At 43.4% G+C, this 142,990-nt stretch overlaps 2 protein-coding genes, 2 long non-coding RNA genes and 6 other non-coding genes across 30 annotated transcripts; 2 read left to right on the forward strand and 8 right to left on the reverse strand.

The window, feature by feature from the left end:
* The first annotated feature begins 2,498 nt into the window (after positions 1–2,498).
* pias2 (protein inhibitor of activated STAT 2) lies at positions 2,499–53,871 on the forward strand. 16 transcript variants are annotated; one of them, XM_033034044.1, is made up of 16 exons: positions 2,502–2,815; positions 8,157–8,480; positions 10,682–10,762; positions 14,685–15,156; positions 17,040–17,124; positions 18,231–18,281; positions 21,214–21,304; positions 22,594–22,728; positions 26,991–27,114; positions 29,365–29,438; positions 30,115–30,275; positions 31,326–31,465; positions 32,169–32,349; positions 38,818–38,954; positions 47,389–47,426; positions 49,204–50,113. In XM_033034044.1, the coding sequence occupies exons 4-16, from the start codon at positions 14,688–14,690 to the stop codon at positions 49,399–49,401; spliced, it is 1,884 nt and encodes a 627-aa protein (XP_032889935.1). In that variant the 5' UTR covers positions 2,502–2,815; positions 8,157–8,480; positions 10,682–10,762; positions 14,685–14,687; the 3' UTR covers positions 49,402–50,113. The 16 variants fall into 16 exon arrangements, with proteins under 16 accessions (XP_032889994.1, XP_032890032.1, XP_032890014.1 ...); XM_033034077.1 differs by having other exon boundaries at positions 2,504–2,815; positions 27,009–27,114; XM_033034084.1 differs by lacking the exon at positions 2,502–2,815 and adding an exon at positions 2,826–3,001 and having other exon boundaries at positions 27,009–27,114.
* Positions 53,872–56,708: 2,837 nt separating this feature from the next.
* On the reverse strand, positions 56,709–65,788 carry LOC116981256. 4 transcript variants are annotated; one of them, XR_004414195.1, is made up of 9 exons: positions 65,695–65,788; positions 64,060–64,152; positions 63,159–63,384; positions 62,669–62,764; positions 61,106–61,198; positions 59,284–59,392; positions 58,015–58,171; positions 57,237–57,359; positions 56,709–57,106 (listed from the first exon to the last, which is right to left on the reverse strand). It is a non-coding gene; the product is annotated as an uncharacterized LOC116981256 (long non-coding RNA). The 4 variants fall into 4 exon arrangements; XR_004414194.1 differs by having other exon boundaries at positions 61,106–61,201; XR_004414196.1 differs by lacking the exon at positions 63,159–63,384 and having other exon boundaries at positions 61,106–61,201.
* On the reverse strand, positions 58,849–58,979 carry LOC116983520. The gene has a single exon (XR_004414719.1). It is a non-coding gene; the product is annotated as a small nucleolar RNA SNORA5 (small nucleolar RNA).
* Positions 62,270–62,400, reverse strand: LOC116983507. The gene has a single exon (XR_004414713.1). It is a non-coding gene; the product is annotated as a small nucleolar RNA SNORA5 (small nucleolar RNA).
* LOC116983538 lies at positions 63,658–63,788 on the reverse strand. The gene has a single exon (XR_004414731.1). It is a non-coding gene; the product is annotated as a small nucleolar RNA SNORA5 (small nucleolar RNA).
* Positions 65,789–66,579: 791 nt separating the features above from the next.
* LOC116981268 lies at positions 66,580–75,027 on the reverse strand. 3 transcript variants are annotated; one of them, XR_004414199.1, is made up of 5 exons: positions 74,928–75,027; positions 73,302–73,394; positions 68,678–68,770; positions 67,287–67,382; positions 66,580–66,697 (listed from the first exon to the last, which is right to left on the reverse strand). It is a non-coding gene; the product is annotated as an uncharacterized LOC116981268 (long non-coding RNA). The 3 variants fall into 3 exon arrangements; XR_004414201.1 differs by lacking the exons at positions 73,302–73,394; positions 74,928–75,027 and adding an exon at positions 70,307–70,406; XR_004414202.1 differs by lacking the exons at positions 66,580–66,697; positions 67,287–67,382; positions 68,678–68,770 and adding exons at positions 71,923–72,006; positions 72,401–72,626.
* LOC116983529 lies at positions 68,276–68,406 on the reverse strand. The gene has a single exon (XR_004414723.1). It is a non-coding gene; the product is annotated as a small nucleolar RNA SNORA5 (small nucleolar RNA).
* On the reverse strand, positions 71,514–71,644 carry LOC116983515. The gene has a single exon (XR_004414717.1). It is a non-coding gene; the product is annotated as a small nucleolar RNA SNORA5 (small nucleolar RNA).
* On the reverse strand, positions 72,900–73,030 carry LOC116983558. Its single transcript, XR_004414744.1, has one exon. It is a non-coding gene; the product is annotated as a small nucleolar RNA SNORA5 (small nucleolar RNA).
* An 8,640-nt stretch (positions 75,028–83,667) lies between the features above and the next one.
* st8sia5 (ST8 alpha-N-acetyl-neuraminide alpha-2,8-sialyltransferase 5) lies at positions 83,668–117,247 on the forward strand. The gene is made up of 7 exons (XM_033034184.1): positions 83,668–84,599; positions 98,220–98,312; positions 101,676–101,762; positions 106,324–106,468; positions 107,174–107,286; positions 110,624–110,716; positions 115,267–117,247. The coding sequence occupies exons 1-7, from the start codon at positions 84,475–84,477 to the stop codon at positions 115,727–115,729; spliced, it is 1,119 nt and encodes a 372-aa protein (XP_032890075.1). The 5' UTR covers positions 83,668–84,474; the 3' UTR covers positions 115,730–117,247.
* The last annotated feature ends 25,743 nt before the right edge of the window (positions 117,248–142,990 follow it).

Below are 142,990 nucleotides of genomic sequence, written 5' to 3' on the forward strand. Positions count from 1 at the left end.
GAAAGGCGGGAGAGAGAAAACAGGGAATTATAGACTAGTTAGCCTGATATCGGTGGTGGGGAAGATGTTGGGAGTCAATTATAAAAGACTAAAGATCCGAACATTTGGATAGCAGTAACAGGATCGGTCCGAGTCAGCATGGATTTACGAAGGGGAAATCATGCTTGACTAATCTTCTGGAATTTTATGAGGATGTAACTAGGAAAATTGACAAGGGAGAGCCAGTGGATGTAGTGTGCCTGGACTTTCAGGAAGCATTTGATAAGGTCCCACATAGGAGATTAGTGGACAAAATTAGGGCACATGGTATTGGGGGTAGAGTGCTGACATGGATAGAGAAGTGGTTGGCAGACAGGAAACAAAGAGTAGGGATTAACGGGTCCCTTTCAGAGTGGCAGGCAGTGTCTAGTGGGGTACCGCAAGGCTCGGTGCTGGGACCACAGCTATTTACAATATACATCAATGATTTGGATGAAGGGATTCAAAGTAACATTAGCAAATTTGCAGATGACACAAAACTGGGTGGCAGTGTGAACTGTGAGGAGGATGCTATGAGAATGCAGGGTGACTTGGACAGGTTGGGGGAGTGGGCAGATGCATGGCAGATGAAGTTTAATGCGGATAAATGTTATCCACTTTGGTAGCAAAAACAGGAAGGCAGATTACTATCTAAATGGCGTCAAGTTGGGAAAAGGGGAAATACAACGAGATCTGGGGGTCCTTGTACATCAGTCTATGAAAGTAAGCATGCAGGTGCAGCAGGCAGTGAAGAAAGCAAATGGCATGTTGGCTTTTATAACAAGAGGAATCGAATATAGGAGCAAAGAGGTCCTTCTGCAGTTGTTGTGCTGGCACCATTTGGTCAATCGGTCGATCTCACTTCTACACTCTGATTCATCACCATCTGTAATTCGTCCAACAACAGTGGTGTCGTCGGCGAACTTGATGATGGAGTTCGCCCTATGTCCGGCTACAGTCATGGATATAGAGTGAGTAAAGTAGGGGGCTGAGCATGCAGCCTTGAGGTGCTCCCGTACTGATTGTTATTGTGGATGAGGTATTTCTGCCAATTCGGCTAGACTGCGGTCTGTGGATGAGCAAGTTGAGGATCCAATTGCAGAGGGATGCGCTGAGCTTGGTAACCAGCTTGGAGGGGATGATGGTATTGAACCGAGCTGTAGTCTATAAACAACAGCCTGACGTAAGTGTTTTTATTGTCCAAGTGGTCCAATGCGGAGTGGAGAGCCAGTGAGATTGCATCCTCCGTTGACCTGTTGCGGCGGTAAGCGAACTGTAGTGGGTCGAGGTGCTTGTCAAGGAAGGAGTTGATATGCGCCATATCCAACCTCTCAAAGCACTTCATCACCACCAATGTTAGTGCCCCTGGTACGTCACCTTAGTCTTCTTGGGCCTAAAACAACCATCAGGCAAGAGGAAAGACACAAAAAGCTGGAGTAACTCAGCGGGACAGGCAGCACCACTGGAGAGAAGGAATGGGTGGAACATCATCCATTCCTTCTCTCCAGAGATGCTGCCTGCCCCGCTGAGTTACTCCAGCTATCTTCGGTGTAAACCAGCATCTGCAGTTCTTTCCCACACATTTTATCAGCTGGCCTTTAAACTACTCCCAGGCTTCTTATGTTGCTGCACATTAAAAAAATGTTTGTGTTTAAACACCTCCAACGTGACCCCACCACTCGCCACATCTTCCCATCTCCCCCCATGTCTGCCTTCCGCAAAGACCGCTCCCTCCGCAACTCCCTCGTCAATTCTTCCCTTCCCTCCCGCACCACCCCCTCCCCGGGCACTTTCCGTTGCAACCGCAAGAAATGCAACACCTGTCCCTTCACCTCCCCCCTCGACTCCATTAGGACCCAAGCAATCGTTCCAGGTGCGACAAAGGTTCACCTGTATCTCCTCCAACCTCATCTACTGCATCCGCTGCTCTAGATGTCAGCTGATTTACATCGGGGAGACTAGCGTAGGTTGGGCGATCGTTTCGCCGAACACCTCCGCTCAGTCCGCAATAACCTACCTGAACTCCCGGTGGCTCAGCACTTCAACTCCCCCTCCCATTCCCAATCCGACCTCTCTGTCCTGGGTCTCCTCCATTGCCAGAGTGAGCAACAGCGGAAATTGGAGGAACAGCACCTCATATTCCGTCTGGGGACCTTGCGTCCGTATGGCATTAACATTGAATTCTCCCAATTTTGCTAGTCCTTGCTGTCTCCTCCCCTTCCTCAACCCTCTAGTTGTCTCCTCCCACCCGCCCGCCCTCGGGCTCCTCCTCCTCCTCCCTTCTCCCCCCCCACCAGTCTGAAGAAGGGTTTCGGCCCGAAACGTCGCCTATTTCCTTCGCTCCATAGATGCTGCTGCACCCGCTGAGTTTCTCCAGCTATTTTGTGTACCTTCTGCAGTTCCTTGGTGGGAGTGGGGGGGAGCAGCCAAGTGTCATCCCACTGACGTCCCACCCACACGCCCCGCCCAGCCCAGCCCGCCGCGCTGGAGCAGTTATCGCGCGCGCTAGCACTCTCTCTCTCACTCACCCCCTTTCTCCCGCGCACGCGAGTCTAAAAGCTCTTTGCTCGAGTCCTGGACCGCGCGGGGATTATCCCGCGCGCACCTGAGCGCGGGAGCCCCGCAGCTGCATCTCCCCCTAGTCCGCGGCCACCTCTCGCGCCAGCCAGCCGGCCCGGCCCCGCAGAACCAAACCGCCCGCTCGCTCGCGCTCGGCCACTGAGGGGGGCACATGACTTCCCGCCGCGCAGTGCATGATGGGACGAGCCGAAAGATGGCGGATTTTGACGAGTTGAGGGTAAGTGGCCGGGCGAGGGGAGAGGGAGGGAAAATGCCGGCAGTGAGTGAGTGCAGCGCATTTGGAAAAGGCGCGCGAACGGCGGCGGTGATGGAGGCATAGCTAGAGAGCCCACAGGGAGAGAGGCGCGATGAGGGGCAAGGCGGGATTGTTCAAGCGTCTCCGGTGAAAAGAAAGCTAAATCCGGTATTTTATATGAAAATTACTCACGCGATTTATGAATGATTGAAATGTTTTCACTCGCAGTTGGCTTCTGGGCCGCTAGGTCTCTGATCTGACGATTTCCTATCTGTCTGGAACGGTGCTCCGTGTCGGTGTTTTATTCATGTCTGGTTAACAAATTTGCTTCCCATTCCACCCAATATGTACAAAAAAATCATTTTTTAATGGGATAAAAGTAAATTTGAGTCTCAAGGAGAACCAACTGTCTGGCGTTGTCGTGTGGAGTTGTGGAGATTGCTGTTGGCAATGACTTTGACGTTTTACTCTGAATGTATTTTTACCTGTAATAATATCATGTAATATATATTTCAGCAGGGGATTCTGCTGTCTTGTGTTTCAAATTGCTTTTTAAAAATTGTGTATGGAGATAGAGGGGGGAAAAAGTTGTCAAAAAACAAAATATAAAATTGCAGTTGCCGGAAATCTGCAATAAATGTGGGGGGAAAAAAGCACATCCATGATGTTCTCCAGAGATGCTACCTGACCCGCTGAGTTACTCTAGTCGTTAAATGTGAACAATGTTCAGCAGACCAGGCATTAAAGAAGCACAGTTGACGATTTCAACCACCTATATTCCATCAAACTATGAAATTTGGAATATTTTAATATTTCCTGGTTCTGACACTCATCAGTCTGAAATGTCATTGTCTCCTTCGCATTTTCTGTTGTTGTCAGGGAAGTATATTTGCTTCCCACATATAAAACAATCTATCCACGGGTCCATGACTTCTTAAACAGTATCTTAGTCCTGGCAAGTTTGCATATTTTTTTTAATTTTTTTTTAATGACCCTGCTCTCAGAGTAGGTTTACAAGGTTAATTCCCGGGGACTGTCATCTGCTGAGAGAATGGAGCGGCTGGGCCTGTATACTCTGGAAGGTATGAGAGGGGATCTTAGTGAAACATATAAGATTATTAATGGTTTGGACATGCTAGAGGCAGGAAACGTGTTCTCGATGTTGGGGGAGTCCAGAACCAGGGGCCACTGTTTAAGAATAAGGGGTAAGCCATTTAGAACTGAGATGAGGAAACACTTTTTCACACAGAGTTGTGAGTCTGTGGAATTCTCTGCCTCTAGCGGAGGGCGGTGGAGGCCGGTTCTCTGGATAGTTTCAGGAGAGCGCTAGATGGGGCTCTTAAAGGTAGCGGAGTCAATAGACAATAGGTGCAGGAGTAGGCCATTTGGTCCTTCGAGCCAGCACCACCATTCAATATGATCATGGCTAATCATCCCCAATCAGTATCCCATTCCTGCTTCTCACCATATCCCCTGACTCCGCAAGGCCTTGCATGTGAAGTCATAAAATCTTGCGAATTAGGAAAAGCCCACACTAGACTGACCCAAATTCCATTCAAATGTCGAATGTCATATATGATTGGATATTTTGAGTCCAAATAATGTCCCCTGTAAGACCAAGTTCACTGATTTTTCTTTAAAAAAAATTTAAGTAACTATGTGCAACATAAATGTAGCAGCATTTTTAGTGATTGTGTCATTCCTTCGGTTATTATTTCTGTTAAGATATTTTAAGGAGAGTTGTTATTGTCATGGTTGTTATTGGACGACTTGGATGTGTTTGAAGTAATCGGCAAAACAAAGTGCTGGAGGAAGGAGGTCCTACTGCAGTTGTATAGGGCCCTGGTGAGACCGAACCTGGAGTATTGTGTGCAATTTTGGTCTCCTAATTTGAGGAAGCGGATGTTATTGCTATTGAGGGAATGCAACATAGGTTCACCAGGTTCATTCCCGGGATGGTGGGACTGGCCTATGATGAAAGGATGGGTCGACTGGGCTTGTATTCGCTGGAATTTAGAAGGATGAGAGGATATCTTATAGAAACATATAAAATTCTTAGAGGATTGGACAGGGTAGATGCAGGGAAAGTGTACCGGATGTTGTGGGAGTCCAGAACCTGGGGTCACAATTTAAGAATAAGGGGTAGGCCATTTAGGACTGAGATGAGGAAAAACATTTTCACCCAGAGAGTTGTGAATCTGTGGAATTCTATCACAGAGGCAGTGGAGGCCAATTCATTGAATGTTTTCAAGAGAGTGTTAGATTTAGTTCTTAAGGCCTAATGGAAACGAGGGATATGGGGGGGGGGGGGGAAAGCCAGAACGAGGTACTGATTTTGGATGATAGGCCATGATCATATTGAATGGCGGTCCTACTCCTGCACCTATTTTCTCTGTTTCTATGTTACTAACTCAGCAGGCCAGGCAATAGGTGTGGAAGGAGTGATCAGATGACATTCCGGGTCACACCCTTCTTCGGGATCCTTCTGTCTGAATAAGGGTCCTGACATGAACCATCCTCTATCCATTTCACTGCACGTATGATGCCTGACCCGCTGAGTTCCTCCAGCAATTTGCGTTTGATCAGGATTCCAACATCTGCAATTCCACGTCTGTTTGAAGTAATTATTTTTATATTGCTAACCATTTAAAAAAGTCTTGGTTTATAGTACACTCACTGCAGTAAGCAAGAATAAATTATTCCTGATTTTGTTTTAGATTGGAGAGCTGAATTATGCTTTAGCCTTCTAAATTCATGATGCTAATTATGTTTTGGGGCAACCCATTGTTTAAGATGGTATGAAGTGGTATTTGCATGGTAGGGGTGCAGTTTCACCTCAGTAGATTTGACACTTGCAAGCAATGAAATCAAAGTTTGCAAATCAGTTTCAACAACTATCAATAGATAATTGGTGCAGGAGTAGGCCATTCGACCCTTCGAACCAGCACCGCCATTCAACATGATCATGACTGATCTTCCACAATCAGTACCCCGTTCCTGCCCTCTCGCCATATCCCCTGACTCCGCTATCTTTAAGAGCTCTATCTAACTCTCTCTTGAAAGCATCCAGAGAATTGGCCTCCACTGCCTTGTGAGACAGAATTCCACAGATTCACAACCCTCTATGTGAAAATGTTTTTCCTCATCTCCGTTCTAAATGGCTTACCCCTTATTCTTAAACTGTGGCCCCTGGTTCTGGACTCCCCCAACATCGGGAACATGATTAAATTAGATTAGAACCTTTATTTGTCGTTGCCTGCAGCCAGGCATGTGATAATAAACAACAAAACACACAATAAACACAAATTAACATCCACCACAGTGAGTTCACCAGGCACCTCCTCACTGTGATGGAGGCAAAAATCTTAGGGTTACTGTCAGCTGAGGCGATACCCCACCGGGCGATGGTAAGTCAGTCCCACGGCTCACCGAGCTCCGCAAACGGGCCGGTTCAAGCTCCGCGGCCCGGGGTGGTTGAAGCTGCCGCCCTCCAGTCCAGCAGACGCAGCTGTTGCCGCGGGAGCTCCGGAAAACAGGCACCAGCCTGTGACCTGCGAGCTCCCGACGATGTCGTCCACTGGCCCGCGGCCGAGCCCCGATTCAGGTCGCCCCAGCCACCGGAGCACCGTCTCAGCCCCGCGCCGGGCCGCACTCACGGGAGCGCCGTCCAAGCCCCGAGTCGTGCCGCTGCCACCGGAGCGTCTCAGCCAGCACCATCCCAGCCCCGCGCCGGGCTGCCCTCACCGGAGCGCCGAGTCGTGCTGCTGCCACTGGAGCGCCCGAACGTCGCCACAGCTCGAAGACGGCCAGCCTCGCGTTGGTGAGTCCTGGCTGGCTCTACCTCCGGAGTCTCGAGGTCGGTCGCAGGTTGGAGGCCGCCAGCTCCGCCATTAGGCCTCAGCACAGACTGAGGCAGAGAAGGGGGATACGACAAGAAAAAGTCGCATTCCCCCGAAGGGAGAGACAGAAAGCCCTGTTTCAGCCACCCCACACATAACACAACCTAATAATCAAAAATTTAACTAAACAAGACAAAAAAAAACAACACAAAAAAGTAAAAACAAATGGACTGCAGGCGAGCCGCAGCCGTTCAACAGCGCCGCCACTTCCGGTTTAGCGTGCTTCCTGCCTCTAGCGTGTCAAAACCCTTAATAATCTTATGTTTCAATAAGATACCCTTTCATCCTTCTAAATTCAAGCGTATACAAGCCCAGCCGCTCCATTCTATCAACCTATGACAGTCCTGTCATCCCAGAAATTAACCTTGTGAACCTACGCTGCATTCCCTCAATAGCAAGAATGTCCCTCAAATTTGGAGACCAAATCTGCACACAATACTGCAGGTGTGGTCTCACTAGGGCCCTGTACAACTGCAGAAGGACCTCTTTGCTCCTATGCTCAACTCCTCTTGTTATGAAGGCTTATATGCCATTCGCTTTCTTCACTGCCTGCTGTACCTGCATGCTTACTTTCAGTGACTGATGAACAAGGACCCCCAGATCCCATTGTACTTCCCCTGTTCCCAATTTGACACCATTCAGATAATAATCTGCCTTCCTGTTTTTGCCACCAAAGTGGATAACCTCACATTTATCCACATTAAACTGCATCTGCCCACTCACCCAACCTGTCCAAGTCACCCAACCTGTCCTGTGCATTGTCCTCACAGTTAACACTGCCACTCAGCTTTGTGTCATCTGCAAATTTGCTAATGTTACTTTTATCGTTAAGCATGTTTAGCTCTGTCACCGTTGAGAGGTGTAATTTGTGTCATGATTAAAAATAATAATTTTCCAACTGTCTTTTGGTACCAAAATGCCAAAGTAGCCTTATGAAAACATTAGATAATGTATTTTTGATTGATGTTGATTCTGTCTGCAAATACCAAACATTTTTACTTTGTCAGTCTTAGTACATGGAGCTAAAACTGCAAGCATTCACTTGATTACATGACATTTAAAAAAATATATTATAAGGTGAACAACTGTTCTTATAGTGGTAATGTTTATGTTTGGCAAGGGCATGGACTTGACGGGCCATCTTCTATGAAGCAGATTTAACATGGCAAGAGGGAAATAGAGCAAACTGAAAGTTGGGAAACATTCTTGTCTTTTTATTGTTTCCATGTTAAATCGGTCTTGTATGGCATACTTACAATATTAAATGTAATCTGATATTATTCTGTATCAAATAAACACAGAATAATTACAATAGTGAATCTGCTGGAGGAACGAAGCTGGTCAAGTGACATCTGTGGAGGGAAATGGACAGTTGATGTTTTGGGTTGGGTCCACTGTCTCATTTTGTCCATTTCCTTCCACAGATGCTGCTTGGCCTGCTGAGTTCCTCCAACAGATTTTAGTTGCTCTGGATTCCAGCATCTGCAGTCTAATAGTCTACAGCATAATTACAGCATGGAAGGATGCTATTTGGCCCATCGAGTCTGCACTGAGTCAATACGTGAAATCTGATTAATCCCACCTACCCTTTTCCTCATAACTCTGCAAATTCCTTCAGATATTTATCAGAGATTTACTGTTCCCCCTTAAATGCTCGAATTGAATGTGGCTCTGTTATAAAACCAGGCAAATCATTTCAGATTCTTAGCACTCACTGTACAAAAATATTTTTCTTTGTCTGCCTGAAGGTGAGATATCTTCTCAGATACAACTACCAATACTTCTGTTTGTCATTGACTGGAAATTTGACCAGATTGCGGTGATATATTAAATATGTTGCTAAAAGCTTAAGAACACCAGAGATCCTATGCTGATTCTTGGGGCATCTAACTTAGTACTTTCCGATTCATTCAGTGAGCATTAGATGCCTTTTACCTCTGCCATTCCCAATGTTGTTCTTGAATGCTATTTTTTCAAGCTATCATTTGTAGAATAAAGCAAATATTGCAATTCTGGACGTCTGAAATAAAAATGCACATTGTCGGGAAATATTCAACACGTCGGATAGCTGATGAATAATGAAACACAGTTAATGTTTCAAATTAACGACCATTATTAAAAATAGGGGAAAGTTAGAAAAACGTCAAATCCATCCATTTCAGATAATTAGCCCATCTGATCTTGTCTTTGTTTTCTGGCGTTTAATCTTTTTATCTCCCTGATATTTCGTTTTTTTTTTTTTTAATTCTTCTATTTGTACTTCCTCAGGCTTGCCGTCATAATCATCTTTCCGTTGACACTAATGTTTCCGTTGACACTTGTCATTTATTCTCTTCTGGTCTTATAATAATAATAATAATAATAATAATAATAACTTTATTTATAAAGCACTTTAAACAACCGCAGTTGCCACAAAGTGCTGTACATGAGAACTCATGGACAAAAAGTTATTACAAACCATTAAAAACCGTAAAACGAAGGACTAAAAAACAGTAAAAATTAAAAGACATTAAAAGCACTAAGAACAGGGGCAATGTCTCAGCCAGTGTCGAAAGCCAGAGAATAAAAATGAGTTTTTAGGGAGGATTTGAAGATGGACAGTGAGGGGGCCTGTCTGATGTGCAACGGCAAGGTGTTCCAGAGTGCCGGAGCAGCAACAGAAAAGGCTCTATCCCCTCTGAGCTTCCGCTTAGACCTTGGTACCTCAAGGAGCAGCTGATCAGCTGACCTGAGGCACCGGGCAGGAGCATATAGGTGGAGCAGCTCAGAGAGGTAAGGCGGGGCGAGCCCATTCAACGATTTGAAAACAAATAAAAGAATTTTAAAATGAACTCGAAAGTGCACTGGGAGCCAGTGAAGGGAGGCCAAAATTGGCGTAATGTGCTCCCTCTTTCGAGTTCTGGTTAAAAGGCGATCTGATCTCTTTGCCCATCATCACCATCCCTCTTTTTGTAACTTGGTAAATTTGTTTCATAACTCCTTGTATCTGATGAAAGTTCACCCTGAATCATTCACTCTGTTTTGTTCACAGGTGCTGAATAATTCCACGATTTTTAGTTTTTTCTTATGATGTTGGAAGTTTTGGAATGTCACTGTCTAAACTAAATGCTGAAGGTGATCAGATGGAATCATCCTTTTTTTGAATATGTATTGGCCTCAGTTTAGCTAATAATAATCCTCAGATTTACTCCTGATTAATTCTTATGTTTTATACTGTATTGTTCACAAGAGTTGTAGGTCGAGGAATGAGACTATTTCATAAGCCATTTCATAATGGACATGCTAGTGTTAGTTTTTATATATAATCTGACCAACTTCAGCGTACTCGCATAGAATACAGAAGTGTGCAGCACAGAAATAGGCCCTTCGGCGAACAATGAATTGGCCAAATTCAGAGGCCAAAAAAAACAGATCTACAGCTACAACTGTGATAAAAGGAAAAGTGCAATTATTAAATTCATTATTAAATCCTGTGTGGTGGAACCTTACCCAGAAGTTTCTTTCTCTCTCTTCAGATGTGGCTCTTCCTCTGTTTCAAATTTTCTTTTTCTTTATCACCAGCAGCCAGTTTGTAAAGTTACCTTGACATCTTACCACTGACCTTCGTGATGTTAAAAAAAACACAATGCTGGTGAATTAATGTATTCTGTATTGATTATATTGTGTTATATAGCCTGCGATCATATTGGGCCTGATTTTATTGAGAAGTAGGGAGGATTGAGGGGGCATAATACTCCTGCTCCAACTTCTTGTGTTCTTTTATTTTTAATTATCGGTCTAATTTCTCATATATGCTCCAAAACATACTTGGCTAATAAAGTATGATTATTATGATGATTATTATTTGTTAACATGCTATTAGTCACGGCATTCTTGTCATAACCTTGTAATCTCAGTATAATATTTACATTGAGTAGTGACCCTTAAGTATCTTTTATTCAATTCTTAGAATTGGTACTGATTTCTTTTTCACTCCTGTAAATGGTCTACGGCATGTGATACTGAGCAATACGATCTTCTTGTCTACTTGGTAAGTATGCAGTAGGTAATTTTTTTGTAACAAAGACCCTTTATGATTTCAACATGATGTCATATCTTTGGTTCTTGGCATGTACATTCCTAATTAAATCAGAAGGCAAAATGAGACTTTAGGTAAACTGAATCCAGAAAGGAATCACGAGCAATAACCACATTTTGTGGCACTCCTTCCCATGCAACTGCAGGATATGCCACACCTGCCCTTTTTTCTCCTCCCCATCATGCAGGGAGCCACGCACTCCTTTCAGGTGAAGCAGTAACTTACTTCTATCAAAATCAAATTAGTATACTGCATGTGATCCTTATGTAGGTTCTTCTACTTTGGGGAAGCCAAATCCAGATGGGGTGAGTGCTGTGTTGTATTTTCAATCGGTGTGTGTGACTGGGCTTCCATTTGTCTCTCACTTTAATTTTCCATTTTCAATCCTTGTCTCATAAGAAAGCTCATCATAAATTCAGAGGAACGCCTCAACTTCTGACTTGTCACGTTTCAGCCTTCAAAATGAAACGTTAATTCAACATTTTCGACCACCCAGTTCAGCCTCACAGATGTTATTTTCTCTCATTTTCACATTTCAGATTTCATCTCTTTCAGCTCATACTTCCAGCCAAAATCTTTAAATCAGCACCACTTGTCATGGAGGATGGCAAATGTTGTGCCTCTATTTGCTCTATTTAAGAAGGGTTGTACGGAAAAGCTTAGGAACTATAGACCAGTGAGCTGAAAGTCATAACTAATCTGAGTTTTTTGAGGAGGTAACTACAAATGTTGATGAGGGCAAAACCATGAACATTGTCTATATGGGCCAACAAGGCAGTTGATAAGACTCAGCATGGTGGGCTGCTGTGGAAAGTTAGATTGCATGGGATCCAGGAGAGAAAGAGAATGGATGTAGTTGTGGTAGGCACTATCACAAAGTTTAAAAGACATTTGACAGGTACATGGATAGGGTAATCTTGGAGGGGTATGGACCAAACGCTGGCTGGTGGGGCTAGTGTAGATGTGTCATGTTGTTCAGGCTAGTTGGGCTGAAGGGTCTGTTTCTATGCTGTATGATTCCATGACTATTTGGAGCTGTAGGAAACTGCAGATGGTAGAATATGGAGTAAAACACAAAGTGCTGGAGGAACTCACTGGGTCAGGTAGCATATGTGGAAGTATTGAACAGGTGAAATTTTGGGTTGGGCTCCTTTATCATACTGATTGTAGTAAGGGGGAGAAAGCTGGAAAAGAGAGGTGGAGGTGAGACAAAGCCTGGCAACCTCCCTTAGGAGAGTAATTCCTCTTATTCTCTTCCCCCATAATCCTTCCTTTCTCTTCAACTTAGAACTTATTTTCTTTTCCAGCTATTTCCTGTTTAGCTGAAAGTTTCCACCGTCTACCTCTTTCCACAGATGTTCCTGATCTGTTGAGTTCCTCTAGCAGTTTTTTTTACTTGAGTATTTCTGGTCAGAAGAAAGGTCACTACCCAAATCTGTCTAATTCCCCGCTCAAGGTTATCTGACCTGCTGAGTTCCTCCATTCCCTTATTTATTGTCCGAGTATTTCCACCATTTTTGTTTCCATCATCTGCTGCATTGTGTTTTCAGATGGGCTTTGCTGAATTGCTGTAAACTATCAACAGTTAAAGTGACAATATCAAGTTCCGTTTACTTAATTTTGGTTCCTTTCTGAAAATGAGAATAATTCACATAAAGCACTCTCCCTGGATGAATGCGAGATCCACTCCCAGAAGAGGTCCAAGTCCGCAACCTTCAAATCAAATTATCCCGAGCAGTGCACAAAATCTATCTATGACTTTAGCAGAGCCATTAAGGATGCCATAAGGGAATTCTGGACCAATGTGAAGTTTTGAGGCAATGACATGGGTACTCGTAGATTGTGACAAGGCTTGCAGGCTACACAGTGAAGGAGGTCCGTATCATCGGAAACAATGGCTCCCTCTTCGATGAACTCTATGTATTCTATGCTCGCTTTGAACAGAAAGTCGGTAGAGAAATGTCACACGGCCCACCAGTCTTGGATGCCCCTGTACCAATAGTTACAGTGGCAGATGTAAAATCTGCCTTCCTGGGAGTGAATTTGTGGGAAGTAACTGGTCCAGATGGAGACCCTGGCTGCATCCCCAGGACCTGTGGAGATCAGCAAGCATATTTACAAACATCTTCACTTCAGTACTCCATTCAGAAGTCCCTACTTGCTTCAAGAAAACCACTATCATCCCAGTGCCAAAGAGAAGTAAGATAGCGTGCCTTAATGAATACCGTTCAATGGCTTTGACATCCACCGTCATGAAGTGCTTCGAGAGACTGCCCTGATCTACCAGTTTGCTTAAAGTAACAACAGATCATAGCAGATGCCATCTCCTTTGCTCGTCTCTGAAACACCTAGAAACCAAGGACTCCTAAGTTAGCTGCCTATTTATCGACTATAGTTCCACTTTCACACATCCAAACTCATCTCCAAACTCCTGGACTTAGAAATAAGCATCCTGTCTGCCACTCAACTTTCTGACCCATTAACTGCAATCGGTGAGGATAGGTGACGACACCACCTCCACAATAACACTCAAAATCAGTGCCCCACATGGATGGATTCTCAGTCCACTACTATACTCACTCCCATACACTCATAGTTGGCCAATTTCTGCTCTAACTTTATCTACAAGTTTGCATCTGATGTTTGCATGTGGTGGTCCACATCACTAACAATGACGAGATGGGGGTAGATAGAGAACTTAGTAACATGGTGTCAGGAAAATAATCTCTCCCACAATTCTGCAAGACGGAGCCAGTTATTAACATCACTAAGCATGATGGAGTACAAGCCCCAATCAGCACCAACGGCTTAAGGAGAATTGGTTGGGAACGTTAAATTCCTTGGTGTCAATATTACCAACGTGGTACAACCACATTGAAGTGACAGTGAGTACCTCCTCGGGAGACTGAGGAAATTCGGCATGTCTCCAATGACACTTACAGGTGCACCTGAGAAAGGAGGTTTGGCAACAGCTCTGCCCAAATCTGCAAACAAATTGCAGAGTTGTGGATGTAGCCCAGTTCATCACACATACCAGATTGCCTACCATTGACTCAATCTATATATCACGCTGTCTCAGGGGAGTAGCCAACGTAAACAAAGACCTTTCCCACCCCTGTAATTTCTTCTCCCCATTCTCATTGGGCAGAAGACACTAACGCTTGAAAGCACACACCACTAGACCAAACATTTTTCCCCTCTGTTATCAGGCTTCTGGATGCTCCTTCCATAAGCTAGGGTACAGTTTGATTCTCCTCTGCCTCATTACAGACTGGACTTTGTCTGAACTACAATGCTGAGAACTAAATGCTGCACTTGGTATATTTTTCTTGCTCTACCTATTGTACTTTGGCTTAGTTGCATATATTTGATTGGAGAACAACCAAAACAAAGCTTTTCACTGCACTTCGGTACACGTGGCAAGAAAAAACCCGAACCTAAGCATTTCTTATCTTGCAAGTCCTCTTCTATTCATTCACTGTTGATTTTGTTGTAATATTGCCAAACTTTCTCTCGGATGCCTGTTTCAGGAGAATCTTTAATTTTCAAGTTAGTTTTCAAGTGAAAGTGATTACATACCCGAGTATAAATGTTGAAATGTATCCAGTACAATTTGAATGACAAAATATTGATACAGTTCATCACAGCAAGTGCTAAAGTAGAACAAGTGTAACATTGAAAAATAAGTGTTATTTGTATAATATAATTATGATGAAACTAACGAGATTTTAGCTCCCATATTTTCCGAGCTCAAGTGGTGGTTTCTGTAAAGGTTTTGTGACAAAAGTATTTAATGAATAAGCTAGTATATTTGTCAGTAGTAATGTTGATGCTAATATAACACAGCCTGACCACCCTTTTCTTTATCTTTCAGAATATGGTTTCCAGTTTTCGAGTCTCAGAACTTCAAGTGCTGTTAGGTTTTGCTGGACGTAACAAAAGTGGTCGAAAACATGAACTGCTTGTAAGAGCGCTACACTTATTAAAAAGTGGCTGTAGTCCAGCTGTTCAGATCAAGATTAAGGAACTGTACAGACGACGTTTTCCGAGAACAATTGAAAGTCTTGCTGACTTGTCCGCCATAAAGTCTTCTGTTTTTTCTTTGGACAATAACCTTGCAACTGACTCTGAGTTGGGGTCCGGCATTGCACCGTCTTCATCATCCACATTGGCTCCCGCTCAGTCCTCTTCTCCACTAGTTAACCCAGTGTTGCTGCATGAGACTAAACCCAATATAGAAATGCAAGAGGCTTCTCCATCCATCCATCCTGTCCATCCAGATGTCCAGTTAAAAAGCATACCCTTTTATGATGTCTTGGATGTGCTTATTAAACCAACAAGCTTAGGTGAGCTTAAATATTCACACATTACAGAATAAATATGATTTAAACCAAAACAAAATCCAATCAGTGATTTTAAGCCTTATTTTCTGAACGTAATTTGCATTATATGGGTGCTGAGACCTTCAATGCCTTATTTGTATGAGCAGTGTACTAAATTAGAAAGGGCACAAGTAAATTATTACTTTTCCTTGAAAATCTCTGGAGATCAAGGTGGAGGTTAAAAAGCAGGTGCTGCACGAGAAGGTGCTGTAAGAGAAGGAGTGGGTATTGGTGCGAGAAGAGGAGTGAGCCACTGAATCAGAGAGAGTAGCTCCTTCAGAATGCTTAAAAGAGCAGGGAGAACCATGTACGTCTTGTGGCATCATTCAAAAATTATGGAGGATGGTCTGTTAAATTTGGTAGTTGATATGATGGAAGGTAAGGACCGATGGAACATTGTGTTTGTTCTGTTTTGGTGGAAAAGGGTTGGAAAGAAATGTGGGAAATGTAGAGATGTGATCAATGTGAAAGATGTCAAAAGCACTGATGTCAGCACTGGTTTTGTCAGTTCTGACATGATGGAGGCTGAAAAATCCAATGGAAACAATTTGGACTATGGCAGAAGATTCTGCCTTTCTGTCCATAATGACTGTGCTGAACATAATATCAAAGTTAAAGTAATCTGACCTGGCCATATGTGATCCATATCCCTCCATTCCTTGCATATCCATGTACTTATTTATATCTCATTAATGCTGCTATCATATCTGTTTTCACCCCAGCAGTATGTTCCAGACAACTCTCCCCTGTGTAAAAAAAACTTGTGATACGCAGCTTTCCCATTTGAATTTAAAGCTATGCCCTCTAGTTTTTGGTGATTTCACCTGGGGTGGGGGTGGGAGGGGTTATATCCTATCTATGCCACTCTTAATTTTATACCACGATCAGATCCAATTTCTTCTTATGGCTAATATCCCTTAATCTAGGCAGCATTCCTGTAAATTTCTGCTGTATATTTTCCAAAGCCTCCACAACCTTCCTGTAATGGGGTGACTAGAATAACACACAATACTCCAAATGCAGCCAAACCAAAGTTTTATAAAGCTGTAACATGACTCACACTTGTACTCAAAGTCTTTACCAATGAAGACAAACAAGCATGCCACCTTCACCATTCTACTTACGGTGTCTCTTTTCGTTTGACTTACCAAAGTTTGACACCTCATATTTGCTTGGATTAAACCATCTACCATTTATGTGCGCATTTCTGTAACTCATCTATATCACGCTGTATCCATTGACTTCCTCACTGTCCGTAACTCCAAACAATTTTAATAATGCCTGCAAACCTATTAATCAGCTCATCTACATTAATATTCATGACATTTATATCTATTGTTTATATGTATCACAAGTGACAGATATTCCAATGCAAATCCCTGCAGGACACCTCTGGTCGCAGATCTCCAGTCAGAGTAGCACTCTTTCACCAGTACTCTCTGTGGCTTATGGGTAAGGTAGTTCTGAATCTACTTGAAGGAAGAAGAAAGGCCTTGATGTACACTAAATGTTTCACATGTTAGCACCATAAAGTTGTACAGAACAGAAATAGATCCTTTGGCCTAACTATAACTACATCTGCAGTGTTGTTTGCAGGAAAGATCCATAAAAGATATTCATGGAACAAGTAGAAATCCATTCTTACTGGTGCATAAAACCTGGCAATTGCGTCCAAAAGTAAATTTTCAACACCAGAGTCCTTGTGGATTACATTGTATTGTTGGATGAAAATATGCTCTGAAGTCGAGGACTGAATCTTGAATCCACACCTTAGAACTTATAGAAATGCATTACCAGTTAAGTTTTGCTTTTTTTGACAATGAACCTGTTACCTTTTGTTTATTTAGTGCCATCAAATATTCAACGATTTCAGGAAAAATATTTTATCTTTGCATTGACACCTCAACAAGTAAAAGAAATATGCATTTCAAGGTAAGGATAATAAATGGGTTTGTGTGTTAATGATTCACTAGCATTTTTCTGATTAAGTTAATTTCTAAGTAAAATAACTTTGTCCAAATGGGTGCTTTAAAACATGACCAAACATTGTTTTGCGTATTTTAAAACTGAACTAACCAGTTTTGGTTATACATTGTTAAAGCAACTGCATTCAGATTATTACTTCTGTAGAAACTAGGAACTGCAGATGCTGCTGTACAATAAAAAGAGTGATTCAGCAGGTCAGGCAGCATAAGAGAACATGGTTGGGTGACATTTTGGGTTAGGACCATTCTCTAGCACTTTCTGTCGTATGATTACTTCTGCACAGGAGTAAACTAGATTCAATGCAGGCTTCTTGAATAGGCTGTCAGGAAACTGTTAATATACAAAGTTGTCAATGAAAAATCTATTTAGATCTTTGTGGGGGGCTGTATGATGGAAGGAGTTGTGAAAAGAGACACCAGCAAAGGCTTTGGTGCTGTGGTTTGTTAGAGTATTGCTTCATCTGTTACCATTGATTTAAGTATCTCACTAATTTCCTCCAAGTAGTTCTTAGAAGAAACTTGGTGATTAATCAAATGAAATAGCTGAAAATATCGGACAGTTACAGATTTTCCCCTAATTTGTTGGATTATGTGATTTCAGCTTGTGCTTTTAGTTGGGACATTTCATTTGCCATTAAAGTCCTTAGTGGAAACAAAGTAACCTACTTCTCTAATACCATGTGCTGACACCTATTATAAAGAATTAATGTGCACGTCGAGTGAACTTGACTCTCATTGACTATGATTGAAAAGCTTTCCAGTAATAACTGCACTGCCACTTCCAAATGCAATAGTTAGAGTCAAAGAAGTCAACATTTATGAAATTCTGTGGAATATATGAGATTGCTCCTTGCAGATTTAAGTTTAGAAACAAAGTATAATTTTCAGAAGTTGCATAACATCATCTATAATTAGGGATTCCTGGTTATGTTTTTTAAGGTTACTGGGCATGAAAATATCATTTTTCTATTTTGGTAGAAAATAATTGTCCAAAAAAAATTTGGTGGAATGTCACTTACTTATAAGTAATTTGATCTATTGTATTCTTCTTAGGGATTTTTTGCCAGGTGGAAGAAGAGACTATATTGTGCAGGTGCAATTGAGGTGAGTTAAGCCATTGGGTTGATTGTTCAGGTTATCTTGGGTAATTTGCAACCTAACTGGTGCTACCAACTCTTACCTACCTGTACATAATCCATTCCTCGCATGTCTAAATGTTCCTTAAATGCCACTACCATATCTGCTTCAATCACAACCCTTGGCAGCGCATTCCAGGCACTCACCATCCTCTGCAAATTAAAAAAAAATGTTCTGTGCATCTTTAAACTTTGCCACTTTTGCACTTGATTTATTTTGCTTTTTGCATTATCTGATGTACACATACACGATATTTGTCTGAAATGCATGCAAATCAAGGGTTTTTTACTGTATCTTGGTAAACAAAACAATAATAAACCAATACCAAGTGGTCTTTACCCATTTGCTACAAGACCTATAGAACATGCAGGTGTGGGCTGGTAAGCACAATAATATACAACCAGTGATGTAACACTTCCTGAAAGCACGAAGGTAGACAAAAATGCTGGAGAAACTCAGCGGGTGAGGCAGCATCTATGGAGAGAAGGAATAGGCGATGTTTCACGTCGAGACCCTTGTTCAGACTGATGTCGGGGGGGGGGGGGGGAAGAAAGGAAGAGGCGGAGACAGTAGGCTTGTGGGAGAGCTGGGTAGGGGAAGGAGGGAGAAAGCAAGGAATACCTGAAATTGGAGAAGTCAATGTTCATACCGCTGGGGTGTAAACAACCCCAGCGAAATAGGTGATGTTCCTCCAATTTGCGCTGGGCCTCACTCTGGCAATAGAGGAGGCCCAGGACAGAAAGGTCGGATTCGGAATGGGAGGGGGAGTTGAAGTACCATCGGGCGATCAGGTTGGTTATTGCGAACTCAGCGGAGGTAATGGGCGAAGCGATCGCCAAGCCTGCACTTGGTCTCACCTATGTAGAGAGGTTGACACCTGGAACAGCGGATGCAATAAATGAGGTTGGAGGAGGTGCAGGGGAACCCCCGCTCCCTAAAGAATAAGGACAGCTCCGATGCCCTGGTTTGGACACCTCATTCTGTGCGCAGATCCGGCGTAGACGGAGGAATTGGTAGGGGATATAGTCCTTGCAGGAAGCAGGGTGGGAAGAAGTGTAGTCCAGATAGCCATGGGAGTCGATGGGTTTGTAGTAGATGTCGGTCAGTAGTCTGTTATCTGCGATGGAGATGGTGAGGTCTAGAAACGGTCGGGAGATGCCTGAAATGGTCTAGGTGAATTTTCAATTCAATTCAACTTTATTGTCATTGCACAAATACGAGTATAGGTACAACGAAATGCAGTTTAGCGTCTGGTCATAGTCATAGTGCAAGATAGTAGAAGTAAAAATAAAAATACAAAATAAGCATACAATAAAAATAAAAAATACTGGTTAACAATGTGTGGATTGTGGATGAATTAAAACTGGTACATAGGCAAATAACTGTATACAAATGGGAGAGTCTAAAGATAGCTAGCGCCGGACTCTGAGTTCAGCAGTGTAATGGTGTTGTTGAAAAAGCTGTTCCTCAGCCTGCTTGTGCGAGACCGGAGGCTGAATTTGAGTGCCGGATGGAAGTTAGTGGTGAAATGGATGAAGTCAGTGAGTTCTGCATGGGTGCAGGAGGTAGCACCAATGCAGTCGTCAATGTAGTGGAGGTAGAGTTCGGGGATAGGGCCACGGTACGCTTCGAACAAGAATTGTTCGACGTGCGCTACAAAGAAGCCGGCATAGCTGGGGCCCATGCCTGTGCAAATGGGAGGAGCCAAAAGAAAATTTGTTGATAATAAGGACCAGTTCCGCTAGGTGGAGGAGATTATTAGTAGACGGGGATTGTGTTGAGGGCAAGGACCAGCTCCGCTAGGCGGAGAAAAGTATTAGCAGACGGGGATTGTGTTGAGGGTATGAACCAGCTTTGCTGACCCGCATTCCTGAAAGCACTGCCATTTGGCTAACCACAAATTCCCTGTTATTAATGTCCTGGATGTCACCATTAATCAAAATCTAAACAGAACCAGGCATCATACATTATGGTAACAAGAGTGGTTTTTGAGGTTGTGTATCCTTTAGCAAATGACTTGGCTCCTCACACCTCAGTCTTTCCATCATCTTTAAGTGAAGCATGTGATGGAGTACTGTGCACTTATGAGTGAGTGATGTTCTGACCATGCACAAGTTCAAAGGAGCCCACTGGATTAGCAGTTTGTGCACTAGTTTAGTTTATTTTTGTCACGTGTGCCGAGGTATAGGGGAAATATTTTGTTTGCTTGCAATCCAGTCAAAGAAAAGAAGAAAAAACTCAACATAATACAATCGAGCCATCCACAGTGCACAGGCAAAGGATAAAGCACTCTCCTAAGCTTTCTCTCCCTGCACACACTTACGGTGCTTTGGCTATAGTATGTGCCATTTTCAATAAGCAGTGCAGTTACTTATCAAGACTACTTTGATAGCAAGTCTGAAATACAGCGAAAAAAGGGGAACAGGTGCATGGGAGCAATACCATCTTCTGGTTTCCCTCAAATCCGCTCACCATTTTGACTTTGAAGTATGTTAAATTTTATCCTTCATATGGAATTATGTGATTTGTAGAGTGTTTGTAAATATTCAATTGGATATTTATATAAATGCATTTCCTAACCCTACCTTGATACTATTTTACTATTCTATTTTAATGGGCTTTTAAAGCAGTTATTGTACTTGGAGGAAATATTTTAAGATTTTCTTAACTGTTAGTCAATTTTAGAACCATCTTAGGCACTTTCTCTGAAGGCACAATGTACTGCAAATTTAAATTTTGAATACTTTTGAAATATGGGATGAGAACATAGCCGTCAGTACAATCAGTGGTATAGGCTAAATTGGCATTTACTCCTTCCCCCATTAAGAGGAATGATGCTTCTTCCATTATATTTTGAAGATCTATTATTAATCTATTTCTACTATTTGTTTGTTTTTAGGTTTTGCCTTGCAGAGACGAGCTGTCCCCAGGAAGACAATTATCCTAATAATTTATGTATAAAAGTAAATGGAAAAATATATCCATTGCCAGTAAGTTCATTAAAAAATACTGAGCGTAAAACCATCTTTTGGGTTAGCAGGGATAAATTGGTGCTGGAAGAATGGAATGTTTTGTACATGGGCACATATAATATATCATTGTGCACTTCAAGGCAAGATAATGAATGAGTAAAATGGATGGAAAAGTCTTCAGCGAATGTTTAAAACTACACACCATTAATCTAGATTAATTTCAGCACTTTTAGGTGTTATGAATTAGTAATTTAATGGATTAAATATACAACCATGCAAGTTAGGGGGAAAAATATGCTACTTGACTGTTCAAGTCAATTCCATCATTCAAAGCAATGATAGTTGAATATGATGGTGAGCACATCTCCACATTCCTGCCGATCCCTGTTAACCTTTCACTGTCTTGTTTATCAAGAATCTACCCATCTTAACCTTAAAAACATTCATCTTAAAAACATCTGTCTTAAACGATTGGCTCCTTTTTGAAACAATATCTCTGGTTCTCCCTTGTTCTTGATTCTATCACGAGTAAACATTCTACCCGTATCCATCTCATCAACTCCAGCAAATAAATTGTCCCACCTTTCCTCACAAAACAACCCAACAATTCCAGCAACTCAACATAAAACTTCTGCTTTTAACACATTAACATATTTCCTTAAATCAGATGACAAAGTGATACAGTTGGTAAGGATGCTCTCGATGGTGCAGCGGTAGAAGTTCACCAGAATCTGAGGAGACAGATGGACCTTCTTTAGTCTCCTCAGGAAGAAGAGACGCTGGTGAGCCTTCTTAACCAGAGTTGAGGTATTGTGGGTCCAGGTGAGGTAATCGGAGATGTTGACCCCCAGGAACCTGAAGCTGGAAACACGTTCCACCTCCGTCCCGTTAATGTGGATGGGGGTGTGCGTGCCGCCCCTAGACTTTCTGAAGTCTACAATGAGCTCCTTAGTCTTCTTGGAGTTAAGGTCCAGGTTATAACTTATGTTTTTGCATGTTGTCTGAGTTTTTGCCTTCATATGAGGAAGCAAGATTTTTATGTACCTGCACCTCGCTGTCCTTGTGCATATGACAGCAGTTTCATTGTCTGTGGTCCCAAGTAATTCCTGATTGTGTGTATGCTGAACCATCAAAGGAGTTTTAATGCCATATTTGCAAAGATGTAGAAATGACTATCTGCATTACTCATCCTTGGCTTTGCTGCATGGAGGGTGGGAGATTATGAAGTAATCCTTTATTTATTTTCATTCCTTTCAGTCCAGCAATATTTGCTATTGATTATTCTGATCATTGCTCTTTTCTTCCAGGGTTTTACACCGCCAGTTAAAAATGGCGTTGAACAGAAACGGCCTGGTCGGCCTTTAAACATCACGTCACAAGTCAGACTCTCATCAGCTGTACCTAATCAGATTTCTGTTTCTTGGGCACCAGAAATGGGAAGAGTAAGTACCTTTACTACTAAAAAATGTTTAGAAGAAAAGGTGGCTGGCGTTTTGTTCCAAATTATTTTTCAGTCATTTCATGGGAAGTGTACATGAGGATGTGTTCATTTTTGCTCATGCTAAAAATGTGTGCAAATTTGTATGTTCCCCTGCAGATTCAGTTCAATTCAATGAAATAAAGTTGTTGTGTTTTGGAAACAGTGCATAGATACTTGAGATGTTATTAGTTCTTTATAATATTGCTTGGTAGTAAAATCTAAGCCTTACATGCGATGCATTTCTCTTGGTTGATATTTGCATCAGTCTAGCAATCTTTCAGATGAGAATTTGAATTGAGTCCCTAGTTAGTTGGTTACTTAGGTGGCTTAAGCAAGTGAAATTGTTCTGTAACAATATAGCTTAAATTAAAACTCTAGTTTCTATAGCCAGGTTGCAGTTCCTGTTTTATCGTTGTGCTTTAATATATTGCTTTCATTTAATTATGTTATGACATAATTAGGATTACCTTTTTAAACAAGTGAATAAAATCACATATCATTACAATATGTTCTTTGCTTTTATCATGAGGTAGATAAATAATTGAATAGATAGCACATCAACAGCCAGGATTTATATAATTCTTTGATAGTTGATATCATTCTCCTGTGATTGAATAAACAAAAAACATTGCTCAGACAATGTTCGGCACGGACTAGAAGGGCCGAGATGGCCTGTTTCCGTGCTGTAATTGTTATATGGTTATATGAAAGCAACAGAATGAAGGAGCAAAGGTGTGTTCAAAGATCTGGATTTTAATAAATATCGTAGAGGTTTGAAGATAAACAGAATTTTTTTTCAAAGATAATTTTGATCTGATGGCCTTGGTAGCTAAAGACATGCCTGATAGTGTTGATCTTTTGATTCTGAAATGTATGTTTGACACTTAAGCAAAATGTATAATTGCCTTGCTAATGGATGTATTAATATGAACATGGACTATGTGTATGCTATGCGTGCCTTCATTGCTAGGGGCATGGAATAAAAGAGTCAAAGTCATGATGCAGCTCTGTAGGACTTTGGTCAGGCTGCATTTGGAGTATCACGTGCATTTATGATCGCCCCATTTCAGGTAGAGAAGGTTTGCTAGAATGCTTGATAGAAGTACATAAAATTATGAAAGGCATAGATAGGGCAGACTGTCGGAACATTTTTTCCAAGGGGGAAATGTACAACTGTCAAACACTAGAGAGCACAGCTTTATGTTAAGAGGGGGGAAATTTAATGGAGATGTGAGGGACAATTTTTTTTGCACAGAGGGTGTCGGGGCTCGGAACGCATTGCCAAGAGTGTTGGTGGAGTGATAGTGGTATTTAAGAAGCTTTTAGATAGGCATGTGGAAGTGCCGCGAATAGAGGGGTGTGGATTATGTACAGGCAGAGGAGATCAATGTAACTTGGCATCATGTTCAGCAGAAATGTTATGGGCGAAAGGACCCGTTCCTACGCTGCACTGTTCGTGTAAGTTAGCATCTGGAAAGAGAAAGGACAAGTGCAAGTCAGATGCAACAAGTGCTTAGGAAGAGTAATGAAATGGTGGCCTTTATAGCAAGAGGTAGGATTATAAAGATAATTTTTGATGCAACTTTACTCGTGAGGTGGTACTTGACATTTTGATCTTCATATTTAAGGAATGGTTTTCTTGCATGTGGTGCAGTTGAAGATTTCCCAGCTTAATTCCCAGGGTGAAGTCATTGATGTACAACAATGTTCCTCAGATTGGCTCTATACCATTTGCAATTATGTATTTTGTTTCAGGTGAAGTGGCAATATGACACTTCTGGATACATATTAATAGTGTAATTGTGGAACATAGAATGTATGTTAGGAACATTGTGCAATTTCAACATAGGAACAAGTCCTTCTGCCCACAATGTCTGTGTCGAACATGATGCCAAGTCTTAACTGTCTGCACATCCAAATTCCTTCATTCTTTGCATATCCATAAACCTTTGCAAAAATCTCTCAAATGCTACTAGTGTCGCTGCCGCGGCCTCCACCCGTAGTAGCACATTCCAGGCACTTGCCACCTTCTGTGTAAAAATTTAAAAAAAACAAAAAAACAAGTTGCCCATCTCACCTTAAAGCTATGCCCTGTAGTATTTATTTTTTTCATTCTGGGAAAATAAAAGTTCTGACTGTCTACCCCCTCATAATTTTATATATATTTTCAGGTCTCCCTGCAATCTCAGAAATTCCAGATCAAATATCCCAAGACAGTCCAATCTCCCCCTGTAGCCAATATCCCATAATCCAGGCATCATCCTGGTAAACCACCTCTGCACTCTTTCCAAAGCCTAAACATCCTCCCTGTCATGGGATTTCCAGAACTGCATGTAACACTCCAAGTGCAACGAACAAAGGGGAGGAGCTGAGGCGAGGAAAAATGCTACGGCTCGTTACGAACGGTTCATAGAAGCCAACTCTGACGCAATGAAGAGTCTGGCCAAAGTAAAGTGTGTGACGAGGTCGCAACTCTGAGCACCCGGAAATTGTTTCAGCACGGAAAGTAGTTGAATGCCAAGAGGCCTACACTATGAGCAGGATGGAGCAGCTCAAGGAGGACCTGAAGGCGGCCAAATCCCAACTCTTTGATGTGTACGACAAACTGAAGGAGGAGGAGGTTGTGAGAATGATAGAGGCAGCCAACGATGACAAGCCGTATAGCGAGGCATGGAGGGTCGTGAACGAGATCAGTGGCAGAAAGAAGGCCAAGTCAACGGGAACTCTTCAAAGGGCCGAATCAACGCAATAGACAATAGGTGCAGGAGTAGGCCATTTGGCCCTTCGAGCGAGCACCGCCATTCAATGTGATCATGGCTGATCATCCACAATCAGTACCCCGTTCCTGCCTTCTCCCCCTATCCCCATGACTGCACTATTTTTAAGCCCTATCTAGCTCTCTCTTGAGAGCATCCAGAGAACCTGCCTCCACCGCCCTCTGAGGCAAAGAATTCCACAGTCTCACCACTCTCTGTGAGAAAAAGTGTTTCCTCATCTCCGTTCTAAATGGCTTACTTCTTATTCTTAAGCTGTGGCCCCTGGTTCTGGACTCCCCCAACATCGGGCTTACGGTATCCCTCCTTGTCTCCTTAGAGTCATTGAGGATATGTACTTGGGCACCACGGCCAAGGTTGTCACCCCGGATGGCGAGAGCAAAGTGTTCGAGATCCTCGTGGGGGTCTTAAAGGGAGACACGCTGGCACCCTTTCTCTTTGTCATTCAAGAAGAATTGGGCCAGTGAACTTGTCAGACCTCGACTTCGCTGATGATATTGTCCTGCTGTCAGACCAGATTATGGAGGCACAGGAGCTGCCCGGCAGGGTCGAGACAGAGTGCAAGAAAGTGGGCCTCCACCTCAATGCCAAGAAGACGGAGTACGTGGCGTTCTACATTGGTGATCATGAGCCTCTCAAGACCAGTGGTGGTGCATCTCTCAAGATAGAGGACTTCAAGCACCTGGGAGCGAGGATGCAGAGCTCAGAGAATGACTTCAAGGTCCTAAAGCGCTCGCATGGAAAGCCCTCAATAACATGGGGGAAATCTGGACGTCTCGGATGTCTAAGGGTCTCAAACTGAGATTGTTCCATGCAACTGTTGAGACCATATTATTGTATGGGTGGGAGGCATGAACTCTCACTCGAGCACTGTCCAAGTCTCTCGATGGTTCCTACACCCGAATGCTCAGAAAAGTTCAAAATGTCAGTTGGAGGGACCACATCACCAACGGGGAGAATCCACCTCTGACCGAGAAGATCAGGTGGAGAAGGATGAGGCTCGCTGGTCACTGCCACCGCCACCCAGAAATGCCTGCAAACAAGGTTGTGCTGTGGAAACCCACCCATGGAAGATGTGACCTGGGACGGCCAATCAAGACGATGCTGAAAACAATGATGGAAGACGCATGTGTAGAGTCAAAAGAGCAGCTTGCCAGCAGCATGGAGGACAGAGATGTGTGGTGCGTCCGTCACTGTGCCCGTCGGAAATCAGCACCACCACGTCGATAATATTTTCAACGGTGATGAATGAATGCAACGAATCAAAGTCCTATAAAGCTGCATTATGACTTCCTGACTCTTTTATTCAATGTCCCGATCAATGAAGGCATATGCCTAATTATGAATTAAGTTAACAATTTAATTGTACTCTTCTAAATAAATTAGAGGTGCTGTTGCCTTTTTCTTCTTGGAATATGGTTGATCTACAATTTTAAAGATAACAAAGCAGATCTATGATGTTTTTCAGAATTATTCTGTGTCCGTATTTCTGGTGAAGCAATTGACGTCAGCTGTATTACTGCAGAGGCTTAGAAACAAAGGCATCAGGAATCCTGACCATTCAAGAGCACTCAGTAAGTTGGATGCTAATGCAGCTTTTGAACTGTCTGTGTGTTATTTGTAAGAAAGAGCGAGAGTATATTTTATTCTCCTTTGAGTCGGTTTGCTTTGTAATCTGGAAGTCCATTTTAGTTGATGGATTAGCTGTGTTTAGTTTTTTTTTAATCGACATGCATGTCATTTTGTTTCAATTACACATTTTAAAGTAAATTAATCACGATAGGCTTGTTATATTGTATCAGCTACAGGCTCAACTGTTGCAAATGATTTCTATGTACCCTGTTCCAATCCATCAAAACAAAAATGCACAATTCTAATTGTTCTAATAAAACTACTTTAAATCTATATCTTGTATCATTTCTTTTTGCTCATTCTAAGTTTGCCATGATTTCCAATTGCCTGGAGATCCAAATTTGTGTCTTTAGGAAAGCTGGGCATTTTATCTTTTAACATCTTAAATAATTACATTGCAATATTCTTTTTTTCCTAAAATTTCCTGGAAATTGAATTAAACCCATATTCAAAAGGGTGGTTGGTGTTACTTTTACTATCCATTTAGTTTTTCGCTTGAAGATTATTTATTGTTCTTTCTGTTTTTATTAATTGACTGTCCTCCCCTGTGCCCCACCTGGACTCTGATCTATTTCTCCCCTCCCTCTCTCCTTCCACCTACATTCCTTCATGTAGCGTCACCATTCGGTTATTTTGTCCTGATCCTTCTGTCTTTTCATCTTTAGCCTTTCCAATCAACTGCCCATCAAAAAATCCTCACCTGTATCCACCTATTACTTTCCAGGCTTTGTTTCGTCCCTCTCGTCCAGCTTGCCCCCTCCCTCCCATACAATCAGTCGGAAGAAGGGTCCCGACCCAAAAGGTTACCTACACATTTTCTTCAGTGATGCTGCCTGACCTGCTGAGTTGCTCCAGCACTTTTTTTTGTATACTGGTATCTACTTTTCAATCTCGCCCCATTTAAAACAAAATACTTCATCCTGTTTTTCTAAGGGGAGATACTTAGACGGGACCATATTGTGAGGGGATTTATTAAAGAGGGACCAAAGGGGCAACTTTTTCCACACAGAGGGTGGTTTGTATCTAGAATGAGCTGCCAGAGGAAGCTATAGAAGTACAAACAAATACAACTTTTAAAAGACATTTGGAAGGATACATGGAAAGGGAGGGTGTAGAAAGCTATGGGCCAAATGCAACCAAATGGGATTAGCCAGCATGCCAACTTGGTTGACATGGACTATTACTGTGCTTTACAACTCTATGACTCTGCCGTCAGGCCTTTGCTTGGCCTGCCTGCACACTCTTGATGCCTCTTTGCTTCATCTTGACAACTTGCACTGTCACCAATTATATTACATGTGGTGACCTCATCCAATTCATTCATAGGGATTGAGAGTAGTTGAACCAGACCTGTACCTTCCAAAATATCTTCTGTGTTGCTTGTTTTTTTCTGTTAACTAATCATGACTTTTCAATAAATTACCCCATTTCCATTTGCTCCAATTTGTTTGAAAATGCCTTATTGGAGAGCTTCTGAAAGTCCAAATACACCACAATACATTTGTGTGCACTTACCTGTTCTGCTGGTTACAACAACCAGATTTGTCAAATAAAATTTCCGGAGTCTTTCCTGAAAGTTTCCTCTTTTTCTGAATGTGTTTGTCACAGTCGGGTTCTATTCTGATTATAAATTCAGACTTTGCTTTTTGAGTGTTATGCATAACGTCAGTTATCAGGGTAATTCATTGGACTTGATTGTGCTAATTCTGGCTTGTGCATTGCATTTGCTGCCATCCATGTTTTTAACCACAGCTGAACCTGTAAAACAGATCAGGCAGTGGCATATCTGAGCCCCTCTTTGAACTGCCCTGTTGGCTTTTAGAAATGTAACTTGATGAGCCGCAACATTTAAGAATAATTGAAATATTTGCTAAAAAAAATAAAGTGAAAATAGAATTAACACGATATTTAAGCACTAAATTAATAAAAATATTAAGATTAACAAAGATATTGGAGGGATATAACCACTAATTTTGGCTGTCACATGTACAGTTTTAAAATGCCTATGGGTTTGATATTTTTGGTAAGAAAAAATAGTTTTTGTTTAGATTTTAATTTAAATCGGAGAATTTGTGATGTAAATAGTTTTACATTTAATTTTAACTGGTTTCCCCCTCATATGCACAATTTGATGTGAGTAGATCTTAATAACGGCTAAAATTGTGACACTTGGTTATCTGCTGCCTTTTTAGTTAAAGAGAAGCTGACTGCAGATCCTGATAGTGAAATTGCAACCACAAGTCTAAGAGTTTCATTGATGTGCCCAGTAAGTTGTTTTTATTTTATCAACATTCATCATGGTATGGGAATTCTTCTTCTTTTCCTCTCTTGAAATTCCTTTGGAATTAATGTAGTCTTTTTGATCTGCAATTTAAATGATGTCAGAAACTCATCAATATTTTTTTTTAATCCAGAGGTATCGTTCTGCAATATTTGACACTTAGATGTTATGTTCTGAACAGACACTTGCATGTTATGTTTAGAACAAGCACTTAAGATTGGAATCTCCAGAGAGCTGTTTCTCACTCGGACTAAGGCAATTTCTCTTTGGATTTGATAAGGTGATGCCCTCTGTTGTAAATTCTGAGCTCTTAAAAGAAAGTTTTGCTTTTAAGATCTTAGATGAACAATCTTTTCAAACCACTCGAATTTAAATCAATCATTTTTTAGATTGTTTTGGTCGCTTAGTCGTATACATTTTTGTTTGGATTTTGTGATATTTGGGACTTCCTGAAATGCCATTGAATTCACTGAAATTTTCTTTAATGTCTTTAAATCTGATATTCTGCATTGATCAATTTACGATAATAAAAAAATAGTGCGCACGTCTTATTGTGTTTTTTAAAACGGATTTGTGATTTTTATTCCACATATAAAAGATGTTTATGTGCTGATGGTAGATGGCTTTGTTTAAGTTTAATCTTTGTGTTTTTATTTTATAGTTGGGGAAGATGCGTCTGACTGTCCCTTGCCGTGCCGTCACCTGTACACATCTACAGTGCTTTGATGCTGCTCTCTACCTTCAAATGAATGAAAAGAAACCCACATGGATTTGCCCAGTGTGTGATAAAAAGGCATCCTGCGATAGTTTAATAATAGATGGGTATGTTGTACACCAGTACAGTTTTAGCATTCAACTGTTTAACAAGTAGCTTTTCTTTGATTAACCTGGGATCTGAAAAATGGATCATATGAATTATAGCGTGATCACATTATGCTCCTGTAGTACAATAGTTTAGTTTAGAGATACAGCGTGGAAACAGGCCCTTCGGCCCTTTATATTTTTCTTTGTAGCTATTCTTGCTCCCATTGAAAGACTGATGAAACAAATTCCACCCTTGTCAAAGAATATTCCCCTAATACTTTCACTGTGCTGTGATGTATCAGTGCTCCTCTCTAATGATAATTGCAGCTAAATGGCAGACCCTTCTCAAGACTGAGCCTAAACATGTGTCCATCCCTGCTGTCTTCATTGGACATTTGTTTGTAATCTCCCAGCACATAAAGCGTTGGAAAGTTCAGATTCATCCATGACTGTGCCCTCTGTACTTCTACGAGCTTATCCAGATTTACTTTGCAGCAAATATTCAATTGTCCTCTGTCCAACTGTCACACCTGTAGGAAATTTGGTGTGACTCTGACTAAAGGAGGTGCTGGACCACCAGTTGCAGGAAAATTGGTTGTGGACCTGTACTATCATTCCCTTGTTAAAAATTATCTGTAACTTATAAGGGGAGTTGGGTGGATGGGGGGGAGGAGGAAGACGGGCTTGCCGAGGGATGCTTTGTAACTTTGTCAGCACCCTTTATGTGGCCACTCTTTGCATTTGTGTGGCGACACCCTTGGGTATGCAAAATAAAGAATGAACAAATACTTGTCACGTGACAAAGTATTTGTTCATTCATTCATTGTTCATCTATACCTTAAGATGTAATCTATACCACATATAGCAGCCTTACACTGTGGATGTTGCAGGTCCCAATAATCAAGTTCAGATACCAACAGGAGCAATTGTCATTTTTATTTTATTCCTTCTAGGCTTATCATGCCAAGTAATCACATTATTTCCATAGAAGTTGATATATAATGCTTTGGTTCATAATACTTGGATTTCAACCATTTGACATTAAAATGACTTGGTATTTTCTTCCAGGTTGTTTATGGAAATCTTGAATTCTTGCACTGATGTTGATGAGATTAAGTTCCAAGAAGATGGCACTTGGTATCCAATGAGGCCCAAGAAGGAATCTCTGAAACTATCCAATTCACAGTGTACAAAAGTTGAACTTGCAAGTAAGTATAAATAAGTTAGAGAATGTGTTGATGCCTTTTTTGTTTGCAGTTCTCCAATTTTCCATAATTGATTAGTCTATAGAACTGGGTTAAAAAAATCTGCGTGTGTGTTTAACAGTAGATGCGCCCGGCAATATTTATGGAGGTGGTTTGTCTATTTCTTCCTTTGTAGTCGTCTGTCCCGTCAATCCATTGGTGCCATTCATGATCTTGTCATCAGGAGCTAAAGATTACGTAATAGGCCAATCAGTATAGCTACTAATGTTTTTTAAGTTAATTGTCATCTTTTTTAAAATATAATTCTGAACGTTGTCGACTGTAAATGGGAAAAACTTTTTGTACTGTGTGAGATCAAGCATGCTGGAACAGGACTTTGTTCTATAAATTATCTCTCCGTCTTCTCCAAATTAACGTGCATTCTCCTAGCTATTCAGATATGTTGCTTGATGCAGACTTGCCATCAACTAACTATTTCTACTTTGGTTTTAATCATTCTTTTTGACTATTGAGTTATCTGGCAGTATTTGGAGGAGGAATCGGTGCATGATTGGTGTGTACTGCCTAATACATAACAGATGAAGCATTAATTTCTTGACGAGGGAAATGTATTTAAAGTGATAACATTTGAATTTTATATTTGCAGCATTTTTAGGGGGGGTTTTCTCTTTGTTCCTTATGGTAATATAAATGCTTTGACTTCCAGCAGGTTCAACTGTCACCAACAAGACTGGTTCTGCTGTGCCAAGCAGTGAACCAAGTAACAGTAAAAAGGTTGAGATCATAGATCTTACAATTGATAGCTCCTCCTCAGATGGGGAGGAAGATCCTCCACTTAAAAAAAGGTGCATATTCCCTTCAGACACTGAAGAAACCGCCAGTAAAAGGTTAGTGGAATTTGCATTGCTAATGTAGAAACAAAGAACTGTAGATGCTGGTTTATATCAAAGATAGACAAAAAATGCTGAGGTAACTCAGCAGGTCAGGCAGCGTCTCTGGAGAAAAAAGATGGGTGATGTTTCAGGTCGGGACTCTTCTTCATACTGAAAGTAGGCGGTGCGAAGGGGAGAGGTGAAGAGGTGGAGGCAAGAAAAGATCAGGGCCAGCAGCAAATGCTTTCAGGTAGAGTGTTGCCTGGTAGGGAGGAGGAAAGAGGGTCATAAAGTCTTGTGATAGGAGTAGAATAGAAACAGAAATTAGGTGCAGGAGTAGGCCATTCGGCCCTTCGAGCCTGCACCGCCATTCAATATGATCATGGCTGATCATCCAACTCAGTATCCCATACCTGCCTTCTCTCCATACCCTCTGATCCCCTTAGCCACAAGGGCCACATCTAACTCCCTCTTAAATATAGCCAATGAACTGGCCTCAACTACCCTCTGTGGCAGAGAGTTCCAGAGATTCACCACTCTCTGTGTGAAAAAAGTTTTTCTCATCTCGGTTTTAAAGGATTTCCCCCTTATCCTTAAACTGTGACCCCTTGTCCTGGACTTCCCCAACATCGGGAACAATCTTCCTGCATCTAGCCTGTCCAACCCCTTAAGAATTTTGTAGGTTTCTATAAGATCCCCTCTCAATCTCCTAAATTCTAGAGAGTATAAACCAAGTCTATCCAGTCTTTCTTCATAAGACAGTCCTGACATCCCAGGAATCAGTCTGGTGAACCTTCTCTGCACTCCCTCTATGGCAATAATGTCCTTCCTCAGATTTGGAGACCAAAACTGTACACAATACTCCAGGTGTGGTCTCACCAAGACCCTGTACAACTGCAGTAGAACCTCCCTGCTCCTATACTCAAATCCTTTTGCTATGAAAGCTAACATACCATTCGCTTTCTTCACTGCCTGCTGCACCTGCATGCCTACTTTCAATGACTGGTGTACCATGACACCCAGGTCTCGCTGCATCTCCCCTTTTCCTAATCGGCCACCATTTAGATAATAGTCTGCTTTCCTGTTTTTGCCACCAAAATGGTTAACCTCACATTTATCCACATTATACTGCATCTGCCAAACATTTGCCCACTCACCCAGCCTATCCAAGTCACCTTGCAGTCTCCTAGCATCCTCCTCACAGCTAACACTGCCCCCCAGCTTAGTGTCATCCGCAAACTTGGAGATATTGCCTTCAATTCCCTCATCCAGATCATTAATATATATTGTAAATAGCTGGGGTCCCAGCACTGAGCCTTGCGGTACCCCACTAGTCACTGCCCGCCATTGTGAAAAGGACCCGTTTACTCCTACTCTTTGCTTCCTGTTTGCCAGCCAGTTCTCTATCCACATCAATACTGAACCCCCAATGCCGTGTGCTTTAAGTTTGTATACTAATCTCTTATGTGGGACCTTGTCGAAAGCCTTCTGGAAGTCCAGATACACCACTTCCACTGGTTCTCCCCTATCCACGCTACTAGTTACATCCTCGAAAAATTCTATAAGATTCCTCAGACATGATTTACCTTTCGTAAATCCATGCTGACTTTGTCCAATGATTTCACCACTTTCCAAATGTGCTGCTATCCCATCTTTAATAACTGACTCTAGCAGTTTCCCCACTACCGATGTTAGACTAACTGGTCTGTAATTCCCCGTTTTCTCTCTCCCTCCCTTCTTAAAAAGTGGGGTTACGTTTGCTACCCGCCAATCCTCAGGAACTACTCCAGAATCTAAAGAGTTTTGAAAGATTATTACTAATGCATCCACTATTTCTGGAGCTACTTCCTTAAGTACTCTGGGATGCAGCCTATCTGGCCCTGGGGATTTATCGGCCTTTAATCCATTCAATTTACCCAACACCACTTCCCGACTAACCTGGATTTCACTCAATTCCTCCAACTCCTTTGACCCGCGGTCCCCTGCTATTTCCGGCAGATTATTTATGTCTTCCTTAGTGAAGACGGAACCAAAGTAGTTATTCAATTGGTCCGCCATATCCTTGTTCCCCATGATCAACTCACCTGTTTCTGACTGCAAGGGACCTACATTTGTTTTAACTAATCTCTTTCTTTTCACATATCTATAACAACTTTTGCAGTCAGTTTTTATGTTTCCTGCCAGTTTTCTTTCATAATCTATTTTTCCTTTCCTAATTAAGCCCTTTGTCCTCCTCTGCTGGTCTGAATTTCTCCCAGTCCTCTGGTATGCTGCTTTTTCTGGCTAATTTGTACGCATCATCCTTCGCTTTGATACTATCCCTGATTTCCCTTGTTATGCTACCTTGAGGTCATATGGCACATCAAGTCTATTCAATCCATAAAATCATGGCTGTTCTATCTCTCCTTCCCAACCCCATTCTGCCTTCTCCCCATAACCTCTGACACCTGTACTAATCAAGAAGATATTGACCTCTGCCTTAAAAATATCCACTTACTTGACCTCCACAGCCTTCTGTTGCAAAGAATTCCACAGATTCACCATCCTCTGACAAAAAAATGTCTCGTCTCCTTCCTAAAAGAACGTCCTTTAATTCTGAGGCTATGACTAGTCCTAGACTCTCCCACTCGTGGAAACATCCTCTCCACATTCACTCTATCCAAGGAAGGCGGGCCTCCTTGCTCTCCCTAGTTTCTTTTACCAGTTCCACAGTTCGCCACATTGTTTCTCTTGAGATCAAACAAACCTTCGCCAACAATGGACCTACCAGGTAACGACCTGCTTGAAGTCATTTGCGGCTGGCCCTGATTGTTTAAGATAGTTATGGATAATTATGGATAGGGACAAAGAGGGCCCACGTGGTAAAATGCTAAATTAGGGTAAGGCCAACTTTGAGGATATGAGAGAAAGTCTCACTCAAGTTGATTGGGGCAGGTTGTTTCAGGGGAAAGGAACATCAGCCAATTGGGATGTTTTATAAACTGTGCTGATAAAAGCTCAGGATATGCATGGGAACTAAGGAGGAAAGTAAAAAAGAAAATCAGAAGGACAAAAGGGGCCAGGAGATAGCTCTGGCAGATAGCATTATGGGCAATCCCAATAGATTTTATAAATACATAAGGGAGAAAAGGGTAACTAGAGAGTGGGACCTCCTCAGGATTCAAAGCAGTCAACTTTGTGTGGAGCCACAGGAGATGGTCAAGGTCCTCAATGAGTATTTTTCCTCTGTATTTACCGAAGAGAAAGACAGGAGAGCAGGAACTTGGGGCAGACAGTAGAGCAGTCAGTGTTCCGGTCAAAGAGGTGCTGAAGGTACTATCGTGTATGAAGGTAGACAAATTTCCAGGGCCTGATCAGATATATCCGAGAACATTGTGGGAAACCAGAGATTAAATTGTGGGAGCCCTGGTTGAAATTTACGAGTCGTCCTTAAATTCAGGAAAGGTGCCAGAAGACCTTGTTGTGCCTCTATTCACGAAGGGCTGCAGGGAATATACTGGGAACTATGGGCCAGTGAGCTTAACATCTGTTGTAGGAAAGTTACTAGAGAGTATTCTGAGGGATAGGGTATACACAGAGCTGCCAAGTAGTACGGATTTTCCGTATTTTGTACGGAAATGTGATTAAAATACTGATGTAGGATTTTGTGTTGTTAAATACGGATTTTAAATACGGCGTTCAGTTCAGTCTGAAGAAGGGTCTCGACCAGAAACGTCACCCATTCCTTCTCTCCAGAGTCGCTGCCTGTCCCGCTCCAGGTTTAAACAGAGCGCTGTCAGTTTAATGCGTGGGAATTTAAACGAAGCGCTGTGGGTTTTAAATATAGCGCTACCGGCTGGAGCGCTATGGGCTTTAAACAAAGCGCTATAGGTTTTAAACATAGCGCTAAGGACTTTACACATAGCGCTTTGGCCATGGCGCTATGGGTCACAGGCTGTTCAGGAAACTTTGGATTTCTCTTTCTCAGTGGAAGTTGAGCCTTTGATTATTTTTCAGGCAGTGGTAGATTTCTGGATGAGCCTAGTGCTGAAACGTTACCAGTGGGATAGCAGTTACATTGGGATTGGCCTTGATTTTACAGAACGGTGGGTGGGCTCAAGGGGGAGAGAGGGAAAGGTGGAGAGAGAGAGGGGTGGAGAGAGAAAGAGGGATGGTGAGGAGGGAGAGGGAGGGAATAAGAGTGGGGGAAGAAAAAACGAGGGTGGGAGGGAAAGGGGGAATGAGAGAAAGAGGGAGGGAGGGAGAGAGAGTGAGGGAGGCTTCCAAAATGGCTGCTACATCAACATCTGGTGCTAAACGCAGGAAGCAGCCGTTCAAACAGCAGTATACAAAAAGATGACAATGAATGCACTGCCTGGTAAGCTGCGTAGAAGACATGTCTATTGGTAACAAAGTTATGCATTCTTGTACTCTTACATGGGTATGACTGCACATTAAAAAAAAATGGCACAGTGTAAAAATACTGATTTCCTCAGCAAAATACTGATTTTCAGGTACTAGAATACTGAAATGCTCTGACAAAACTTGGCAGCTCTGTATACAAGCATTTAGACAAACAAGGGCTGATAAGGAAAAGCCAGTATCGTGTTTGTACGTGGGAGGTCGTGTCTCACAAATCTGAGTTTTTTGAAGACGTGACTGAAAAGGTCGATGAGGGCAGACCTGTAGATGTATATATGGATTTCAGCAAAGCATTCGACAAGGTTCCGCATGGTAGGCTTCTCTGGAAGGTTAGATCGCAGGAGATCCAAGGAGAGATAGCTGAATGGATAGCAAATTGGCTTCATGGAAGGAAGCAGAGGGTGATGGTGGAAGGTTGCTTCTCGGACTGTGGATGCCTGTGACTAGTGGTGCATAAGACGTTGGTGAGGCTGCATTTAGAGCATTGTTTTCAGTTCTGGACACCATGTTATAGAAATGATGTCAAGCTGGATAGGGTACAGAGAAGATTTACAAGGATGTTGCCAGGGCTAGAGGATCTGAGCGAATAGGGAGAGGTTGAAGAGGCTGGGACTCTATTCCTTGGAGCGCAGGAGGATGAGGGGTGATCTTATTGAGATGTATAAAATCATGCGAGGAATAGATCGGGTAGATGCTCCGAGTATCGGGTAGTCTCTTGCCCAGAGTAGATAGAGGACATAGATTTAAGAGAAAAGAGGAATCTGAGGGGTAACATTTTCACACAAAGGGTGATGGGTGTATGCAACAAGCTGCCAGAGGAGGTAGTTGAGGCAGGGACTATCCCAACATTTAAGAAACAGACAGGTACATGGATAGGACAGGTTTGGGGATATGGACCAAACACGGGCAGGTGGGACTAGTGTAGCTGGGACATGTTGGCCAGTTGGGTTGAAGGGCCTATTTCCACACTGTATCACTCTGACTATTGGTTCTGGTCTTTTCTCGCTCTAACCCTTCGCTTCCCCCCCCCCCCCCCCCCCCACCCCTTTTTCTCCAGAGATGCTGCAAGAGCCACTGAGTTACTCCAGAACCTTGTCTATCTTTTGTATTGCACATGTTCTCTTCTTGTTTACTGTGGTTTGTTCAGTGTATGCAAAATGCCGCAGTTATTTCTACTGTAACTATTTAATTTAATTTGCTTAAAGTTGAATGGGGTTGCTTCTCAAGGATCATTCAATGTCCCTGCCATCACTACTGCTGAATATAATCACAAATACTTTCCACGTGTATGCTTTGCACATTTTTCATCTGTGAATAGCAACAAGGAGTAGATGCATTATTCAACAGTGGAAGGACAGCACTGTAGCTGATCTTGTGTCCATCATCATCAAATGTCTCCCCATAGGAACGTCCATCTCATATTCTACTTTACAATTCCATGTTCTCTGGTTTATTGAGAAATATCAAGACTTTCAGTCGATAATTGGATATTTACTGAATAAGAACGTCTTTAGACTTGTTGATCCCTTTACTTTAAAGATGACGAGACTCGCCCAGTTTTTTTTCATGCAATGGATCGGTAACTAAACTGAGAACTCTGCAGATATTCTCCCAATCATCTACCCATGTTTGAAACTTAGTTTGGAATCTTACCCTCAAGGTCTGTGCATGTTTTGTGCCATTATTTCATTCATAACTTCTTAACCTCGCTTGTGGTCCTACCTGGGCAGAGACCTACTCTGGGCTAACTTGGCCGAGTTCTAGATTGCTTCAAAATCTCTGGAATACTATAAACTTCCTATTATGTAAATACCAATGTAAAATATTTCATCTGAATGCCAAGTGTTTCTTTATTTACATTTACAGTATCAAAATGATCAATGTTTACTGGACTCGCATTGTTGAACATTTTTTCCAAGTATGGAGGGGTGAATGGGGCTGAACCCTCGAGAGAGCAAAGATGAAAATTCCTCTACCCTCCAAACAATGTATTTACCCCCTGGTCTAGCTGATAGTAAAACACTTTTTAAATCGTCTGTATTTGTTGAATATCTGACAATTTTTAATTTCGATCTATTTCAGCGTTCTGGCTTATCAACCATCATCTGTTCGATTGCCAAATGTTACAACGGTTGATACAAGCTTCCTTCCTCAGTTAGCAGATTATCCCGCTGCATTCCATCATTCAACAATGGCAACTCTTCCAACTGATATTCAAAGTAAGAACAGCATAGACTCTCAAAGTCTCGATATGTCATTTTTCACTTTGAATTTTCACTCCATTTTGTCTGGATGACGATTCTTGCTGGGGGAATATTTCCATGTTTGTTTCTGGTGTTTTTAAAACTCATGGAACCCAAATTTGGGTTAAAATTTGACGCTTTATGTGGTCATACCCCAGCACATCTGGTATTGATCCACTTTCACGTATTCTAACAGTCTTCCTTTTATATGTGCCTTTAGTTTTAATACCTCTGGGATAGTGAAGGAGTAAATTGTTTGCTTAGTTTTGTAGCTCAGTCTTAACATTTTGATGAGCTTCTCAGTACTATGTGGTGTGCTAACATTGAACGTAGGGCGTGGGATGAAACTGCAGTACAGGTGCACAACCTTTTATCCGAAAGCCTTGGGATCAGACACTTCTCGGATTTCGGAATTTTTCGGATTTCGGAATGGAAGATTTTTAGCATAGATTAGGTAGGTAGCGCCGGCGGCTTGAAAAGTCTGGAGCGGCTGCCTCCTCCCCGGAGACCAGGGAATCATTGTAAATCATTGCTTAAATGTTAGTCAGTTAGTTTGGAGGGATTTTATGTGGTGGGGGGGGGGGTGAAGGGGGAAACTTTAATTCTTAGTCCCCCTACTTGGGCGGGGAGCGGGCAATGCCTTACCGGGTCGCCGTGCAGTAAGCTCCGGAGCGCTGTGGCCGCCGACTCCCAACATCGCGGCGCTGGGGCTGCGGGCGTCCGGCCGCGGGCGGCGCCGGTTGGAGCTCCGACCCCGGCAACTCTACCCCTGGCTGCGCGGCGCTCCAAATCCAGCGCCGCCCGCGACCGGACGCCCGCAGCCCCAGCTCCGCGATGTTGGGAGTCGGAGGCCACGGCGCTGGGATACCAGCGGGGAGCGGGCAATGCCTTACCGGGTCGCCGTGCGGTAAGCTCCGGAGAGCTGTGGCCGCAGACCCCAACATCGCGGGGCTGCGGGCGTCCGGTCACGGGCGGCGCTGGATTTGGAGCGCCGCGCAGCCAGGGGTAGAGTTGCCGGGTCGAAGCTACAACCGGCGCCGCCCGCGGACGGACGCCCGCAGCCTCAGCTCCGCGATGTTGGGAGTCGGCGGCCACAGCGCTCCGGAGCTTACTGCACGGCGACCCGGTAAGGCATTGCCCGCTCCCCGCCTCTCCGACCAGGTAGGGGACTAAGAATTAAAGTTTCCCCCTTCACCCCCCCCCCCCCCCCTCACATAAAAGCCCTCCAAACTAACTGACTAACATTTAAGCAATGATTTACAGATGTTTAAGTGTCTCCCCGGTCTCCAGGGAGGAGGCAGCCGCTACAGTGTACAGACCTGGGTTGACCGTGGGTCGTTTCGGGTCAAGTTTGGCGCCAAACGCGAGCTTTGGTGTGCAGATGACATCCTGGAAAAATGATGCAGCTTTATAGGACTTTATGCTGCATGTGGAGCATTATATGCAGTTTTTGTCGCCCCATTGCAGGAAGGATGTGGAGGCATTGGAAAGGGTGCAGAGGTTGTTTACGAGAATGATAACTGGATTTGGGGGTATAAACTACAGGGAGAGGAGAGGTTGGATTGTATTGGATTGTTTTCTCTGGATTGAGGGAAATTGAGGGGAGACTTTATGGAATTATATAAGATTGTGAAAGGCACAGATAAGTTAGAAAGACAATCTTTTTTGCAAGATGGAAAAATCTATCTTGCCCAAGAGGGCATAACTTTAAGGTGAGAGAAGCAAAGTTTTGAGGAGATGTGCAGGAGAAGTTTTTTTTTACCCAGGGCGATGAGTCTGGAACGAGCTGCTGGAGGTGGTTGTTGGAGCAGATACGTTATTGACATTTAAAAGACATGGATTAGGCATATGGATGTGCAGCAATGGAAGGATTGATTATGTGCGGGTACATGGTCTTGACATCATGTTTGGCACAGACATTGTAGGCCGATGGACATGTTCTCATGCGATGGACATGTTCGCTATGTTCTATGCTCTCTGACTATGCTTTCAAACATCTGCATTTTTTTATTCATGTGAAATGTTGTACATATTGATAACATCACCTTCCATTCTTCCAAACCTGAGCCCTCTTAATCTTTCTTCAATGGGCAAACACACCACCCCTACCTCCCCAACACCCACCCCCAAAAAATAAACAGGTATCATCCTAGGGATCTTCATTACATTCTCTTTATGGCAATATCCTTCCTTGCCTCCAGAGATCAGATATGTATACACTGTTTCAGATTTAGTCCGAACAAGGTTATATAAAATCACAAGGTACACAAAATGCTGGAGAAACTCAGCGGGTGCAGCGGCATCTATGGAGCGAAGGAAACAGGCAACGTTTCGGGCCGAAACCCTTCTTCAGTATAAAATCACATGTCTTTACTGGTGTATTAAAATCCTCTTACAATAAAGATCAATTTATCATTTCCATTCTTGTTACCTGTCAATTTACCAATGCAATTATGTCTGAGCTGAGAAGTTTCTTCATTCATTTTGGTAAATCTTTAAGATTGACATCTAATCTAATTTTAAATCTAATCTTGGAAAATCTATACCCTGGTGGTCTGAGAATACCTGGTCCTAAAGTTAATTCAAAACAGAAATTTCTGGATATTAGGATACATGAAGGATTTTGGGCTAGTGAATGGTACTGAGGTTGAAGATCAGCCATGGTCTTGATAAGCGACTCGGCAGGTTAAAAGGGCAAGATGGTGTTGCTGTCATCATCTTCCAGTCTAACCAACTGCTATTCGATACGTGCTGATGTGGTTGACTTCATTGTCTCCCCAGGACAGCTAGGAATGGGCAATTAAAGCTAGTATTGCCAAGGAAAGCTGCTGTAAGTACCTGGGCTCCCTGAGTAACATTATCATGAAGTTGCAAAATAGTTATAGAAAATAAATCGCACTTTTGATCGATATCTCTGCTTTTGTCTGGGACCAATATTTTAATCCTCCTGATCCCTCTGGCAACTAATGGTCATTTTTCATTACATGCTCATTACATGTTCATAGAAACATAGAAACATAGAAAGTAGGTGCGAGAGTAGACCACCAGGTCCGTCGAGCCCGCACCGCCATTCGCTCATGGCTGAACACTAAACAGACACACTTACCCACAAACAGTAGACACAAGACACAGAACACAAGACACTACCCTCCCCTTTATACCGCTATCACCCCTCTCCACCCCAAGAACCTCGTGATCTCCTGGGGGAGGCAAAAAACCGGATAAAAACCCAGGTCCAATTCGGGGGAAAAAATCCGGGAAATTCCTCTCCGACCCCAATCCAGGCGATCGACACTTGTCCAGGAGATCACTCAGGTCTTACTATACTAACCATACCTAGGTCCATATCCCTGCCCTCTCCCCGTAGCCCCTTATCCCCTTGGCAGCTAAAAAACCATCTATTTTAGTCTTAAATATATTTAAAGTTTCTGCTTCCACTGCTCCCTGGGGCAGTGAATTCCATAAATTAACCACCCTCTGGGTGAAGAAGTTCTTCCTCATCTCAGTTTTAAAAGAGCCCCCCCTTATTCACCAACTTTTTTCATTACATTTTCCTGAAAATGTATTCCTGAGAATCTTAACAAAACAAAATGGGATGCGGGAGCTCTGTGGTCCATATGTTTCTGAATTTCTATAAACTAGTAGGATGGTTGTGGTTTGGTACAATTCAAGTACAATTGTTTCCAATCTCACTTTATTTTCTCCACCTTCCATGTTTTCCTGTTCTTCCCTCTGCTCGCACTTAATTTTACTGATAAATGCTGAATAGATGAAGAATCAGTGTTACACATGGTTGATATTATTTTAAATGAACTTCTACTATTCAGTGCTAAACTAGGTGAGGGCTGACAGATTATGTCTTGTCCTGTTGGAATTGGGTTTTCTTCATAGGGTATGCGAGTGAAATAAACTTTCACAATTTAAATCTTGCTCATAGTTCAATATTTACCAACTGCAAGGTTATATACAGCTGTAATTTTCTTTAACAGTGAGTTCCTAATTAAAGTATTGCGTACAGTTTTGGTCTCCTAATCTGAGGAAAGACATTCTTGCCGTAGAGAGAGTACAGAGAAGGTTCACCAGACTGATTCCTGGGATGTCAGGACTTTCATATGAAGAAAGACTGGATAGACTCGGCTTGTACTCGCTAGAATTTAGAAGATTGAGGGGGGATCTTATAGAAACTTACAAAATTCTTAAGGGGTTGGACAGGCTAGATGCAGGAAGATTGTTCCCGATGTTGGGGAAGTCCAGAACAAGGGATCACAGTTTAAGGATAAGGGGGGAATCTTTTAGGACCGAGATGAGAAAACACATCTTGAGATTTGTCACACAGACAGTGGTGAATATGTGGAATTCTCTGCCACAGAAGGTAGTTGAGGCCAGTTCATTGGCTATATTTAAGAGGGAGTTAGATGTGCCCCTTGTGGCTAAAGGGATGAAGGATGGGGAGAAGGCAGGTATAGGATACTGAGTTGGATGATCAGCCATGATCATATTGAATGGCGGTGCAGGCTCGAAGGGCCGAATGGCCTACTCCTGCACCTATTTTCTATGTCTATGTTTCTATTTTCTTTGACAATGTAAGTACCAGTTCTTCTGGACATGAAGGAAAGTGTTTAGAATTGGAGCCACTGTTCTTACCTTACCAGTAAATTGATCTGAACCTTTGGTGTGTACCTATTTTATTCATTAGACTCATGCCCCCCTCAGAATTTTAATTTTAATTGTATCTGCACTTCTCCAATTTATTTAATTTACCTTACTAGGAGAGAATTGTGGCAAATGGTTGTTTTGCAGTCTGGGCATGGCAAATAGCGACACGCCATAAGACCAGTGTTCGGGCCATTGTTATTTTTATCTATATTGATAATGGCCTATACTTGAGTGAAATTCACAATTTCTACGGTTGGGGTTGACACACGATTCTGCAGTATTGTAATCTGCAAAGAGGATAGGAATAAATTGCAGCAGGGTATAAATAAATAGGCTGATGGAATGGTAGACACCTGGTAGATGAAGTGGAGAAATGTGCAGTGGTGCATTTTGATAGGCAATTTCATAAAATACTATAACATGCAGAATAAATAAATTGAGAGTGGCAGGGTAGGTTGAGAAAACATTTTAATAGAGGCTTATGGAATTATGAGCTTTATCAGTATTGGCATGGAATATGAAAATAGGGAATATGCTGAACTTGATAAAACACAGACAATAGGATTATTGTGTTCAAGGACTACGATGGACTCGAAAGCTGAAACTTTCTTCAGAAAAGAGCGGGCCAAGGGGACCTGATAAATCGGTATAAAGTAATGAGGATGGATATCACGTAGTTGATCCTGTTGTTGGTATGATACGAGGTGGTATGATACTAGCGGACAAAGGTCTAAACTAAAGTGGAAGAGAATTAATGGGGGCATGAGAAAATGGAGAAGGAACTCTGGATGAGTCGCCTATTCCTTTGCTCCATAGATGCTGCCTTACCTGCTGAGTTTCTCCAGCAATTTTGTCTATCTTTGCTGGATAAGTTCTGTTTTAATAAAAAAATCCAAGATGTGGATTGCTACATAACTTTTCCTTTTGTTCACAATGCGTTTAAATTGGTCACAAATTGGAAAATTTCAGACATAAAATCATGTCTCATTTTTAGTGACATTTAAGTATTCACCTGCAATTCGTCTCTATTGAATTAGTGATATTTTTAAGTAGCTGGAGACTGTCTAAAATTAATTAGCTGGCATCATGATGCAGCTCCATAGGACTTTAGTTAGGGTGGATTTAGAGTATTGTGTGCAGTTCTAGTTGCCCCGGAATATTGCCTGGATTACAGGGTTTCCGCAACAGGGAGAGGTCGGATAGACTTTGATTGTTTTCTCTGGAGTGTTGGAGGTTGAGGTTGAGGTTGAGGGGAGGCTTGATAGAAGCATGTAAAATGATCAGAAGCATAAATAGGGTAGACAGTCAGAATGTTTTCCCAGGGTGAAAATGGCCAACACTAGAGGACAGTTATAAAGTAAGAGGAGGAAGGTTTAATGGGGACTAGACTAAGTGGGACCCGTTGGGTCCCTGTCACAGAGGAGGCTTGGTCCCCCAACGCAACATTCCACCACTCACCCATAGCCCCCAACTGCACAGGCACAGCTCATTTTCCCCTCATCCCTAGCACTCTCTCCCCCTCCTCTTCACCCACCCTCACCCAGCTCATTTCCCCTCTCCTCCCCTCCCCCATCACTCCCTCGCCCCTCTCTCTCACCTTTCCCCTACCTTCAGTCACCCCCTCCATGACTCTTCTCCCCTCCCTACCCTTTCCTAACCCTCTATCCCCCACTCCTCACCTCCCCCTATCCCCCCCCAATATCCCTCCTCACCTCCCCCACTGCCCTCCTCTCCCTTTATTCCCCACTCCCTACCTCCTCCACTCCCCCATCCACTATTCCCCCTCCTCCCTCACTGTCCCTCCTCACCTCCTCCCTCTTTTTTTCCCTCTTCTACCCTCCCCCAATCCCCCCCTCACCTCTCCTTTTCCCTGCCCTCAGTCACTCCCTCCCTCCATAACTCCTCTCCCTTCCCTATTCCACTCCTCTCCCTTCGCTCCTCTCCCATCTTGTGTGCCCCAGAGGAGCATCAGCCATCAGCGCCCTTAGAGCCAGGCCTCAGATCCTCGGCTCGGCCCGGAAACACCAGCACCTTCTGCCGCGCCGGTGTGTGCGCGAGGGGGGGAGGGAGCTCGGAGAAAAGACAGTGGAAGAGCCATTGGGGAGAGTGGGGTATCACGGGGGAGGATGGGAAGGGGTTGGAGCTGCGGGGCGTTGCGCTGGCGGTGCGTTTGGGACTCGCAGCGGGCGCTGGACTCCTCCGCCGGGATCAGACTCTCCGCTTTCCGTTTGGCGACATCTCCGACTCTGCGCCGGGCCACTTTTTAAACATTGCTAACTTTTACAATGTACTACCGATCGGAAAGAAACTTGTCGCACTCGCAGCACAGGAGAACGGCGAGTGAGCTGACGGAAAATTGCAGCGCTATCGCGTACCGTTTCTGCGCAAATAGAAAAAATGCGCAAACCGAAAGAGCCCAAGATCAGAGTGTTCAAAAGGGAACTGCAGATGCTGGAATATCGAAGGTACACAAAATTGCTGGGGAAACTCAGCGGGTGCAGCTATTTCAGCGGAAGCTATTTCCTTCGCTCCATAGATGCTGCTGCACCCGCTGAGTTTCCCCAGCAATTTTGTGAGCCCAAGATCAGAGATTAGTTGTGCAAATCGAGAGATAGATGTGCGAGGCAAGTTTTTTCTAACAGAATGATGGGGGCTTGGAACGCACTGCTTGGGGTGGAGGCAGATATGATAGAGAGTTTTAGATAGGCACATGTATGTGCAGGGAATAGAGGGATATGGATCATGTGCAGGCAGGTAAGATCAGTTTAACTTGGCATCAGGTTCGGCACAAACATGGGCTGAAAAGCCCATTCCCGTGTTATACTGTTCTATGGCCACCAGATGGTGCAAGGTGATTAACATTAAACTTGGTATAATTTACATCCTCTAATAATTATTGTGATCAATGAATATCAATTTATGATATTTCTCTGTAGATGTGAATGAATTAGAATGATCTCAGTCAGGTACAGATTTTCCATAACATGAATTGAATATAACATGAATGATGAACTAGGGAACATTATTTTAATTACATGAGCCAAGTTGGTTATAACGTGATTTCAACTAGTAACAAGATAATCACTTACAAGTTAATTTGAAATTTAAGAAGCAGAAAAAAAACTGCCTTGGATTTGAACAGTATAGTGGATTTTAAAATGTTTCCATTCCTTGCTGTAATCAGACACCATTGTCGCTTGAGAACACAACTGCTACTTTAACCGCCATTAAAATTGACAAGAAATTGCTTAATTGACACTTGTGTATCAATACTTTATTAAACAATGTAACAAAAATACATTTATTGCTATTGAAAAAGACCATTTTTGAAAATCCTGCTGGAAAAATAACTTGTTACAAGTGTGAAACACTCTAGCCCCTAACCCCCTTACCCCATTGAAACAATTGCCGTTACTATGTTATTTTCTATAACACTAGGTTTCTTAAAGAACACAACTACCGATTTAAGAACACCATACTGATTTTTAAAATACATGTGTTCTATGTTTGTGGCCTGTACCCGCTTAGCACAAATCACATAAAAACACTTAATTCTAGTTCAGGTTTTCTCTGCCTTCTTCGTCAATCCAATGCATCTATATCTATAATCCATCTATTGTCAAATGTAATAATATCACAAGAATTGTACCTAAATTGTTTTTGCATTGGCTGCATTTAAAAATTATATGGAGTTGCTTCTGTGTTTCAAGTCATACATTTCCTGGTCTAATTGGAAATCCAACTTCTTTTTCAGATTTGGACTTCTTCTCGTTGTTTCAGAGTGATCCTCAGGTTTGTATGGATGGGAGATTTTTGTTGGACTTCTGGTAGACGTGATAGTTTTTTAAGTTTCTGCTCTTCATTAAAGCTTTCTGTAATAACTAAGTCAAATTTATCAGCTGGAGTGTGTCACTGCAAGAGGGTTTCCTTTTTGAAGGCTCAATTCTAATGGCATCCTGGTTCTACTCTTCATTTTCTATCTCCACGCTACACCGTCCCTTTTCTTTGCAGCTTATGACATAATTCATAATGAGATAAAACAATGTTACTTCAGTGCTGATTGCTGCTCCAAATCTCATTGACTTGCAGCTCATTGGTCTCGTACAAACTGTTTTTTAGGCATCTTTGGGGGTGAGGGGCGAGTTGGTACCAATGTGGAAGAAAGGCTTTGTGTTGAATGGTTTGTCCGTGTCTTCCTAACAATTGTATAAATGTGTTGGTATTTCTCCCCTCTGCCCAATAAGTCTACATCAACAGTGGGTGCTGAATCTAAACTAAGATCTGAACAGGATGATATGGGAGGATAGTTTCTGCATTTAGATGCACTTATGCAATGCAGAGGAATTAAACTTCCTCATATTTCAAGCATTTGTTCAGTCTCAAGTAGAATAAAGTCCTCTCTAATATCTTGTGACAACATGCATTTGTCCCAAATTCAGAACAATTTGATGCCGCTGGTACAATGTTTAGTTTCCAACAGCAATCCCGTGTGGCTTCCTAATAAAATTGGAATTCTGGGGTAATTTTTTGTGTTGTGGGAATTTGGTTAACATAAGATCCTTGCACGAATCTATGTTTGGTTAGATTTGAAAGCTAATGTTCAACCTACTTGTTGTTTAACTAATTTGTTGGATATATATCTGCAGTTTTTGCTCCAAACAATTATTTTATTCCAGTAGCTTCTTTCTGGCCTCTTCGGTCTTAAATGCCGAGATTAATATTCATAAAGCAAACCAAGTACTAGAAATCTAATATGAAAAACAAAATACCACAAATACTCTGCAGATTGAGTGGCATTTTAGGGAACTAAACCAAATTAACATTTCAGATTAACCTCTGATATTAACTCCCTTCCTTTCTCCATTGATGTTGCCTGCGTTGTTGAGCATCTACAGCTGTCTGCTTTCATTTTGCATGTTTTATATTCTGATTATGCACTCATTTACATAATTTGGCAGATAGAGGCACCTGATGCATTCCTTTTACTTGAATTATGGAAATATCGACTGCAAGACGAGGTTACCTTGGATAAATGCTTTTATTTAATTTAAAAATATTGATGCATAGATAAAGGCAATTTTAGAAATTTGAATTCCACATAAATGAATTCCACATGTGGAATATCTGCATTCATCACTTTTACCTAGCGGAGCTGTCTCTTGGTTTTAATTACACCAACATGCTCCTTTCGTTTTCCTTAGCATGGCGAGTTGAATAATTTTTTTATTGTAATAGGACAAACAAATTTCCATCTTATAAACATTTTACTCTAACGACTGCTTTACAATTCAAATTTTAACATTTTAAAGAACTCAATTTTAACTCAAACAGGATTTTAGAAATCATGATGAGAATGATAGAGCCTGATTTCACATCTGCATTTTTGATCTATGCATTTAGATTCACGTCCTGCGGCAAATAATGTTTATTTTTTAAATTTGCCTCCAATATTGAAACCTTATCGGAAAGTGTAGGACTGTGCTTATGGCTGATGACTTCTGTCAGCAGGTTATATGAGAACCTTCAACTGTGGGGAAGTTGTTCACTTTTTTTATTTCCTCAAATGCAGTACTGTCAGTCTATATTTCTGGACAATCTCTCCTCTGCTGTTGGACCACCGACAATGACACCCAACACTGTTGGCGGAAGCATCATCTCATCAACCCAACACCATGAAGGCAACAGCAGCAGCCGAACAGAAGCTGGGGTGATAGCAGGTGGAGGAGGAACAGCCAGCAGCATCCCAGACATTATCTCTTTAGACTGACAAATTTCAAACACTTTTTTTTTTAAATCAATGTGCGACAACAGGAGGGGTTTGATTAGAGGAAGAAAGAGTGGAACAGCAATCATATTGCAACCAAGGACTTAAACAATAGCATTTTGTGCATTCTCCACAAGGCTGCCACGTTTTTATTTGTTGTTTATTAATATCAAGAGCCTTGTTGACTATCGGCATTCACTAAGACTTTCCCAGTTCAGCTCTTCCTTGGAATGGTTTGGAAATGAGAATGCATGACATGAACTAAGAGCTTAAACCTGAAATACCTGGGCAGAGTGAACTTGAGGTGCAGTGAAGGCTGAAGATGAGAAGGACTGTAATGCGTTCTGTTGCAATTGATGTAATGTTTTATTTACGACCACCAATGAAGTGAGCAATATTTTATTTCTCTTCTGCAAGTTGATTGAATATCCACACCTCTCCTCAAAAGTATGCTTTGTCTCTGTAAAAGTTCAAATATTGGTGCTTTATTGTGGAAAAACATAGCCTCAGCCTGTTGAAGAACCATCCTGTCTGTTGTTGAGGTTAATTGCTGTAATCCTGACTCAATGCAGTAACTGAGCCAGAAGTTAGCATCTTTTGGATAAGGCATTGTATTAATCAGTTCTGAAATTTAATTCTTTAACGATTAAATTTCGTATAAACTTGTATTATGTTTCCAGGATGACAAAAAAATACATTTTTTCTTTATACTGTTTCCATTCCTTTTTCAATTTAAATGTTGTTTTATGATCCTTAAAAAAAAATGCATCCACTTAAGGTCATTAAGAAGTTGTAACATCCCTTCCATCATGAGGTATTCTGATGGTATAATGCGAACATGACCTGCAGGAGCTCTGACACTAAGCTCATCTCTATCTTTGACTTAATTATGCACAATATAATCAATAACACTAAAAATGTGTATTATAGTATGAGTTATTGCCGTAATTTGAGTTTTCCAATCATGTTTTGCTAAGAACACTTCTGATTCTGGGATTTTTACTTTATTATATCATAAAACCTTCAGTTGCATCCAACAAAGTATGAAGCTAATGCATTTCTTTGTGTCTAAGATTAAGACCATCCATTCAATTGCATCTGTTTCAAACGTACCAAGCCAAATTTCTTCTGGCCATCCCAAACTCTTATTTTTCTCTAGTTTCTTTATTCTCTACCCGCCTTGTGTCTTTTTCCAGATTTATCAATTGCCCTGTTGATTCTACGTGTACTGAACTGACCGCCCAGCTTCTCTTACTGGACCCTGAGCTAGCTGATAATATCTGTTCCTCTACCTTTCAAATCTGTCGTTTTTGAAGAATTTCTATTCTATTGAGTGGAAACAAGAAGCCTTGGTAAACTGATCAACACACATCAAGGGTCTAAACACTCTCATAGATGAGTCATAAATCTCACAAAAGGATGATGCTTGGGATAGAATTTAATCATTCTAGCCCCAAGGTCCATTGCTTCTTCAAATCCTCCCATCACAAGGCCTAATATGGGGATATTTGTTGATTGTATAGATTCATTTGTAACTTAGCAAATGAAGCAGTCGTATCCGCACTGAACAAGACCTAGAAGGTCATGGGCTGATGTGACAAGCAGTGTTTGTGCCACATGGTTGCCAGACATACCATTTTCAATAAATTAGTCTGACCACGTAATCTCCTAATCTTGATGCTCAATGGTACTTCCCATGCCATTAATATCTTGGAGGGGGTGGCTACCATTGACTAAAAAAACTGGACCAGCTGCATAAATACTGCGGTTCCGAGGACAAGTCCGATGCCGAATGATCATTAGTGAGTTCATCCCCAAAGCCAATTCCCCCTTCTACAAGACACAGGTCAAGAGTATAATGGAATATTCTCTGCCTGCTTGAATGAGCGCAATCCAAAGGGCGTTCACGAAACGCAAAATCATCGAGGACAATGCAGCCCATTTTACTGGCCACTTTAAACATTAATTTCGTGGACCAGGACACTGATTGGTCTTTCCATTGAACATCTTTGTCTAAGGTGAAAGAAAATGTCTTCATCAAGAGGGTAGTAAACGTGTGGAATTCTCTGCTAATGAATGTATTTATGGAAATAATTTGGACTTGAGATATTGAAAATGTGTTCATAATACTGAGAGGACCAACTGTGGTCAGTTTGATCAAGTTTGAAGAGCCAAATACTCTATCTTTTGTAAATTAATATCTACATTCAACATGTTGGAGTAACTAGAGGGTCAGGCAGCATCTCTGGAGAAAATGGATAGGTGATGTTTCAGGACAGCCCCCTTCTTCAGACATTCCATTGTCACTGACTCTTATCTGCAATTATTAAACCTGAATAGAAACGCCTCTCAACCTGGACTTCATATCAGCATTTGAGCCAAGTTCCTGAATCCATGTCCACCCAGACCATCTTTTAATTCCATAGCATTGCCCCTCTCTCGTCTTCCATTTTTGCTTTTGTCAAATTCAGAGACAGGCTCCGGACATTTCAAACCAGCCTATGTTCCCCACCCTTAGACAGTTATGCAAAACACAGGATCTAATACGCTGTTCTCTTAAACCATCAACTCTGACCCTATTATTAACCAGCATCTGCAGTTCCTTATTTCACCAATTGACCAGCATTGACTTTTTAGCTGGTATCCATGTATTCAGCTACTGAGGCCTTAACTCTCCCTTAATCCCTCTCACTTTCCCTAGGATACTCAAAGCTTTTTTGACTAACATCCATAATAACATGACTTAGTGCCAAGCTTTATAACCTTCTCATAAGTTGGGGTTTGCACATTTGCCTCGTGATCATGTAGGTTTTCCTCCAGGTGATCCAGTTTCCTCTCGTGTCGCAAAATTGTGTGGTTCATAGATTAATTGACCAATGTAAATTGCTGCTAATTTGTAGGGAGTGGATGAGAAAGAAACATAAAACTAGTATGAATAGGTGATTGATGATTGGTGTAAGGCAGTTTGGTTAGGCAACTTGTTGGCTGGGCAAGTTGCACATAAGGGCCTGTTTCTGTGCTGTTTACCGCAGTGACTGACAAGGAATGGATGTTACTGTCGTGATACAGAATGCTAAGGTCATTAGCTGCAATTGGAAAGTTCTGTATTTTCTCACCTTTGCTAGAGCTAGTTGACTGGTGCAGATGAAGGGGAGGATTTACTCAGACAATGTATACAGAATCAGAGTCATAGAGCACGGAAACGGACCCTTAGGCCCAACTTGCTCGTGCTGACCAAGATGCCCCATCTACGCTATTCTTAATTGCCTGCGATTGGCCCATAAACGTCTTAACCTTTCCTATCCATGTACCGTTCAAAAGTCTTTTAAATGTTGTTATAGTGCCTGCCTCAACTACGTCATCCAGCAGCTTATTCCTTATATCCACAGAATTCTAGGAAACATAATTATTTTCATTTATTTGCTACTTGTGATCAACATTTAATTTTTCTTGTATTTTTAATTTCTATTTTGTATTTTATGCAACTATGCATAACATTTGCATTGTGTCAGATTAATTTGCTGCACTAATCATGCTGTCAATAGATTAACCAATGTGTACAGTGGCATGATTGTTACTGGACCAATATTCCTATGGCAGCTGATGAATTCAAATTGGAATAATCTGAAATACCTTAAAAGATAGCAGTAATACCAGGATGTCATTAAAATACTGTTTCATTAACCACCTTTTGGGGAAGAAAATCAACAATACTGACCCAGCCTTACCTCTGTACCACTGGACTTTTATGGAGACTTAATGCCTACAAGGCACATGAAGACTACAATGTTCTTCATGTTAAGTAGATCCATACCATCACCACCAATTGACAATTATGAAAGCAATTAAATTTTAGCCTTGCAGTGCACACTCATGTTCCAATTAAATAAAAGTAACAATTTACAAGGAAGTAGGATTATTGTGAAGCCTTCAATTGGAGCAGTAAGTAAATATTAAGAATAGCATCATTTAGTTATTTCTTTGACCAGTTAAGTGCTTATTGAGAGTAAAATTCTATGGAAGAAAATTGAGACTTGCACTTGTAGTAGCATTTTTGGTTTCAAAATTACTCTTTTTTTCTTAGAAGTCTGTGCCAGAGAGCCTCCGTTCACGCAGATATCCAGACCCACTGACGAAAGACACACCAAATAAACATGAAACTCCCAGGAAGCAATTGTTCTGAACTTCTATGATTAACAGTAAAATAGGACAGTCACTCGCAATACTCTGACAGAACCCATCCCCATCAAAGGCAATCTCCAAGAAAATAGATGTAATAGTGTTTATACGCTATAAAATTATGTAATGAGTTCTTCAACAGAAAACCTGCCAAGACGTGCCTGCTGGCATTGAAGCTCGGTGACTCAAATAACTGGTGAGGAGTGACAAAAGAACCAGACAAAGTGAAAATGGTCTTGAACCAGATCTTTATATTTTGTGATACAAATAAATAGATAATGAAAACATTTTAAAATGTGTTTGTATGAATGATCATTACTTATATATGAATTATAGAAATGTACATCTCAGAAACAACCTCTTTTGGTCCATGTCGGTAGTGATCTGTCTACATTATTGAATCCTTTATTTGTCATTCAGACCTTTCGGTCTGAACGAAATGCTGTTGCCTGCAGCCATACATGTAATAATAACAAAACACAATAAACACTAATTAACATCCACCACAGTGAGTTCACCAAACACCTCCTCACTGTGATGGAGGCAAAAGTCTTAGAGTTACTGTCTCATTATTACCATTTGGCCTGTATCCCTGTACGCCTCTGATCCAAATACTTGTCGAGACTTTTTAAGCGTAATTGTACCTGCCTCCACCTCCATATTCCAGACATTCACCATCCAGAGTGTAAAAACCTACCCCTCAAAATCTAATTTAAACTTCCCCTCTCTCCAGCCAGAGCCCTCTTTCTCTAGACTCGTTGGCCTGGGAAAAATATCCACCTATCACTTACCAGTCTTTGACCTGCCCCAACCTCTCTTCCAGCTCTCCCCCCCCCCCCCCCCCCCCCCCCCCCCCGACGACAATTAGTCTGAATGGTCCCAACCCGAAACGTCGCATATTTATGTTCTCTAGAAATGTTCCCTAACCCATTGAGTTATTCCAGCAGTCTTATTCTGACTATCTCATCTGTGACCCTCAAGCTTTCAACCTCCAGGGTATTGTATGGAACAGAGAGTTGCTGTTACAAGGAGAGATTGGATAGACTGGGTTATATGTCACCAGAATGGTTAAAAGTCACCCAAAGTCTCTTACATTCTGGTGACATATAACCCAGTCTACCCAATCTCTCCTTCTAACTACAACCCTCCATTCCATACAGTATCATGGTGCATCTCTTCTGCACTCACCCTGTTGCTACCACATCCTTCCTGTAGTGTGACCGGAATTGTATGTGATGCAACCAATGTTTTATAAAACTGCAACATGACAACCTAACTAATAATCAATGTGCTGATGTATGAAGTCAAACAGTGGACTTTTACCAAAATCTTTTTGTACAACAATGCCCCCAAGGTCGCTGCCAGTTCCTCTATATCCTATCAGAATTAGTCCTTTCCTAGGATTAGAATCGTAATTACCTCAGACTTGTCTGGATGAAATTCCTTATGCTATCCCTGTGCCAACCTTCCAGCTGATTAACTCCGCTGTATCCTTGGAGAACCTTTGCTATCTACAATTTTTGAGTTGTCTGCAAACGGACAATCTTACCACCTACATTCTCATTCAAGTCATTTATATATATTTAAGCAAGAAAGGTTCTCCCACTGTTCCCTGCAGTACACCATGTTACAGATTTCCAGTTAGAAATAATGCCCACCTGACCACCACTACACTCTGCCACATATATCACCAAGTTAGAGTTTTGGACAGTTTGCAAATACACCTTGTATCCCTTGTGCATTAAACACAGAAATTAAGGGTTTGTTTATATCAGAACCTCTTCAAAATGCGTAAGGCTATTGGGTAAAGAAAATGAAAGATGCAAATTAGCATTACTTTTTAAGCTTTGGAAATGGGAATGCAAAATCATTAATATTTCAGACTGTTTCTGGGTGATTGCACCATTGTGCTTGCATCAAACTAAGAGTGGGATGTGGGACCCTGGCTATTCTGTACTTTTCACTAAGTACAAGGCAGGTTTAAAAGCAGACCTTGATACTTCTTCATGTAATGTTTTAAATATTGAGACCTCATTTTCACCTCTTCCATCAGCACCACATCCTGCCAAACCCGTTTCCATCATCAATTTACATAATTAACTCAATCTCAAGGACCAAGTATGGTTCATCTGCTGGAAATGATTTAGTATCGCCACAGCATATATTACTTTTGGGGGTAGGGTATTGACATGGATAGGGAACTGGTTGGCAGACAGGAATCAGAGTACGAATTAATGGTTCCTTCTCAGAATGGCAGGCAGTGACTAGTGGAGTGCCACAAGTGTCGGTGCTGGGACCCCAGTTTACAGTATAACGATTTGGACGAGGTAATTAAATGTAACATCTCTAAGTTTGCGGATGACACAAAGCTGGGTGGCAGTGTGAGCTTCGAGCAATGAGGCTGCAGGGTGACTTGGATAGGTTGGGTGAGTGGGCAGAAGCATGGCAGAGGTATAATGTGGATAAATGTGAGGTTATCCACTTTTGTGGCAAGAACAGGAAGGCAGATTATTGTCTGAATGGTGTCGGATTAGGAGAAGGGGAGGTGCAACAAGACAGGTGCATTTAACAGTGGTGGGAAAGTGACTGGAGGGAATTCTGAGCGACAGAATCCACTAGTATTTGGGACCAGGACTGATTAGAAACAGTCAGTATGTGCATGGGAAATCAAATTTGATTCAAGTTCTTCTTAAGAGGTGAAGAAAAGAATTGATGAGGATAGCCCTTGACAAGGTCCTGCATGGCCAATCATGAAGGTTAGATCTCTCAAAATGCATCACCTCACATTTGCACATTTCACAACTATCGCATTGAAAATATTATTTTAAATTTATGGGAGATTTTGCATAAAGTGCTACAGATGTTCCGAGTCAAAAACTTGCCTACATTGTTATTTTAGATCTTTTCAAAACCTACAATTTGTGTAGGAGGGAACTGCAGATGCTGATTTAAACTGAATTCAAGAGTGGGGACTCTGTTAAACCAACCATCCTAATTTCCTTATTGGATTTATCCAAGTCAAACGATGGGGCTCAAGATGGTGAACGGCAGCAAGAAGTGAAGCAACCAGTGGATGAGATGATTGGGATACTGAAGATCAGCTCAGTAAACAAAAAGAGCAGAAACACACATACACAAAATAACCATAATTTTATTATAAGCAGTTATCATTCAGTTTACAAATGAACTCGTTTTGAAAATGTTGAAGTCACTTTTGCAAATAAATGTACCATTTTAAAATACTTCAAGCAACTGATTAAGTATACACTATGAATAACAACTTCAGAACAGAGCATCAAATTCAATGCATACCAAATCAAATTAACACCTCAGGACTACTGATGTTTAGTTTATTGTGACATGTACAGAGTACAGTTAAAAGTTATTGTTGCATGCTAACCAGTTAGTGAGATCAGATTGCTGCTGAGACAAAATGAAAGGCAGTCAAAATTTAATGATGAAGCCACAATTCCTAGGTGTCCATTGCCCGCTGTCTCTCTCAGCACTGTATGAAGGGATTACTGTGAACCTGTTTAAAGAGGAAAAAAGTCCCAATTTTTAATACATACATATTTAATTCATACATGCCACCACAAAGACATCCTTCAGCCATACTTGTACTTAATGCATTCTACCATTAAATACAGAATCAAACCCACCTCTCAACGCAATGTTTACTTGCACACCAGATATTGCGGAGCCGGCAGATGTCCAACTGCTGTTCTACTCATTTCTTTAAAGGGAACACCCCTTCCAGTCCTTGTGCTGTGCATCAGTTTTGCCTGTACAAGTGGAAAGTAAAAGTTTTTTTTCCCTCCAAAATCACAAGGGGGGCTGATTCAATGCCACCGAGCTAGGTATCATACTGTAATGCTGGGGCTTGACCACCGGGTGGTGTCAGCAATGACTGCCTCGCCAACAGTCTGTCCCTTCCTTCTCTGTTGTTTCTTTAGTATGTGTTAAATGTATGTTTTAGTGTTCTAGTTTTATGTGGGGTGGGTTTGGGGAAACTTTTTTACAATCTCTTACCTTGACACAGATGCGATTTATTTCCCGTATCGTATCGCCATCTGCACTGCGGCCTAACGTCGAGGAGATGGAGGCCTCTGCGGGAGCCTGCAGGACTTAAACATCGCAGAGCTGGTGGTCCCTTTGCCAGGGATCAACCTCTGAGCTCCAAGCCGCGGGAGCTTCGACTGCCCCGACCGAGGGAGAAAAATTAGGGAAGAGCAGACTTTATTGCCTTCCATCAGTGAGGAATGTGGAATCTGCTGGGGTGGTTGTTTATGTTAACTTTTATGTAGTTGTGTGTCTTGTTGTTTTTTTTTAGTATGGCTGTATGGTAATACGAATATCACCGACCTTTGAAACCTTTGTTTCACATGATAAATGATTGAAACGGGCATTCAGGATGACACACTATTGAGAAAGACTAACCTGAGCAGATCATCAGATCATCCTTCTCCTTTGTTACACTGCACTGAGGCAATGAGGTTGACAATGCGATTTTCATCCACTTCCTTCTGTATTATGATAATCCCTTTCCTTGGCACTCATAATTTTAGTGAGTTGTGTGTTCCTTATTTTAGCAACCCTGAATGTAAACAATTTTCAAAATTAACTTAACTACATAAAGAATAAATACACACTATTTCGTTACTGTACATGTAGTAATCCTTTTCTCAGTTACAGATTGAATTAAAAAAGGGCTAAATTAAATGTAGAGATATAGATTACAGAACACATGCACTGCATAATTTGGGACGAGTGCCTTTCAAGAAAGTCATGCTAGGAGCCAGCCCCAGTGTATACCAAAACTGCAGCATATGGGGGCACTCGAGTACCTGGTTGAAAAGGACTCACTGAAAGCAAGTTTTAGGTTTACAGTGCAGGAATCCTGTGGTAGCATACACATAAGACACAGAGAAATGTTCTCCAGATACAACCTAAACAAATAAAATCATCTACAGATTGTGCAGTTGGATAATTCAGCAGTTTTGAAATGCCACGCCAAAAAATTTAATTGAAAATTACCGTCTATAAAAGCATACAGTGGGAACCTTTGCAACTGCCGTAGTGAGGAAATATATACATCAATCTTTGCACTTTAAAAAAAAAAATGACATTAATGCAAGGCTGGTTCATGAACCCAAGAACATACCTAACCACAGAATATGGGAATGCTTACATTTTACTGAGCAAAATGTGAAGCATTCTACTGACTAATTAGAAGATTGACAAGCTAAGTCCAGATTTACATTTAAATTATAGCGATGTTTGCAGCACTTTATTATCCTCTATGTTTACCATAGGGAACATAGAGGCCCGTGAGCCACATTTACTATCTGCAGCCATTTTAAAGTGCACACTATCAAGAGAGAATACACAATTACATGACTGCATGATGCTAATTTTAACCCAGCCTACGATCCATTTAGGCTGTGTGACTGAGGAGTGAATGAATAATGCGATGTAAAGCGCCTTGAGTATTAGAAAGGCGCTATATAAATCCCATCCATCATCATCATTTAATCTTTAGTCTCTCACTATTCAGCTTAAAAATAGATCATAATTTCTCTTGTATTTCTTTGTATTTTCCATTGGAATATTTGACAACAGAACTGACTTTCTTACTGGCCTCCACGAACCAAGATACAGGAACTTTTGCCATTTGGCCTTTTGTGCCTCAGAAAACACTTCACTAACCTTTCTCAACATGAACATGGTACGTTGATGTAACTCATTCCACTCATCGATTGGCCTGTTTCAAGGTGATAATTTGTGCTGTTTGGAGACCAAGATGGATTTTCACCCACTAAAAAAACCCAGTAAGACATAACCCAATGAGATATTTGAAGAAATATCTATCAAATGCAAATCAGTAACTCAGAGATCAGTATACAAACTTAAAGCACATGGTATTGGGGGTTCAGTATTGATGTGGATAAGAGAACTGGCTGGCAAACAGGAAGCAAAGAGTAGGAGTAAACGGGTCCTTTTCAGAATGGCAGGCAGTGACTAGTGGGGTACCACAAGGCTCAGTGCTGGGACCCCAGCTATTTACAATATATATTAATGATTTGGATGAGGGAATTGAATGCAACATCTCCAAGTTTGCGGATGACACAAAGCTGGGGGGCAGTGTTAGCTGTGAGGAGGATGCTAGGAGGCTGTAAGGTGACTTGGATAGGTTGGGTCAGTGGGCAAATGCATGGCAGATGCAGTATAATGTGGATAAATGTGAGGTTATCCACTTTGGTGGCAAAAACAGGAAAATAGACTATTATCTGAATGGTGGCCGATTAGGAAAAGGGGAGATGCAACGAGACCTGGGTGTCATGGTACACCAATCATTGAAAGTAGGCATGCAGGTGCAGCAAGCAGTGAAGAAAGCGAATGGTATGTTAGCATTCATAGCAAAAGGATTTGAGTATAGGAACAGGGAGGTTCTACTGCAGTTGTATAGGGTCTTGGTGAGACCACAACTGGAGTATTGCGTACAGTTTTGGTCTCCTAATCTGAGGAAGGACATTCTTGCCATAGATGGAGTACAGAGAAGGTTCATCAGACTGATTCCTGGGATGTCAGGACTTTCATATGAAGAAAGACTGGATAGACTCGGCTTGTACTCGCTAGAATTTAGAAGATTGAGGGGGATCTTATAGAAACTTACAAAATTCTTAAGGGGTTGGACAGGCTAGATGCAGGAAGATTGTTCCCGATGTTGGGGAAGTCCAGAACAAGGGGTCACAGTTTAAGGATATAAAGGGGAAATATTTTAAGACTGAGATGAGAAAAACATTTTTTTGCACAGAGTGGTAAATCTCTGGAATTCTCTGCCACAGAATGTAGTTGAAGCCAGTTCATTGGCTATATTTAAGAGGGAGTTAGATGTGGCCCTTGTGGCTAAAGGGATCAAGGGGTATGGAGAGAAGGCAGGCACACCGAGTTGGATGATCAGCCATGATCATATTGAATGGCGGTGCAGGCTCGAAGGGCCGAATGGCCTACTCCTGCACCTATTTTCTTTGTTTCTATATTTCTCTTTGCAGCCTCAATCTCATTAACAAGCATGGACGACAATCTATACATCGACCGAAATGACGGGCCAATTAAAAGATCGACAAGATCGACCCAGTTTTACATTAAAATTATAATAATTGTTTGCAGCACTTTATTATTTACCATAGGGAACATAGAGGCCCGTGAGCCACATTTACTATCTGCAGCCATTTTACAGTGCACACTATCAAGAGAGAATACACAATTACATGACTGCATGATGCTAACTTTAACCCAGCCCAACCCTAGTCCCTCGTTATTCATCTTAGATATAAAGTAATTTCTCTAGTTTTTGCTTCTAATTTTCACCAGAATATTTTGCAACAGAGCAAGCTTTGTTTCTCTATAGAAATCTGCTGCACCATTCTACTTTATTTCACTCAGATGGCAAACTCCACCATCCAGGATTGCCATTTGGTCTTTTGTGCCTCAATAAATGTCCCACTAACATTTCTCAACAAGGTACCTGTTCTGTTGTTTCAACTCTTTCGCCTTATTGATTGGCTTGAGGTTCAAGGAGACAATTTGTGCTTGTTTGGAGTCTTGGACGGACTTTCACCTACTATAAAACAGTATGATATAACCCAATCAGTTTCCTGTTAAGAAATATTTATCAGATACAAATGCAATTCAGTAACTCTTTGCAGCCCCAGTCACATTAACAACCAGGAAAGCAATCTATACAAAAATGGCAACGTTTCGGGTAATTAAACACTCATTGGAATCCATATGCAGTGAAAAGAGTACATGTAATCACAATGGACTGAATGTGTTTGTTCTAGGCTGCAGTGATATGCATCAGCATTATACTACAATAACATGGTAGAAATATGGTATTAATTCATGTGAAATTATTAGGATTCAATAAATTTAAGACCAATTTTGTCTGCAAACCTTACTATTGTAACTTCAGATTCTGTACAGCAACTTCAATATTTGTTTTATCAATAGACAATAGGTGCAGGAGTAGGCCATTCAGCCCTTTGAGCCAGCACCGCCATTCAATGTGATCATGGCTGATCATCCCCAATCAGTACCCCGTTCCTGCCTTCTCCTCATATCCCCTGACTCTGCTATCTTTAAGAGCCCTATCTAGCTCTCCCTTGAAAGTGTCCAGAGAACTTGCCTCCACCACTTCCCTCTGAAACAGAGAATTCCACAGACTCACAAATGAATTCCACAAACTCATTTATCAAATGTCACCTAGACTAAGCTGCATTTTGCTGGATACCCATTCCAAAGTTTGAGGCTGGTTACCAAAGCCAAATACAGGGCGTCACAGTGGAGCAGGTGGTAGAGATGCTGCCTCATTGCGCAAGAGACCCAGGTTCAATCCCGACTTTGGGTGCCGTCTGTGCGGAGCTTGCATGTTCTCCTTATGACAGGGTGAGTTTCCTCTAGGTGCTCTGGTTTCTTCCCGCATGCTAAAGACATGTGAGTCTGCAAGTTAAATGGCCTCTGTAAAATTGCCCTAGTGTGCAGGGAGTCAATGAGAAAGTGGTATAATATAGACCTAATGTGAATGGGTGATCAGTGGTTGGTGTGGACTCAGTGGGCCAAATTACTGAGTGAAATGACTGACCAATTAAATGAGTGACAGGCTAGACCCAGATTAAAATTAAAATTACAGCATTGTTTGTAGCATCTTATTATCCTCTATGTTTGCCAGAGAGAACATAGAGGCCCGTGAGCCACATTTACTATCTGCAGCCATTTTAAAGTGCACACTATCAAGAGAGAATACACAATTACATGACTGCATGATGCTAACTTTAACCCAGCCCACGATCCCTTTAATCTTTAGTCTCTCATTATTCATCTTAGATATAAAACCATTTCTCTAGTTTTTGCTAATTTTCACCAGAATATCTTGCAACAGAGCAAGTTTTGTTTCTCTATAGAAACCCGCTGCAACATTCTACTTTATTTCACTCAGATGCCAAACTCCACCATCCAGGATAAGGGAACTTTTGCCATTTGCTCTGTGGTGCATCAATAAATGCCCCACTAACATTTCTCAACAAGGTACCTGTTCTGTTGTTTCAACTCTTTCGCCTTATTGATTGGCTTGAGGTTCAAGGAGACAATTTGTGCTTGTTTGGAATCTTGGATGGACTTTCACCTACTATAAAACATTAAGACATAACCCAATAAGTTTCCTGTTAAGAAATATTTATCAAATACAAATGCAAATCAGTAACTCTTTGCAGCCCCAATCACATTAACAAGCCTGGAAGACAATCTATACAAAAATTGTAAAGATTTGGGTAATTAAACATTCATTGAAACCATTTGCAGTGAAAAGAGTATGTGTAATCACAATGGACTGAATGTGTTTGTTCAGGGCTGCAGTGATATGCATCAGCATTATACTACAATGACATGGTAGAAATATGGTATTAACTCGTGTGAAATTATTAGGATTCAATAATTTGAAGACCAATTTTGACTGCAAACTTTACTATTGTAACCCAAGATATCTGTACAGCAACTTAAATATGTGTTTTATTAAATGTCACCTCGACTAAGCTGCATTTTGCTGGATTTCCCTTCCAAAGTTTGAGGCTGGTCAACAAAGCCAAATACAGGGCGTCACAGTGGCGCAGGTGGTAGAGGTGCTGCCTCATTGCGCAAGAGACCCAGGTTCAATCCCGACTTTGGGTGCCGTCTATGTGGAGCTTGCACGTTCTCCTTATGACAGGGTGAGTTTCCTCTAGGTGCTCTGGTTTCTTCCCACGTGCGAGTCTGCAAGATAAATGGCCTCTGTAAAATTGCCCTAGTGTGTAGGGAGTCAATGAGAAAGTGGTATAATATAGACCTAATGTGAATGGGTGATCAGTGGTTCAAAAATGGCAACTCAGTGGGCCAAAGGCCCTGTTCCATGTTGCATCTCTGAACTAACCTAAATCTGAACAGCCCAAAACACCAGAAAAGAGTATGTTTCCATTTTACTGAGTGAAAATGACTGACCAAATAACTGAGTGACAGGCTAGACCCAGATTTACATTAAAATTACAACATTGTTTGCAGCATCTTATTATCCTCTATGTTTACCATAGGGAACATAGAGGCCCGTGAGCCACATTTACTATCTGCAGCCATTTTAAAGTGCACACTATCAAGAGAGAATACACAATTACATGACTGCATGATGCTAACTTCAACCCAGCCCACGATCCCTTTAATCTTTAGTCTCTCGTTATTCATTTTAGATATAAAGCCATTTCTCTAGTTTTTGCTTCTAATTTTCACTGGAATATCTTGCAACAGAGCAAGTTTTGTTTCTCTATAGAAACCCGCTGCAACATTCTACTTTATTTCACTCAGATGCCAAACTCCACCATCCAGGATACGGAGACTTTTGCCATTTTGTCTTTTGTGCCTCAATAAATGCCCCACTAACATTTCTCAACAAGGTACCTGTTCTGTTGTTTCAACTCTTTCGCCTTATCGATTGGCTTGAGGTTCAAGGAGACAATTTGTGCTTGTTTGGAATCTTGGACGGACTTTCACCTATTAAAAAACAGTAAGGCAACCCAATAAGTTTCCTGTTAAGAAATATTTATCAAATACAAATGCAAATCAGTAACTCGTTGCAGCCCCAATCACATTAACAAGCCTGGAAGACAATCTATACAAAAATGGCAACGTTTCTGGGTAATTAAACACACATTGGAATCCATATGCAGTGAAAAGAGTACGTGAATTCACAATGGACTGAATGTGCTTGTCAAGGCTGTAAAGTTATGCCTCAGCATTACCCTACAACAGCATGCTGGAAATATGGTATTAACATGTGGAATTATTAGGATACAGCAGGGATGACACAGAAAATGCCAGTACATTGATTGAATGCCATTGGAACAAAAACAAAAGTTCATATGTTCAAGGAGCAGATTTAGGCAATTCGGACCATCAAGTCTACTCGGCATTCAATCATGGCTGATCTATCTTTCCCTCTCAACCCCATTCTCCTGCCTTCTTGCCATAACCCCTGACACACTAATGAAGAATCTGTCGCTCTCCACTTTAAAAACTGAAACTACAGATTTTACACTTCAAAAGACATAATTCGTCTAGTACAAAACAGGTTAAACAGTATCAAGTTTCTCTCTGTAGCTACAAGGAATCGCAGCAAAGGACACAAAGTGCTGGAGTAACTAGCGGGTCGTGTAGCATCTCTGGAAAACATGGAAAGGTGAAGTTTCGGGTCGGGATCCTTCTTGGACCTGACGGTCAGGATCGGTGACCCGAAACGTTATCTATCCATGTTCTCCAGAGATGCTGCCCGACCCGTTGAGTAACTCCAGCACTTCGTCTCGTTTTGTAAAACCAACATCAGCCGTTCCTTCTTTGCAGCTGTGAGATTCCTTTTCAGCCGAAGTTCCGCCACCGTTTTAAAGTTGACGCGCCGCCTTTCAAGTAGCGATGGCTTCTCCAACACGAGCGAAGAGGGGACAGGACAGGACAGCCTTCAGCAGTGGAGGGCGGAACTGCAGATGCTGCTTTCCACCCAAGATTGACACTAAATGCTGGAGTAACTCAGTTGCATCTCTGGAGAGAAGGGATAGGTGGTAACGTTTCGTGACCAGACCAGTCTGAGGAAGGGTCTCGACCCGAATGATCGTCCAGTCCTTCTCTCCAGAGATGCCGCTGAGTTACATGGAGCAGCATGTTGTGTCCATCTGCAGCAGTGGCAGGCAGACAGACACGAGGACACAAAGATAGAAAGACCCTGGATAACTCAGCGGGTCGGGCAGGCAGCATCTCTGAAGTTTCGAGTCGACACCCTATGCCTTCTCTCCAGAGATGCTGCCTGCCCCGCTGAGTTACTTCAGCATTTAGTGTCTATCATCATCGGTGTAAGCCAGCAGCATCTGCGGCTCCTACACACACAGTGGAGGGAGGGAGGGAGGACATCTATCTGTCTATCTCGCTGCCACGTCGGCCACGCCATGATGACCCCACCCTCCACAGTCAAAGCTGCCGTTAGTTACTTCTATCCTCCTCATCGCCGCCGCTGGACGATGAGAAATAACGGATGATGAGACTCACCATGTCGGCGGATGTCGAGGGATTGTATTTGTGCCGCGGCCTAGCGGGCAGTAGCCGCCATGATCCATGCTCCAGCTCCATGCTCGTCCCCATGGCGACCGGCAGGGAGGGAGGACGCCGCCGGGCGTGCGCGCTCACCGGCGCCTGGGAGCGCGCACGCAGTGCAGTCCACGCAGTGGGTGGTTCAATGGGCTGTCAAAGGGAAATAGGTCAGGGTGTGTGACCTTGGGAAGGGGGTCAAACTGTGGGACCTTGGGAAGGTGGTCAGGGTGTGGGACCTAGGGAAAGTGGTCAAACTGTGGGACCTTGGGAAATAGGTCAATGGACTGAATGTGTTTGTTCTAGGCTGCAGTGATATGCATCAGCATTATACTACAATAACATGGTAGAAATATGGTATTAATTCATGTGAAATTATTAGGATTCAATAAATTTAAGACCAATTTTGTCTGCAAACCTTACTATTGTAACTTCAGATTCTGTACAGCAACTTCAATATTTGTTTTATCAATAGACAATAGGTGCAGGAGTAGGCCATTCAGCCCTTTGAGCCAGCACCGCCATTCAATGTGATCATGGCTGATCATCCCCAATCAGTACCCTGTTCCTGCCTTCTCCTCATATCCCCTGACTCTGCTATCTTTAAGAGCCCTATCTAGCTCTCCCTTGAAAGTGTTCAGAGAACTTGCCTCCACCACTTCCCTCTGAGACAGAGAATTCCACAGACTCACAAATGAATTCCACAAACTCATTTATCAAATGTCACCTAGACTAAGCTGCATTTTGCTGGATACCCCTTCCAAAGTTTGAGGCTGGTTACCAAAGCCAAATACAGGGCGTCACAGTGGAGCAGGTGGTAGAGATGCTGCCTCATTGCGCAAGAGACCCAGGTTCAATCCCGACTTTGGGTGCCGTCTGTGCGGAGCTTGCATGTTCTCCTTATGACAGGGTGAGTTTCCTCTAGGTGCACTGGTTTCTTCCCACATGCTAAAGACATGTGAGTCTGCAAGTTAAATGGCCTCTGTAAAATTGCCCTAGTGTGCAGGGAGTCAATGAGAAAGTGGTATAATATAGACCTAATGTGAATGGGTGATCAGTGGTTGGTGTGGACTCAGTGGGCCAAATTACTGAGTGAAATGACTGACCAATTAAATGAGTGACAGGCTAGACCCAGATTTAAATTAAAATTACAGCATTGTTTGTAGCATCTTATTATCCTCTATGTTTGCCAGAGAGAACATAGAGGCCCGTGAGCCACTTTTACTATCTGCAGCCATTTTAAAGTGCACACTATCAAGAGAGGATACACAATTACATGATTGCATGATGCTAACTTTAACCCAGCCCACGATCCCTTTAATCTTTAGTCTCTCATTATTCATCTTAGATATAAAACCATTTCTCTAGTTTTTGCTAATTTTCACCAGAATATCTTGCAACAGAGCAAGTTTTGTTTCTCTATAGAAACCCGCTGCAACATTCTACTTTATTTCACTCAGATGCCAAACTCCACCATCCAGGATAAGGGAACTTTTGCCATTTGCTCTGTGGTGCCTCAATAAATGCCCCACTAACATTTCTCAACAAGGTACCTGTTCTGTTGTTTCAACTCTTTGGCCTTATTGATTGGCTTGAGGTTCAAGGAGACAATTTGTGCTTGTTTGGAATCTTGGATGGACTTTCACCTACTATAAAACATTAAGACATAACCCAATAAGTTTCCTGTTAAGAAATATTTATCAAATACAAATGCAAATCAGTAACTCTTTGCAGCCCCAATCACATTAACAAGCCTGGAAGACAATCTATACAAAATTTGTAAAGATTTGGGTAATTAAACATTCATTGAAACCATTTGCAGTGAAAAGAGTATGTGTAATCACAATGGACTGAATGTGTTTGTTCAGGGCTGCAGTGATATGCATCAGCATTATACTACAATAACATGGTAGAAATATGGTATTAACTCATGTGAAATTATTAGGATTCAATAATTTGAAGACCAATTTTGACTGCAAACTTTACTATTGTAACCCAAGATATCTGTACAGCAACTTAAATATGTGTTTTATTAAATGTCACCTCGACTAAGCTGCATTTTGCTGGATTTCTCTTCCAAAGTTTGAGGCTGGTCAACAAAGCCAAATACAGGGCGTCACAGTGGCGCAGGTGGTAGAGGTGCTGCCTCATTGCGCAAGAGACCCAGGTTCAATCCCGACTTTGGGTGCCGTCTATGTGGAGCTTGCACGTTCTCCTTATGACAGGGTGAGTTTCCTCTAGGTGCTCTGGTTTCTTCCCACGTGCGAGTCTGCAAGATAAATGGCCTCTGTAAAATTGCCCTAGTGTGTAGGGAGTCAACGAGAAAGTGGTATAATATAGAACTAATGTGAATGGGTGATCAGTGGTTGAAAAATGGCAACTCAGTGGGCCAAAGGCCCTGTTCCATGTTGCATCTCTGAACTAAACTAAATCTGAACAGCGCAAAACACCAGAAAAGAGTATGTTTCCATTTTACTGAGTGAAAATGACTGACCAAATAACTGAGTGACAGGCTAGACCCAGATTTACATTAAAATTACAGCATTGTTTGCAGCATCTTATTATCCTCTATATTTACCATAGGGAACATAGAGGCCCGTGAGCCACATTTACTATCTGCAGCCATTTTAAAGTGCACACTATCAAGAGAGAATACACAATTACATGACTGCATGATGCTAACTTCAACCCAGCCCACGATCTCTTTAATCTTTAGTCTCTCGTTATTCATTTTAGATATAAAGCCATTTCTCTAGTTTTTGCTTCTAATTTTCACTGGAATATCTTGCAACAGAGCAAGCTTTGTTTCTCTATAGAAACCCGCTGCAACATTCTACTTTATTTCACTCGGATGCCAAACTCCACCATCCAGGATACGGAGACTTTTGCCATTTTGTCTTTTGTGCCTCAATAAACGCCCCACTAACATTTCTCAACAAGGTACCTGTTCTGTTGTTTCAACTCTTTCGCCTTATCGATTGGCTTGAGGTTCAAGGAGACAATTTGTGCTTGTTTGGAATCTTGGACGGACTTTCACCTATTAAAAAACAGCAAGGCAACCCAATAAGTTTCCTGTTAAGAAATATTTATCAAATACAAATGCAAATCAGTAACTCGTTGCAGCCCCAATCACATTAACAAGCCTGGAAGACAATCTATACAAAAATGGCAAAGTTTCGGGTAATTAAACACACATTGGAATCCATATGCAGTGAAAAGAGTACGTGAATTCACAATGGACTGAATGTGCTTGTCAAGGCTGTAAAGTTATGCCTCAGCATTACCCTACAACAGCATGCTGGAAATATGGTATTAACATGTGGAATTATTAGGATACAGCGGGGATGACACAGAAAATGCCAGTACATTGATTGAATGCCATTGGAACAAAAACAAAAGTTCATATGTTCAAGGAGCAGATTTAGGCAATTCGGACCATCAAGTCTACTCGGCATTCAATCATGGCTGATCTATCTTTCCCTCTCAACCCCATTCTCCTGCCTTCTTGCCATAACCCCTGACACACTAACCAAGAATCTGTCGCTCTCCACTTTAAAAACTGAAACTACAGATTTTACACTTCAAAAGACAAAATTCGTCTAGTACAAAACAGGTTAAACAGTATCAAGTTTCTCTCTGTAGCTACAAGGAATCGCAGAAAAGGACACAAAGTGCTGGAGTATCTAGCGGGTGGTGTAGCATCTCTGGAAAACATGGAAAGGTGAAGTTTCGGGTCGGGATCCTTCTTGGACCTGACGGTCAGGATCGGTGACCCGAAACGTTATCTATCCATGTTCTCCAGAGATGCTGCCCGACCCGTTGAGTAACTCCAGCACTTTGTCTCGTTTTGTAAAACCAACATCAGCAGTTCCTTCTTTGCAGCTGTGAGATTCCTTTTCAGCCGAAGTTCCGCCACCGTTTTAAAGTTGACGCGCCACCTTTCAAGTAGCGATGGCTTCTCCAACACGAGCGAAGAGGGGACAGGACAGCCTTCAGCAGTGGAGGGCGGAACTGCAGATGCTGCTTTCCACCCAAGATTGACACTAAATGCTGGAGTAACTCAGTTGCATCTCTGGAGAGAAGGGATAGGTGGTAACGTTTCGGGACTAGACCAGTCTGAGGAAGGGTCTCGACCCGATTGATCGTCCAGTCCTTCTCTCCAGAGATGCCGCTGAGTTACATGGAGCAGCATGTTGTGTCCATCTGCAGCAGTGGCAGGCAGACAGGCACAAGGACACAAAGATAGACAGACCCTGGATAACTCAGCGGGTCGGGCAGGCAGCATCTCTGAAGTTTCGAGTCGACACCCTATGCCTTCTCTCCAGAGATGCTGCCTGCCCCGCTGAGTTACTTCAGCATTTAGTGTCTATCATCATCGGTGTAAGCCAACAGCATCTGCGGCTCCTACACACACAGTGGAGGGAGGGAGGGAGGACATCTATCTGTCTATCTCGCTGCCACGTCGGCCACGCCATGATGACCCCACCCTCCACAGTCAAAGCTGCCGTTAGTTACTTCTATCCTCCTCATCGCCGCAGCTGGATGATGAGAAATAACGGATGATGAGACTCACCATGTCGGCGGATGTCGAGGGATTGTATTTGTGCCGCGGCCTAGCGGGCAGCAGCCGCCATGATCCATGCTCCAGCTCCATGCTCGTCCCCATGGCGACCGGCAGGGAGGGAGGGCGCTGGCGTGAGGACGCCGCCGGGCGTGCGCGCTCACCGGCGCCTGGGGGCGCGCACGCAGTGCAGTCCACGCAGTGTGTGGTTCAATGGGCTGTCAAAGGGAAATAGGTCAGGGTGTGTGACCTTGGGAAGGGGGTCAAACTGTGGGACCTTGGGAAGGTGGTCAGGGTGTGGGACCTAGGGAAAGTGGTCAAACTGTGGGACCTTGGGAAATAGGTCAATGGACTGAATGTGTTTGTTCTAGGCTGCAGTGATATGCATCAGCATTATACTACAATAACATGGTAGAAATATGGTATTAATTCATGTGAAATTATTAGGATTCAATAAATTTAAGACCAATTTTGTCTGCAAACCTTACTATTGTAACTTCAGATTCTGTACAGCAACTTCAATATTTGTTTTATCAATAGACAATAGGTGCAGGAGTAGGCCATTCAGCCCTTTGAGCCAGCACCGCCATTCAATGTGATCATGGCTGATCATCCCCAATCAGTACCCCGTTCCTGCCTTCTCCTCATATCCCCTGACTCTGCTATCTTAAAGAGCCCTATCTAGCTCTCCCTTGAAAGTGTCCAGAGAACTTGCCTCCACCACTTCCCTCTGAGACAGAGAATTCCACAGACTCACAAATGAATTCCACAAACTCATTTATCAAATGTCACCTAGACTAAGCTGTATTTTGCTGGATACCCCTTCCAAAGTTTGAGGCTGGTTACCAAAGCCAAATACAGGGCGTCACAGTGGAGCAGGTGGTAGAGATGCTGCCTCATTGCGCAAGAGACCCAGGTTCAATCCCGACTTTGGGTGCCGTCTGTGCGGAGCTTGCATGTTCTCCTTATGACAGGGTGAGTTTCCTCTAGGTGCTCTGGTTTCTTCCCACATGCTAAAGACATGTGAGTCTGCAAGTTAAATGGCCTCTGTAAAATTGCCCTAGTGTGCAGGGAGTCAATGAGAAAGTGGTATAATATAGACCTAATGTGAATGGGTGATCAGTGGTTGGTGTGGACTCAGTGGGCCAAATTACTGAGTGAAATGACTGACCAATTAAATGAGTGACAGGCTAGACCCAGATTTAAATTAAAATTACAGCATTGTTTGTAGCATCTTATTATCCTCTATGTTTGCCAGAGAGAACATAGAGGCCCGTGAGCCACATTTACTGTCTGCAGCCATTTTAAAGTGCACACTATCAAGAGAGGATACACAATTACATGACTGCATGATGCTAACTTTAACCCAGCCCACGATCCCTTTAATCTTTAGTCTCTCATTATTCATCTTAGATATAAAACCATTTCTCTAGTTTTTGCTAATTTTCACCAGAATATCTTGCAACAGAGCAAGTTTTGTTTCTCTATAGAAACCCACTGCAACATTCTACTTTATTTCACTCAGATGCCAAACTCCACCATCCAGGATAAGGGAACTTTTGCCATTTGCTCTGTGGTGCCTCAATAAATGCCCCACTAACATTTCTCAACAAGGTACCTGTTCTGTTGTTTCAACTTTCGCCTTATTGATTGGCTTGAGGTTCAAGGAGACAATTTGTGCTTGTTTGAAATCTTGGATGGACTTTCACCTACTATAAAACATTAAGACATAACCCAATAAGTTTCCTGTTAAGAAATATTTATCAAATACAAATGCAAATCAGTAACTCTTTGCAGCCCCAATCATATTAACAAGCCTGGAAGACAATCTGTACAAAAATTGTAAAGATTTGGGTAATTAAACATTCATTGAAACCATTTGCAGTGAAAAGAGTATGTGTAATCACAATGGACTGAATGTGTTTGTTCAGGGCTGCAGTGATATGCATCAGCATTATACTACAATGACATGGTAGAAATATGGTATTAACTCATGTGAAATTATTAGGATTCAATAATTTGAAGACCAATTTTGACTGCAAACTTTACTATTGTAACCCAAGATATCTGTACAGCAACTTAAATATGTGTTTTATTAAATGTCACCTCGACTAAGCTGCATTTTGCTGGATTTCCCTTCCAAAGTTTGAGGCTGGTCAACAAAGCCAAATATAGGGCGTCACAGTGGCGCAGGTGGTAGAGGTGCTGCCTCATTGCGCAAGAGACCCAGGTTCAATCCCGACTTTGGGTGCCGTCTATGTGGAGCTTGCACGTTCTCCTTATGACAGGGTGAGTTTCCTCTAGGTGCTCTGGCTTCTTCCCACGTGCGAGTCTGCAAGATAAATGGCCTCTGTAAAATTGCCCTAGTGTGTAGGGAGTCAACGTGAAAGTGGTATAATATAGAACTAATGTGAATGGGTGATCAGTGGTTCAAAAATGGCAACTCAGTGGGCCAAAGGCCCTGTTCCATGTTGCATCTCTGAACTAAACTAAATCTGAACAGCGCAAAACACCAGAAAAGAGTATGTTTCCATTTTACTGAGTGAAAATGACTGACCAAATAACTGAGTGACAGGCTAGACCCAGATTTACATTAAAATTACAGCATTGTTTGCAGCATCTTATTATCCTCTATGTTTACCATAGGGAACATAGAGGCCCGTGAGCCACATTTACTATCTGCAGCCATTTTAAAGTGCACACTATCAAGAGAGAATACACAATTACATGACTGCATGATGCTAACTTCAACCCAGCCCACGATCTCTTTAATCTTTAGTCTCTCGTTATTCATTTTAGATATAAAGCCATTTCTCTAGTTTTTGCTTCTAATTTTCACTGGAATATCTTGCAACAGAGCAAGCTTTGTTTCTCTATAGAAACCCGCTGCAACATTCTACTTTATTTCACTCGGATGCCAAACTCCACCATCCAGGATACGGAGACTTTTGCCATTTTGTCTTTTGTGCCTCAATAAATGCTCCACTAACATTTCTCAACAAGGTACCTGTTCTGTTGTTTCAACTCTTTCGCCTTATCGATTGGCTTGAGGTTCAAGGAGACAATTTGTGCTTGTTTGGAATCTTGGACGGACTTTCACCTATTAAAAAACAGTAAGGCAACCCAATAAGTTTCCTGTTAAGAAATATTTATCAAATACAAATGCAAATCAGTAACTCGTTGCAGCCCCAATCACATTAACAAGCCTGGAAGACAATCTATACAAAAATGGCAACGTTTCGGGTAATTAAACACACATTGGAATCCATATGCAGTGAAAAGAGTACGTGAATTCACAATGGACTGAATGTGCTTGTCAAGGCTGTAAAGTTATGCCTCAGCATTACCCTACAACAGCGTGCTGGAAATATGGTATTAACATGTGGAATTATTAGGATACAGCGGGGATGACACAGAAAATGCCAGTACATTGATTGAATGCCATTGGAACAAAAACAAAAGTTCATATGTTCAAGGAGCAGATTTAGGCAATTCGGACCATCAAGTCTACTCGGCATTCAATCATGGCTGATCTATCTTTCCCTCTCAACCCCATTCTCCTGCCTTCTTGCCATAACCCCTGACACACTAATCAAGAATCTGTCGCTCTCCACTTTAAAAACTGAAACTACAGATTTTACACTTCAAAAGACAAAATTCGTCTAGTACAAAACAGGTTAAACAGTATCAAGTTTCTCTCTGTAGCTACAAGGAATCGCAGAAAAGGACACAAAGTGCTGGAGTAACTAGCGGGTCGTGTAGCATCTCTGGAAAACATGGAAAGGTGAAGTTTCGGGTCGGGATCCTTCTTGGACCTGACGGTCAGGATCGGTGACCCGAAACGCTATCTATCCATGTTCTCCGACCCGTTGAGTAACTCCAGCACTTCGTCTCGTTTTGTAAAACCAACATCAGCAGTTCCTTCTTTGCAGCTGTGAGATTCCTTTTCAGCCGAAGTTCCGCCACCGTTTTAAAGTTGACGCGCCGCCCTTCAAGTAGCGATGGCTTCTCCAACACGAGCGAAGAGGGGACAGGACAGCCTTCAGCAGTGGAGGGCGGAACTGCAGATGCTGCTTTCCACCCAAGATTGACACTAAATGCTGGAGTAACTCAGTTGCATCTCTGGAGAGAAGGGATAGGTGGTAACGTTTCGTGACCAGACCAGTCTGAGGAAGGGTCTCGACCCGAATGATCGTCCAGTCCTTCTCTCCAGAGATGCCGCTGAGTTACACGGAGCAGCATGTTGTGTCCATCTGCAGCAGTGGCAGGCAGACAGACACAAGGACACAAAGATAGACAGACCCTGGATAACTCAGCGGGTCGGGCAGGCAGCATCTCTGAAGTTTCGAGTCGACACCCTATGCCTTCTCTCCAGAGATGCTGCCTGCCCCGCTGAGTTACTTCAGCATTTAGTGTCTATCATCATCGGTGTAAGCCAGCAGCATCTGCGGCTCCTACACACAGTGGAGGGAGGGAGGGAGGGAGGGAGGACATCTATCTGTCTGTATATCTCGCTGCCACGTCGGCCACGCCATGATGACCCCACCCTCCACAGTCAAAGCTGCCGTTAGTTACTTCTATCCTCCTCATCGCCGCCGCTGGATGATGAGAAATAACGGATGATGAGACTCACCATGTCGGCGGATGTCGAGGGATTGTATTTGTGCCGCGGCCTAGCGGGCAGCAGCCGCCATGATCCATGCTCCAGCTCCATGCTCGTCCCCATGGCGACCGGCAGGGAGGGAGGACGCTGGCGTGAGGACGCCGCCGGGCGTGCGCGCTCACCGGCGCCTGGGGGCGCGCACGCAGTGCAGTCCACGCAGTGGGTGGTTCAATGGGCTGTCAAAAGGGAAATAGGTCAGGGTGTGGGACCTTGGGAAGGGGGTCAAACTGTGGGGCCTTGGGAAGGTGGTCAGGGTGTGGGACCTAGGGAAAGTGGTCAAACTGTGGGACCTTGGGAAGGTCGTGGTCAAACTGTGAGGCGTTGGGAAAGTGGTCAGGGTGTGTGACCTAGGGAAAGTGGTCAAACTGTGGGACTCAAAGATCTTATCCGCTATAAGATCTTTGGTGTGACCTAGGGGAAAGGGTCAGGCTGTGTCGGCATCTTATCGGTAAAAATAGGTGCAGGAGTAGGCCATTCGGCCTGTTGAGCCAGAATCGCCATTCAATATGATCGTGGCTGATCATCCAAAATCAGTATTCCGTTCCTGCTTTTTCCCCATAATCCCTTGATTCTGTTAGCCCTAAGAACAGTTGGATGACCCCAGGACCATCCGGGAGAATGAGAGTTTCCTGGACAAGACCTACAGTGAGGTTGTCACACCAAGGATACAGGAAGAGCCAAGGTGGGTGACTGTGAGAAAGAGGAGTAAATGTGGAGTGCAGGAGACCCCGGTGGCTGTACCTACTGAAAACAGGTACACCCTCTTGGGAGCGGATGACATGACAAGATTGAGTGGTAGCCAGAGCTGTGATTCCAACTCTGGTGCCAACGATCAATGGGGAAGAGTGACGTCAGGCAGAGCCATAGTGGTGGGACACTCCATCGTCAGAGGTGCGGACAGGAAATTGTGCGGCAGCAGGCAAGACTCCAGGATAGTGTGTTGCCTCCCTGGTGCCAGAGTCCAGGACGTCTCAGAGCGGCTGCACGGCATCGTCAAAAGTGAGGGGGAGCAGCCAGAGGTTGTTGTGAATGTTGGCATAAATTATAGAGATATGAAGAGGAAGGGGGTTCTGCATCAAGAATTTATGGAATTGGGTAGAAGGCTGAAAAGCAGGACCTGCAGGGTAGTGATCTCAGGATTGCTTCCAGTGCCTTTTGCTAGTGAAGGTAAGAATAGGAAGATAGGGGAAATTCATGTGTGGCTGAGGAGTTGGTGCAGGGGGCAGGATTTCTGGATAATTGGGATATTTTCACGGGCAGGAGTGACCTGTATAAAAGGGTCGGGTAGCACCTAAACTGGAGGGAGACCAACATCCTCGCGGGAAATGTGATTTCAAGCCATTTTGGCATGACTTCTTTACTTTAAAATGTTTATTATCAGGTTGGCCAAAGGAAGAATTGATATATGGACAGAATCTGGATAACAAAGCTTGAGGAGAGTATAGACAGCACCCGTAGTCAGGATTGAATCCGGGTCTCAGGCGCTTTAAGGCAGTAACTCCACCGCTGCGCCACCGTGCTGCTGATATTCATCTGTGTAGGTTCTCATTTTCAAAGTGCTCTCAGTCACATACTGGCCAGATAACTGCAATTACAGCTTATCTCCATGGTCACTCCAGTTTTACCTTATCCGAGCATCGCCTGCAGCCCAACAAGCTGCCTTTGTCTTCTTCCTAATTCGGCAATGCCACACTGGTTTTTACATTCTGACTATTTTACGTAAATTATTTACCTATGCCTGGAATGGCTTTCAAATAATTTTATTTTTTATACTCATTTTGAGTAGGAAAAAATCCAATGCTCATTCCACCTGCCCGCTCCATAACCCTCTAAACCTATCCTATCCATGCACCTGTCCAAATGTCTCTTAAATCGTGTTTAAGAAGGAACTGCAGATGCTGGGAAATCGAAATAGACAAAAAGGCTGGAGAAACTCAGCGGGTGAGGCAACATCTATGGAGCTCCATAGATGCTGCCTCACCCGCTGAGTTTCTCCAGCATTTTTGTCTACACGGTTCCACATGGTAGGCTAGTCTGGAAGAGTAGATCCAGGGTGAGAAGTCAGTTGGATTCAAAGTTTTCTTTGAGGAAGGAGTGAAAGGATTGTTTTTCTGATTGGAGGCCTGTGACCAGTAGAGTGGCAGAGGTGCTGGGCCCACTGTTGTTTGTTGTCTACATTAACAATTTGGATGCCAATGTAGTTAATATTGTCAGTAAATATGCAGCTGACGTCAAAATGGTGGTATCGTGAATGATGAGGAAGGATATCTCAGTTTTCAGCAGGTTCTAAACCATTTAAGAAGATGGGCTAAAGAATTAGGTGGGCCCTTTGATATGTCAAATTAGGGCAGGACTTGCACAGTAAATGATAGCTGTTGTTTATAGAGAACAAGGTAACCTGATGATTTAGATAGCATACACCATCGTGGTATATTATTAGGATGGAAATGATTCACTTTAATAAATCTGATTGTAACTATCTGGATGTTCACATGCATTGAAATAAAGTAGCTCAATGAATCGAATCGCATCTTACCACATTTTTGGCTCACTTTCAAAAGGGTTAGTGGCAGGAATGAAGAAATCTGTGATGAATTACTTTCATGCTTCTCACTCTCTGCTTACATCTGTCTTATCCCTAGAGACAAGAAACTACATACTGTCAGCTCTCACATTTCTGGTGCCATTTTGTATGATTCAAGTACAACGTTGTTAAAAATGTAGTTTTAACTTGGCCATAAAGACCGATTGTCCTGGCGGCATCACTAGGCCAGAGTTGCTGGGTTGGCCTGGCCAGGCCAATTTTTTCTGCATCCGCCGTTGCTCCCCTTCCCACGTCCCCATCCACCTATAAACTTTCCTCCGACTTCACACCCCTTCGCCCCTTATCTCATCTCCCAGCCTTTTATTTTCTTCCCATCTCTGTCCACACATCTGCCAATCAAACCCCCTCAACTGTATCCACCTATCACTTGCCAGGCTTTATCCTGCCCATCTCCCGTACATCTTTCATCCCCCTACTACAATCTATCTGAAGAGGGTCTCAAATTGAAACATAGCCAATCCATGTCCTCCAGACTTACATAGAAACATAGAAAATAGGTGCAGGAGTAGGCCATTCGGCCCCGAGCCTGCACCGCCATTCAATATGATCATGGCTGATCATCCAACTCAGTATCCTGTACCTGCCTTTTCTCCATACCCCCTGATCCCTTTAGCCACAAGGGCCACATCTAACTCCCTCTTAAATATAGCCAATGAACTGGCCTCAACTACCTTCTGTGGCAGAGAATTCCACAGATTCACCACTCTCTGTGTGAAAAATGTTTTTCTCATCTCGGTCCTAAAAGATTTCCCCCTTATCCTTAAACTGTGACCCCTTGTTCTGGACTTCCCCAACATCGGGAACAATCTTCCTGCATCTAGCCTGTCCAACCCCTTAAGAATTTTGTACGTTTCTATAAGATCCCCCCTCAATCTTCTAAATTCTAGCGAGTACAAGCCGAGTCTATCCAGTCTTTCTTCATATGAAAGTCATGACATCCCAGGAATCAGTCTGGTGAACCTGCTCTGTACTCCCTCTATGGCAAGAATGTCTTTTCTCAGATTAGGAGACCAAAACTGTACACAATACTCCATGTGTGGTCTCACCAAGACCCTGTACAACTGCAGTAGAACCTCCCTGCTCCTATACTCAAATCCGTTTGCTATGAATGCTAACATACCATTCGCTTTCTTCACTGCCTGCTGCACCTGCATGCTTACTTTCAATGACCGATGTACCATGACACCCAGGTCTCGTTGCATCTCCCCTTTTCCTAAACGGCCACCATTCAGATAATAGTCTACTTTTCTGTTTTTGCCACCAAAGTGGACTTAGACACAAAATGCTGGAGTATCTCAGTGGGTCAGACAACATTTCTGGAGAAAAGGAATTGGTGATGTTCCGGGTCAGATCAGAACTCTGCTTCAGGGATGCTGCCTGACCCACTGTTACTCTAGCGTTGTGAGTCTTTTTTCCTGCCTCATCCCTGTTTATTTTACTCAGTTTCTGCTTTTTCTTTCTCTACATATTTTTGCTGCTCTCTTTCTCATGCGTGTCAAAGTGGAAAAAGAACACACTGTAGACCAACTGCTCCTACATGAATAGCTCAGACATGTGAAAACAAATATTCGTGAGTGTTGTGCCTTACCAGTATACCTAATGTCTCCTCAATTGAACTGGAAACAAGCGTGAAACAAGAATCTGCTGAGAAGGGAATCTAAATCTAATTGCTGAGCTACTTCCAAGGGCTAATCATCTTGATAAGGGACTGGATAGGCTGGGTAAGAACAATCCTAATAGGTGTTTACAATTTAATGGCTTCCCAGCCACTTACTAAATTCAGGATTTTATTTTGATTAATTGTTTTTTTCTTCATTGCTTCTCCACCCATCTTCATTGGTCTCATCCCTGTTTCATAAGTTCATTCGTGATCGGAGCATAATTAGGTTATTATTAGAATACTCTGCCATTCAATCGTGGCTGATCTATCTCTCCCTCCTAATCCAATTTTCCTGCCTTCTCCCCATAACCCCCGACACCCATACTGATCAAGAATCTATCTATCTCTGCCTTAAAAAATATCTATTGACTGCCTCCACAGCCTTCTGTGGCAATGAATTTCACAGATTCACCACCCTCTGAATAAATCCTCTTTATCCTCCTCCTTTCTAGGGTGTATATGTGTACTGTGCACACTGATGACGTGTGTCCTTTTGTGATGCATTTTTCGCACTGCCATTTGATACCAGGATTCCTTAGTCCACACACTCCATCTTCTCATAAACCCTGGTAATTAATGCCTCAGAAACAGTCAGTCTCTTATAGAATTATACAACACAGAAATAAACTCTTTGGCCCACCGAGTCCACATTGATCATCAAATACCCATCTGTGCTAATCACATTTACCACCAACATGTTTTCCCAGTTATAATTGCTAGAATGGAAGACCTAGATAGAGTGGATGTGGAGAGAATGTTTCCTGTAATGTCTCGGACCAGAAGGCACAGCCTCAGAATAAATGGACGGACCTTTAGAATGGAGTTGAGGAGGAATTTCTTTAGCCAGAGGCTGGTGAATGTGCGGAATTCACCATCACAGTGTGAGGCCAGGTCATTGGGTATTTTTAAAGCGGAGATTGATAGGTTATTGATTAGTAAGAGTGTCAATGGTTACTGGGAGAAGGCAGAAAAATGGTTTTGACAGGGAAAAAATTATCAGCCACAATTGAATGGCAGAGCAGACTCAAAGGGCCGAATGGCCTAATTCTGCTCCTATGTCTGATGATCTTATGATAATAGTACTGCCGCCTCACAGGGTTCATCAACCCAGCTTGATCTTGACCTCTCCATGGGTTTCCCCCAGGTTTCACAAGTTTCATTCCACATCCCAAAGATGTTCTGTTACAGATAGTATTGTGGTCCATTGGCATTGAGGTTGGGTCAACAGGAGGACTGTTGCATTGGCTACTAGACTTCGAGATGAATGCCTGGAGCTAGTCGCTTTACTGGTATTATTACCGATTATATATCTCAATTGCTGATGTCTGCTTTAGATGCTGATGACCTCCATTACGCTTTCCTTTTTCCCAGTATACCTTTCTGACCACCCTCCATCTTGCTCTCCCTTCCACGTCTATATATCCTGGCTTTAAATGTCTTTCCCAGTGTCATTTCCTGTTGTCTGCAGGCATGAAGTTTCCTCATCTTATGGCAGGAAATTGCTTACAACCCAGTGGTCTGAATATTGATTTCTCTAACTTCAAGTAATCCTTGCTTTCCCTCTCTCTCTGTCCCTTCCCCACCCAAGTCCTCCCATTAGTTTCACTGTCCTAATTATTTTTACTGTTTGTATGCCTCATTGTCACCTCAGTCAACAATTAACAAAATTGTACATTTCCTTGATCATCAGCTTTGATCTGTTCTATTTCACACCTTACATGCTCTTTGTACCCTTCCATATCTCTAGTTTCCCTCTTGGTGGCTTTGACAGGTTGGGTGAGTGGGCAGATGCATGACAGATGCAGTTTAATGTGGATAAATGTGAGGTTATCCACTTTGGTAGCAAAAACAGGAAGGCAGATTATTATCTAAATGTTGAATACGGCCCTAGTGAGATGACACCTGGAGTATTGTGTGCAGTTTTGGTCCCCTAATTTGAGGAAGGACATTCTTGCTATTGAGGGAGTGAAGCGTAGGTTTACAAGGTTAATTCCCAGGATGACAGGACGGTCATATGCTGAGAGAATGGAGCGGCTGGGCTTGTATACTCTGGAGTTTAGAAGGATGAGAGAGGATCTTATTGAAACATATAAGATTATTAAGGGTTTGGACATGGCAGGAAACATGTTCCCGATGTTGGGGGAGTCCAGAACCAGAGGCCACAGTTTAAGAATAAGGGGTAAGCCATTTAGAATGGAGAAGAGGAACACTTTCTCACACAGAGAGTTGTGTCTGTGGAATTCTCTGCCTCAGAGGGCGGTTCTCTGGATATTTTCAAGAGAGAGCTAGATAGGCCTCTTAAAGATAGCGGAGTCAGGGGATATGGGGAGAAGGCAGGAACGGGGTTCTGATTGGGGATGATCACATTGATGGCGGTGCTGGCTCAAAGGGCCGAATGGCCTACTCCTGCACCTATTGTCTATTGTCTATTCAGGTGAAAATGTCAAAAGGTTCAAGTTATCAATTGTTACATGCATGCAGTGCCCGAAAAGAAAGTGTTCACTAACATGACTTGCAATAGTTAGACATATAGAGTTAGAGATTTTATGTAGGACAATGCCTTTGCAGTTGAGGACATTTCAGAGATTTTAAAAATCCACATATTTTCTGAAATTAATGTTGATAACTGTATTAAACTTCATTTATGATGTATAATTCCTTGAATGGAAATGGTTATTGAAGGAGATATATATTAAAATAATGTCATTATCTCAATATATGGAGATAAAGAAAAAAAATGCATGAAGGCTGCCTCTGCCTACAGTCTGTCCGTTTTTTCCATCTTTTTAATTTTTTTTAGTTAGTTTAAAAGTATGTTGAGGAGGTTTCTTTCGTTTTTCTATGTGGGGGGGGGGTTGGGTAAGGGGGAAACCATCTCCCAGTCACCTCCTGGCGAGGACGAGACTATTCTCCGGGTCGCGTCCTCGCTCCCCTACTCGCGGCCTACCACCTGGATTGGCGCGGTCTTTCCTGCCGGGGACCAGACCAGAGCTCCAGCAGAGGCGGCGCAGCGCTGGTTACATCGCGGAGCGGGCGATGCCTCACCTGGGCTGGGATCGCCATTTGAAGCTCCGGAGTGCTGGGCCTGCTGCAGTAACATCGTGGGGCTGTGGTTTGTACAGCTTCCAGCGTGGGCGGCACTGACTTCAACAATGCGGTGCCCTGGGGCCCTTAGCCGAGGGCCGCCAGCGTGGGTCCCCACTCAGCGCAGCCTGTGGACTTCGGGAGCCACGGACTTCGGTAGGAAGTGGCAATTGGGAGGTCCAAGCCGCTGAGGTTGTTCTCCCGTTCCGACGTCGGAGTTCCTTCATCCCGGCGAGAGGGCCTGCATATCGGGCCACCCGTAGCGGCAACTGTGGAGGGCTCAGGAGGCCACGACCACGGGTGTACATCAAAGAATATCAAAGAGGAGGATGGCTGAACTTTGGGCCTTCCCTCACAGTAGGAAACTTTGATTCCGCTGTGCTGGGGATGTTTATGTTAAAATACTATCGTGTTGTGTTCTTTTTTTATTCGTATGGCTGTATGGTGACCCCAAATTTCACTGTACCAATTGGTGCATGTGACAATAAATGTCTCTTGAATCTCTTGAATCTCTTAAAAGCAAAAACAAATACCCAATGTTTCTGTTTTAAAAAAACCTCAGATTTCCAGCATCTGCACAATATTTGCTTTTGTAGGTAGATGGCCGATGATTTGTATGAATTGGGTTACTTTTCTTTAAAGGTAAAGTAATATAATATATTTGAAATTGAGGTTTACTTCTAAGTATGTGCAACCTGGTTTGATTTGTGATACATTGTTGTACCAACACAGCTGTCAGATCTGTTGATTCGCTTCAGTAAAGGATGTTTATGTTACACGTCTTAACCAACTGAGGAGCCTTTGAACGCTACAAGGGGCAATAATGTTTCCATTACGATAAAGTGCAGGGCACGCATTATGTAGAGTGCACTAACACTAGCAAAAAGTAAGAGTCTGAAGAAGGGTATCGACCCGAAACGTCGCACATTCCTTCTCTCCAGCGATGCTGCCTGTCCCGCTGAGTTACTCCAACAGTTTGTGTCTACCTTCGATTTAAACCAGCATCTGCAGTTCTTTGCTACACATACTAGCAAAAAGTAAGTTACATATCAAATGCAATCAAATTTGCTGTAGATTGCTATATGTATGCTGCAAATATCGCACTTAAGGATTTTGTATTTTTATTGCTAGCCTCGCCGCATGGTTAAGTGCGTGTTTTGAGGCAATGAAAAAAAAATGTATAGCAATTATAATAGCTTGAATGAAAAGCACGTGTATTTGGAGAAATGACGGATGGGAGCGCTATGGGCCGTTCTGTCCTTGACGAGGCACGTTGTTGACCTTGTTTATTGCTGAGAGAGTGAGAGAAGGCAGAGGGCGAGAGATACAGGGAAGCAGAAACGCAGACAAGTGCGGAAGGAGGCGACAAGTGCGGAAGGATGAGATAGAGGGGTGGAAACGGACAGTGAAATGTCATGCCCCGGTTCCAGGAACATTGCACCTCGAAACCGAGTTGTAAAACGCACCGGTGCGTTCCCATTTGAAACGCTCGGTATTTTGGATTATTTGCAAGTATCAGTATAAAAATTGAAACACGCCTGGCTGGTTGTCATTGCAATGCGGAGGAGCAGACAGTCTGGAATCGCAGCGTCTAGACCTCCGCACCCCTCGTCCTCCGGCCAGACTCATTTTGCGACCGGCTTCTGGACGAGATACTCCGTACCCCATCGTCCCCCCCCTTCTCCTCGGCGGCAGTCTGCGGCTGAACACGTGGGAAGAAACGTCCCCGAACCCTCTCCGGTTTCGCAAGCGTCCTTGATCAACGTATTCCCATTTAAAGCCGCCTCATCCCGGGACCATTTATTCCGAACGGCTATTAAATCCTGCACCCCTGCATCCTGCATCCTGCATCCTTGCTGCATCGTGGGGAAGCCAAGAAAAAAATAGTGCTTTAGATAAATATTCTGTCCGTATGCAGAAGCAGGTGGGTTTGGAAGGGAAGTGCTTTCAGGAGATTGCGGCTGCAGTCAAGTGTGACAGGGAAGGGAAGAGGTTGAGGGCGACTCGGACTGTTTGCTCGTATTGATGCAGTGGATGGAAGGGATCGCCGTCGGTCAGGGGTCTTGCGGGAGGGGCAACGAATAAGGTTAAAAATCCCCCCACATCCACCCCCCGGCGACAGTCTGGCAAGGTCTCTGGAGAGGATCGATCGCATTTATGCTGGAAGAATGTATTCTGATCCATCGGGAAGAGATCTGCTGGGAAACAGAACCTTGTTTTTCATATTTATTTGTTCTTTCGCACTGGTCACCCTCATACAGCAGATCCTCTACGGCAAGAACTACATAAAGAGGTAAGTAAGGCGACGTGCATTACACTGCCGCGAATGAACAGCGCTTTGCGTGTATGTCAGGTGGACTATCAGCTCCCGGTTACAATAGCAGATTCCCACTCTGCTCACGAACGGTGAGCGCAGCGTGAGTTCATGGATGTCACAGAGCGCTCGCTTTAGGATTGAGGTGAACCCCTTCGTCCCAAGTGATCACAAGGATCTGACCATGGTCATGGCCAAATCACAAAGCGCTGGAGTAATTCAATCTGGAGATGGGTCCCAATCAGAAATCTCACCCCGTCCATGTGTAGAAGGGAACTGCAGATGCTGCTTTACACCGAAGATGTACACAACATTGTTGGAGAAACTCAGCGGGACAGACAACATCTCTGGATAGAAGGAATGGCTGATGTTTTGGGTCGAGACCCCTCTGTAATTCCTCCTGCTCTCCAGTTCTACGGCCGTGTTAACACAGACCTCAATCTGAAGAAGGGTCTCGACCCGAAACGTTACCCATTCCTTCTATCCAGAGATGATGTCTGTCCTGTTGAGATTCTCCAGCATTTTGTGTCTCTCATCCATACTTTCACTCCACAGATGCTGCTTGATCTGCATTCCACAGATGCTGTTGATAAACTCATGACATAGACGCAGAATTAGGCCGTTCGGCCCACTGAACCATGGCTGACCTATTTTTCCCTCTCAAACCCATTCTCCTGTCTTCTCCCCATTAACATTGACACATTCATTCCAAAAGATGTCCACATTTGTAGGTTAGTTGGCCTCTGTAAATTGCCCCTAGTGTGTCTCTGGCAATGAAAGCCACAGATTCACCATCCTCTGGCTAAAGTAATTCCGATTTATCGCCATTATAAAGGATCCTCAAGTAATTTGTGTTTTGTTCAAGATTCCAGCATCTGCAGTTCCTTGTGTCTCCATTGTTATGGCCAACTCTTGATTTAATGCTCCTAGATCTACATTTTCAAATAAAGGGTGATCAATGGTGCACACACACAGAGTGAATTCTTGGCATGTGGACATTGCAGGAAAGGTAGTGATTTTGTTTTTGTCAAATCGACTTTGGTATAGTAGTTGGGATGTTGTGTTACAGTTGTACACCACATTGGTGAGTATTTTGTACACCACATTGGTGAGTATTTTGTACACCACATTTGAAGTATTTTGGTCGCCCTGCTATTGGAAGGATGGTGTTATGTTGAAAAGAGTGCCGAGAAGATTTATGAGCATGTTGCCAGGACCAGAGGGCCTAAGCTATAGGGAGAGTTTGGGCAAGCTAAGGCTTTATACCTTGGTGAATAGGAGGTTAAGTGATCATCTTTTCAGGTGTATAAGATCATGAGGGGAATAGATAGGGTGAATACATCCTAGTGTTTTACTCGGAGGAGGGGAATCAAGAACCAGAGGACATAGGTTTAAGGTGACAGGGGGAAGATTAATAGGAAGCCGAGAGCAAATGTTTCACATGGAAAGAGGATGGGTATATGGAATGAGGTGCCAGAGGAGGTAGTTGTGACAGGTACAATAACACAATTTAAAAGACATTTGGGCAGGTACATGTACGGGAAAGGTTTAGAAGAAAATGGGCCAAATGTGGGCAGGAAGGGCCAGTGCAGATGGGGCATCTTGGTCAGCATCATGCTGCATGACTCTATGCCTTGAGAATGGGTGGATGGCCTTTCATGTTGAATATGGTACTGATATGATTCAAGCAATGGCATACAATGAGATATCAGGATATTGTCTCTCTGAAAATAAAGATCAAAGATTTGTTAATATATTTGGGTGGATGCTTGAAAGTAAATATATTCTCTAAAAATGGTGTTCCTGATCTATTTGATGGTACAGCACCTTTCTTGGAATATTTCAAAGGTGTTGCAGTCAATTAAGAACTTTGGAAGTAAAACAAAACACTACAGATACTGGAAATCCGATCTAACATTGGAAAATGCTGCAAGTATCACATTATTAGAAAGCCAGATCACATGTTTTGCAAAATTGATGTATCCTGGCGTAAATCCCACTAGTTTAGAGATACAGCGCGGAAACAGGCCCTTCAGCCCACTGGGTCTGCGCTGACAAGCGATCCCTGCACATTAACACTATCCTACACCCATTAGGGACAATTCTTACATTTACCAAGCCATTTAACCTACGAACTGTACGTCTTTGGAGTGTAGGAGGAAACCGAAGATGTCAGCAAAAACCCACACAGATCACGGGGAGAACGTACATACTCTGTACAGACAGCACCCATAGTCGGTATTGAATCCAGGTCTCCAGCACTGCATTCGCTGTAAGGCAGCAACTCTACCGCTGCACCACCGTGACCGCCTATACCACTAGGTATAGTTTCTGGGTGAAATTGACCCAATTATGAAATTACAACAGGCATCTCTGATCACACCTTGCGTCTGGTGCTCATCTCATGACATCTGTCATTGTGTAATGTGCGCTTGAGCATTCCCAAAATAAACTGGAGTTCCCAGGCACTGAAAATGACTACTGTGTGACAATCATTAAAAAAACAAGGAGCACACCCAACTGAAGTCTACAGTCAGATGCTACCTAACGGCCCACCTAATTTATAAGCAGACACCTCAAAGAGAGGTTCAAAACCCCCAGAGACAGCCTATATTCCTCTCAAAGTGTTTAAATTGTGCTCAGAATGGCAAATGGTACTTTTTGGCGAACTTAACCATAGAAGAAGCCCTTTAGTAGGAACAAGTTTTGGCCTCCTAATTTGAAGAAGGACATTCTTGCTATTGAGGGAGTGCAGCGTAGGTTCACCAGGTTAATTCCCGGGATGGAGGAACTGATATATGATGAAAGAATGGATTAACTGGGCTTGTACTAGAACTAGGGGACATAGTTGCAGAATAAGGGGGGGCTCTTTTAAAACTGAGATGAGGAAGAACTTCTTCACCCAGAGGGTGGTTAATTTATGGAATTCACTGCCCCAGGGAGCAGTGGAAGCAGAAACGTTAAATATATTTAAGACTAAAATAGATGGTTTTTTAGCTGCCAAGGGGATAAGGGGCTACGGGGAGAGGGCAGGGATATGGACCTAGGTATGGTTAGTATAGTAAGACCTGAGTGATCTCCTGGACAAGTGTCGATCGCCTGGATTGGGGTCGGAGAGGAATTTCCCGGATTTTTTTCCCGAATTGGACCTGGGTTTTTATCCGGTTTTTTGCCTCCCCCAGGAGATCACGAGGTTCTTGGGTGGAGAGGGGTGATAGCGGTATAAAGGGGAGGGTAGTGTCTTGTGTTCTGTGTCTTGTGTCTACTGTTTGTGGGTAAGTGTGTCTGTTTAGTGTTCAGCCATGAGCGAATGGCGGTGCGGGCTCGACGGACCTGGTGGTCTACTCTCGCACCTACTTTCTGTGTTTCTGTGTATTCACTGGAATTTAGAAGGATGAGAGTGGATCTTATAGAAATATTTACTGTAACATTCAAGGGGCTCACAGTTTAAGAATAAGGGGTAGGCCATTTAGGACTGAGATGAGGGAAAACGTTGTCACCCAGAGAGTGGTGAATCTGTTGAATTCTCTGCCACAGAAGTTACTGGATGTTTTCAAGAGAGAGTTAGATATCGCTCTGAGGGTTAACAGAATCAAGAGATATGGGGAAAAAGCAGGAACGGGATACTGATTTTGGATGATCAGCCATGATCCCATTGAATGGCGGCATTGGCTCGAAGGGCCGAATGGCCTCCTGCACCTAATTTCTATGTTTCGATGTTTCTCCTCCATGCCGAAGGAGCCTTCACTACTTACCAAATGGCCCCCCACTTTTACCCAGCACTGTTGAAGTTTTACATCATCTTGTGCTGCAATACTGGCCCAGCAAAGCTTGTAAGAGCGTAAATCATTTTGGACACCAAAATGATTCCTAATACCTGTGTTTAACTGCACATAGCGACATCGATACGTTTTTCTGATTTACATTCTCATGACTCATCGATATTTTTACTTCTAGATCTGGACCAAAGTGCTTGTACAAATCAAGAAATGAAAATGCTGTTCTATGACGTCTGCCATTTACAAACCTTTGTAAATTAGTTTGGGAAGAGAGTGTAATGAGAGATAGGTCAAATTCAAACATAGTACACACTACATAGTTGTTACAACTGTACGTGGCTATTAATTAATGCTTTATGTGGGATTCCATACCACTGGAAGAACTTTCATCATCTTATCTGCACATCGCCCCTGAGTTACAGAACATACATAGAACTCGGACTCTGAGCCAAATGTTCAAAAAACAAATTTTTTCTCAAAGATTTTCTTAGGCGGTGCCTGTCAGAATTGTGCCTTGCGGGCTTCAAAGCAGTGATGGAATTAAGTGCCTGCACTGGAAGTTAAGATAATATCTTAAAGCATATTAGGTTTAGGTTTACTATTGTCACATGAGGGACAGGTGGGAAGAGTGTAGATGGGAGAGTTAGTCGGCATGGGAAAGATGGGCAGAAGGGCCTGTTTCCAGGCAGTATGACTCTATGACTGCAGTGAAAAGATGTGATTTGCACACTATCCAATCAAATCAGCTAATATACATAAATAAAATCAAGCCAAACTCAAGCACCAAAGGAAGAGCAAAGACAAAGATACAAAGTGAAGAATATACAGTAGTTCTCAGCATTATAGCAGTTCCAGAGTCAAAGTCTAATGTGTGCAATGAGGTTGAGCATTCCCTAGCTTACGGAAGGATCATTCAGATGTCTGATAACGGAGGCAAAGAAGTTACTCCTGAGTCTGGTGTTGTGAGCTTTCAACTGTTTGTATCTTCTGCCTGATGGGAGCGGGGAGAAGAAGGAATGACCTGGGTGAAGACGTGAAGTGGAGATGGAGTCAATGGTTGGAATTCTGGTCTATGTGATAGACTGGGCTTCATCCACAACATTGCAATTTATTGCGGTCTTCGGCAGAGCTGTTTCCAAAACCAATGATGCAACCTGACAAATTTGCTACCCATGTCATTGAATACTGCATCGAGTATGGGGATTTATCAAAAATATATATGCAAAATAGGAGTAATTAAAAAGTAATGGCATTAAAGGGATTCCTTTCAAGGATAATGTTTAAAGAACAACAGAAGATAACCAAACAGACAATACGGGGAGAAAAGATGAGGTACGAAGGTAAGCTAGCCAAGAATATAAAGCAGGATAGGAAAAGCTTCTTTAGGTATGTGAAGAGGAAAAAATTAGTTAAGACCAAAGTTGGACCCTTGAAGATCGAAAAAGGTGAATTTATTATGGGGAACAAGGAAATGGCAGATGAGTTGAACAGGTACTTTGGATCTGTCTTCACTAAGGAGGACACAGACAATCTTCCTGATATAGTAGTGGCCAGAGGATCTGGGGTGACGGAGGAACTGAAGGAAATCCACATTAGGCAGGAAATGGTGTTGGATAGACTGATGGGACTGAAGGCTGATAAATCCCCAGGGCCTGATGGTCTGCATCCCAGGGTACTTAAGGAAGTGGCTCTAGAAATCGTGGTGCATTGGTGATAATTTTCCAATGTTCTATAGACTCAGGATCAGTTCCTGTGGCTTGGAGGGTAGCTAATGTTATCCCATTTTTTAAGAAAGGCGGGAGAGAGAAAACGGGGAATTATAGACCAGTCAGCCTGACATTGGTGGTGGGGAAGATACTGGAGTTAATTATTAAAGAGGTGATAATGGGGCATTTGGATAGCAGTAACAGTATCGGTCCGAGTCAGCATGGATTTAAGGAGTGGAAATCATGCTTGACTAATCTTCTGGTTGGCAGACAGGAAACAAAGAGTAGGGATTAACGGGTCCCTTTCAGAATGGCAGGCAGAGACTAGTGGTGTACCGCAGGGCTCGGTGCTGGGACCGCAGCTATTTACAATATACATCAATGATTTGGATGAAGGGATTCAAAGTAACATTAGCAAATTTGCAGATGACACAAAGCTGGGTGGCAGTGTGAACTGTGAGGAGGATGCTATGAGAATGCAGGGTGACTTGGACAGGTTGGGGGAGTGGGCAGATGCATGGCAGATGAAGTTTGATGCGGATAAATGTGAGATTATCCACTTTGGTAGCAAAAACAGGAAGGCAGATTACTATCTAAATGTCGTCAAGTTTGTAAAAGGGGAAGTACAATGGGATCTGGGGGTCCTTGTACATTAGTCTATGAAAGTAAGCATGCAGGTGCGGCAGGCAGTGAAGAAAGCGAATGGCATGCTGGCCTTTATAACAAGAGGAATCGAATATAGGAGCAAAGACGTCCTTATGCAGTTGTACAGAGCCCTAGTGAGACCACACCTGGAGTATTGTGTGCAGTTTTGGTCCCCTAATTTGAGGAAGGACATTCTTGCTATTGAGGGAGTGCAGCGTAGGTTTACAAGGTTAATTTCCGGGATGGCGGGACTGTCATATGCTGAGAGAATGGAGCAGCTGGGCTTGTACACTCTGGAGTTTAGAAGGATGAGAGGGTATCATATAAGATTGTTAAGGGCTTGGACACGCTAGAGGCAGGAAACATGTTCCCAATGTTGGGGGAGTCCAGAACCAGGGACCACAGTTTAAGAACAAGGAGTAAGCCATTTAGAACGGAGACGAGGAAACACTTTTTCTCACAGAGAGTGGTGAGTCTGTGGAATTCTCTGCCTCAGAGGGCAGTGGAGGCAGGTTCTCTGGATGCTTTCAAGAGAGAGGTAGATAGGGCTCTTAAAAATAGCGGAGTCAGGGGATACGGGGAGAAGGCAGGAATGGGGATGATCAGCCATGATCACATTGAATGGCGGTGCTGGCTCGAAGGGCCGAATGGCCTACTCCTGCACCTATTGTCTATTGTCTATTAATACTGGCACCAATACTGGAATTTTTTGTAGGCCCCCTCAGTCATGACTGACCATGGGTGATGCATGCTAGTTGTTGGCTGCTTGCTCCAAACCTCGGCTAGAGCAGCGTCGCTTGTGGCTGAAGAGACCAATGCGGGAGTGACAGTCTCTGTCGCAAAGGTCACATTTGTTTGTGGTCATTGGTCTGTTGAAGTTGCTGCGCTCCTTTCTGCGTGCCCACTGGTCTGCCGCTGCGTTCATCAGTTTCTCTTCCCCGTTTTGAGATGTTGGTTTAGGGTGCCTCTTCATTAAATGGCGGTGCTGGCTCGAAGGGCCGAATGGCCTACTCCTGCACCCATTGTCTATTGTCTATTGTCCACCTTGTGCCATCAGCTGCAAGGCACTCCCAGGACTCCACGTCGATGTTGAGCGCCTTCATATCTCTCTTGCAGACATCCTTGTAACGCAGCTGGGGGGCAGCTGATGGTTCTCCTCCCAGATGTCAGCTCTCCATAGAGGATGTCTTTTGGAATACGGCCATCCTCCATGCGGTGGACATGGCCCAGCCACCGCAGTCTGCGCTGCCCTAGTAGAGTGTACATACTGGGAAGGCCAGCGCGAGATAGGATCTCGGCATTGGACACTCTGTAGTCCATGTCTCACTGCCATACAGTAGCGTACTGATGACACAGGCGTTGTAGATTGCTATCTTTGTCTTCACTGTCAGCTTTGGGTTGGTCCACACTCGAGTTGTGAGGCGAGCGAGAGTTGTAGCTGCCTTCCCGATCCTCTTATCAATCTCTGTCCAAGGTGAGGTTGTAGGTGATGGTGGAGCCGACATACGTGAATTGATGGACGGCATCGAGTTCGCAGTCATCGATGGTGATGACAGACGGCGCCTCTGTATCCTAGAAACATAGAAACATAGAAACATAGAAATTAGGTGCAGGAGTAGGCCATTCGGCCCTTCGAGCCTGCACCGCCATTCAATATGATCATGGCTGATCATCCAACTCAGTATCCCGTACCTGCCTTCTCTCCATACCCTCTGATCCCCTTAGCCACAAGGGCCACATCTAACTCCCTCTTAAATATAGCCAATGAACTGGCCTCGACTACCCTCTGTGGCAGGGAGTTCCAGAGATTCACCACTCTCTGTGTGAAAAAAGTTCTTCTCATCTCGGTTTTAAAGGATTTCCCCCTTATCCTTAAGCTGTGACCCCTTGTCCTGGACTTCCCCAACATCGGGAGCAATCTTCCTGCATCTAGCCTGTCCAACCCCTTAAGAATTTTGTAAGTTTCTATAAGATCCCCTCTCAATCTCCTAAATTCTAGAGAGTAGAAACCAAGTCTATCCAGTCTTTCTTCATAAGACAGTCCTGACATCCCAGGGATCAGTCTGGTGAACCTTCTCTGCACTCCCTCTATGGCAATAATGTCCTTCCTCAGATTTGGAGACCAAAACTGTACGCAATACTCCAGGTGTGGTCTCACCAAGACCCTGTACAACTGCAGTAGAACCTCCCTGCTCCTATACTCAAATCCTTTTGCTATGAAAGCTAACATACCATTCGCTTTCTTCACTGCCTGCTGCACCTGCATGCCCACTTTCAATGACTGGTGTACCATGACACCCAGGTCTCGCTGCATCTCCCCTTTTCCTAGTCGGCCACCATTTAGATAATATCCTACCCCAGGCCGTTCGTCTTCTTCAGACTGATGGTCAGCCCGAAGTCCTTGCATGGCCGATAGAAGCGGTCCATCAGTGACTGTAGTTCCTGCTGGTTGTGGGACACAACTGTTGCATCATCAGCAAACAACATGTCTCTGATGAGAGCTTCACGTACTTTTGACTTGGCTCTGAGGCAGGTGAGGTTGAAGAGCCTGCAGTGCCATCTGATCTAGTACACAGGTAGATCCCCTCTGTTGCTGTGCCGAAGGCATGTTTCAGGAGCAGAGTGAAGAAAATCCACTGCAAATGTCAAAGGGCTGCGAGATGCTGCCATTGAACTGCATTGTCCCCTTTGTGTTGATGTGGAAGGATTCTGTCATGCTCTGCAGTTTTGGTGGGCAGCCAATCTTTGGCAGAGCCTTAAATAGGCCATCTCTGCTGACGAGGTCGAACGCAGGACATGTCAGAACGCAGGACAATATTGGAGTATGAATGCAGAAAACTTATGTTAGCCTCCTATTTATTGACATATTGTAGCTATGCCTTTAATACCATAATCGCATACAAAATCATCTCCATACTCCTGGACCTAGAAGTCAGAATCCCCCCCCCCCCCCCCCATTTGACACATTTTCAGTTACAAGGTTGCTAGTTTTAGTGGTGGAAGGTAGGATGATGTTGCGATGGGTTTTTAGATGTTGGGCTGGACTTTCCTGTGTGATTTGTGATAAAAGTTTCCATATAGCACTGTCTCCTGTGGTGTAAATTTGCTTGATTTTTGACGCATTTGCATCTCTGCTGTGTGTTTTTACAAAGGAGAACATTTAGTCTTTGTGTAATATTGGTCTTCAGTTCTTTTGTCACATCTTTGGCATGTTTGCTGTAGGTTTCTCTTGTACTATGGAATAAAGGTAGTACAAAGATAGAAAGGTAGTACTGTACATAGAACAAAGGTACTCTATGGTCATATAGAATAAACAGTGTCAAATGTGATAGAGAGAAAACGGACTTTCCACAGAAGTGAAGAGAACAGACAGCACAAACCCAGGCTGTTCAGCCCAAAAGATCTATGCCAGTGTTAAAGCTCCTCTCAAGCCTCATTCCATGTAACTCTCTCAGTATAACCTTCTGCTCCTTCTATCGTCTTTGTCTGGCTTAGGTTTGATTACATCTGTGTTATATTTTAAAAATAGAATTGACCTGGCTGAACCCAAGGCAGGTTCGGCTAATGCTTCTCATGTAATCTGCAACCGGCCCATTTATCACATTCACATGCCCTTTCTCAGAAGTTTGTCAGCAATGCAGCTCGGCCCATAGGACGGACCTATCATTGGGTTTTGGGTCTCGACCCGAAACGTTGCCCATTTCCTTCGCTCCATAGATGCTGCCTCACCCGCTGAGTTTCTCCAGCATTTTTGTCTACCTACCATTGGGTTTTAATGCTTTTGGATCCAACACACACTAAGGACGATCATTTGCAACTAACGACGTGTACCGAATTGTAATTCATCCAGGCAGACTCTACACTTCGCACGACCTTGTAATATGATTGTATAAGCTGGAGGCAGTGTTCAGTTACTTTGATGTTCCATTGCTTCCGGACAGAGCTTTAAATTGAAAAAAATCTGTCCACATGAACTAGTTCAGAGGAATTTAATATGCTGAGGTATGTGTGGAATATGCTGCTCCTGCCACAAATGAATGCATCTCCAAAAACATTCACGATATCAATGTCACCCAGAACAAAGCAGCCCCTGATTGGCTTCATAGCTACCACCCTGAACATTCATCCCTTCCCCCTCTGTTACTCTAAGGCCATGGTGTGCACTCTGCATGAGTAGACGTTATAACTAGAGTGGTTACTCTGCAAAATTAGTTAGTACATCGTTAAAATCTGCTATTGCCGATTGCTTTCATAGCTTTTGGGAGAAGGCCCCCTTTGACTGTGGAGTCTTACAGCGATCATGAATTTGTTTGACATGATTGATATTCCACAGACTACATGATCAATGGAACTTCTGCTCTTGACACGTTTCCTGGATCTGTATGTTGGGTCATAATGGTCAGAATCCGTGCTTTGACCCTGAGAATAGTTCCTTTGCTAAAGGAAGCAGGTAATTCAATCAACATCTTCCCAACAATGTTCAACACTTTCATTGACTCAGGGGCGGACAACCCGGGGGGGGGGGGGGGGCCAGAGGGGACACGTCCCCCCCATATTTTGAGAGGTGGGAGACATCCCCCCCAAGTTTTTGTAATCCGGATATTAAAACCCGGTGAAATCTCCGCTTTCCGCGAGACAGTGGGGGTGGGACTGATGATTGAGGGCGCCGATTGGACGAGAGAGATGACGATCAGCAGGCAATCGGGACGGGACATGATGATTCAGCGCGGTGATTGGAGGAGGGAGACATGGCACAGACCTGCGCCACATCCGCTATAGGATCTTTGGTCAGGAGTCAGACGCGAGCTGTGCCCCCAGGCCCACAGCCAGCGCAGAGAAGCAGCGCTAAACCCAGCTCAACTCTGCCTGTCCCGCCAGGTGAGCCTACAGCCCTGCCTGGACTTGCGGGACATATGGCCAGCGCGGAGAAGCAGCGCTGCTGTCCCGTCAGTCCAGACAGGGCTTGTAGGTTAACCCGGTGAGACAGGCAGAGTTGAGCTGCATTTAGCGCTGGATTGAGCCTCCGAAGCCTCGTGCGTGTGTGTGTGAGTGTACGCATGCACGCGTGGCCGCCAAAAAATTGTGTCCCCCGTCCCCTCCATGTTTTGATAGCGAGTTCCGCTCTTGCATTGACTTGTACAAGGAGTGTCATGACCAGGTAATTTAAAGTTCATGTTAAATCCCTGTTGGCTGCTTTTACAAAGGCAGGAAAATCTCATCCTGCAGAGGAGCAGCATATCATTGATAGCAGCTTCTGCTTTCCATGTTTAACTGTGCATGTGTAAATACTGGAAGCTGCTGTCAGATTTACACAGTGTCAATGGCCATTGATTGAGATTGTCTTACCTTCTGGGCTGATAAGTGTCTTATGGTTAGTATTCATTCTTTAAGGGCTGACAATGTGGTGCTGGAGCTATCAAGACTAGGTCTGAATAAGTATTATCAGAGCAGAACAGATGACATGTACAATCCAGATGCATTGATGTACAGATAAAGGCATTGACTCTACTGCCAAATCTTCATGATCCTCTGTTTAAGGATTCAGCTGAACATACTTCGCGAGGCAGTGAAATATTATGTCATTTCAGGTTTGGAGATAACCAATGCGAGTTACTAACCAGTGAATTAGAGACAAGAAATGTTCTATTTTAAGGCCAGGAATAATATATGCAATCAGCAGGTACTATACTGCCCTTTCCTGCCAACGAAAAGTCAATACTTTCAGGGCCTTTCTTGATGGGTAGGCAAGAACAAAGCTAATGGAGCTAAGCACGGGACACGAATGTTGGAATCTAACGCTGCTAATACTACAGCAAGAAAGGTCAAGGAAGGAAAGAATATTGAAAGGAACAGCAAGGATGGTGATGTATGAAAAGAGAGAGGAAATTAAATATAACATCCTGTCTCTAAAAATAACATCCTACCTCTCTCCTTGACTTTATCTTTAAATGTGCTCTGATATGCTCTATACTTCAACAATAATGTTGAGTAGGAGGATGGACTGTGTTGGGAGATTTATTTATTTAATACCCCGAGATTCAATTTCTTACTCCCAAATGAACGGAGCTATGCATTTCAGCCTGTGCCGTGACATCCTATGCATGGATTCAAAAGCTGTTATGGCAGTACTCTGAAATGTTTCTGATTCTACATTGGGAAGCGTTTGTCTAAATTGATTGCCTTTGCAGAGCGTTCTTGAATGTTGGAAACTTACTGCAAAGGGAATCCTGTTCTTCACCCCAAAGAAACACAGAAACATAGAAAATAGCTGCAGGCAAGAACGGAACTCACTATCAAAACATGGAGGGGACGGGGACACAATTTTCTGGCTGCCGCGCGCGCATGCGCACACTCACACACGCGCGCGAGGCTTCGGAGGCTCAATCCAGCGCTAAATGCAGCTCAACTGCCTGTCTCACCGGGTTAACTACAGCCCTGTCTGGACTGACGGGATACCAGCGCTGCTTCTCCGCGCTGGCCATATTTCCCGCAAGCCCAGGCAGGTTAACCTGGCGGGGATGTCGCCCACCTCTCAAAACATGGGGGGGGATGTGTCCCCCCCCCCCCCCCCCCCGGGCTTTCCGCCCCTGGCTGCAGGAGTAGGCTTTTTGGCCCTTCGAGCCAGCACTGCCATTCCATATGATCATGGCTGATCATCTAAAATCAGTACCCTGTTCCTGCTTTATCCCCATATCCCTTGATTCATTTAGCCTTAAGAGCTAAATCTAACTATCGAAAACATCCAGTGAATTGGCCTCCACTGCCTACTGTGGCAGAGAATTCCACAGATTTATCACTCTCTGGGTGAAAAGGCTTTTCTTCCTTTCAGTCGTAAATGGCCTACCCCATATTCTTAGCATTGCATTTCGAAGCTCTGACACATTCTGCAAATGTTCTATTTCTTAGAATTGTACAACACAGAAACAAAACTATCTACAAGCCCTTTGTCCCCACAATTCCCTGTCAACCATTCACATTAATCCTGCACATCAATCCCCTTCTGTTCTCCTCGCAAATCTCCCCAGCCTCTACCATTGACATACATACTAGGGTCAATTTACTGTGGCCAACTAACCCACCAAACTGAATATCTTTGGCTTGTGGGATGAAACCAGAGCATTAGAAAGATATATTTGCAGTCATATGGAGAATGTTCAAAGTTCACACTGACAGTAGCCAAGTTCACGATCGAACCTGGGTCATTGGAGATGTGAGGCATCGGCTCTAATATTGCAACAGTCGCCCCCTTCTTCCTCCTCTGATTGTGGCTTCTGCAGAGAAATAAATTGCACGTACACAAAAATGCTGGAGAAACTCAGCGGGTGCAGCAGCATCTATGGAGCGAAGGAAATAGCCAACGTTTCGGGCCGAAACCCTTCTTCCATACATTGCAGTATTTCTGAAAAATCGTTGATGAAATTGTGATGGGTGAATTTGTTTATTAAAGCTAATATTTCTGTTTGCCTCAGGTATTTCGAGTTGCAGGAAGGTCGGTTCGAATACAACTCCTCAACATGTTGGAAGCTGCGTAATGAGATCATGGAGGTGAAGGTACTTTCCATGTGAGTCATTGTGACCCGGAAGGCAGAGGCACCATGGATTTGTATAGTGATTCAAATTAAGATAAGCTTAAAAGAAAAGCCATGTGATAAATATGAGTGGTTATCAAATGCAGAAAGAAATCTCTGGAATGGAGCAAACAAGTGATTAGCAAAGATGAAAGGAAGCACAAATGACTGGGCATCAACAGAAGCTCACAGGCTAAAGGATAACCAAAGGAGCATAGGTAACAGCACCAGGGGATCATGTAGACAAAATAAATGCAGTCTTGTTTTTCGGTGAGGAAAAGGCAGAAGAAGTAAAAACAACAATTGCTTAATTAGTAAAAGCAAAATACCACAACATATGAAAGATATTAAAAGATCAGAAGTGGGAATATTCACTGGTGATTGTAGAAAGTTTCATCCCATCTCCTCATAAAATGAAACAGTCCCTACTTGCATGCACAAGATCTAGCAACACTGGGCAACATACAAGAGAATCTAACAATCTCTATCACTTCCATCATCTAGAGTATGTCTGTTACTGTGCCCCCACTGTCAACATCTGAAAGGGTCACCATTAATCAGAAGCTCATCTGGATCAGACAATGGGGACCCGACTTGGGGGGACCGCCATGATGTACAATGGGGACCAAGCGTGAGAGGACCGCTGTGAGGGACAGTGGGAGAACAGAGGGGAGGGGGGGTGGGGGTGCACTCTAGTTTAGAATCCTCTGCCCAGGGGATAAGTCTGTGTTTGTTCATTTGTTCCGGTGAAGGCGCTGTGCACACAGCAGCCAGACAACAGTCGCTTCTATTTTTCTTTTGGCTTTCACTTTTAATTTCAAGTTTTTGTGTATCTTGTGTGTTGTGACTGTCGGCAGACCAATTTCTCTCCAGGGATGCTTAAAGTTTTATCGTATCGTATCAGCTTCATTAGTGCTCTGACTCAAAGAGCAGGTTGACAGCTGGGTATCCACTGACAAATGACACCTTTTGACATCGCAAAGCATGAAATGAAATCCCAAATGCATGAAACAGAAGACACTGTGTGAAGGACCACTCTACATTTTCTTAATGACTGCAGCTGCAACAACACTAAAAATGCTCAACACCATCGGGCCGAAGCACCTGTTTAATTACCAGGTTATACACTGCCCTACACATTGTCTCTCCACCTCAACAAACAGCTGAATGTTCTATCTACAAAATGCACACAGTTATTTGCCAAGGGTGCGTCCAAACCTAGGATTTGTACCAACCAAAAAGCGGTGCTCAGGAAGAATAACATCACTCAGAGACTGCTGCTGTCCTTTTATCGGTGCTCCATTGAGAGCATCCTAACATACTGTGTATGCGTATGGTACACCAGCTGCACAGCGGCTCAGAGGAAAGCGCTCCAGAGGGCCATTGACAATGCCCAGAGGATTGTCGGCTGCCCTCTCCTTACCTTGGAGGACTTACACAGTTCCCGCTGCATCAAAAAATCCCAGAGTATTATAAAGGACATTTCCCACCCCGGACACTCCCTGTTTGAACTGTTACCATCAGGCAGACGGTACAGATCTACAAGGACAAGGACAAACAGACTTAAAAACAGTTTTTACCCCACTGCTATAAAGGCACTAAATGTAGCCGCCAAGGAACGCAGGGGCGATACATACTAAGAGACTGTGAAATCGACAGAAGGATGTAGGGCTGGGTGTTTATGCGTGCTATTTTCATGATATTTATTTTAGTTGTTTATCTTTTTTTAAATATTTTACCTTGTATGTATCGTTAGCTTTTAGAAATGTTTGAATGGTGCACTGACTGGCTGACATTTTACAATTTCGTTGTACATGGTTCATGTTACAATGACAATAAAGAAACTATTCTACTATTCTATTCTATTCTATGTCATGAAAAACGAGTAAACAAATAAAGGGGCTTGTTGGAGCACTTGCGGATAACGATCGAAGTGGACATTGAAACAATGCCTAAATTAAAGGTGAAAGTTTACCAGGTCCAGGATGTAGGCATTACAAATACTAAAAATAGTTGGAAAATAAACAGCAAAGACACTAAGTATAAAAATGTGACCATAGAGCATGGGGCAGGGCAGTACAGGAACAGGCCCCAGCATGTCTGTACTGACCATGATGCCAAAATAAACTGATGCCATCTACTGCACATCATGGTCCATAACCATCTAGTCCCTGCCTATATGCTGGGCTTGCCTAAATTCCTTTTAAACATTGCTATCATTACTGCACCCCCCCCCCCCCCCCCATCCCAATCTATCTTAGAGCTAGGCCCTCTAGTATTTGACATTGAATTTCCAACATGGGGAAAGTTTCTGACTGCCTACCCTCTCTATGCCTCTCCCGCAGAACATAGAACAGTACAGAACAGGAACAGGGCCTTCAGCCCACAATGTCTCTGCCAAACATGGTGCCAAGGACAAATCTGCCTGCACATATCTCTAATCCATATCCCTCCATTCCGTGCTTATTCATATGCCTAAAAGCTTCCTAAATGCCATCATTGTATTTGCCTTCACCACCTCCCCAGGCAGCGCTTTCCAGGCACTCACCATTCTCTATACAAAAAAACTGCACATCTCCTTTAAACATTACTCCTCTCATCTTAAAACTCTTTAAATCATGGGTTTTGTCCGGGTGCTCCGGTTTCCTCCCACATTCCAAAGACGTGCGGGCTTGTTGGTTAATTGGCATCTGTAAATTGTCCCTACAGTGTAGGATAACCTAGTGTTGGTTGGTGTGGACTCGCTGTATCTAAACTAAACTGAACTAAACTATATTCAGTTAGTATATAACATAACTTGAAGTAAAGTTATTTGTACCACATCCTCGTATACCTTTGATTATAAGCATTGTATCACGCTTCGATGAAAGATGAGTGACAAAACTATTTGTGTTCTATATGCCTATTAACCTCTATATGTGGAGGCATCTCTTCATCTTAATCCTGGCTCTAATCTTAAAACCATTGCCACGTGTCCTGGATCATTCCACGAATAGGTGTAATTCCTAATCCCAAACCACAAATGGCAAAACAATGATTCCTCTTGTTCTGGTGGCTTCATTGGTGTAGTGTGGGTGCTTATTCAGACCAGGACATGGTCACTTTGTTGACCCTCCAGGCAATCTGAAGAGTTAAATTAAAATGAAAGCTGAAGGAAACTTTGGGCCTAGTTTCTGGCTGGTATCTTACTGTTGATAAGGAGGAAAAGATTCACTTGATGTAAGTTTATTTTACAATATTGAAGAGCGTAAATTCATGGCACATATCAACTTCATTAAATGTCATTGACTTGAATGGTTCTGACAATGAAGGGAACTAGATGAACCTCATCTAGTTCTTTGCTCTTTTGTTCTGCAGGGTGAAGCAGTCTGAGCTGTTTGAACGTTGGAAGACCCTGCAGTTGTGTAAATGGGAAAGGAACCAGAGTGCTACCAACATTTTTAAGTAAGTTGATAAGCAAGCAGGGAAGTTAAGGTAAGGGGGATGATCATAGAGGCTGATGAGGATAGAGTATAAAAGGAGCATGTCAGTGAACTTAGAAAAGGATGAGTATAGGAGTTGGGATGTAACGTTTAAATTGTACAAGGCATTGGTGAGACCAATTCTGGAGCATGGTGTACAATTTTGGTCGCCAAATTATAGGAAAGATGTCAACAAAATAGAGAGAGTACAGAGGAGATTTACTAGAATGTTGCCTGGGTTTCAGCAACTAAGTTACAGAGAAAGGTTAAACAAGTTAGGTCTTTATTCTTTGGAGCGCAGAAGGTTAAGGGGGGACTTGATAGAAGTCTTTAAAATGATGAGAGGGATAGACAGAGTTGGCGTGGATAAGCTTTTTCCATTGAGAGTAGGGAAGATTCAAACAAGAGGCCATGATTTGAGAATTACAGGACAGAAGTTTAGGGGTAACATGAGGGGGAACTTCTTTACTCAGAGAGTGGTAGCTGTGTGGAATGAGCTTCGAGTGGAAGTAGTGGAGGCAGGTTCGATTTTATAATTTAAAAATAAATTGGATAGGTATATGGACGGGAAAGGAATGGAGGGTTATGGTCTGAGTGCAGGTAGATGGGACTAGGGGAGAATAAGTGTTCGGCACGGACTAGAAGGGCCGAGATGGCCTGTTTCCGTGCTGTAATTGTTATATGGTTATATGAGAATTATAGACGTATAAAGGGAAGGGGAGAGTTTTTGAAAAGAGTTTGAATGGTAAGGAAGATATAAAAAGTTAGAGTATGATTTCCATCAACGGAGGAAGATAAGTATGATGGCATGGTGGCGCAGCGGTAGAGTTGCTGCCTTACAGTGCCAGAGACCCAGGTTCAATCCTGACTGCGGATGCTTTCTATAAGGAGTTTGTACGTTCTCCCTGTGTTTTCTCCAGGAGCTTTTCTCCCACATTCCAAAGATGGACAGGTTTGTAGGTTAATTGGCTTTTTAAAAAATTGTAAATTGTCCCCAGAGTGTAGGAAAGTGCGAATGTCCGAGGATCGTTGGTTGACGCAGACTCGCTGGGGCAAAGGCCCTGTTTCCACGCTGCATCTCTAAACAAAATAAAAAGTAAATATATCTGAAACAGCAGGAGTGAGAGGAATGGAGAATAAAAGGGTTCGGCTCAGTAAGGGTTGAGAGGTACAGTCAACTGCATCTGGAATTCATGGGGCAACATTACATAGAAAGAGAAACAAATTCAGGTAAAAGCCTATGTGACGAAAGGCCTTCCTTTGTTGAATGTAAAATATGTTTTGTGCCAAGAGAAAGATTTGGCAGACGGGGTGACCGTGGTGGCCAATGTTGTGCACCTATGACAAAGATGTGAAACAAGATATTGCAATCTCCATGGTATATGTAGGTATGTTTCAAAGCCTACCTGAAGCGTCGCTGAAAATCTGCCGCTGCGAGTGTGCGCGATTTTGGCGCCGTTTAGAGGGGGCGGGTTTAAAACGCGATTTTCTCTAGGCTGTTCAAATCGAAGATGTTCAGCCTAATTAATTATTAACGAAAAATCGCTGGAAGACCCCGTCGCAAAAGCTATTATTAGTTTTAAAGGCCTCGTATAATAGTTATAGTAGTTTAAAAATCAACCTCTAAACCCGCGAACACCAGCAACCGCAGGGTCTCATAAAGCAAATAGCAGAAGTTAGGCTGTATATTTTTACATTAAAAAGGGCTTCTAAAGATCCCTTTATACAAAGTTCAATATTGCGAGTAGCTCATTTTGGGCCCATTATATCCCGCAGTATTTTTCTCGGCATTTGAGGGTACAAATCTACCGCAATGTGAACGTTCCAAACCAGCGCGTTCACAGGATCCCACTAGAAAGCTGATTTAAATGGACTTTAATTTACAGCAATTGAACACTAAATTCCTTCCATTTGGTCTATAAATTAATGTAAATGAGATTTAAAAATCATGTATTATTGTGAATTATTTGTGAATATTATTTGGACATTTAGGCTATTTAAAAATGTTAATCATTTATTAAGAAATGGATAGATGTTTAGATCTAGTAATTGAAGTCTGAAATTAGCTACAATTAGGTAACTAACTAATTATATGCTTTAATTTCAGGTCATCCAAGTAAGATAATTTTATATTTGTTTCAGAATGCTTCAATCTATGATAACTGAAAATTTCATTCAGTTCTCTTAATTTTTAAGAAAGTTATGGGCTTCTGACTGTTCACGATCACAGCTTTTTTGTTATGTCCATAGAAAATCAATAGGGAACAAGATGCTCATTTCCCAGTATGAAAATGGCCATAACTTTTTAAATACTTGAGATATGAAAGTGAATTAGGTGTCAAATTAAACTTATTTTTATGCTTTATCTGATGGGATAAATTGCAGACTTGATTTTTAAAATCTCAAAGTTTTGTAACATTGCTAGTATATGGAGCTCTGATGTCAATTGCTGCCTCTGTCCAGCAACAATAGTATCCTCGACCTGGTTACCTGTGAATAGTTCTCACAGACTGCAAACCATGAAATGAAAGTGTGCAGAAAGGAACTGCAGATGCAAGATAGATACAAAGTGCTGGAATAACTCCAGGATCAGGTAGCATCTCTGGAGAAAAAGGATGGGTGATGTTTCGGGCTGGGACTCTTCTTCAGACAGCAATCTGAAGATTCCCGGCCCAAAACATAACCATTCATTTTCTCCAGAGATGCTGCCTGACTCGCTGAGTTACTCCAGCACTTTATGCCTATCTTTCATGAAAAGAAAGTGCAATTTTGTAGCTAATCTTTTTAAATATCTTACAGAATTCAAAGTAACAATTGGAATATGCATATACCATTGAGGTGAAGATCAAACAAACCATGATTTAATTATTGAAAAACAAAACAAAAACTGCATATACTGAAATTCTGAAATAAAAATGTGTTGGAAATACTCAGTTCTGATGAAAGTTTGTTGACCTGAAACATTAACTCTGTTTCCCTCTCCCCAGATATGTCTAGCCCGATGAGTATTTCTAGCATCTTGTATTTTTGTTATCCATGTATTATTTTAAAATCTATTGTATAGCCAAATACCTATGTGTGAATATGAAACAAAGTGCTGGAGTAATTCAGCGCGTCAGGCAGAGTCTCTGGAGGACATGGATAGGCAATGTTTCCGGTCTGGACCCTTCTTCAAACTGATGGTAGTAGGAATATTACAAGTCTCATCGTTTTTAGGTACCACCTGCTAATTTTGATGCTGAAAATAGATTGCTGAGTGATAAGCACATTTATGCATGCATAGGGAAAATCTGTCACGCGCACCCATGCATACAACATGCACCGGTGATCGCAATCTGTTTGCAAGGTACTTTTGAGGCAGCAGTTCACATTGCAGACAGCAAACTAAGAAACAAAGAGACAAGCTAAGAAACAAAGAAACAAACTAAAAAATGTATCAAATACTTGAAATAATTTATAATTTATAGAATACAAAATAAAGAATGGAATAAATACATAAGTTTAAAGGGGAAGCAGGAATATCACAAACTTGTTTATTATTCAAACTATTATATATTGAAACATTTAATTGAAGGATTTTTAATCAAAATACATAAAGCTATTTTTTAACATCTAGATTCTTCTGTGTGATAATTATAGGCACAGATTATCATTAACTACTGACTCGAGAAATGTTTCCAGGCTATGTTACGACAAAAATAGCTTGTAAATCCTTGGAAATATTGTAAGTTAGCCAACAGTGATTAGGTGCGATTCTTGTTGAGAATGTTTATGCAACTTTGCAAGTACAATGAAGATAGACACAAAATGCTGGAGTAATTCAGCAGGACAGGCAGCATCTTTGTGACGTTTCGGGTCAAGACCCTTCTTCAGGGTGCAATGGTTGCTGCATAGAGCCACACAGGGCACACTGATAGTGAATAAGTAAATGTTGGAAAGCAGGGCTATAGTTCTGGAGATAGAGGTCATAAGCGATAGGAGCGGATTAGTCCATTCACCCCATCTGTTGGGGGGAGCCCAGAACTAGGGGTCACAGTTTAAGAATAAGGGGTAGGCCATTTAGGATTGAGATGAGGAAAAACATTTTCACTGAGAGAGTTGTGAATCTGTGGAATTCTCTGCCACAGAAGGCAGTGGAGGCCAATTAACTGGATGTTTTCAAGAGAGAGTTCGATATAGCTCTTAGGGCTGACAGAATCAAGGGATATGGGGAGAAAGCAGGAACGGGATACTGATTTTGGATGATGCTGGCTCGAAGGCACCTATTTTCTATGTTTCTCGGTCTACTCCGCCATTCAATTATGGCTAATCTATCTCTCCCCCATTCTCCCCATAATCCCTGACACCCGTACTAATCAAAGAGGGTTTGATATGACATAAATAAAATGGGTGAGGGAGAAAATTCAGCGCAAACCCCAAATTTCATCCTCACTACCTTCGTATCTGCCTCCGAGATATCTTTCACAGTGTGGCAGTCATCTCTTTCCAGTCTGATGTGCTGAATTGCCCAATTTGTGCCTCCATCTTCTTGGTTGATTCCACAGATCTCGCCTGACCCGATGCTGCAACGCGCCAGCATTTCTATTCACAACGCAGAAGAATACTCCCCAGGGCATCAAGCTGAAGTACGAGGTGGACAGCAGTGGCTTTCTCTTCATCAATGAAGATGTTTTTGAATTATTTCCAAAGGTAAGGCTACCAGACTATGAGACGCGTTGAGGGTTCAAAAGGCGATAACTAATTCCCGTTTAGAACAGTAAATGCTCCTTCCATTTTCAAATGTCTTGCTGCAAATTTGCTGTAAGAACTCAGTAATTGGGAAGTTGGAAGAAAGAATGTAAGTCATTTGCAGCGTTATCATGAAGTCATGAAATTTAACATGAGTGAATCAGTAAAGGTCATTGAAAGAGGTAGCGGAAATAAACTAATTAACTAGATGTGTTTTCAGATTGAAGGTATGCAGGAAGGTGAGCAAGTGGATTATTCTGTCTCAAAGAGTGTATGTTCAGTTTCTACAGATATGTTCAGAGCAAAAGGGTTGTGAAGGAAAGTGCATAGAAAGGAACTGCAGTTGTTAATATATCCCAAAGATAGACACAAAGTGCTGGAGTAACTCCGGGTCAGGCAGCATCTCTGGGGAAAAAGGATAGGTGACGTTTTGGATCTTCAGAATGAAAGTAGAGGGGAGGGAACTGGAGGTAAGAAAAGGCCTGAGGGCACATATATAGAAAGAAAGACATGGGCACCGTTCTCAATATGTATCTGTATATTTCTATGCATGAAGAGGACAAAGAAGAGTTTGATTTTGACACTAGCTTTATATTATAATGACAGCAACCAACTTTGTCAAGTCCTTGTTATTTCTGTTCATTCTGTGAGGTTTCCTCTTCATAGGAAATGCCATATTCACGCTCCCAGTTTAAAAAATGTGCAGTGGTTGGGAATGGAGGAATCCTGAAGAACAGTAGGTGTGGCAATGAGATCGATTCCACGGATTTTGTATTCAGGTATGATGGAGCAGTGCTTTTACAAGTGTTACTGCTGAATGGCCAAAAAAATCTTCAAGAAATGCTTTCATGGCACATTGTATGAATGTCTTAAAATCTGGACTACACGTCTTCCCACCCTGCCCCCTGTAAAGACTCCATCCCCTACTCCCAATTCCTCCGCCTACGCCGCATCTGTTCCCAGGATGAGACGTTCCACACCAGGGCATCGGAAATGTCCTCGTTCTTCAGGGAACGGGGATTCCCCTCCGCCACCATAGATGATGCTCGCACCAGGGTCTCATCCATACCCCGCAACACTGCTCTCTCTCCCCATCCCCGCACTCGCAACAAGGGCAGAGTCCCCCTAGTCCTCACCTTTCACCCCACCAGCCGGCAAATACAACACATAATCCTCCGCCATTTCCGCCACCTCCAACGTGACCCCACCACTCGCCACATCTTCCCATCTCCCCCTATGTCTGTCTTCCGCAAAGACCGCTCCCTCCGCAACTCCCTTGTCAATTCTTCCCTTCCCCCCCGTACCACCCCCTCCCCGGGTACTTTCCGTTGCAACCGCAAGAAATGCAACACCTGTCCCTTCACCTCCCCCCTCGACTCCATTCAAGGACCCAAGCAGTCGTTCCAGGTGCGACAAAGGTTCACCTGTATCTCCTCCAACCTCATCTACTGCATCCGCTGCTCTAGATGTCAGCTGATTTACATCGGGGAGACTAAGCGGAGGTTGGGCGATCGTTTCGCCGAACACCTCCGCTCAGTCCGCAATAACCTACCTGAACTACCGGTGGCTCAGCACTTCAATTCCCCCTCCCATTCCCAATCCGACCTCTCTGTCCTGGGTCTCTTCCATTGCCAGAGTGAGCAACATCGGAAATTGGAGGAACAGCACCTCATATTCCGCCTGGGTTGCTTGCGTCCGGATGGCATGAACGTTGAATTCTCCCAATTTTGCTAGCCCTTGCTGCCTCCTCCCCTTCCTTAACCCTCGAGCTGTCTCCTCCCATCCCCCCGCCCTCGGGCTCCTCCTCCTCCCTTTTTCCTTCCTTCTCCCCCCCACCCCCCATCAGTCTGAAGAAGGGTTTCGGCCCGAAACGTCGCCTATTTCCTTCGCTCCATAGATGCTGCTGCACCCGCTGAGTTTCTCCAGCATTTTTGTGTACCTTCGATCTTCCAGTATCTGCAGTTCCTTCTTGAACACACGTCTTAAAATATTCATTCTGTCCTCTGAATTGTAAGACATGGAGTTCTCCGGATGTTCCTTTTTACAGTTACATCCATCAGTTTATTTTTGCTGAAATGTAGGACATCATATGGAGACCCTTATTAGAGAGCCTCAGAATATCTTCAATCGGACTTTACTGGACTTTATCTTGCACTATTCCCTTTCTCCTGTACCTGTTCAAGGTGGACGGCTTGATTGACAATAAACAAAACTAAACTCAATTAAGCACATTTCTCTGTTAAATGTCATCTGCAGCACATCTGCAGCACATCTGCTAGATAAACCAGCCCATCCTCATCCTCTTGAAATCTATTACCATCCCTCTAACAATTCATTTAATTTTCATTTTGTATTTCCTGCCAAGCAGCTTCGAAATATAAGGCTTTCAAAATGGATCTATGTGAGACTTTTTACACCCAAAAGTAATAGATCCCTCTCTCAATCTCCAAGGATGAGGCATGGAGTTGACTTTTCACAACCTCGCTTAATAATTTATGACATTGAAGGAGGTAATTTAGCCCTCTGTGTCTAACTTGACCAAGATATCCACCAAAGGGATATCTGGTCTATTTCCAGTCCCAGGTTGTAGTTGTGTTATGACAATTACTATTTCAATGTGATGAAGGTTTGTAAGTCCACCAGCCCAGAGATATTTCTAGGTGAAAAGATTTCAGCTATACAGGTGCACGACCTTTTATCCGAAGATCCAAATAACGAAAATCTCCGAATAACGAACATTTTTTCGGTCCTTGAAGAAAGGTCCTTGAAAACGTTTACCGAGGGCGGCCCGCAGAGGTGACAGCGGAACCTCCGATCGGTCCTCGAAGAAAGGGGAACTAAATCCCCATTCATAAAAGAGAAGGTGAGGGTATATTGCGCGGGAGGGTTAATAATTGACAATATGCTGCTGCCTGCCCGCTGAGTTAAAAAGTTCCCACGGTAGACTCACGATACACAGTGTATCGTGAGTCTTGCGTGGGAACGTTTTAACTCAGCGGGCAGGCAGCAGCAGATTGTCGCTCCCTTCAATTTCACCCCACTACACCCCTCTGCTTCCCGGCCATGTGTGTGACCCCTTCCCTCCCCTCTCCAGCTCCCCGCCTATTGCACCGGCGCGGGGGCTTTGCACTGTCTTCACGTCGGCGATGCCAGCAGGTCAGTGACAGTCACCGGAGACGTCAGGACCAACGGGACACCGACCCACAGGCCCACTGCAAGCAAGGAGATCCCAGAGACCCACAGCCAGCAGCAGCCCAGCCCCGTTCCAACTCCAGAGGAAAACTGCAAACTGGCCGGAGACGTCAGGACCACCAGAAGCCGTTCCCCGATGGGCAGCTACGGCGACAAGTGGCAGTTCACCCACAGCCCGAGCTGCGCCCCCTCATCGGGACACCGACCCCCAGGCCCACTGCAAGCACGGAGATCCCAGATCAACAACTCCAGCCCAGCCCCACTCCAGGTACGTCTTGTTCTTGGGGTCGCGCAGCTCGGGCTGTGGGCGAACTGCCACTTGTCGCCGTAGCGACCCATCGGGGAGCGGATTCCTCTGGAGTTGGAGGGGGAGGGGGGTATTGTGCTGTTTGATCGCCCCCTGCTATCCCAGGGACAGGGAGACAGGACGTTCACCGAGGGCGGCCCGCAGAGGTGACAGCGGAACCTCCGGTCGGTCCTGGAAGAAAGGGGAACTAAATCCCCTTCATAAAAGAGAAGTGGAGGGTATATTGCCCGGTTATATAAAACATCGTTATATTTTTATAGATTAATTTGTGCAAAATAGTAACTTGACGTAATAGTAACTCAAAGACCTCCCCCCCCCCCCCCCCCAAATGCACAGGATATGTTTTCTCAGTACCAAAAGATGGATGGGAGGCCAAAGATGCAGTTAGTTTATTCACAGGAGTATTACTTCACCCCCATGTGGCATAGAAAATATAGGAGTACAGTATAGATAAACCAAGAGATTGTAGCTTTGCACTGACCCGATGCGCATTTATTTTTCCAACATTCAGTAAAGCTCATTATCTTTGAGTGTTGGGGAGAAGTTTCCATCAGTGTGCAATGTGTTCAATTTAAATCTTCTAGTGTTTATTCATTTCATTGCTGGCTTCTGTGTAGGTGTAATTTGCCACCAATCTCTGATAAATACACCATGGACGTTGGACTGAAGACAGATATTGTGACAATAAATCCGAGCATTGTAACCGAGAGGTGGGTTAATACATTTTATCGTTCATTCATGGTGCATGTATGGTGAAGTTGTCTTGTGGTCCTACAACCTGCATGTGACCCCCCAACTTGCTTTAGGCGAATGGCTTTAAACTACAACGGGCAGGTTGCTGGTTTGTTGTGCTGCAAATAGAGGTGGGTTGATGAAGGACCATTCACGGACTGCTGCTGTACTATTTCTGCTGGAGGTTGGTTCTCGTGAAGTGAGAGTTTTGCTTTACTTTTATGGACAGAGATAATCAAGGACCTATTCCACCCCAGTCATTCCTTTTTCACCCCCTCCTGTCAGGCAAAAGATTTAAAACCTTGAAAAACATGCCACCACACTGAGGAACAGCTTCTTCCCCTCTGTTATCAGTCTTCTGAACGGTCCTCCCATAAGCTAGGGTGTAGTCCCAATTGTCCAATCTACCTCGTTGCAGACATTGGATTTTTTCTCTGGGACAATCCGTGGGAAAGCTTGTGTGGTCCTGAGATCCTGAGAGCGATGCCGTCGGGAGCTATGCTCCTGGTAGGGCCACCCATGGCGGTAAGGTCGAGGGGGAGGTCTCTGACAAAGAGCAATCCAACCAACACCTCAACGGTGGAACAGGCGGAGGATGATGGCTGACCTTAGTGGAGCGTCACAACGGCTGGGAAGGCGGATGAAGGCTGCAGCAGGAAAGGGTCCCCAGTCGTCTTGGATTCCATGCCACTGGATCCTGACCCAGATCTGTCAAGGACCATGTGGTGGCTGTCTGTGCACCAGTCTCCCCACGTTAAACAAAGTCAAGCACAGGCGTCCTCCCAAAAGAGGACAATAATACTCGTTTCGAGTGACCGCCCATGATTATGATATCACGTTGAAAAACTATATTTTGCACGCTGGTATTTTTCTCGTTGCCCTACGTGTTGTACTTGTATATGGCTTGTTTGTATTTATGTACAGTGTTATATGATTTGAACACATAGCATACAAAAAAAGCTTTTCACAGTTTCATGGTAACCATAGAGGGAGAGGAGCCTGAGGTCGTGGTACATTTAGGTACCAATGACGTGGGTAGAAAAAGAGAAGAGGTCCTGAAAGGAGAATTTAGGGAGTTAGGAGGAGAGTTAAGGAGAAGGACCACAAAATTAACAATCTCAGGATTACTGCCTGTGCCACGCGACAATGAGAGTAGGAATGGAGTGAGGTGGACGATAAATGCGTAGCTGAGGGACTGGTGCAGAGGGCAGGGATTCAAGTTTCTGGATCATTGGGACCTCTTTTGTGGAAGGTGTAACCTGTACAAAAACGATGGGTTGCACTTGAACCCGAGGGGGACCAATATCCTGGCGGGGAGATTTGCAAAGGCTACTGGGGAGACTTTAAACTAGAACGGTTGGGGGGAGGGACTCAAATAGAGAAAGCTAGTAGACAGTGTGTGAGGCAGGAGGCAGAGAAGGGAAGCACTCAGACCCAACATGTAGGGGGGAAAGAAGAAAAAAATAATAAACAGAGAATAAGAGAGGGTGGGTTTCTTAAATGTGTATATTTTAATGCTAGGAACATGGTAAGAAAGGTGGATGAACTTAGAACCTGGATTGACACCTGGAAGTATGATGTTGTGGCGATCAATGAAACATGGTTGCAGGAGGGCTGTGATTGGAAACTAAATATTCCAGGATTTCGTTGCTTCAGGTGTGATAGAATTGGAGGGGCAAGAGGTGGAGGTGTTGCATTGCTTGTCAGGGAAGATATTACAGCAGTGCTTTGGCAGGATAGATTAGAGGGCTCGTCTAGGGAGGCTATTTGGGTGGAACTGAGAAATGGGAAAGGTGTAGCAACACTTATAGGGGTGTATTATAGACCGCCTAATGGGGAGCGAGAATTGGAAGAGCAAATATGTAAGGAGATAGCAGATATTAGTAGTAAGCACAAGGCAGTGATTGTGGGAGATTTCAATTTTCCTCACAAAGACTGGGAAACACATTCTATAAAAGGGCTGGATGGTTTGGAGTTTGTAAAATGTGTGCAGGATAGTTTTTTGCAGCAATACATAGAGAGGTACCTACTAGAGAAGGGGCAGTGCTGGACCTCCTGTTAGGAAATGAGACAGGTCAGGTGGCGGAGGTATGTGTTGGGGAGCACTTCGGGTCCAGTGATCACAATACCATTAGTTTCAATATAATTATGGAGAAGGTCAGAACTGGACCTAGGGTTGAGATTTTTGATTGGAGAAAGGGTAACTTTGAGGAGATGCGAAAGGATTTAAAAGGAATGAATTGGGACATTTTGTTTTATGGGAAGGATGTAGAAGAGAAATGGAGGACATTTAAAGGTGAAATTTTAAGAGTACAGAATCTTTATGTCCCTGTTCGGTTGAAAGGAAATAGTAATAATTGGAAAGAGCCATGGTTTTCAAGGGAAATTGGACACGGTTTGGAAAAAGAGAGAGATCTACAATAATTATAGGCAGCATGGAGTAAATGAGGTGCTTGAGGAGTATAAAGAATGTAAAAAGAATCTTAAGAAATAAATTAGAAAAGCTAAAAGAAGATATGAGGTTGCTTTAGCAAGTAAGGTGAAAGTAAATCCAAAGGGTTTCTACAGCTATATTAATAGCAAAAGGATAACGAGGGATAAAATTGGTCCATTAGAGAGACAGAGTGGACAGCTATCTGCAGAGCCAAAAGAGATGGGGGAAGATATTGAACAATATGGATTTGTGCCTGGAAGGTCATGTTTGATTAATCTTCTTGAATTTTTTGAAGAGGTTACTAGGGAAATTGATGAGGGTAAAGCGGTGGATGTTGTCTATATGGACTTCAGTAAGGCCTTTGACAAGGTTCCACATGGAAGGTTGGTTAAGAAGGTTCAATTGTTGGGTATTAATGGTGGAGTAGCAAGATGGATTCAACAGTGGCTGAATGGGAGATGCCAGAGAGTAATGGTGGATGGCTGTTTGTCAGGTTGGAGGCCGGTGACTAGTGGGGTGCCTCAGGGATCTGTGTTGGGTCCACTGTTGTTTGTCATATACATCAATGATCTGGATGATGGTGTGGTAAATTGGATTAGTAAGTATGCAGATGATACTAAGATAGGTGGTTTTGTGGATAATGAAATAGATTTTCAAAGTCTACAGAGAGATTTAGGCCATTTGGAAGAGTGGGCTGAAAGATGGCAGATGGAGTTTAATGCTGATAAGTGTGAGGTGCTACATCTTGGCAGGACAAATCAAAATAGGACGTACATGGTAAATGGTAGCGAATTGAGGAATGCAGTTGAACAGAGGGATCTAGGAATAACTGTGCATAGTTCCCTGAAGGTGGAATCTCATGTAGATAGGGTGGTAAAGAAAGCTTTTGGTGTGCTGGCCTTTATAAATCAGAGCATTGAGTATAGAAGTTGGGATGTAATGTTAAAATTGTACAAGGCATTGGTGAGGCCAATTCTGGAGTATGGTGTACAATTTTGGTCGCCAAATTATAGGAAAGATGTCAACAAAATAGAGAGAGTACAGAGGAGATTTACTAGAATGTTGCCTGGGTTTCAGCAACTAAGTTACAGAGAAAGGTTGAACAAGTTAGGACTTTATTCTTTGGAACGCAGAAGGTTAAGGGGGGACATGATAGAGGTCTTTAAACAGATAGACAAAGTTGACGTGGATAAGCTTTTTCCATTGAGAGTAGGGAAGATTCAAACAAGAGGACATGATTTGAGAATTAAGGGACAGAAGTTTAGGGGTAACATGAGGGGGAACTTCTTTACTCAGAGAGTGGTAGCTGTGGAATGAGCTCCCAGTGGAAGTGGTGGAGGCAGGTTCGATTTTATAATTTAAAAATAAATTGGATAGGTATATGGACAGGAAAGGAATGGAGGGTTATGGTCTGAGTGCAGGTAGATGGGACTAGGTGAGAATAAGTGTTCGGCACGGACTAGAAGGGCCGAGATGGCCTGATTCCGTGCTGTAATTGTTATATGGTTATATGGTTCTAACGATAATAAACAAATACTAATACTAGTTTAGCTTAGTTTATAGATACAGCCCTTCGACCCACCGAGTTTACGCTGACCAGCGATCCCCGTATACTAGCACTATCTCACACACTAAGGACAATTTACAATCTTTACCAAAGCCAATTAACCTACAAACCTGTATGTCTTTGGAGTGTGGGAGGAAACTGGAGCACCCGGGGAGAACCCACAACGTACTAACTCAGTATAGACAACTTCAATACTAATTCAAAGGCAGCAAAGAGAATTTGATTCTGATGTCAACATCAGAGGTATGGGATATTGGTTCTGGGAATACGATTCATTAACGCTTTCGAGGAATATGATGCTGTGAATATGGCAGTCCCCACTAGAATGATAAATTGTCGCTATGGATACAGGCGGGATGGGTACGAAATACTGGCGTTGACAGCACAGTGTTCTGACATACCGAGATTATTGAGTTTGGGAAGATGGAAAAATAATGTTGGGAAATAAAATATGAAGAGAAGTTTCCATTGTTGGAAAAATAACAGCCCTCAAAAAAGTTTTAAGATGACAATGTTTTTGCCTTTAGATTCCAAAAGCTAGAAAAGTGGAGGCGGCCATTCTATGAAGTCCTACAGGCATATGAAAATGCTTCTGTAGTGATGCCAGCTTTCTACAACACCCGCAACACAGATGTTTCATTCAGAGTCAAGTATGTGCTGGATGACTTTGAGTCCCAGCAATCCACGTTCTACTTCCATCCCCGCTATCTCGAGAATCTTTCCCGTTTCTGGCTGAGACATGGGCTCAGAGCCAAACGCCTCAGTAGTGGTTTAATGCTGGTGACAGCTGCAATGGAGTTGTGTGAAGAAGTCCATCTCTATGGATTCTGGTCGTTTCCCATGGACCCCTCAGGCTATTTCATCACCCACCATTACTATGACAACGTCAAACCTCGACCAGGTTTCCACAAGATGACTTCTGAGATCTTCAATTTTCTGCACATGCACAGCAAGGGGATTCTTCAGGTCCATACCGAGGTTTGTAGCTGATGTTTGTTACCACAGAGAAAGATAAGCCTAGACGTTCTGATTATTTAGGTGGATGTTCATTGAAAGGACTATCCTTTCACATTATTGGTTAGAGAAGTATGCAATAAGTAGTCTAGTTAAGCTATCACTGTGATAAGAAAAACAAAGATGTCCCCAATAAAACCTTGTCTTTTTCTTTGATCATTGGTCAAAGGGGTGGCCCAAGATTTTATGACATTTGATTGTTTTTGTTGGTGGCATTTCCAACTGTTTGAGTCTTCTTTCAGTTCAAACTGGAAATTTCCAAGATTTAGTATTGGCCATTGTAGATTTTCTTGTGGGTTTTAAAGGATGGGATCAATTAATTACTTACATTTCCCCTAATTTTAAAGAATTTGTCCGGCATAAGCCAGCAATTTCTTCTATAAGCCTCCCTCAAAACGCAAAGTGAATCATAAATTCATTGAAATCTACTTAACAGAAGAAGACTATTTGGCACATTCAGTCCACACTGTCCAAATGAAAACTTTTCACACTTCTCAGCTCGTGGCTTGTAGGTTAGAGTTATCGTCATAGAGTCACACAGCGTGGAAACAGGTCCTTTTGCTCAATTGGCCCACACCGACCAACATGCCCCATCAACACTCGTCCCACCTGCCTACGTTTGGCCCATATCCCTCTAAACCTATCCTATCCATGTACCTGTCCAAATGTTTCTTCCTCCTCTACTAGCTCATTCCATACATCCACCATCCTTTGTGTAAAAAGGATACCCCTCAGGTTCCTACTAAATCTTTCCCCCATCACCATAAACCCATGTCCTCTGGTTCTCGATTCCCCTACTCTGTATAAGAAACGCTGTGCATTTGCTCTAACTATTCCTCTCTATGCTTTCTATACACCTCTATAAAATCACCCATCATCCTCCTGCGCTCCAAGGAATAAAATCCTAGCCTGATCAACCTTTCCCCATCGTTCTGGTTCTGGCAACATTTCTGCACGGTTGTGGCATTTCATATGTTCATCCAGACATTAAATGTGATGAGGTTCTGCACTAACTCACTTTAAATCATTGAGTTTCAGTTCCTCATTACTCTTTCAATTAACTTATTTTTCTCTACTCTCGACCAATTTCTCTTTCCAATCAACTTAAATCAATGGGCCTTGATCATTGATTGCTGTGCTAAGCAAAATTAGGGATTTCCTGTTAACCCTGTCCAAGATACTGATAGTTTTATAAATGTCAGTTAAACCACCACTGAAGAAATCACCTCTTCTTTGAGATACCTATTCCTCATAATAATATGTTCCAGCCCCAGGATCATCCTTCTAAACTACTCTGCAGTAACACAGAAGAATTGGCATCCTGCAGAGGAACCCCTTGTTCTTAGTAAAATGATTTGATCTGGAAATGGATTGTTCTAGAGATGAATACAGATGGAGAGAATCAGAAAGAGTTATGCCCCTGTAAACCTCTGGAGACTTTGCGCCCCACCCAAGGTTTCCCTGCGGTTCCCGGAGGTTGCAGGTGTTTGCCGGAGGTTGCAGGTAGTGGAAGCAGGTAGGGAGACTGACAAAAACCTCCGGGAACCGCACGGAAACCTTGGGTGGGGCGCAAAGTCTCCAGAGGTTTCCGTTCAGGTTTCCTAAGTGGGACAGGGGCATTAGTCTGTCATGACGTAAAGAATCTTTCTTGCTTGGAATATGAATAAGAATGATTGGTCATGCCCTCAAAATTGTCATAAAAGTTATTGAGTAATATTACTAAGCAATTGCCATTGGCAGGATGATGTCAAGTTAAAATTCCATTATCATTCTGGTTAATAAACTAAGAATCCTGCTCTTCCATCCACAGGTTGAAACTGATTTTAATCAATGAAAAATATGATATTGTTGTGAGATATTCGAATGCTCTGTGAAGGTGGGAATTGTTAATGGAGTGAGATAGGATCGCAGGTGCTGACAAGCTAAAAAATCCTTCCACATTGTGCACTTCTATCTTGACTGTGCAGCTAACCCTTAATCTGGAACGTTTACACCAAGCACACAAATAATATACGGCTATGTAAGTAAAACATAATAGTGCCTTTGACTAGTTTACCAGTAGTCAATGGTAGAATTTCTGAGACGATATGCAGGACAAACTTGCTGACAGTTCACTGGAAATGCCACTAACAGCAATGACTCTCTGATAGCCATTATAAGCTTAAAACAGCCATGAAAATAGAAAATACTGGAAATAAACAGATCAGGCAGCATCTCGAAAGAGAAAGTTGACATTTCAGGTCAAAAATCCTTCAGACTTATAGCATCTGCAGTTTTTTATTTTCAATGCATTCAAAAAGCTTGATTGTTTATTCTGCCACTGTCCTGTAAAGCACAAATTTATCGTTAATGTGTCTGTTATAAGATGTATAGTTCTTTTTTTTGCATGGTGGTGACATTTATTTGCTTTGTGTGCTATAAATTCATAGATCTTCACTATTGATTATAAGAATATTGGTTAAAGAGAGCTTTAGAGCTAAAGATTAGTTTCACCAGCAGGATCTTTTTAAAGAATACACTTACAAAATAAAATTGGGCCATCTGTGTACTTATTGATGGCAGTCAGCTGTCCTTTTACTCTGACACCTGAGGCAAGATTCTCAACTCTGTAGCTTTTAGACCAGACTTTAGTGATACAGCATGGAAACAGGCCCTTCGGCCCACGGAGTCCATGCCAACTGGCGATCATCTTATCCTACTCATTATCCTACACACTAGGGACAATATTATTGAAGCCAATTAACCTACAAACCTATTCATCTTTGGAGTGTGGGAGGATGGTGTCACCAGCAGTGGCTGTCTCGCCAACAGTCTGTCCTTTCTTTTAGTTATTTTTAGTATGTGTTAAAACTATGTTTTAGTGTTCCTTGGTTTGTTTTATGTTGGGGGTGGGGGGTTGGGGAAACTTTTTTTCAATCCCATACCTCAACGGAGATGCGATTCTTTTCCGTATCGTATCTCCGCCCCCACTGCGGTCTAACATCATGGAGTTGGCGGCCTTTCCTGGAGACCGTCGGGTGGTCCAAGCTGCGGGAGTCTGCAGGACTTCAACATCGCGGAGCTTGTGATCCCTTTGCCGGGGATCGAAGCTCCTGTGGACTTTAACATCGTGGAGCCCGCGGTCTCTGGTAAGAAGAGGCCGACTCGGGAGTTCCATTCCATGTGGAATCCACTGTGGTGGATGTTTATGTTAACTTTTATGTGGTTGCGTGTCATGTTGTTTTTCACTTAGTATGGCTGTATGGCAACGGTCCGGAAGTGGTGGCGCTGTTGACAACTGCGGCTCGCCAGCAGTCCGTCTGTTTTTACTTTGTTTGTTGTTTTTTGTTGTTGTCTTGTTTTAGTTAAATTTTAGTTTATTAGGTTGTGTATATGTGGGGGGGGGGGGGTGAAACATATTTTTTTGTCTCTTCCTTTGGAGGAATGCAAATTTTCTTGTCGTATCCCCCTTCTCTGCCTCCGTTTGCGCTGAGGCCTAATGGCGGAGCTGGCGGCCTCCAACTGCGACCGACCTCGAGGCTCCGGAGGCAGAGCCAGCAAGGACTTACAAACGCGAGGCTGGCCGAATTTGGAGCTGTGGCGGCGTTCCGGTGGCGATGGCCCGGCTTCGGGGCTGCAGCGGCGTTCCGGCGGCGGTGACCTGAATTCGGGGCTCGTCCGCGGACCCAGTGCACAACATCGTCGGGAGCTCGCAGGTCACAGGTTGGTGACCTGTTTTTCCGAAGCTCCCGCAACTACAGCTGCGTCCGCTGGACTGGAGGGCGGCATCTTCGGCAGCTTCGACCAGCCCGGGCCACGGAGCTTGAACCGGCCCGTTCGCGGAGCTCGGTTGAGCCGCGGGACTTACGATCATCCGGCGGGGTCACAACAACGGAAGCCTGGATCGCCTCAGCGCAGAGGGAGAACAAGGAGGGAAGAGACAGAGACTTTAAGACTTTTGCCTCCATCACAGTGAGGAGGTGCTTGGTGAACTCACTGTGGTGGATGTTAATTTGTGTTTATTGTATATTTGGTTATTTATTGTTATATGTATGACTGCAGGCAACGAAATTTCGTTCAGATCGAAAGGTCTGAATGACAATAAAGGAATCCAATCCAATCCAACTCAACTTACCTTAATTCGTACATGTAACAATAAACTGACTTTGACCTTGAAACCGGAGAAACCCACGCGGTCACAGGGAGAACGTATAAACAGACAGCACCCATAGTCAGGATCGAATCCGGGTCTCTGGTGCTGCAAGGCAGCAACTCTACTGCTGAGTCACTTCTCTTTTACACAGATCCTTGATCTATCCTGAATTCCCTTCTGAAATCTAATTTTAGTATTTTTGTTTGAGCAGATCCAACTAGAGATGGCAATGAACACTGGAGAGTTAGCCGAGCCTGTTTCATATTTCATAAATTATAGGAGCAGAATTAGGCCATTCAGCCTATCACGTCTACTCCACCATTCAATCATGGCTGATTTATCTCTCCCTCTTAACCCCATTCTCCTGCCTTCTCTCCAGAGCCCCTGACACCCGTACTGATCAAGAATCTATCGATCTTCACCTGAGAAACATCCATTGACGTGACCTCCACAGCCGTCTGTGGCAATGAATCCCACAGATTCACCACCCGCTGACTAAAGAAATTCCTCCTCATCTCCTTCCGAAAGGTACGCCCTGTTAAAAAAGATTTTTAACAAAAGTTATACCTTAGTGAGAGGGATCCACTTCAGAAATATCACCTGCCTCCATGAGTGATATGGGACACTGGCACAGAAGGTTAGTTGAGGCCAGCATAGATTAGCTATGATCATAATGGCCAGGCAGGCCTGTTGACCTAATTCTGTCCCTATTTATTTGTATTTTTGTGCACCTCGTGTTTCTATTGTCTCTCTCCTCTCCCCCCCCCCCCCCACAAATGTAGCATCATTAACATTTAAACACTAGTCTATCCATTTTGCTTAATTTTTCTGTTTTATCTTTTTTTGGCCTTCGAAGCTCTATCCTCTGTCCTCCTCAAGTCATTGGTAACTAAATTGACAGAATAGTTTTTCAGTGGTTCAATGGAACTTTTTGTCACATGTACCTAGATACAGTGAAATTCCTATTTTTGCACGCAGTTCGGTAAAAACTTACTAGACATAGGCACAATCATACTTAAGTACAAGAGTGCAGGAATAGTAGATTACACTGAAGCAGTATACACGAGTCACCACTGGATCCATTTTTTGTATGATTCAAGTCAAAAGTTAAAAACTGACAATATTTCTAACAATTCACATCTTGCTGATCACCCCAGCAATGTCAATAGCTTCACGTCAAGTTCATTACCCCTCTCCTCGGCGTTTTACCCTACATACCTTCACCCTCCCCATTTATTGCTCAACAGCAGAAGTGCTACTGTTTCATCAGCACCTGTGGAGACGTCCCACATTCAAGTCTGACCCCTACCCCGACCTATGAAGCACCAAGGACTTTTGCTTTGTTTTGTTCAAAATGTTATCTAATTCAGACCATGACTGCGAGTGATCTTTTAGTGTAGGCTAATGAAGTTCAGATGCACAGAAGGAGTAAATGGTTAGTCTACTCTTAGCCATATCTGGATTAAGAAGCCAGCATCAGGAAAGATAAAATTACACTCCAGGACCCTATCTAGAAATGTGGTCTGACCCGAAGAGTTACTCCAGCACTTTGTGTCCTTTCGTGTATTAACCAGCATCTGCAGTTCCTTGTTTCGTCAATAAATTGTCATAAAACACCATCTGGTTCCCATTGTCACAGGTTTGATCTGTAGCGCTTCATCCTCGTTCATTAATCAGCACACCTCAGTTCAAGATGACAATAAATGCTGACCTTGCCAGAAGCACATCTGTGAATGAATGTATATATATAACTGTTTAATACAGAATGCTGTGAGTGACTTTGCTTAAGATGTCTGATTCTTTTCAAGGTTACTGTGTTTATTCAGGTACTCTCTCTTTCACTCTTCAGGTCTCACTCTTTCACTACAGTTCTTGGTACATAACATATCAGGGAGACTTTGGCACATTAAACTGCACCTTGTCAGGTCCAACTCACATCTTTCATGATTTGAATTTTAATAGTGTGTAGTTTTGGAGAGAAACCATTCCCTGATACATTGATCTTCTCTGCTGTTGGTGGGAAGTGTGTTCCCTTTATTAAAAAGTCTGGGATCTGGGCATGACTGATCTGATTAATGTCATTGTGATTTCCTTTGAATAGATCTTGGAAATGGACATTTCAGAAAAATGATCCTGCTTGTGGGGCTCTCTTTTTCAGTGAAGGATAATATATAAAAGGAAATGATGCAAGAAAATAAATGTGACCATTACATAGTATTTTTTCATCTATTTATTGAATGTCAGAATGGACACAGGATTCATACACCAGAATGGAACACGTTTTGCAAACATGTAGACACAAAATGCTGGAGTAACTTAGCGGGTCAGGCAGCATCTCTGGAGAGAAGGAATGGGTGACGTTTCGGGTCGAGACCCAAGGGTCTCGACCCGAAACGTCACCCATTCCTTCGCTCCAGAGATGCTGCCTGACCCGCTAAGTTACTCCAGCATTTTGTGTCTACATTTAATTTAAACCAGCATCTGCAGTTCTTTCCTACACATGTTTTGCAAATAGTTAGTCTAAATAGCTTTTTCTTTACACAGCTCGGCTGTCGACTTGGAAGAAATCTGTAAAATGTACCTCATATCCTCCCAAGTACCTAAAATGTATTCATTTTAGTTTTTTTAGTTTTAGAGATGCAGTGCGGAAACAGGCCCTTCGGCCCACCAAGTCCGCGCCAACCAGCCGATTCGCGCACATCAACACTATCCTACACACGTTAGGGACAATTTACATTTATACCAAGCCAATTAACCTACAAACCTGCACATCTATGGATTGTGGGAGAAAACCGAAGATCTCGGGTGAAAACCCACACTGTTACGGGGAGAACATACAAACTCCGTAAAGACAGGACCCATAATCGAGATCGAACCCTGGTCTCTGGCACTGGAAGTGCTGTAAGGCAGTAACTTTACCGCTGCACCACCATGCCACCTGATTTTCACTATCAATTGTCATAATGTGCGTGAAACTTTCTCCATGTAAATAGGTTCAGTTTTAGTTTAGTTTATTATCGTCACATGCTCCGAGGTACAGTGATATCGTTCTATCCAGTCAAAGAAAAGACTACATGATTACAATCAAGCCATCCACCGTGTACTGATAACGGGTACAACATTTAGTGCAGGATAAAGTCCGATTAAAGATAATTCAAAGATCTCCAATGAGTTAGATGGGAGGTCAGGACCACGCACTCGGTGGTGAGATATATCTTTATATATTCATCCTGTGATCAGAGTTTGATTCCACTTCACTCATGCAGAACGCACACTTGAACCGGAAGATTCCCGTTATCAACACGAAGGAACCAGCGTTCACAAAATTAAACCAATACATTTCAGGTGGTGAGGGTTATGGTAAAGGAAATGATGTCAAGGATGCAGGAGCTAGGTGTTTATATTACCGTACACTAGTTCATAAGGTCATAAAGAAAGGTAGAATTAGACCATTCGGCCCATCAAGTCTACTCCAGTGAGTAGAGGCCCAGTGAGCGAGTAGAGGCTCATCATAGGCTAACTCACTCATTCCTGGAATCATTCCTGAAAACCTCCTCTGGACCCTCTCCAGAGCTAGTACATCCATCCCCAGATGTGGGGCCCAACTTTGCTCACAGTACTCCAAATGCGGCCTGACTGACACATTATAGAGCCTCAGGCTTGAAAAACTGCAGAGAAGTTAATGATCACGTGGGCGCCGCTACTGTCTACGCTAGTGATTCATGTTCATCTTCCCCACATCTCAGGCAGAAAACACCATGGATCTGGGAAGGAAGGTAGGTCATAAGTGATAGGAGCAGAATTAGGCCATTCGGCCCATCGAGTCTACCCCGCCATTCAATCATGGCTGATCTATCTCTCCCTCCTAATCTCATTCTCCTGCCTTCTCCCCATAACCTCTGACACCCGTACTGATCAAGAATTTATCTATCTCTGCCTAAAAAATATCCACTGACTTGGCCTCCACACCCTTCTGTGGCAAATAATTCCACAGATTTGCCACCCTCTGGCTAAAGAAATTTCTCCTCATCTCCGTCCCAAAGCAAAGGGAAGAGATTGAACTTTTTTTCACCTTCCATCACAGAGGATTGTGGAGTCACTGTGATGGATGTTGATGTTAAAATGTGCTTTGTGTGTTCCGTTGTTTTTTATTTGTATGAGTGACTTGGCAAATGAAATTCCTCGTATGTTGCAAAACATACTTGGCTAATAAAGTATTATTTTGATTGTGAAAAGAACGTCCTTTAATTCTGATCCCTCCTCAGCAGCTACAGAATTTCAGCTAATTAAATAAATCAGTGCCATAGTAACGCGGCTGACTATTGACCTCTGTTGAAATGACTCAGTAAGCTGCAGGATCCAAGGATAGTTGGTGCTGGGGGATAAATACTCACATCACTAATGACATCCAACCTCCTGGAAGAATAACTGCAAAAGGTAAATTTTAGAGGAGGATATAGTAACCTTGTGAGATATATGTACTTTTCCCAATCCCTCTCTCAGGTATCGCTACTCACCATTTAACGAATATTGCTGCTGCACCTTCCCCTCCCCCCCTTGCTATCTGTCTCCTAATCTCTCCTCTTCAGACATAGCACACATTTTCAGTATCAGATCCAAGTCGACACCTTGCTGGCTTGTGAATGTGAGCCAACATTATTGGGAACAGCTGTTGTTTTTCATTCCTTTCCCCTGACAGAGACACATGGACCTTGGATGGATACAAAGTAACACAGCTACATTGCATTCAGAAACTATTCAGACCCCTTCACGTTTTCCACATTTTGTTACGTTACAGCCTTATTCTAAAATGGATTAAATTATTTATTTTTTATCATCAATCTACACACAATATCCCATAATAAATAAGCGAAAACATGTATTTAGAAATTTTTGCAAAGTAATTAAAAATAAATAACTGAAATATCACATTTACATAAGTATTCAGACCCTTTACTCAATACTCTGTTGAGGCACCTTTGGCAGCGATTACAGCTCAAGTCTTGGGTATGACGCTACAAGCTTGGCTCACCTGTATTTGGGTAATTTCTCCCATTCTTCTCTGCAGATCCTCTCAAGCTCTGTCAGGTTGGATGGGGAGCGTCGATGCACAGCTATTTTCAGGTCCCTCCAGAGATGTTCGATCGGGTTCAAGTCCGGGCTCTGGCTGGGCCACTCAAGGACATTCACAGACTTGTCCCGAAGCCACTCCTGCGTTGTCTTGGCTGTGTGCTGAGGGTCGTTGTCTTATTGGAAGGTGAACCTCTGCACCTGTCTGAGGTCCAGAACACTATGGAGCAGGTTTTCATCAAGGATCTCTCTGTACTTTGCTCCGTTCATCTTTGCCTCGATCCTGACTAGTCTCCCAGTTCCTGCCGCTGAAAAACATCCCCACAGCATGATGCTGCCACCACCATGCTTCACCATAGGTATAGTATTGGCCTGGTGATGAGCGGTACCTGGTTTCCTCCAGACATGACGCTTGGCATTCAGGCCAAAGAGTTCAATCTTGGTTTCATCAGACCAGAGAATCTTGTTTAGGTGCCATTTGGCAAACTCCAAGCGGGCTGTCATGTGCCTTTTACTGAGGAGTGGCTTCCGTCTGGCCACTCTACCATAAAGGCCTGATTGGTAATGCTGCAGATATAGTTGTCCTGCTGGAAGGTTCTCCCATCTCCACAAAGGAACTCTGGAGCTCTGTCAGAGTGACCATCGGGTTCTTGGTCACCTCCCTGACCAAGGCCCTTCTCCCCCGATTGCTCAGTTTGTCCGGCCAACTCTATGAAGAGTCCTGGTGGTTCCAAAGTTCTTCCATTTAAGAATGACCGAGGCCGCTGTGCTCTTTGGGTCCTGCAATGCTGCAGAAATTGTTTTATACCCTTCCCCAGATCTGTGTCTCGACACAATCCTGTCTCGGCGGTCTATTCCTTCATCTTCATGGCTTGGTTTTTGCTCTGACATGCGCTGTCAACTGTGGGACCTTATATAGACAGGTGTGTGCCTTTCCAAATCATGTCCAATTAAGTTAGTTTACCACTGGTGGACTCCAATCAAGTTGTAGAAACATCTGAAGGGTAATCAATGGAAATAGGATGAACCTAAGCTCAATTTTGAGTGTCGTAGCAAAGGGTCTGAATACTTATGTAAATGTGATATTTCAGTTATTTCTTTTTAATTTGCAAAATTTTCTAAACACCTGTTTTCGTTTCTTCATTCTGGGGTATTGTATGTAGATTGATGATAAAAAAAAAAGAATTTAATCCATTTAAAAATAAGGCTGTAACGCAACAAAATGTGGAAAAATGTGAATACTTTCATAATGCACTGTAGGTTACTCCAGCAAATTGTGCCTATCTTTGGTGTAAACTAGCATCTGCTGTTCTTTGTTTCTACATGTTTCCACATGGACCTTGCTTGTTTGATCAGCCCCTCCGGACGTCTCACCCGCTCGCAGGAAGTGCCTGAAAAGAACTCCTACCTGCTGCATACTTTCAGATGTTCTTCTACCTCCTTTGGCATTGTTTCCATTTTTATTACTATTAAACAGACAAAGTACTTGTGCAATAACACCAGGATGTGCTAAACCAAGAAAACCAAGCCAAAACAGTATCTAAACCGCCTGTACACACATGGTCATAGAGTCATAGAGTGATACAGAGTGGAAACAGGCCCTTTGGCCCAATTTGCCCACACCGGCCAACATGTCCCAGCTACACTCGTCCCACCTGCCAGCATTTGGTCCATACCCTATCCAAACCTGTCCTATCCATGTACCTGTCTGACTGGTTCTTAAATATAGGGATAGTCCCTGCCTCAACTATCTTCTCTGGCAGCTTGTTCCATACATCCATTCACACTCTATGTGTGAAAAACTTCACCTATAACTTCACACTTACGATATAAGACAATAACTAACTTGATATTCAGTAATAAGCTAGCTACATGTTGACAAACACACAAGAACGATGTTTAACCGAGAAACCCTATCCAAATGCCACATGAGAATCTAAAATGCCTTTACACAATTAAACAATGGGACAACAAAAACTATAGGCATGTGGATACCAGTATATCATTGGGGTTATCAAGTGGGCATCTCCCTTCACTGGTGTTTCATTGAATTTGGCCCACAACACATGGGGAAGGCGCAACAGTTGGTTCTGGCATCGCAGAACCACCCCTCTCAATACCTGCCCTCACCACCTATGCTACCAGTATGCACTACTAAGCTACCTATGCTACCACTATGCACTACTAAGCTACCTATGCTACCAGGATGCTACTTAGCTACTAACTATGTAAATAATCACTGAGTAACAGAAACAACAGATGATTGATTCAATTTAATAGGGCTTGGATTTCTTTGCTGCCTTTCACCACTGCAGGAAGTCCCTGTAGCCAGTTTTGAAATAAGATCTATTGTTATTCAGGAAGTCACTTGGAGACGGGAGCAGTGGTACAAAAGCCTTTATCAATACCACTATCCTAACCAACAGGTTTTCAAGGGAGATCAGGTGAGAGAATCTCCCCAAGAATCAAAATATATTGTGTTTCACACAATAATGGTGCACAGCCCACCAAATGTGAGGATAGACACAAAATGCTGGAGTAACTCAGCGGGGCAGGCAGCATCTCTGGAGAAAAAGAATAGGTGACATTTCGGGTTGAGACCCTTCTTCAGAATGTCAGGGGAAAGGGAAATTAGAGATATATTGTAGACGGTGATATTGGGAGATATAGAATAAATGAATGAAAGATATACAAAAAGCAATAATGATCAAGGAACGGTGGAGCCCACAATTGTCAATTGGTGGCTACAGGGTAGGTGATACCGAGTTAGACAGTGAAACTAGTACGACGACTAGGGTGCAGAATGGACGGAGAGATAGGGGATACAAAGGGTTACTTGAAGTTAGAGAAATCAATATTGATACCGCTGGGTTGTAAGCTGCACAAGCGAAATATGAGTGCTGTTTCTCCAATTTGGCCTCACTCTGACAGTGGAGGTCCAGGACAGGAAGGTCAATGTGGGAATGAAAAGGGGAGTTAAAATGTGTGGCAACCGGGAGATCAGTTAGGGCTAGGAGGACTGAGCAACGGTGTTCAGCAAAATGATCACCCAGTCAGCGCCTGATCTCGCTGATATATTCCACCACCAGGGGTGCCGCAGGATTGGCAGCCCCGCCAACAGTCTGTCTGTTTTTTTGTCCTTTTTTTTATTTTTAGTATGTGTTAAAAATTTGTGTAAATGTTCTCCGGTTTGTTTTATGTGGGGGTGGGGATTGGGGGAAACTTTATTTCACTTTCTTACCTTGCCGGAGATGCGATTATTTTCTGGATCGCTTTCTCCGGTCGCTCTGCATCCTACCATCGATGGAGCTGGAGTCCTCCTCAGACTGACCTTGGACCCCACTGCGGGGAGTAGACTTAACATCGTAGCTGATCCCTTGCTCCAACCCCGGCCTGCGGACATAACATCAGCAGCTCGCAGACCCGGGAGAAGCTAGTTGGAAAGCTCCAATGTGGCGGAAGGTTCGACCAGCCCCGACGCTGGGTTCGATTGCCGGCGTGGGGAGCTCACATCCCCCCGATGCAGGAGTTGATCGCCTCAATGCGGAGGGCCAAAACGGGAGTCAAGATCGTCCCGTCAATGGAGGGTTCAAGGCCCCTGACCGCAGGAGAGCAAAGGGAAGAGATTTGAACTTTTTTTCACCTTCCATCACAGTGAGGAATGTGGAGGAGTCACTGTGGTGGATGTTTATGTTAACATGTGTTTTGTGTGTACTGTTGCTTTTTACTTGTATGACCGACTTGGCAAATGAAATTCCTCGTATGTTGCAAAACATACTTGGCTAATAAAGTATTATTGTGATTGTGATTGATATAGTAGTCCACAACTTGAACAATGGATACAGGAGATGTGGTTGGAGGAAATGCAAGTGAACCTCTGCCTAACCTGAAAGGACTGTCAGGGTTCCTGGACAGAGTCGGGGGGTGAGGTATAGGGACAGGTGTTGCATCTCCTGTGGTTGCAAGGGAGAGTACCTGGGTAGAGGGTGGTTTGGGTGGAGAGGGATGAGTTAACTAGGGAGTTGTGCATGGAATGGTCTCTGCGGAAAGGTGACGTTTTGGGTCGAGACCCTTCTTCCCACAGATGCGGCACGGTGGCACAGTGGTAGTTGCTATAACCATATAACAATTACAGCACGGAAACAGGCCATCTCGACCCTTCTAGTCCGTGCCAAACACGTATTCTCCCCTAGTCCCATATACCTGCGCTCAGACCATAACCCTCCATTCCTTTCCCGTCCATATAACTATCCAATTTATTTTTAAATGATAAAAATGAACCTGCCTCCACCACCTTCACTGGAAGCTCATTCCACACAGCCACCACTCTCTGAGTAAAGAAGTTCCCCCTCATATTACCCCTAAACTTCTGTCCCTTAATTCTCAAGTCATGTCCCCTTGTTTGAATCTTCCCTACTCTCAGTGGGAAAAGCTTATCCACGTCAACTCTGTCTATCCCGCTCATCATTTTAAAGACCTCTATCAAGTCCCCCCTTAACCTTCTGCGCTCCAAAGAATAAAGCCCTAACTTGTTCAACCTTTCTCTGTAACTTAGTTGCTGAAACCCAGGCAACATTCTAGTAAATCTCCTCTGTACTCTCTCTATTTTGTTGACGTCCTTCCTATAATTAGGCGACCAAAATTGTACACCATACTCCAGAATTGGCCTCACCAATGCCTTGTACAATTTTAACATTACATCCCAACTTCTACACTCAATGCTCTGATTTATAAAGGCCAGCACACCAAAAGCTTTCTTTACCACCCTATCTACATGAGATTCCACTTTCAGGGAACTGTGCACAGTTATTCCCAGATCCCTCTGTTCACCTGCATTCTTCACTTCCCTACCATTTACCATGTACTTCCTATTTTGATTTGTCCTGCCAAGATGTAGCACCTCACACTTATCAGCATTAAACTCCATCTGCCATCTTTCAGCCCACTCTTCCAACTGGCATAAATCTCTCTGTAGACTTTGAAAATCTATTTCATTATCCACAACCCCTCCTATCTTAGTATCATCGGCATACTTACTAATCCAATTTACCACACCATCATCCAGATCATTGATGTACATGACAAACAACAGTGGACCCGACACAGATCCCTGTGGCACCCCACTAGTCACTGGCTTCCAACCTGACAAACAACCATCCACCATTACTCTCTGGCATCTCCCATTCAGCCACTGTTGAATCCATCTTGCTACTCCACCATTAATACCCAACAATTGAACCTTCTTAACCAACCTTCCGTGAGGAACCTTGTCAAAGGCCTTACTGAAGTCCATATATACAACATCCACTGCTTTACCCTCATCAATTTCCCGAGTAACCTCTTCAAAAAATTCAAGAAGATTAGTCAAACACGACCTTCCAGGCACAAATCCATGTTGACTGTTCCTAATCAGACCCTGTTTATCCAGATGCTTATATATATTATCTCTAAGTATCCTTTCCATTAATTTGCCCACCACTGACGTCAAACTAACAGGTCTATAATTGCTAGGTTTACTCTTAGACCCCTTTTTAAACAATGGAACAACATGCGCAGTACGCCAATCCTCCGGCACTATTCCCGTTTCTAATGACATTTGAAATATTTCTGTCATAGCCCCTGCTATTTCTACACTAACTTCCCTCAATGTCCTAGGGAATATCCTGTCCGGGCCTGGAGACTTATCCACTTTTATATTTCGCAAAAGTGTCAGTACTTCCTCTTCTTTGAATCTCATAGTTTCCATAGCTACTCTACTTGTTTCCCTTACCTCACATAATTCAATATCCTTCTCCTTGGTGAATACCGAAGAAAAGAAATTGTTCAATATCTCCCCCATCTCTTTTGGCTCTGCAGATAGCTGTCCACTCTGACTCTCTAATGGACCAATTTTATCCCTCGTTATCCTTTTGCTATTAATATAGCTGTAGAAACCCTTTGGATTTACTTTCACCTTACTTGCCAAAGCAACCTCATATCTTCTTTTAGCTTTTCTAATTTCTTTCTTAAGATTCTTTTTACATTCTTTATACTCCTCAAGCACCTCATTCACTCCATGCTGCCTATAATTATTGTAGATCTCTCTCTTTTTCCGAACCAAGTGTCCAATTTCCCTTGAAAACCATGGCTCTTTCCAATTTTTACTATTTCCTTTCAACCGAACAGGGACATAAAGATTCTGTACTCTTAAAATTTCACCTTTAAATGTCTTCCATTTCTCTTCCACATCTTTCCCATAAAACAAACTGTCCCAATTTACTTCTTTTATATCCTTTCGCATCTCCTCAAAGTTAGCCTCCAATCAAAAATCTCAACCCTAGGTCCAGTTCTGACCCTCTCCATAATTATATTGAAACTAATGGTATTGTGATCACTGGTCCCGAACTGTTCCCCAACGCATACCTCTGCCACCTGACCCGTCTCATTTCCTAACAGGAGGTCCAGCACCGCCCCTTCTCTAGTAGGTACTTCTATGTATTGCTGCAAAAGCTATCTTACAGAGCTTACGGCGCCAGAGACCAGGGTTCGATCTTGGCTATGGGTGCTTGTCTGCAAAGAGCATGTACATTCTCCCTTTGACCACGTGGGTTTTCTCCGAGATCTTTGGTTTCCTTCCACACTCCAAAGCGGTACAGGTTAGTTGGTTAATTGGCTTGGTATAAGTGTACATTTTCCCGAGTGTGTGCAGGATATGTTAACGTGCGGGGATCGCTGGTTGCCACAAATTCGGTGGGCCAAAAGGCCTGTTTCAGTGCTGTATCTGTAAACTAACCTAAGCTAAAGTGGAAAGTGGTGGAGATGGGAAGATGTGACTGGTGGTGGGATCCTGTTAGACAGGACCGGCCTTAGGAGGTGCGGGGCACAATTGGGAACTATTTTGGTGAGCCCCAGGTTCCCAGCCAAGGTCTGTAGAATCATGGAAATATAAATAAAGTCTATTATATACTTTATATCTCCATGGTACAATGGAAAGTAATCAAAATGTTTGCTTAGAAAGTGCATGCGACTTAATGGACCAAACAGATCTAAACTACATCTATATTACTAAAAGTCTGTTCTTGACCGGTTTTGGCTTCCTGTGCTCCGATTTCCGAGAGTACGCCGCCACCTACGGCCGTCATTTTTGGCCACCTCGCTCAGAGCCCCCCTCCGCCGCATGTGTGCCGAGGATTTTTCCCGTCGATGAAAATTGACAGAGATATTAATGTTTTTACAAAATTCCCCATTCTCTCTGCTGCCCCTGCTGGAGGGAGGGGGAGGGACTATAAAACCAGGAAGTGGTGTGCCTCAATCAGTCTCTGCAAGTGGTGTGCCTCAATCAGTCTCTGCAAGTGGTGTGCCTCAATCAGTCTCTGCAAGTGGTGTGCCTCAATCAGAGCTCTGAATGACACTGACAAATGTCTACAGCACTGTGAGTACCTTTAATTTGGTTTGAAAATGAAAATATGGTTAGAGGTAAAAAAGCACTGCCTGCAAATGGTGGTTTGGGTTGAAGTAAAAAGGCACTCTCTCTCTCCCCCTCCCTCTCCTCCTCTCCCCCCCTCTCCTCCTCCCCCCCCCCTCTCCTCCTCTCCCCCCCTCTCCTCTCCCCTTCTCTCTCTCTCTCCCCTCTCCCCCCCTCTCCTCCTCTCCCCCCCTCTCCTCTCCTCTCCCCTCTCCTCTCCCCCCTCTCCCCCCCTCTCCCCCCCCTCCTCTCCTCTCCTCTCCCCCCCCCTCTCCTCTCTCCCCCCCCTCTCCCCTCTCTCCCCCCCCTCCTCTCTCCCCCCCTCCCCTCCCCCCCCTCTCCTCTCCCCCCCTCTCCTTCCCCCTCTCCTTTCCCCCCTCTCCTCTCCACCTCCCCCTCTCTCTCTCTCTCTCCCCTCTTTTTCTCCCCCTCCCTCCCCTCCCCCACTGTCCCTCCTCTAAACCCCCCCCCTCCACACACCCCTACCCCCTTCCCTCCACCCTCCCTCCCCCTCCCTGCTCCCCACCTCTCCCCCGCCCCTCATCTCACCCCCCTCTCAGCACCCCCTCTCTCTCCCCCTCTCTCTCCCCCTCTCTCTCCCCCTCTCTCTCTCTCTCTCTCTCTCTCTCTCTCTCTCTCTCTCTCTCTCTCTCTCTCTCTCTCTCTCTCCCCTCCTCCCCTCCATTAGCGTGAGTGCAGGGGGGGGGTAGTTAGTGTGTGATGCTGCATGACGCTGCATGACGCCCCCCACCCCCACAACCGCACGTTGGGGGCACAGACCCAACGGGTCTGCACTTGGTCTAGTTTTAATATAAAATTGCATCCATGTAAGCCTACAAGTAACAAAGAAAATGCGTAGATCACCTCTGAAAAGTACATAGTTACAATACCACTTGTTTTAGTGACTGAAATGAAAAAAAAGTAATTTAATTAACTAGATCCTGGAAAACCAATAACTATTGGTGAAAAACCAGTCCAGGCATTAAATTTTGGGCCTCATTTTGTGTATGTGTGTGTGTGTGTGTGTGTGTGTGTGTGTGTGTGTGTGTGTGTGTGTGTGTGTGTGTGTGTGTGTGTGTGTGTGTGTGTTAGTGTGTGTGTTAGTGTGTGTGTTAGTGTGTGTGTTAGTGTGTGTGTTAGTGTGTGTGTTAGTGTGTGTGTGCGTGTGTGTGCGTGTGTGTGTGTGTGTTAGTGTGTGTGTGTGTGTGTGTGTGTGTGTGTGTGTGTGTGTGTGTGTGTGTTAGTGTGTGTGTTATTTGTGTGTGTGTTTGTTGTCTGTGCTTTATGTGTGTGTGTGGGAGGGAAGGAGAGAAGGGAATGAGGGAAGCAGAGAAAGAAGGGAGGGAGGGAAGGAGAGAAAGAAGGGAGGGAAGGAGAGAAGGGAAAAGAGAGAAACGAAGGAGGGAGGGAAGGAGAGAAGGGAGGGAGAAAAGGGAGGAAAGAGAGAAGGGAGTGAGGGAAGTAGAGGAAGAAAGGAGGAAGGGAGGGAAGGAGAGAAAGAAGGGAGGGAGGGAAGGAGAGAAGGGAAAAGTGAGAGAGGAAGGAAGGAGAGAAGGGAGGGAGGGGAGGGAAAGGAAGGAGAGAAGGAAGGGAGGGGGCCGGTGGCAGGAGCGGATGCCGGGGTCCGGGCGGACGGGTGTGAGCTGAGGCCGAGGTTTGTAAACGTTGCTCCAATACCCGGCCCGGCCCCCCCTGTACTGTTCACCGCGTCTCCCCGGGGAGAGAGAGGGGTGGAGCTGGGGCTGTGTGCGTGAAGCACGTCGACTGGAGGGGCGGGAGCGCTGTCCTGGGACCGTGAGCGAACGACCCTCCTCCCCCTCTCCCTCTTCTCCATTCCCCCTCACACCCCCTCCCCATCTACCCCTTTCTTCCCCCGCCATCCCTCCACTCTCTCTCCACCCTCTCTCCACCCTCCACCCGGGGTAGATCTACCCGAGCAGAGAGTAGATTACTCTAGTGGACCCGTTTACTCCTACTCTTTGCTTCCTGTCTGCCAGCCAGTTCTCTATCCATATCAATACTGAACCCCCAATACCGTGTGCTTTAAGTTTGTATACTAATCTCTTATGTGGGACCTTGTCGAAAGCCTTCTGAAAGTCCAGATATAACACATCCACTGGTTCTCCCTTATCCACTCTACTAGTTACATCCTCGAAAAATTCTATGAGATTCGTCAGACATGATTTACCCTTCATAAATCCATGCTGACTTTGTCCAATGATTTCACCATTTTCCAAATGTGCTGCTATCCCATCTTTAATAACTGATTCTAGCAGTTTCCCCACTACCGACGTTAATAATAATAATAATGGATGGGATTTATATAGAAACATAGAAACATAGAAATTAGGTGCAGGAGTAGGCCATTCGGCCCTTCGAGCCTGCACCACCATTCAATATGATCATGGCTGATCATCCAACTCAGTATCCCGTACCTGCCTTCTCTCCATACCCTCTGATCCCCTTAGCCACAAGGGCTAATACTCAAGGCGCTTTACATCGCATTATTCATTCACTCCTCAGTCACACTCGGTGGTGGTAAGCTACTTCTGTAGCCACAGCTGCCCTGGGGCAGACTGACGGAAGCGTGGCTGCCAATCTGCGCCTATGGCCCCTCCGACCACCACCAATCACTCACACACATTCACACACAGGCAAAGGTGGGTGAAGTGTCTTGCCCAAGGACACAACGACAGTATGCACTACAAGCGGGATTCGAAACGGCTACCTTCCGGTTGCCAGCCGAACACTTAGCCCATTGTGCCATCTGTCGTCCCGACGTTAGACTAACTGGTCTGTAATTCCCCGTTTTCTCTCTCCCTCCCTTTTTAAAAAGTGGTGTTACATTAGCTACCCTCCAATCCTCAGGAACTACTCCAGAATCTAAAGAGTTTTGAAAAATTATCACTAATGCATCCACTATTTCTGGGGCTACTTCCTTAAGTACTCTGGGATGCAGCCTATCTGGCCCTGGGGATTTATCGGCCTTTAATCCATTCAATTTACCTAACACCACTTCCCGGCTAACCTGGATTTCACTCAGTTCCTCCATCTCATCTGAGCCCCGGTCCCCTGCTATTTCTGGCAGATTATTTATGTCTTCCTTAGTGAAGACAGAACCAAAGTAGTTACTCAATTGGTCTGCCATGTCCTTGTTCCCCATGATCAATTCACCCGTTTATGACTGCAAGGGACCTACATTTGTTTTAACTAATCTTTTTCTCTTCACATATCTATAAAAGCTTTTGCAGTCAGTTTTTATGTTCCCTGCCAGTTTTCTTTCATAATCTATTTTCCCTTTCCTAATTAAGCCCTTTGTCCTCCTCTGCTGGTCTCTGAATTTCTCCCAGTCCTCTGGTAGGCTGCTTTTTCTGGCTAATTTGTACGCTTCATCTTTTGTTTTGATACTATCCCTGATTTCCCTTGTTATCCACGGATGCACTACCTTCCCTGATTTATTTTTTTGCCAAACTGGGATGAACAATTGTTGTAGTTCATCCATGCAGTCTTTAAATGCCTTCCATTGCATATCCACCGTCAACCCATTAAGAATCAATCGCCAGTCTATCTTGGCCAATTCACGTCTCATACCCTCAAAGTTACCTTTCTTTAAGTTCAGAACCCTTGTTTCTGAATTAACTATGTCACTCTCCATCCTAATGAAGAACTCAACCATATTATGGTCACTCTTGCCCAAGGGGCCACGCACAACAAGACTGCTAACTAACCCTTCCTCATTACTCAATACCCAGTCTAGAATAGCCTGCTCTCTCGTTGGTTCCTCTACATGTTGGTTTAGAAAATTATCCCGCATACATTCCAAGAAATCCTCTTCCTCAGCACCCTTGCCAATTTGATTCACCCAATCTATATGTAGATTGAAGTCACCCATTATAACTGTTTTACCTTTGTTGCACGCATTTCTAATTTCCTGTTTGATGCCATCCCCAACTCCACTACTACTGTTAGGTGGCCTGTACACAACCCCCACTAGCGTTTTCTGCCCCTTAGTGTTTAGTGTTAGTATGGGGAGAAGGCAGGAATGGAGTACTGATTGGGGATGATCAGCCATGATCACATTGAATGGCGATGCTGGCTCGAAGGGCCGAATGGCCTACTCCTGCACAATATTGCCTATTGTCTAACCCGACGTGCACAAACAAATAGATCAAATAGAACAAGTTGGCCTACAACTTTAGGCTGTGCACGCCATACACAAGAAGAAGAAGCTTTACTTCTATTTAGTATTTTCCTGCAAGGTCCAACCTGCACCCTATTAAAAAAATCTTAAAACTTACAGATTTTGGACACTATCTCCAAAATGCTGTTCCACTGAAGCACCAGTCACCTGGCCAGTCTCATTTCCCAACACAAGGTCCAGTATGTTCCCTTCTCGTAGTTAGACTATCCACATACTGTTACAAGAAACCCTCTTGGACACACCTCATCCACTCAGACAACTTTGTTGCTGTGACATTTTTATGTGATTTGTCCACATATCTGTTCCTTTTAACTTCTGATTGTTATTGGGGGCATACAGTACAATCCCAATAGAGTGCTAGCACCTTTCTTATTTTTAAGCTCTACCCATATCCCCTCAGCGAATAAACCCTCTAGTATATCCTCTCTGAGTGCCGCTGTGACAGTGGCACTTCCTGACTAGTGGCACAACTCCCTCTCGATCATGTCTGAAACATCGAAACATTAAGCTATCAGTTGTGTCCCTTTCACAACCACGTTTCTTTGGGTTATAGAGTCATACAACACGGAAACATGCCTTTAGGCCCAACTCATCCATGCCCCATCTAAGTTAGTCCCATTTGCCTATGTTTCGCCCATATCCCTTTATCGTTTCCCATCCATGTACCTGTCCAAATGCCTTTTAAATGTTGTTATTGTACCTGCCTCAAGTACTTCCTCTGGAAGCTTGTTCCATACACACACCACCCACTGTATGAAAAAGTTGCTCCTCAGGTTCCTTTTAAATCTTTCTTCTTTCAGCTTAAACCTAAGCCCTTGAGTTCTTGATTCCACTACCCTGTGAACAAATACTCTGAGCAGTTGCCCTAACTATTCCCCTCATAATTTTATACACCATCTGCTTCGTAGCACAATCTGTGTGTAGATGTTTGGAACTGGTGATTATTTAACATTTTACAAGCTGTTCATTTTGGATTGCGGTTTTATGAGAAGGTTGTTAGAGTTTCCATGTAATTAATCTGTGTTTAAAGGGCCATCACGAGGTCATTTAAAGTGCTTAATTCTTGAACAGTGCTGGCTGGATTAGTGGGTGTGTCTTATCCGCTAATAAGATTTCATTTCATTTTTTAGGGTGTGTCTTCCCGTGACATTTTACAGCAGATTAAGGAACATTGCTCAACTCTCTGGGAGGGAATGTTTCAGAAAAATCTCACAATTTTCTAAAACTTTTGTCTACCGAACTACTGAAGGCTAACATGCAGTACAATGGAGGCAGACGTTGTATGTTAGCAGCTGAATGCAAAACCCAGGTCAACTTGTGGAAATTAAGGATACATGCATACCTTCAAGGTGGAAGCAATATACCTGGGCAGAATCCCTCGGCATTGATCCTGAAATCCCATGTGTTGATCTGCACCTGAATGGTAAATAGTAATGCCAATTATCTCAGCAAAGTCAGCAGAACTTATAGCTCTTGCGCTCCACATTTCACAAAGAAAGCTCATCAAGGCCTCTACTTCCCCCAATGTTTGAGGGGATCTGGCATATTGCAGAATACCCTCATGTATTTCTGCAGGTGGAGAACATGCTGACTGAATGCATTACGACCTGGTTCGGTAACTTGATGCCCAAGAATGAACGACATGGGACGAGGAACAGGGGGGGCTGCAGCCCCCCACTTTGTTGGTGAAACATGCTTCATAACCCGAAATTATCTGGCTTGCAGGCGTATTTTTCTCTTCTTCTGAGGATCTCCGACATCCAGAATCTCAGCACAAGCGCACAGTGAACGTGGCAAAACCAAAGATCATAGAGCGGATCTCTGCTCTGCTCTGCTCTGCTCTCCGCAATAACCTACCTGAACTCCCGGTGGCTCAGCACTTCAACTCCCCCTCCCATTCCCAATCCGACCTCTCTGTCCTGGGTCTCCTCCATTGCCAGAGTGAGCAACAGCGGAAATTGGAGGAACAGCACCTCATATTCCGTCTGGGGACCTTGCGTCCGGGTGGCATTAACATTGAATTCTCCCAATTTTGCTAGTCCTTGCTGTCTCCTCCCCTTCCTTAACCCTCTAGCTGTCTCCTCCCACCCTCCCATCCGCCCGCCCTCGGGCTCCTCCTCCTCCTCCCCTTTTCCTTCCTTCTCCCCCCCCCCACCCCCCATCAGTCTGAAGAAGGGTTTCGGCCTGAAACGTCGCCTATTTCCTTCGCTCCATAGATGCTGCTGCACCCGCTGAGTTTCCCCAGCAATTTTGTGTACCTTCGATATTCCAGCATCTGCAGTTCCTTTTTGAACTCTCTGCTCTTATAGATCTTTGGGCAAAACCATGACCAGCCGTGGCGGAAACCGACTGCCCCCCCCCACCAAAACCCACCCTCCCCTCCGCTCAACGGCCAATCACAGCGTGGTTCACAGTCGAGGAAAGGGGCAGTGAATGAAGTGTTGTGATTAGCTGCCGAATGGGTGGGCGGGAGAGAGAGAGAGAGAGTTGGCTCCGAGATGTAAGGAGAGTGAGAGACTCGGCCCCGAGAGGAAGGGAGAGAGAGAGAGAGTTGCCCCGACTAAGAGTGAGAGAGAGAGAAAGGGGGGATGGGGGATATATCCCCCCACTTTTTGAGTTGGGGGATGGCCTGTATTATGCCCCAGTTTTTGGAGGTTGAGCAACAACAAAAAATAATAATTGCGCCACCCTCCCCTCGCTCGGTTGCTCCGCTCCCTCACCGACCTCGGGGGTACCCGGTGAGGGAACGGAAACATAGAAACATAGAAAATATGTGCAAGAGGAGGCAGCACCGCCATTCATTGTGTTCATGGCTGATCGTCCCCAATCAATAACCCGTGCCTGCCTTCTCCCCATATCCCTTGACTCCACTAGCCCCTAGAGCTCTATCTAACTCTCTCTTAAATCAATCCAGTGACTTGGCCTCCACTGTCGTCTGTGGCAGGGAATTCCACAAAATTCACAACTCTCTGGATGAAAAGGTTTTTTTCTCACCTCAGTCTTAAATTGCCTCCACTTTATTCTAAGACTGTGGCCCCTGGTTCTGGACTCGCCCATCATTGGGAACAATTTTCCTGCATCTAGCTTGTCCAGTCCTTTTATAATTTTATGTTTCTATAAGATATCCCCTCATCCTTCTAAACTCTAGTGAATACAAGCCTAGTCTTTTCAATCTTTCCTCATATGACAGTCCCGCCATACCAGGGATCAATCTCGTGAACCTACGCTACACTGCCTCAATCACAAGGATGTCCTTCCTCAAATTAGGAGACCAAAACTGTACACAATACTCCAGATGTGGTCTCACCAGAGCCCTATACAACTGCAGAAGAACCTCTTTACTCCTAGACTGAAATCCTCTTGTTATGAACGCCAACATTCCTTTAGCTTTCTTCACTGCCTGCTGTACCTGCACGCCAACTTTCAGTGACTGGTGTACAAGGCCGCCCAGGTCTCGCTGCACCTCCCCCTTACCTAACCTAACCCCATTGAGATAATAATCTGCCCCCTTGTTTTTGCCGCCAAAGTGGATATCATCACATTTATCTATATTATACTGCATCTGCCACGCATCTGCCCACTCACTCAACCTGTCCAGGTCACCCTGCAACCTCCTAACATCCTCTTCACAGTTCACACTGCCACCTAGCTTTGTGTCATCCACAAACTTGCTAATGTTGCTCCTAATTCCTCCTTCCAAATCATTAATATATATGGTAAACAGTTGCGGCCCCAACACTGAGCCTTGCGACACTCCACTCACCACTGCCTGCCATTCTGAAAAGGACCAGTTCACTCCTACTCTTTGCTTCCTGTCTGCCAACCAATTTGTAATCCATGTCAACACCCTACCCCCAATACCATGTGCTCTAATTTTAGTCACCAGTCTCCTGTGCGGGACCTTATCAAAGGCTTTCTGAAATACACTACATCCACTGGCTCCCCTTCATCCATTTTACTTGTCACATCCTCAAAAATTTCCAGAAGATTAGTCAAGCATGATTTCCCTTTCATAAATCCATGTTGACTTGGACTAATCCTTTTACTGCTATCCAAATACCCCATTATTACCTCTTTAATAATTAACTCCAGCAATCTTTCCCACCACCGAAGTCAGGCTAACTGGTCTGGAATTCCACGTTTTCTCTCTCTCACTCCTTTCTTGAAAAGTGGGATAACATTAGCTAGCCACCAATCCACAGGAACTGATCCTGAATCTATTGAACATTGGAAAATGATCACCAATGCGTCCACTATTTCTAGAACCACCTCCCTGAGGACCCTGGGATGCAGACCATCAGGCCCAGGGGATTTATCATCCTTCAGTCCCATTAGCCTACCCAATACTATTTCTCGCCTAATGAAAATTTCTTTCAGTTCCTCTCCCCTCTCCCCCTTTAGATCCTCTGTCCTCCAGTACATCTGGGAGATTGTTTGTGTCTTCCTTAGTGAAGACAGATCCGAAGTACCTGTTCAACTCTTCTGGCATTTCCTTGTTACCCATAATAATTTCACCCGTGTCTGCCTTCAAGGGACCCACATTTGACTTTGCTATTCTTTTCCCCTTAACATATCTAAAGAAGCTTTTACTGTCCATCTTTATATTCCTGGCCAGCTTCCCCTCGTACTTCATCTTTTCAGCCCGTATTGCCAGTTTTGTTTCCTTCTGTTGTCCTATGAAAGTTTCCCAATTCTCTGGCTTCTGGCTACTCTTTGCTGTGTTATACATCTTTTCTTTTAGTTTTATGTGATCCCTAACTTCTCTTGTCAGCCACGGTTGCCTCTTACTCCCCTTAGAATCTTTCTTCCTTTTTGGAATGAAATGATCCTGCGTCTTCCGGATTATGCCCAGAAATTCCTGCCATTGCTGTTCCACCGTCATTCCTGCTAGGACCCCTTTCCAGTCTACCTTGGCCAGCTCCCCTCTCATGCCTCCATAGTCCCCTTTGTTCAACTGCATCACTGCCACTTCCGATTTAACCTTCTCCTTCTCAAATTGCAGATTAAAACTAATCATATTATGATCACTACCTCCAAGCGGTTCCTTTACCTCGAGTTCTCTTATCAAATCTGGTTCATTGGACAACACTAAATCCAGAATTGCCTTTTCTCTGGTCGGTTCCATTACAAGCTGCTCTAAGAATCCATCTCGGAGGCATTCTACAAACTCTCTTTCTTTGGGTCCTGAACCAACCTGATTTTCCCAGTTTACCTGCATATTGAAATCCCCCATCACCACAGTGGCATTACCTTTGTTACATGCCAGTTTTAACTCCTGCTGCAATTTACACCCTACATCCGGGCCACTATTTGGGGGTCTGTAGATAACACCAATTAGTATCTTCTTGCCTTTACAATTCCTCAACTCAATCCACAGTGACTCTATCTCGTCAGTCCCTATGACTTCCCTCACAAGGGATTGAATTCCATTCCTCACCAGCAGAGCTACCCCCCTCCTCTGCCCACCTGCCTGTCCTTTCTATAGGATGTATAACTCGGGCCTGATCCTCCTGCAGCCACGTCTCAGTAATCCCCACAATGTCATATCTACCAACCTCTAACTGAGCCTCAAGCTCATCTACTTTACTTCTTATACTTTGCGCATTCATATACAATACTTTTAACTCCTTACGCATCTCACATTTCACATCGATCCCGATTACACTTGGCCATACTCTCCTATCCCTTTGTGAGCTTTCTTTCCCGTTAATTCTGGTGTCATTAACTATCCCTTTACTCTCTTTCCCTTTAACTCTGTCCTTGACTATCCCATTTGACACCCCACCCCCTTTATTCAGTTTAAAACCACCCGTGTAGCTGTGGCAAATAGGGCCGGCCTTTAGCCGAATGGACCGATTTCTCCCAATTGGGCCCCGCGCCTAAGGGGGGCCCCGTGTTAATTTTCCGTATTTCGTATGGAAATACAAATTCGCATTGTTAAATAAAGATTAAAAAAAAAACATTCGCCATAGGGATTTTTTTTTAAACGTACATGGATAACAACCGCTGCACGGCCATCAGATGCAAACGATTTGTTAACTACTACTGTAGCACTTGTTAACAGCCAGTAGTTAACAATTAGTTATACAATGTGTCATCAATGCATCGATCCACATTCCTCAGTAAATGTAATTGTGTTTTGAACAAGTATTAACGACGCTACGTTCCTTTGAATACAATTCACGCAGCTTCAACTCCCTGTCTGTGGTGGCTCAGCGGGTCGGGCACGGGCTCTGGGGAGAGCAGGGGCGGAAAACCCAGGGGGGGCCAGAGGGGACACGTCCCCTCCATGTTTTGAGAGGTGGGGGACAATCCCCCCCATGTTTTTGTAATCCGGATTTTAAAACCTGGTGAAATCTCCGCTTTCCGTGAGACAGTGGCGGTGGGACT

This window comes from Amblyraja radiata, chromosome 1 (genome assembly GCF_010909765.2).
Source record: "Amblyraja radiata isolate CabotCenter1 chromosome 1, sAmbRad1.1.pri, whole genome shotgun sequence".
In the NCBI taxonomy this organism is placed as follows: Eukaryota; Metazoa; Chordata; class Chondrichthyes; order Rajiformes; family Rajidae; genus Amblyraja; species Amblyraja radiata.

What these genes read in the sequence shown, in the direction of transcription:
- st8sia5 (XM_033034184.1), top strand. Translation starts at nt 84,475, where the DNA reads ATGTATTCTGATCCATCGGGAAGAGATCTGCTGGGAAACAGAACCTTG. An exon ending in GAGGTGAAGGTACTTTCCAT is followed by an intron (nt 98,313 to 101,675) that starts GTGAGTCATTGT and finishes TTTGTTCTGCAG; the next exon opens with GGTGAAGCAGTCTGAGCTGT. An exon ending in TCCACGGATTTTGTATTCAG is followed by an intron (nt 107,287 to 110,623) that starts GTATGATGGAGC and finishes GCTTCTGTGTAG; the next exon opens with GTGTAATTTGCCACCAATCT.
- pias2 (XM_033034010.1), top strand. Translation starts at nt 2,750, where the DNA reads ATGACTTCCCGCCGCGCAGTGCATGATGGGACGAGCCGAAAGATGGCG. An exon ending in GATAGTTTAATAATAGATGG is followed by an intron (nt 30,276 to 31,325) that starts GTATGTTGTACA and finishes ATTTTCTTCCAG; the next exon opens with GTTGTTTATGGAAATCTTGA. An exon ending in GAAGAAACCGCCAGTAAAAG is followed by an intron (nt 32,350 to 38,817) that starts GTTAGTGGAATT and finishes GATCTATTTCAG; the next exon opens with CGTTCTGGCTTATCAACCAT.